The 121,896-nt window shown below is 37.2% G+C and overlaps 7 protein-coding genes across 10 annotated transcripts; 4 read left to right on the top strand and 3 right to left on the bottom strand.

Annotated features, from left to right (window-relative positions):
- The first annotated feature begins 403 nt into the window (after window positions 1-403).
- On the top strand, window positions 404-29,330 carry myom2a (myomesin 2a). Of its 2 annotated transcripts, XM_079845269.1 has the most exons (41): window positions 404-465; window positions 577-601; window positions 694-757; window positions 2,639-2,741; window positions 4,679-4,771; window positions 4,932-5,067; window positions 6,833-6,987; window positions 7,290-7,382; window positions 10,657-10,745; window positions 10,829-10,870; window positions 11,264-11,428; window positions 11,511-11,672; window positions 12,813-12,954; window positions 13,131-13,324; window positions 13,794-13,850; window positions 17,068-17,195; window positions 17,591-17,774; window positions 17,936-17,953; window positions 18,219-18,393; window positions 18,505-18,626; window positions 20,243-20,260; window positions 20,616-20,803; window positions 20,946-21,072; window positions 22,687-22,865; window positions 22,993-23,107; window positions 23,300-23,459; window positions 23,747-23,853; window positions 23,937-23,981; window positions 24,413-24,549; window positions 25,414-25,558; window positions 25,651-25,710; window positions 25,832-25,899; window positions 25,986-26,099; window positions 26,208-26,295; window positions 26,843-26,881; window positions 27,003-27,108; window positions 27,257-27,420; window positions 27,769-27,805; window positions 27,896-27,918; window positions 28,206-28,261; window positions 28,430-29,330. In XM_079845269.1, exons 4-41 carry the CDS (start codon window positions 2,662-2,664, stop codon window positions 28,925-28,927), a joined length of 4,509 nt encoding a protein of 1,502 aa, XP_079701395.1. In that variant the 5' UTR covers window positions 404-465; window positions 577-601; window positions 694-757; window positions 2,639-2,661; the 3' UTR covers window positions 28,928-29,330. The 2 variants fall into 2 exon arrangements, with proteins under 2 accessions (XP_079701395.1, XP_079701396.1); XM_079845270.1 differs by lacking the exons at window positions 404-465; window positions 577-601; window positions 2,639-2,741.
- Window positions 29,331-32,492: 3,162 nt separating this feature from the next.
- lgsn (lengsin, lens protein with glutamine synthetase domain) lies at window positions 32,493-36,947 on the bottom strand (the record flags this gene model as incomplete). The annotated part of the gene is made up of 4 exons (XM_079843905.1): window positions 32,493-33,793; window positions 35,841-36,007; window positions 36,138-36,768; window positions 36,918-36,947. 4 exons carry the CDS (start codon window positions 36,945-36,947, stop codon window positions 32,606-32,608), a joined length of 2,016 nt encoding a protein of 671 aa, XP_079700031.1. The 3' UTR covers window positions 32,493-32,605.
- A 5,094-nt stretch (window positions 36,948-42,041) lies between these two features.
- Window positions 42,042-48,652, top strand: LOC307142731 (uncharacterized protein). The gene is made up of 2 exons (XM_079843798.1): window positions 42,042-42,151; window positions 48,512-48,652. Exons 1-2 carry the CDS (start codon window positions 42,113-42,115, stop codon window positions 48,605-48,607), a joined length of 135 nt encoding a protein of 44 aa, XP_079699924.1. The 5' UTR covers window positions 42,042-42,112; the 3' UTR covers window positions 48,608-48,652.
- Window positions 48,653-48,884: 232 nt separating this feature from the next.
- On the top strand, window positions 48,885-50,626 carry ptp4a1 (protein tyrosine phosphatase 4A1). Its single transcript, XM_079843797.1, has 5 exons — window positions 48,885-49,016; window positions 49,139-49,231; window positions 49,315-49,445; window positions 49,524-49,598; window positions 49,688-50,626. The coding sequence occupies exons 1-5, from the start codon at window positions 48,912-48,914 to the stop codon at window positions 49,803-49,805; spliced, it is 522 nt and encodes a 173-aa protein (XP_079699923.1). The 5' UTR covers window positions 48,885-48,911; the 3' UTR covers window positions 49,806-50,626.
- A 38-nt stretch (window positions 50,627-50,664) lies between these two features.
- Window positions 50,665-68,926, bottom strand: col9a1a (collagen, type IX, alpha 1a). Its single transcript, XM_079843796.1, has 32 exons — window positions 68,730-68,926; window positions 68,134-68,208; window positions 67,973-68,011; window positions 67,825-67,887; window positions 66,493-66,546; window positions 66,316-66,351; window positions 64,676-64,699; window positions 64,510-64,563; window positions 64,367-64,420; window positions 64,232-64,264; window positions 62,598-62,654; window positions 62,452-62,505; window positions 62,211-62,264; window positions 62,005-62,058; window positions 61,869-61,922; window positions 61,624-61,677; window positions 61,027-61,080; window positions 60,867-60,920; window positions 60,734-60,787; window positions 60,610-60,654; window positions 59,851-59,904; window positions 59,712-59,765; window positions 59,578-59,631; window positions 56,746-56,817; window positions 56,121-56,156; window positions 55,969-56,013; window positions 55,819-55,851; window positions 53,180-53,326; window positions 52,903-52,957; window positions 52,612-52,800; window positions 51,658-51,735; window positions 50,665-51,525 (listed from the first exon to the last, which is right to left on the bottom strand). The coding sequence occupies exons 1-32, from the start codon at window positions 68,802-68,804 to the stop codon at window positions 51,320-51,322; spliced, it is 2,064 nt and encodes a 687-aa protein (XP_079699922.1). The 5' UTR covers window positions 68,805-68,926; the 3' UTR covers window positions 50,665-51,319.
- Window positions 68,927-69,988: 1,062 nt separating this feature from the next.
- Window positions 69,989-82,939, top strand: hyls1 (HYLS1 centriolar and ciliogenesis associated). 3 transcript variants are annotated; one of them, XM_079844084.1, is made up of 12 exons: window positions 69,989-70,066; window positions 70,275-70,374; window positions 70,492-70,608; window positions 72,573-72,646; window positions 74,592-74,836; window positions 74,947-75,002; window positions 79,844-80,004; window positions 81,749-81,794; window positions 81,893-81,956; window positions 82,117-82,198; window positions 82,294-82,320; window positions 82,414-82,939. In XM_079844084.1, the coding sequence occupies exons 2-12, from the start codon at window positions 70,275-70,277 to the stop codon at window positions 82,543-82,545; spliced, it is 1,104 nt and encodes a 367-aa protein (XP_079700210.1). In that variant the 5' UTR covers window positions 69,989-70,066; the 3' UTR covers window positions 82,546-82,939. The 3 variants fall into 3 exon arrangements, with proteins under 3 accessions (XP_079700210.1, XP_079700212.1, XP_079700211.1); XM_079844086.1 differs by having other exon boundaries at window positions 70,018-70,066; window positions 82,417-82,699; XM_079844085.1 differs by having other exon boundaries at window positions 70,018-70,066; window positions 70,270-70,374; window positions 82,414-82,694.
- Window positions 82,626-87,670, bottom strand: mrpl4 (mitochondrial ribosomal protein L4). Its single transcript, XM_079844087.1, has 9 exons — window positions 87,487-87,670; window positions 87,300-87,381; window positions 86,642-86,810; window positions 86,509-86,560; window positions 86,266-86,383; window positions 84,995-85,101; window positions 83,125-83,234; window positions 82,958-83,031; window positions 82,626-82,855 (listed from the first exon to the last, which is right to left on the bottom strand). Exons 1-9 carry the CDS (start codon window positions 87,532-87,534, stop codon window positions 82,710-82,712), a joined length of 906 nt encoding a protein of 301 aa, XP_079700213.1. The 5' UTR covers window positions 87,535-87,670; the 3' UTR covers window positions 82,626-82,709.
- Window positions 87,671-121,896: the final 34,226 nt, after the last annotated feature.

The following is a 121,896-nucleotide window of genomic DNA, read 5'->3' as shown; positions in this document are numbered from 1 at the left end:
GTAAATTTTATATTTTTTATGTTTTACTGTGGGTTAGACGGACACCATTAATTAGTTATGTCTTATATAGCAGTACTGTAACTGCAGGGTGTCACTTACAGTCTCTCTCTGTTTTATCTCCTGTTAAAAATAGATGTTGGCCACTGTAGCTCAGGGGAGGGAGGGTAGATTAAACCCCTAAAAAGGACTCCCAAGATGCCGACTTAAGCATCATTTTTGAAAATCATTTATTTTTAAAAAATAAAATAAGAAATGATTTGTTGTGACATCAACACAAGGCTTTTTAAACATTTACAATCTAAAGCGTCTTTCAAAATAGTGCAGAGGGCTAAAAAGACACACTGGTCTCATTTTGAACAGAACTGACGTCCAAAGTTATCATGAATGTGCTTTTATCCTTTAGAAGTTGGACTTCTACAGGGCTACAACGTCCCAGTGCCGATCCCTTTGAGGTTGTGATTCCAGGTAAAATCCTATCTTACCCTATTTGTATGTCTCAAGAGTCATCAGATAAATTAAAAAGCAACAAATTAATTTTCCCCGTTAAACTAATTCTGTCGTCTTGTCCTCTTTCAGTCGTCAAAATGGTCTGAAAATTGAGGTAAATGCTATATATAGTCTTAAGAGTATCCTTACATGGGGTGGCTGAGTGAAGGCATTCCCTAAGTGAGCGCATTATTTTTGTTCCATCAGCAGGAGCTTTCCGACTGCTCTCAGGCTGCTCTTCCAACACTCAAAGCTCTTCTTTTCTCTTGGGGTAAGTGAAGATTTATTTTATTAATCTGTTAACAGAAATGTATTGGGACACGTATGCTGCCCAGGTGATCATATTGGGTGTATTTCACATATACAATTTCAACTGAATATTGAGATATAAGATATTATTGAATACTTGGGGAAAGGCTGTCTTGTGCCTAGAGCTGACATGATTCTGGACTTTAGATTATTACCAAATGTCTGTGGTAACTTTTAATTCTTCCATATTTTAATATTTAAGTGAGGGGGGGAAATGGTATTGCTTTCTCTCAGGTTTTCATGTAATGCAGAAATATGCACAAATCCTTTAATTTGTTTGTTTCCACATGAGACCTTATCGTCATAGTCATATTATATGCAGGTCAAAGGTCAAATCTAACGGATTTTGCTCAAATTCATTTGCTCCCACTTGGATTCTGAGATGTGTGTGTTTGTGTCCATAAGTTATGCCAGTTATTCTTGGGTCAGCTTTTCACTTTCTGCCTGTAATGTGATGCACTTGAGCTCACGGGTGTTGCTGATGGGCTGGAATGTGAGTAGAGGCAGTTTTGGTGCTAGTTTACAATAACCAGTAGCTAAAGTTAAAAAAATAAAAACCTAGTAATATACAGTATTTGATATACAGTTTCTATACTGATTTATATTTGGTTTTAGTCTTTATCTAGAGTTATAAGGTGATTTCCTTTATTACTTATGTGGTTTCTACTATGTAGGTCAGAATAATTTGAATTATCAAATCATTTTATATTCATCTTTTAATTACATACTCTTAAAAATTCAAATTCAAATTGCAGTGATGCCAATTTCGTTGAATCGTTCTTTAAATAATAATTTTTTGTCAATTATCTAAAGAACCTTTTTCCAACATAGAGAACCCTTGTGTGCAATGGAAATGTTCCATGGATGTTAAAGGGATAGTTCACCCAAAAATGAAAATGACCCCATGATTTACTCACCCTCAAGCCATCCTAGGTGTATATGACATTCTTCTTTCAGACGAACACAATCAGAGTTATATTAAAAAATGTGCTGTCTAATCCAAGCTTTATAATGGCAGTGAATGGAAGCCCCAAAATTTGAAGCCCCAAAAAGTGCACCCATTCATTATAAAAGTACTCAACACGGCTCGATGGGGTTATTAAAGGCCTTCTGAAGTGAAGCGATGGGTTTGTGTAAGAAAAATATCCATATTTAAAACTATAAAGTAAAATATCTAGCTTCCAGCGGACCACCTTCCGTATTCAACTTGCAAAAGAAGTGTAGCGCCTCTCGCAGTTCAAAACGCTTACGCTACATCCGACGTCAATGTCGCACCAGTTATGCTTTTTCCGTGAGTTGAATACGAAAGCCGGTCCGTAGAAACCTGGATATTTGAGTTTATAATGTGTTAAATATGGATATTTTTCTTACACAAACCCATAGCTTCCCTTCAGAAGGACTTTATTAACCCCCCGGAACCGTGTGGAGTACTTTTATAATGGATGGATGCACTTTTTTGGGCTTCAAATTTTGGCATGCCGTTCACTGCCATTATAATGCTTGGAAGAGCCAGGACATTTTTTAATATAACTGCCATTGTGTTCGTCTGAAAGAAGAATGTCACATACACCTAGGATGGCTTGAGGGTGAGTAAATCAAGGGGTAATAAAATTTTTTGGGTGAACTATCCCTTTAAAGGTTTTTCATGGAACCATCAATGCCAATGAAGAACATTTATTTTTAAGAGTGTGTATGCTACGATAACCTGAGCCTCAATATGTAATCGAAAAAGAATAGTAACACTAGATCTGTGCCATATTCATATTCAACATTCTTAACTGTACATGTTGTCCAGTATAAAAGGTGATTTAGATTGCACAATGAGTATTGGTGTGGTTATAAGGTCTTTTTCAGAGTGTTCCCGACATGCCTGCGAGGGCCATAACACTTTATCGGCAGGAGCAAACGCAACATCAAAGCTCAAAACATGTTGTCCATCACTCAAGGTATGGGGTGGATGTGGTTAAACTCAGTTTGATTGGCCAAGCATACGGATAGCCTTGGCGTGAGCTTGGCTCAGAGGCTTCAGAAGGCCAGAAGAACGCACAGCAGCCTTCGCTTATGCTAATACCGCTCTCTTTGTTGCACACACAAAGGTCAAGTGACTTGATTGGATACTCAGATGGCTAATTTGAACCGACGGTAAGGTGTAAAGATTAGCAACGCTAGTGTGCGCTGTAAACAGATTAAAGGTTAGCTACATCATGCAGGAGAAAATGTTGCTTCACAGTACAGTAGGAAAATATGATATGAAGCATGGCGCTCAAGCTTCTCAGCTGTCAAGATGGAAAATGTTTTTTATTCAGTTCACTGAATAATTCAGATTTGCTTCAGTGTGGGAGCTGTTGCTTTTATAGGTTAACAAGCATGAATAAATCAGCTTTTATCAATCCTTACTCTATATACATTACAGGACTGATTTTGTTTCTCTAATCATTTTGGCCCTTAGAAATTAGTGTAAGAGATTTTGCTAGAATTTGGTGTATGGATCCAGATATCATATTTGCAGGATTGATTACCATTTAATCACTATTTTAATCATATTTTTTGTCACAATTTTGTTGAAGACACAATCAAAGCTGTTGTTGAAGCTTTGCTGGCGCTGTTGAATGAAACATGCTGCATTTGTTTAGCATTTCCTGTTAGCATCTGTTCACGTGAGCTTATTTGCTCTCGAAAGTTGTTTGTTTTCTTTTAAAAAGAGTACTTAATAGGGTAAAGAATATGCTTCCCATAAGTGCACACTGAATGTAGAGTTTTTTTGACACTTAATTGCATGTTAATTGAAATTAAATGATAATGTATTATAGTTTAAATGTATATTAAATGCAATTATCTGAACTTTAGAGTGTTTTTTAGAGTGTTCGCTTAAGTGCATTTGTAATTTGTAATTATGTAATTTCATAGCTTCTGTTGTATTTGAAATAAGATTAAAGTGTACTGCCAAATATACTCACAGGCATTTAGGGTGAATTGAAATATTCTTGTGTATTACACATTTGTATTGATGAAGTTGCAATTCAGTACACTTTAACTTTAAATGTAATATCTATACAGTTAAAATCATAATCAGTACTTCGTATGTTAGTCAACACATCAAAATAAGTGCACTTAAGTGTACAAAACAACTGTACTTAAAGATTATTTTAAAAGTCATGAAACATAACTTACACTTAAGTATACTTTAAATTTCAAATGAATGGATTCCTTAAAGCTCTGTTAAAATCTTGGAGGAAAAAAAGAGGAAAAAAAAGAGGAAAAGCTTCCAAAATGTACAACTTTAAAATCTTCCCAGCTCTTATGAATTTTATTCAATTTATATTATATTATATTATCTGCAAATACAGTAAAAAAAAATTATATATATATATATATATATATATATATATATATATATATATATATATATATATATATATATATATATATATATATATATATATATATATATATATATATATATATATATATATATATATATATTGGACTTTTAAAGATTTTAAGTACACTACAAGTTCCTATTCAATACAATTAAGTGCCCTTCCATTTTTTTTAAACTTCATTTCATTTGTAGAATTAAGCAATTTAAACAGATTAACATTGTGATAAACATAAAAGTGATAGAAATAATGTTAAAAACAGGCTAGGTTCGTTTTTGCAAGCAAAATATGTCTTCCTGATTAGGCACTTTGGCATTCATCATTTATAATAATAACCACTATATAGTAAATCCACAATATACTGTATACTACTATAATAAATCAATAATCATTCTTCATTAGTGTAAGTACAACTACGACAGTACAAAACTGTAACAAACTGCTCACACCTGCTGACACACAGAGCAAACATGACTCAAATGCTGTTCTGATGTGTTTGGCAGGAAATCAAGCTCTCAGGTAGTGAAGAAGGAGCAGGTCCAGGCCACTGAGGCTATGGCAGAACCAGCCTACACAGTGCCAGCCTTCAGGGAGAGGTGAGATTTTACTGACTCCTGCATCTATTACAGTTCAGAAAGATATTTAAAGACAGTGTAAGAGAAAACCTCAGGCCCTGCTTCCATATTTACAGATGACAAAATGATAGTGTCACTAAACCTGCAGTTTTGGAATGTCTTTTTTTTCCTGTGTGCGCAGGGCTCCCGAGGGCATGCAGGAGTATCAGAGAATGGCGGCTCACTTTGGAAGAGATTTGGTTCAAATGCAGCAGGAGTTGCACAGAATGAAAGTGGTCACACACGAGCAAGTGAAAAATATCGAGATTACTAGAGAGGTGAATATCATATTAAACCTCTCTGAAGAACATTTCTACAAAATGCCTTTAAAGGGATAGTTCACCCAAAAATAACAATTTCCTTTTTTTATCCTGTGAACACAAAATAAAATATTTTTAATAGGGATGCACCTATACCAGTATCGGTATCGGGCCCGATACCAACCTCATACTTGTACTCGTAAAAATACCCCTGATATAGGGTGACCACCATAAAACAAACCAAATGTGGGACGATTACTAAGTTTGTGTGGGACAATGTGGGACATGTTACCAACACTAAAACATAACCTGAAACTGTTGTATAATCTTAATTTTACGTGGCATTTAAATTCAACATCACTGAGCCCAAAGGCTTGTCTGGCTATCACCAGACCAAGCTCAATTTAAGATTGAACATTGGTCTGGGGAGTCTGCTATGTATTTTCTACTGCACACGCGAGCTTAAACGCGCATAAATTAAATGACTCCGTATGCAATTGGATAGTCCTTCAACCAATCAGACCACAAGAGGCGTGATCAACAGGCAACGACCCATCGCTTCTCTATCCGTCATCGTGTTAAACCAGCCAATAGCACGCCAGGTGGATAAGCCAGTCTGTGATTGGTTCCCGCAAAAGTGTAACAGAAGCGGTAGAAATGAATGTACGGGTTTCCAAACTGAGTTGCCGGGCGAAATCAAATCGCTGGCAGATCAGGCTGGGTTTACCCAGTCTACCCAAAGGCGGCAGGCAGATAACTATTTTTGAAACAGTTCTGACCAAGTCCAACTAAAATCCAACAAAATAAATAATGAACAAATAAAACAACATGAAATTGGTTAATTGACAGTCTTCTAATTTATATACAGAATTATCCATTCGTTTTCTGACAGGGAACACATGGAACGAATCACCGCTCCACATTTTGATTGACAGCCGTCACAACCTACTAGTATCCATGTTTACTCCTTTCTTTTCAACCATTGGATAGGATTTTAAAAAATGGCTGTCGATTTGTGTAAGGCGGGATGATACTTCTGACGAAGCGCTGTTAAATAGGTGAAAAACAATGCCGCAAAAAGATTAAAAAGCCAAAAGAACGCATGCATGTTTTCTTAATATGATCATTAAAAACCAACAGACTGATGAAAATGCGGGACATTTTCTCAATATGCGACATGCGGGACAAGGGGTGAAAATGCTGTGCAGTACAACCGGGTACAACGCAAAACCGGACGGGTGGTCACCCTACCCCGATACCAAAGGCCGATACCTCACGTGACGTAACTGACACAATTTTCTGTGTACAGAGCATAGGTACAGAGACATCGGCGGCAGCCTCAGGGGTGTGGAAATACTTCAAAATTAATGACAACAACCCAAACACTGGGAACTGCATGATTTTATTATTTTTATTATGACAATGGTAATAATGCCCTTTGAAGGTTATTGAAATTTGTGCTTTAACTTTGTGATAAGCACATAAAAATAATACTTTTAATTCGAGTAATAATAAAGAAGCTGTCCTACATCCATTAGTCTCACTGTGTTTTGCTTGGAAAGCTGCCACAACACCAAAAAAAGGGGGGAAAAAAGAAATTAATAAATGTATAGGTATCGGAAGCGGTGAGTACCAGAAAAAAAATATCGGTACTCGTACTCTGTCCTTAAAAAATGGTATCGGTGCATCCCTAATTTTTAACAATGTTGTCCATACAATGAACATCAAGAAAGCAGAATTTTTGACTTTGACTCTTTACTCAGTTCTTCCTGTATTTTAACAGGTGAAGGGGATGATGCCTTCGAGGAAGGAAGTCCCTGCTGAGGTTCCCAAAGCACCGGACTTCCTGGTCAGTCTGAGATCTCACACTGTGTGGGAGAAGACTCCCGTCAAGCTGTTCTGCACTGTGTCCGGCCAACCCAACCCCATTGTCAAATGGTTCGGATTTCCGTTTTCTAGTCCAAAACCTTAATCTGTTTTTGATCATTATTCGATGACTCACACTTAAACAACATACAATGTTTGTAATATTATTTGAATATTTTGAGCAAAAAGCAATGAAACATGAGAAGAAGAAATTTGTTTGTAAATTTTTAGTAAAAACCATGCTTAAATAAATTGTCAGATGCATTTTTTCTGCTCATGCTTCATTAGTGAGGTCCATTATGTGTTTTAATGTCACTGCACATTGGCTCTCTCACTCTTAAGCATAACTGAACTTTATTTCTTTGCATTTGCAGGTATAGGAATAATGTTCCCATTGAACCCTTGAGTGCCCCTGGAAAGTACAAAATTGAGAACAAGTATGGGGTTCACAGTCTGATTATCAGCAGGTATGACCGCACACACCCTCCGTTTACAATAGTCTCCTAAATAAGCAACTCAGGTTTATCTTTTTTACAAATCCTGTACTGTAACATTTTAGTTTCAAGAGAATTTAGCTTCAATATTTACTCACCAAAAGTGAATGGTGACCTACAGGGCTTGACTTTAACACCCACCAACCCGAATTGTATCGAATCTGAATTGGTTGAATTTTATTTATAAAGTAAACAGTTTTCAATTGTAGTCTTTTGAAAAGGCATCTGAAATAATAAACCAAGTGCAATGTAGTTTTTATACATGTCCATACTGAAAACACTTCCAATACTCATTTTCCTCAGAATAGATACATGATACCAGCTGCGCTTTCTCATGCTCTCATCTTTCCGACAGCGAGTTACACACAAACCCGTCTCCACTCACTCATTCTTTTTATTTGCTCTGTGTGAATAATAATTGCTCTGTGTGAATGGCTTGAATTTCGGCGTGGGATTGTGTATTAATCCCACAGATTTTGTGCTCACACCCAAAGTGTGTGCACATAAAGCCGCCTCTCAGCACTAAATTGTTTTTTTTTTGGGCAACTTATTCGCTTAAACGTTCAAATACACACAAAATAATGTCAAAATGCCGGTCTTGGCGAGTATTCACGTAAACACAGTCAGTTATGTTTTAAGTGAACATAAAAGGTTGAGAAAGAAAATGCATGTGTAACAGTATAATGGTTTCGTGTCAGATCTTAACGTGACAGCAGTGACCTAATATACCTGCTGTCAGATTATGAGACCATATTAAAAATGTCTATATGGCAGTTTTTCCCCATGGTATCGATTTTAAAAGTGTGGATAATGAAAATGCTGAGTGGCCAGTAACTTTGGAAAGCCATAGCCACAATGGCTAGTGAGCAAAAAAGTTAATGTCAAGCCCTGGTGACCAGTAAATATTTTTTTTGTAATTTTCATATAAAAAGACTATTGCTACAGCTAAAACCCGTTAGTTGGTTAACTGTAAGTTGTCTTAACATATACAGTGAAAAGATTCATGTGTGTATATATATGTAGTTTTACTGTAAATTACTGTCAAATGCGGGTGTTTGCAAGTAAAAACATTCCCATGTAATTTAATGGTGAAAAACAGTAAAAGTACATTCACAGAAGGTGTTTACCTTGTGTTTGCCATGTTACCTTATTACCATGTGTAAATAAGTTCCCAGAAGTCCCTATGTGACACACCACATTCACCATATTTTATTTAAAATATTTTGTTTCTTGTAATTTTTGTTATCAGTAATGTAGATTAGGATGAATCTTTGATTTTGTGTTGCATTTTATGATATTTAGTTAATTTTTATATTTTTAGTGTTTTGTCTTTGTGTGTATGACCCTGTCCACCATCTATATACTAGTGTTGACCATGCTTTATAGACAGGTCACAAACAAGTAAAAAGCACATTTTAATATTACATCACTTAATAAAATATATGGCTATAAAATATACATGCAGCAATATGGCATCCTGTAATTCAGGAAACAATGTCACAATTAAAAAAAAAATGTTTGGTCATACATTTAATTGGATATTTTTTTACAGTGCAAATGATGACCATGGCTGTGAAGCAAAATTTTCAAGGCAACATTGTCAGTGAAATGACTTACATTTCATTGTTTAACTCTCACAAAGCTATCATATTCACTGTATGGAAAAGTGCAGCTGACCCCTCCCGGTTTGTAACGGCCTGGGAAAGTGAATGAAGTACTTGTAAGAGCGACACTTTCTTATTTAGTCCCAGTGAGGTTCTTCTTGAAGAAGTCTCAGCTGTTGGTTCTGCTCAACTTAGCTATGCGTCATTTGATCCTGGAACGCCTGACGCCAGTGAAGACTCACAGCCACCATTACAGTAGCACTTCTCAGACATCACAGGCCATCGCAGTGGCCGCTGTTTGATCTAATCAGGCACTCATTCATTCCTAAAAAAGCTTGTTGCATGTTTTACTACAACTCTCAGAGAGAAACAAAATGCAAATACATAAGAAAATGCCCTTGGTTAGGACAAATATGCCCTATGCATTGCAAAGGAAAAGGAGTGGCTCTAAAATAGTCCCTAGGGACTGAAGGTCACATTTCGGTGCTCTGTTCTCACTCCTTCAAGGAGAGCACAGCATGTCTGAGGCCAACACACTGCTGTCAAGTTAGATCATGTTCTGGATGCAAAAGTTTCTCCACTCGTACCAAATGGTTCATTAAAGAGGTGTGAGGAAGACAGAGAACACATTTTCCACCCTGTTAACTAGCCATACAACCCATAGCAGATCAAGCAAACATTTTGTCTCACCTTTAAGCTGACGTGTGTAATTTTCCCAATTTAAATACTTTATCTTGTCCTAATTTAATATGCATATACAATTGTAAGTAAGCCATTCGTAAAATGAATGTAGCACTTTTAAAACATCTGTTTTTGAACAGTCCGACCAGCCCAGCATAGCAAAAGTGGTTCAACCAATGGCGTGAGTTGGGGGCAGGGCTATAGTTCAGGGAAACTTTCTGAACACAGTCATTATTTTCCAGTTCTGTTTAAAATAGAGGCACTGAAATTTATGGACGCTTATTTCCGCCACTGAATAAAAAATAAAAAAGGTAATTGTGACTTTTTATCTCACAATTCTGACTTTTTTTTATCTCACAATTCTGACTTTTTTGACGAATTGTGTGATTTATAAAGTCACAGTTGCGTGTTATAAAGTCATAATTGAAAGTTATAAACTCGCAATTCTAAAAAAAAGATTTTTCCCCCTCAGAATTAGACTTTATAAGTTGTTTTTGCGAGTTTATATCTCACAATTCTGAGAAAAGTCGTCAGAATTGCTAGATATAAACTCACAGTTGCAAGGAAAATGTCATAATTGCAAGAAAAAAAGTCATAATTGCAAGTTTATATCCCCTAATTCTGCGGGGAAAAGTCTGAATTGTGACATTAAAAATTATCTTTTATATATATATTTTTTTTTATTCCGTAGCAGAACCAAGCTTCCATAGAAATTAATTACACATTTGACCTTTAAATTAAGTCTAAATACAGAAAAAAAGTCATACACAGATTTGAAACGACATTGAGTAAATTATTATTTTCATTTTGGGGTGAACTATCCCTTTAATGAATATGTCCCATATGGTCACTATAATCTATATTTTTTTTATGGGCTTGGAAAGTAATAAAGATAATTCTTTATATTTTTTGATTAGATCACTCTTTATTGACATTGTGAAATTGTGTTTTTTTTATTGCAGATGTGCAGTTACTGATTCCGGAGTGTACAGTGCCGTGGCAACCAATCCGCAGGGAAAGGCCACCTCCAAGGCTACTGTCTGTGTCAGGAGTGAGTGTCTCTTCTTTTCTCCTAATATATTTTTCTATATTGTTTCTCTTTTAGTGATTTACCTTGCTTGTTTTTCCATGTAGGGCCACAAGGGGGAGGAGAGCTCTCCCATCTGCCAGGACAAGGTAAGATGGATCTTGAGTTTGGCTGACACCCATGTCTGAAGGACCTTACTTGAGATCATGAGCCATAAATATCTGTTCTGTTCCAGGCGCAAAGTCTTGATAAGCCATGGAAACAATGTCACATTTTCTCCCCAGGGTTCATTTACGCTTGTAAACAGAAGGCAGTGTGGTAAACACCTCCTAAAGTTGTCAATATACAAAAAAGTACATTCATATTTGCTCAATCCTTAAGTTATTCTCATAGTTCAATTGACTGTTATGTGGACAAGTATGCACAGAACAATTTGCCTTTGTTATGTGAAATTTTATATGGAATGTAATATATGAAAAGTAATGAAATGTGATCTGTGATATCTGATCAAAAGGGGGCTTGGGTTTCTGTGTTTCCTGTAGTTCCTCTGCTCAGCGGCATTCATCCCAGCAAGCTCGAGGTGACCCTGCTGGACTCATTTGGAGTGACATTTGGTACCGAGGGAGAGTGTATTAGTCTGGTGTCCAACATGGTGGTGGTGCCGGATCTGCCAAACCTGCCACCTGAGGCCATGTGGTACAGAGATGGTGAGATGCTGCATATCTCATTCAGTTTGGAACCATTGAAAAAGTTTAAACTGATACTGACACTTCGCATTTGTGTGTGTAGATACTTTGCTAATGTCATCCAGGTGGGCTGAGATGTCTATTGGTGGTGGAGTCGCCAAGCTCACTCTTCCTAACCTGAACAAGGATGATGAGGGTCTTTACACCCTCCGCATCTGGACCAAGGAAGGAACCACAGAACACAGCGCTTACCTGTTTGTTAAAGGTAAAAAATAAGTGATAAATTCATTGAGTAATCTAACCATCCCTAAAATAACTAGGAAGTATACAGAGCCCCTAAAGGGAATAATATGAGATGGGAGGATCACAAACGTTCACATTCACTCAAAAAAAAAGTTTCCTTGAGAACCTTTTTGATATTTTCAAGCAAATTAAAATTTTCTTGGGGTACGGAGCCCCATAAGGGACATGATGATGGAAAAAATATGAGATGGATGGAAAAAGTATTGTTTCAGTGCTTTTGCTTTTGCGAGGGAAATCAAAGCTACGCAAAACGTTTGTGTTCCCACAAGAAACATTGCGTTTGCTCGCAAATAATTTATTAATAAATTTGTAGTGAAGGAAATAAAATGGGAGAAAAAATAATAGTTTCGATCACAAATGTTTACGTTCGCTTGCATTTTACGTTTCCCAGAGTAGCTTTGCATTATATTGCAAAACGGTTTGCCTTCGCAAAGTTTCTCGGGGAAAGTAAAACATTTGCTAGAGAATACAAAAACATTGACGTAATTTTTCCTTTCATCTCATTCATGTTCTTTTAGGGGCTCCATACTTGGGAGAATGTAAAAGTTCTGGTGATGGAAATAATATGAGATGGAAGGAAAAATGCTCGTAAACTTCGTTTCCCCAATAAACTTTACTCGCAAAACTTCTCCCGGAAAAATTGTGTATGAGAACACAAAAGAATTTTGTCATTCGCCCGCAAATGTTTATGTTCCCCCAATAAACTTTTCGCTTGCTTGCAAAACTTTTGTGTTCCTCTGTGAGCCTTTTGCGAGAGAATGCAAAAGTTTTGCCAGTGAATGCAAAGTTTCTCGGGAGGCTGCAAAAGTTCTGGTGATGGAAATAGAATGAGAAAGGAGGAGAATTATATTTTAGTGCTTTTGTATTTTGCAGAGGGAATGCAAAAGTATTGCTAGTGAATGCAAAGCTTTACGGGACAATGCAAAAGTTTTGTGAGCAAACGCAAAGGCATCGAAATATAATTTTTCCTATCATCTCATATTTTGTCCACTATTATCCACTATTTTGTCCCCTTTTGTGTTCCATACAATTATTACATTTAGTGTAACACATAAATGAGAAAGAGATTTTATAAATATGTGTGTATGTATTTGTTTCACAGATGCCACTCCCGCAGTGGCCGGGGCCCCGGGAGCCCCCATGGATGTTACAGCCTCTGATGCCAATGCAGATTACGTCCTGGTCTCCTGGAAACCTCCAAACACCACCCATGAGGCTCCCATCAGTGGATACTTTGTGGACAGGTAAAGCCTAACAAAATTATACAATAAAAAGAATAAAAAAGAAAAGAAAATATTTAGATATGTAATTAATTTAAATTGAATTTAAAAAAAAGTTTTATGATTTTGAACATTTAAAAATATGTAATTATTTAGATTAATAATGAAATTAATAATTGTTTTGCATGATGCCTTTGTAGACGTAAGTCAGGAACTAAGGACTGGGTCCAGTGCAATGACTCCCCTGTGAAAGTGTGTAAGCTGCCCGTCCACGGCCTGACAGAGGGAGCGTCCTATCACTTCAGAGTGAGGGCTGTGAACAAAGATGGCATCAGTCTGCCTTCTAGGATGTCCTCTGGAGTGACCGCTGCACAAGTGGAGAGTGATGTGGAAGGTAGGACTAAAAACAACAGATAAACATAACTTGTGTTGAAACAGGACCATTATAGCCTACACACTTTAAAAAAGTTGTTATTGAATGGAAGCAAAAAGCAAGCTTAGATTGGTCTCAAAAGTCTGACACGGTAAGTGTGCAAGATGCAGCATTATGCTTTTATGTGCATTATGTGCATAGTTATGTTTTGCTCCAAATTCACTGTACAATGAGAATTTTCTCAGATGTGCGATTCAAGTGCCTTTGATACTTGTGTATTTGTATATTTTGCACAATTGTAAGTCATTGTATTTATTTGGTGTCACATTTGAAATGCATTTAGTAAGTTGCTATAATGCGCACTCCTATATAGCGCACAGAAGCTTAAATGCATCTGCAGTGATGATCTTAAAAATTGTCTGGTGTTTAATGTTCAAAAGGAATCACCCAAGCTGATAGGAAAATGAAGTATTTTTATGTATTGAAACAGTGATTAAAATCGAAGGAAAATATGACATTGCGATTCGACAGGAGGATCTACAAGGAGGTACATTCGATTTTAGATTTCACTGAGCTATTAATATCATCTCTCTCTCTCCATCCACCTACTGCTTGCTGTCTTTGTCAAAGTATCTTAACTTAATACTCATTCCATTCATTCATACCATGTAGTAATTATTGAAACATAAAGGGGTAAACATGAACCTTTAATCTCATTTTTAAGACAATTCTTACTTGTACATTATATTAAATTATGCATGCATGCGTGTGATGTCAAAAGGACATTGTAACCAAGGATAAAGAAAAAGGTATGACATATTCATGGACCTTTTTCACCAAAATCAAGATTTTAGGCTAACATTTATATGAATGAATAAGGGAAAAGGTCCTGTATCTTGTCACCATTTCTTTTAAGTTGTTCATCGTTTTAATCACTTATTTGGCTTTATTAATTCATTTTAAATAGTCTTAGTATTTTTTTTTTTTTTTTTTTAAATGAAGATATTACATGTAATCAATATGAGGTTATAAACTGCATACATAGTAAAAATCTACAATTAGAAAATAAATAGAAAAATGCTGTTTTTAGATAAAGTACAGCATGACTTCCTAAAAATATTTCTTGTCAACTACCCAGACCTGTCTGGCAAAGTAAATAAATGAATAAATAATAGCAATGATAATAATATATTGTGATAAATAATGTTACATATAAAGTGTGAACTTGCTAACCAGCTAACCAGTAATCTTCCCATGCTAATTATACCATCACCACCTCATTTAACCCGAAACATGTCCCTCGGATTGTATTTAACCAGAAAATAAATTGTGAAATAATCCGTTAAATGAATTTCATCCATCTAAATTAAATTAATCCAAGTTCAACGTATTAAAATGTTTGTTTTTTAAATTTTAATTTACCAGGATATGACAAACTGAATTTTTGGCAAAATTTTGGCAAAATTACAATACTCAAAATATTCACAGAATATTCTGAGGAAAGTTCAAATAATCCATGCAACAGACTGTGCCTATCAGTTCTTTCTCTACAGTACTTTGGTTTTTTTTTAGCAAACAAGTCCTAATAATTTATTTATTTATTCCAAAAATTCATGTTGTCTCAACACATTAGTAGTAAGTTCAGTGTTGGGGAAAGTTACTTTTAAAAGTAATGTGTTACAATATTGTGTTACTCCCTAAAAAAGTTAAAGGTCCCATGGCATGGATTTTTTATTTTATTTTATAATATATTCTGAGGTGTACTTATATTGTTAGTATGATTTTTACATCATAAAATGTCATAATTTAGAAATTAAAGGCATTTTTTCTATACTGATGTTTGCCCTCTGGCTGAATGCCCTGTTTCAAGGGGCGTGTCTGCTGTGAGACTTCAGTAAAAACGCCCACTGTTGTGATTGGCTGACATCTTTGCATTTGAAATGTGCGGAGGGGGTGTGGTTTAACGAGGTCTGCGAGGCACAAGCCTGCCAGAGAGACGGATGTCACTTCTCGTCATCAGTTCTGTCAGCATGTCTCAGTTCAGTGAACTGTTGTAGTTACTAGCATATACTTCAGGTTATTAGTTTATTTCTAGTCGGAGGGACTGTCACTCATGTCAGAAAGTTAGTAACTTTAGTAAATGATGGATCAGCGCTGACTCGAGACGTGAACCGTTTAGAACGATTCAGTCCGATTTGGTAAACTAGTTCGACCGGTTCACTAAAAAGAACCGGTTTAAAAGAACGATTCGTTCGCGAACCGGACATCAATGGACCAGAGACGGAGCGATTGCTAACAAAGTTATATTGTAACTACTGAGTTGTGAGAGCTCTGTCAGCGTGAGTTTATTGTGTTTGTATCTGAGAGTTCTGAATAAACACGAGTCCCAGTCACGGCAGGCCGTCTTCCTCCTTATTCTTCCAACTTTGTTACACATGTAATCTACCATTACCGCTGTCAAAATGAACGAGTTACGAGTAAGTGTTGATTATAGCATTACTTTTTGATATTTTCCTATCATATGAAAAGCGTCAGTGACGCGCATTGAGTACACCGCACAAACAAAGACAACAGCGTAGTAATTGAATGTAATACAGTTTATTGTGGGGATAGCTGGCTTGCCTAGCCCGGATACCCAGCGCTTACCCCCCTTCTGCTTAATCTCGGCGTAAGGCGCCTCCGCTGTGGGCCAGATGCAGTATTGGGGGTCGGTGATGTTGAAGGCCGACCGGTCAGTGCAGCCTGAGCCTGGGCTTGCGTGAGGTTTATCTCCAAAAATGTGGCTCTGCCGATGTTGAGCAGAAACTCACGACTGTATGCACATTTTAGAACAGATAGACGCGACGAGGACGTACAAAAACACTGACTCACGATAGAAAACACGAAAACACCGTTCTGTCGAGAGAGAGCGAAGCCGCAGCATGAATAATAAAGTTCTGTGTGAACTTGAATAATTAGCTACACATCAGAAATCACTGATCACAGATCAGAAGGAACTGAAAAAGAGACTTGTTTTCCTTTGTACATCCAAACACTGAGAAACTGCCAGCATTCACTCGTTCACAAGCCATGATCTCTCGAGGACAAACAAATATGGCGCTCGCATGGGCGTGCCAAATTCTCTGGGCGGAGGAAAGGGAGGTAACAGTTTCTGTTATGACGTCATAACAGGAGAATTCAAGATCAGCTTGTCTGGGCTGTCATTTTCTCAAAGGCAGAGAAAGACAGCCAGAACTCGTTTTACACCGATCAAAAATTCTAGCCACTTGTGGACAATATTCAGGCTAGGGGTACTCATATTAATGTTGAAAAACCTCATAAAATGAAAATTTCATGCCATGGGACTTTTAAAAGAAATTTTTACTTAGTTACTTTTTTGTAATGCGTTACATTACAGTTGCGTTACTTCTTCTCACCTGGGCTGGGCTTGCATGGTTGTATTTTAATAACAAAAAAAAAGTTATATTTTTGGCAAATGTTAAGGCCCTTTCACACCAAAAGTAAAATGAAAAGCCTCAGGCTGAAGGAAACGCTAATTCACGCCTGTACAGTAGAGGTCAATAAATGGGAAAACAAAGTAACTTGCATTACTTACTTGAAAAAGTAACTTGGATATTTTGTTGTAAAAAATAATTGATTACGAAACTCAAGTTACTTAATGCGCTACCCCCAACACTGGTTACTAACACACTTTGAAAAAGAGTGTAAATAGATGATGTCAAAAGTATTTTGTATAATTAAACATCTGATTTATTCCTGTTTAGTGTATGTTACAATACCAGGTCCACCCACCAATGTGCATGCTACAGAAATAAACAAAACATACATTGTTCTGAGCTGGACACCACCTAGCCCTCGCGGACGGGCACCTGTGTGGTACCTCATTGAGAAGGTGTGTGTTTGTGCATTTTTATATGTGTAAAAAAACAGCAACTCATAAATTCTGATATAATGTTAAAAATGTATTAAATAATAATAAATCATGTAAATTTGTAAATGGTGTAAAATCTTAAAAGTTTTAAGAATATACATAATGCTAGATTTAAATGAGTCATTCGTCAAGAAAAAAGAAACCTGTTGTAATATTGAGGAATTTATATTTAAAATTCTATAAACTACTGTATATTACTCTTGTTATTAACAAGTATTTTATAGCAATTTTAATGTAAAATTTAATTGCACCGTGCTAGTCATTATATTTTGTAAATAGATTGTTTATCCCATAATTCCTGGATTTTAAGTGGAAGCTCTCCTCATAATGGTCATCTATGACTCTCCACGGCTTAGTGTGTAGGTGACAGTCACGTCTGGCAGAGAGTCAACACTGCGGTCCAGCTACGATCCCCCCGTTACCCTGTTTATGATATGGAGGACCAGAAATCTTACCGTTTCCGCATAATCACTGTCAACAAGTATGGCTCAAGTGAGCCGTCAGAGCCCACAGCACCCATCCAAAAGGTGGACCCTTATGGTAAGAAGGCTCTAACTGTCAAACTGCAACTTAATAGACCTGCTGTTCTAGTTGTCTAACTCTAGATGGCAAACTATGTTAAATACGCTGTCCGAAAGATCGTTAAGATGATGATCCTACAAATGCTGCTTGCGTAACTACTTCCATGCTGTACTTTGCAGGTATTGTTTCGAACATTGGTATGTATGTTTATGCTTCCACAGCCTTCTGCTTTGCGAAAAGGAAATCACTTCTCACTGAAAGTCTCAAATATTACTATGATCTTAAATGCTGTCCCCTCCACTTGTTGTTGTTTGGCTCACATTTGCTGTGTTTTAGTTCCACTTATATCCGTCCACCATAACATGTTCACTTTCAGCATGGCAGACTTCCACTCCCTATTAAATCTTATCTTTATTAAAACTTTTTTTTTTATTATTATTATTGTGTGTTTGGTTTGTGCAGGTGTCCCCTCTGCCCCGGGACAGGTGATTGCTTCCAGAAACACCAAAACGTCTGCTTTTGTTCAGTGGGAGGTTCCAAAACATGCCAACAACCTGATGGGTTACTATGTAGATGCCTCTGTGATCGGCTCTAAGGCCTGGTTCCCTTGTAACCACAGACCTTACAAACACAGCAGGTAAAATATACACAAAAATGTCCAGATTCATATTTTTCTCACCAAAGTTTCATAGTGTTTTCTGGAAGTAGGTTAACATTGCGCATGTCCGTCTGGATTTACATTTGTCAGGTTTGTAGTCCATGGTTTGGTCCCAGGAGATACCTACGTGTTCCGTGTGCAAGCAGTGAATGCTTACGGACTGAGTGAAGAATCACAGGAATCTGCTCCCCTCTTCATTGATGCTGCACTTTGTACGTACACAAATGACTTCTATAGCAAAGTCTCTGTAATGGCTTTATAAAAACAGTAATAAAAGGAATTGAAAGTTAGGATAAGACAATGAATTGACTAAAATCGTGATTATTATAATTGTTTATCAGTAAGGAATTCATTCATCACACTAAATAATCTGTTATCCTGGCCAGAATACAACAGTGGCCCTTGTAGTTTATATTGAGACGTACTGGCATGGAGGTATCAACATGCAAAAAAATGTTTATATATACACTATATTACCAAAAGTTCCCATTCTTAATCCGTAAGGTTTAATATGGAGTTCCCATGGCCCACCCTTTGCAGCTATAACAGCTTCAAATCTTCTGGGAAGGCTTTCCACAAGGTTTAGGAGTGTGTTTATGGGAATTTTTGACCATTCTTCTAGAAGCTCATTTGTGAGGTCAGGCACTGATGTTGGATGAGAAGGCCTGGCTCGCAGTCTCCAAGCTAATTCATCCCAAAGGTGTTCTATCGGGTTGAGGTCAGGACTCTGGGCAGGCCAGTCAAGTTCTTCCACACCAAACTCGCTCATCCATGTCTTTATGGACCTTGCTTTGTGCACTGGTGCGCAGTCACCCCACACCATAACCGCCAAACTTTACACTTGGCACAATCCAGTCAGGCAAGAACCCTTCTCCTGGCAATCACCAAACCCAGACTCGTCCAGAGAACACGTCTCCACTGTTCTAGAGTCCAGTGGGGACGTGCTTTACACCACTGCATCCCACGCTTTGCATTGCACTTGGTGATGTAAGGCTTGGATGCAGCTGCTCGGCCATGGAAACCCACTCCATGAAGCTCTCTACGCACTGTTCTTGAGCTAATCTGAAGGCCACACAAAGTTTGGAGGTCTGTAGCTATTGACTTTGCAGAAAGTTGCAGACTTCTGCGCACTGTGCGCCTCAGCATGCGCTGACCCCTCTCTGTGATTTTACATGGCCTACCTGAGTTGCTGTTGTTCCCAATTGTTTCCACTTTGTTATGATACAAAATTAAATTTCACAATGAAATTTCACAAATGGTCTTAATGCACAGGTGGCAACCTATTTTGGAACACCTGAATTCAATGATTTGGAGGGGTGTCCCAATACTTTTGGCAATATAGTGTGTATGTATATATGAAGAGTTCAGATGCAAAAGCCTCTAAAAGCCACTTCGGTCAAAAATGAGATAACGATACTGAGTGAATGCTCTCCGCATATAGTATCCGTTCATAAAATACTGTCACTTCAAACCCACTAAATCCCAGCCTCAGCCCATTCAGAAGTACCAGTACTTAGGTTGAAACCTATACATAGAAGCTTGACAAACATGCTTATTTTAAAGAAAGGCTTTTGCATCTGAAGTTTTCATATATATATATATATATATATATATATATATATATATATATATATATATATATATATATATATATATATATATATATATATATATATATATATATATATATATATCTTTTCTTAGGGGTCAAACTGTTTTTAAATGGAAAAAGTACTTTGTGCATTTAGTAGAAACATGAAATCTTAGAAACCTGAAACCATGCAATGGGTGTAAAATTTTAAAATTTCACCTATGTTATCTTATACAGTGGGTGCAGTGGAGTATGGTATGTATTTCATTTATAAAGTAATTTAACACATCCACTCCTGATATTTACACACCAGCCTAATAAAATCAGATCTTTTTTACTCAGTATACAGTAAAATCATTGCCATGTGAGACACACACAATATAAGCACAGTAAACGTGAATTTATGTATGCCAACCGTAACCAATCACTCTAACAATATCACTGTATCTAAGTGATTCTGCTGTCACAGTAAATGATTTTAATCACTGCACCTGATCATTATTTGTTCCACAATGGCTCGTCCACAGCTCCTGTCACTTATACTATATGTGATCTTCAGGACCTTTATTCTTCTCGCTGAATGATTTTTCCCTCTGTCCCACATGATCAGCTACTCCCTCTGCCCCATACGGCATCAGTCTGCTGAACTGTAATGGATCCTCCATGACCCTGGCCTGGAAACGCCCCAAACACACAGGCGGCTCTAAGATCAAGTCTTACTACCTGGACAAGCGCGAGGCAGAATCGGTTGATTGGAAGGAGGTTAGCCCGAGTCCGGCTGTCCACAGGACCTACACGGTATGCTCTACATGAATATTTCTTATTTGTGTACTTTATACAAGAACTTTTGATATGGAAATAATCTTTACTAATGCAATAAAAGTGTACTCTAAATGTATACTTTTGGTGTGTGTTTCACGGATTGGTGTGTGTTTCACAGGTGGAGAATCTGACTGGTGGCGTTTTCTATGAGTTCAAGATTCAGGCTCTTAACTTGGCCGGAGTTGGCCTGCCATCTGAGCCCAGCAAAGCTTTTGCCTGTGAAGCCTGGACAATGGCTGAGCCTGGTCAGTACCCTGTTTACTCCACTATACTACTGTCAGTTAATATCCATCAGTATTACTGATTTAACTGCACTGACACATCGGATGAAAAACTGAATTGAGCTGAATAAGGATACTATTATGCTACAGCTGATTTACAGCAGAATTTTAACTTGTCTCATATTTAATGAAGTTTGCATCATTAATGCTGTCACTTTTCTGTATTGTGAAGCTGCTTTGAAACTATTTCTATTGTAAGCCCAAATACAGAAATGTTGGGACATTTTGTAAAATGAAGAATCTGTGATTTGTTAATTCTCTTTAACTCTTTAGCCATCAAAATTCATTTTTTTATATTTACAAAATACACTTAAGCTGGTCAGTGAAAACTAAGAAAATATTTTCTTTGTATTTTTGTCAGTTAAATAAAGGTTCAAGAGAATTAACAAATCACAGATTGTATTGCTTTTTTATTGCTAAATCCAACTTTTCTGGATTTGGGGTTGTATTTATGAGTTAGAATGTTATACACGCGCACACACACGCACACACACACACACACACACGCACACGCACGCACACGCACACACATATATATATATATATATATATATATATATATATATATATATATATATATATATATATATATATATATAACAATGCCATTGTTATACATATATGGTATATGGTAACATATATATATATATATATGGGCCACTTTTTTGTCCAAGTGCATTATTTTCTTTTTAAATAAATTGATAATTTCCTGACATATATCACCATATTCTATAAAACCTATTTAGTTTGAATTCATTTTAGTAGCCTACATTTAAATAATACATATTATTTTATATTTTGTTATCTTAAACCCCCAAAATTTCAGGTGGTGCAACTGTCCGAACAAATGAACAGACTAAGAAAACTATTTAAAATGGTGTCTTAATAATAAAGAAATTCAAACTAAATACTATTGCATCATTTTAGGTTTGAAACCTTTGATATATATATTTTTTATAAATATAAAGCTTTTGAGAACATTGAAAAACTTTTGTCCAGCCATTTATACTCTCAAATCTCAGGGTGGCACAACTGCAAACAAAGCGCTTTTATTATGAATTGACAATAACAATAATTGGTAATAACAATAAAAGATGATAATGCATCATCCAGAAGAGCCCAACTTATCCTTGTGTTATGAAAAGTTTTGTAGATCTCTCTCAAATACTGGTAAAAGCTGCTAATTTCAAGTATGTTGGTACACTTTCCATGTCAGGTGGTGCGACTACAGTGTACAACTATTTGGTTGTACCTTCTGACATAAAAACAGTAATAAAAAAAAAAGAAATAAAAAAAAAAGAATTTAAAAACTTTAAAATGTTATTTAACAACTTAAACTTTAAAAATTGTTCATGACAAACATATGCTTATCAGTTTTGAAAAAAAAAAAAATTGTAAACCTTTTTTTTTAAGCTTCATTATATATACAGTATATATATTCGATGATGTGTGTGTAGATGCACACTCAAATCAGTCACTCAATAATATAAATAATATATAAATATTGTATTTATCCATGCATGTTCTACAGCAGAAAATACCATGTCTAAATTGATAATTTTTCTCTTTTTTCATCAGGCCCAGCATATGACATCAGTTTCTGGGAGGTGCGTGATAGCTCCATGCTGGTGCAGTGGAGGGCCCCTGTGTATACCGGAGAGAGTCCCATCACTGGCTTCTTTGTGGACATGGCTAAGAAGGGCTCATCAGATTTTGTCACTGTGAATGCCGAGCCAGTTGGGCATTGTTACCTGAAGGTATGAAATTAAACTAATTTTGTTGCCAAATTCAAATGACCTCTCAATTCAAGAAGTGGCACAGAAGATAAGAACATAAATGAATAAATTTTATTCAGTATTCAAATGTTTATACACTGATATGTAGGTGACTGGACTTGAGGCTGGAGCGTCATATGTGTTCAGAGTGCGGGCTGTGAATGCCAATGGTGTTGGAAAAGCCTCAGATGTGTCCGATCCCATATGTGCAAAAGCACTGCCAGGTAACAACCATTCTTTAACATGCAGCATAGATACTATTGTTCCAAGCCCGTATTTAGGGGCTTTTGCACCCGAGGAATGTTTTCAGAATTCCTATAACTATTGATAACTATTGACGGAAGTACCCGCTTTTTATTACATATACTTACTCACTCTTTATTTTGCTATTGTTTTCTGTTATTTTGTTGATGAAGGTACAAAGGAGATTGTGTGTGGTGTGGATGAAGAGACCGGAGACATTTTCCTGAACTTTGAAGCCAGTGAAATTTCTGAAACCTCTAAGTTCAGTTGGTCAAAGTCCTACAAAGAAATCACTGAGTCAAGCAGGGTCTCCATCACGTCCTCTGGAAGACAGTATGTCTGATCTATGTGAATTTTTAATTGTATTCAACCCAATCTCATGAGTATTTGTAAGTATCGGACAAGTTGGCAATTTCATACAATCTGACTCATATGAAAACATGTGATTTGAAGGTAAAACGTTTCCATGAAGGTGAGATTGAATGAATTTGCAACATATTTTCCAAATCGTAAAATACCTAGGAATTGACATGAGACTGATGTTGCATTTATGATCCACAGCATCATAAGTTCTGTAGCAAAGTGGTGTAAATTAACAAGCTGTAATGTTTTCTGTTAAGCTCAAAGCTGACATTTGTAAACCCTGAAAACGACGATCTGGGCATCTACTCCGTCGCAGTGACCGATACAGATGGAGTTTCATCCAGTTACTCCGTCAATGAGGAAGGTCAGAGATGAGGGTGTAAATATCTCCATCATTTACTTCTAAAGATTAAGTTCTATGAATATGATGCTGGTTTTCTTTTACAGAGCTCAAAAAAATGCTTGATCTGAGTTACAACATCAGACATCCTAGTGAGTTGCCTGTGGATTATTCATGAATGTTTTTGCTTGCCATTTAATGAGAATCTTGATTAAAGGGATAGTTCACCCAAAAATGAAAATTCTGTCATCATTTACTCACCCTCAAGTTGTTCCAAACCATCTGCTGAACACAAAAGAAGATATTTGGAAGAATGTTTGTAACCAAGCAGAGAGCAACCATTGACTACCATAGTAGAGAAAAAAATACTATGGTAGTCAATGGTTGCTCAATCTGCTTGGTTACAAACATTCTTCCAAATATCTTCTTTTGTGTTCCAAATATCTTCTTTTGTGTTCAGCAGAACAACTTGAAGGTGAGTAAATGATGACAGAATTTTCATTTTTGAGTGAACCATCCCTTTAACTAAGAATGATTGTCTGAATGGTGTTTAAACGGATGACCTTTTCCCTTTTTTTATCAGCTGTTCCACTGAAGACGGAGCTGAACTATGAGATTCTGGAGAAGGGTCATGTGCGTTTCTGGGTCCAGGCTCTGAAGTTGTCCTCCTCTGTCAACTACAGGTTCATCGTCAACGATAAAGCCATCACGAGTGCTGAGGTACAGCTCAATACATCACTGCTTCAAAATCACTTAAACAACAGCATTTTCAAAAAAAAAAAAAATTACTTTAGGAACAAAGGGTATTATTATTATTATTATTATTATTATTATTATTATTATTATTATTATTATTATATTAAATGTTGTTGTTGTTGTTGTTTACAAATAATAATACATTTACAATTAATTAACAAAATTACCCAGTTATAATCTTTTTATTATTGTTGTTTGTTTATTATTAATATTTAATAATAATGATGATTATATAATATTAATAATTATTATTTATAATTTTCCCATTTACAAATAATTAACAAAATTACCTATTTATTATTGTTGTTGTAGTTTACGGAAACATAATATTATTATAACAATATTATTATTATTATTATTTATTGTTTGTTATTATTTACAGATAATAATACATTTACAAATAATCAATACAATTACCCAGTTAGTATTATTATTGTTGTTGTTATTGTTTACTAATACATTTACAAATATAAAACAAATTAGACATAGCCAGTTATTTATTATTATTATTATTATTATTTACGAATAATAATACATTTACAAATAATCAATACAATTACCCAGTTGTTGTTATTATTATCATTATTGTTGTTGTTGTTTACTAATACATTTACAAATATTAACATTAGCCACAGCCAGTTATTATTTATTGTTCATTATTTGTGTGATCGTTGTTATTGTTGTTTTTTTACAAGTATCAATACGTTTTTAAAAAATTACACAATTACCCAGTTATTTATTATTATTAATTGTATTATTATTATTGTTGTTGTTTAGTTTAAACCACTTGATAAAAACATATTTGAAATGATTTTACTGTGTGTTTAGGGTTGCAAAATCAGCCATGATGTTTCCTCTGGAATCATCCAGATGACTGTCGAGCACTTCACCAAAGCCAATGAAGGCACTTACACCATTCAGATCCACGATGGCAAGGCCAAAAGCCAAAGCTCACTGGTTCTTGTGGGAGATGGTAAGGGCTTAACAGTGTCCAGTCACAGTTATGGGATTTCTATAAGTATAAAACCTCTGTAAGCAAATGCTCTTTGTATTTTTTAATTTTAGCATTCAAAGTTGCTCTGAAAGAGGCTGAGTTCCAGAGAAAAGAGCACATCAGAAAACAAGGTTTGTGAAGCTACATAAATACCAAACACATTACAAACTTGTCCCCCATATTCTCAGTATTGTTTGCACTGTGTGGTCAGTTTTCATTTATTAATCCATCACGTTTTTCTGGTTCTCTCAGGCCCTCACTTCTCAGAATACCTGTCTTTCCATGTGACAGATGACTGCACAGTGATGCTTGTCTGCAAGGTAAATGCAACACAACAATTACAAGACTGTTTAACATTGATATCAGTGTCTCATATCACTATCTTTGCCATATTATTACACTGTAGCTGGCCAATGTGAAGAAAGAGACAACATTTACCTGGTTTAAAGAAGATGATGAAATTACTGTCGATGCTCCACCCAACCCAATGTCTGGAACTTGCTCCCTTCCAATCCCCATGGTATGATCACCAGCACTCCGATTAGATCAATCCGTTTAGAGCTTCATACATCGAACTATTCAGTTACATTGTTTTTATACTATTTTCTATACTATTTTGGTCCAACAGTTCTCCAGGAAAGACCAGGGAATTTACAAAGCTGTACTGGGTGATGACCGTGGAAAGGACACCTCCGTCTATGATATTTCTGGAAAAGGTATTTTATATACTGTTTCTATTTCTATTCATTTCTTTTCAAGAATTTCAACATTGATGATAATAAGAAATGTTTTTTGAGAATGGCTTCTGAAGGATCATGTGACACTGAATACTGGAGTAATGATGCTGACAATTCAGCTTTGCAATACTCTGACCCAGTCGCCTTGCCATAACAATTTGGTTCTTGTCAAAGTCATTCAGATGTTTATTCCTGCATCCAACACGTCAATTACGAGAACTGTTTCTTTGCTTCCCGTCTAATCTACCCAGACCTTAATATGTGGCCTTGATAGGAGATTATCAACGATATTCGCTTCATAATGTTTTGGCTTATCAATATATATTGAAATAGAAAATAATATTTCACAATATTGCTGTTTTTACTTTATTTGATTAAATATAATAATAAAATAAAGGCAGCTTTAAGAGCCAATCGTTTGAACGGTATACAGTCTGTGTATATATAGGCACATTATATTATATATAAATTATATTTAAACAGTAATTGTCATGTTAGATGATTCATTTTTAATCCTTTTTTCCAGTGTTTGAGGATATCATCAATGCCATCGCCAGTATTGCTGGTATGTTGAAAAAAGTCATGAAAATATAACCTGCATTTTTCCAATTTTACTATTAGTTTAACACATTCTAGTTAAAATCTATTTAAGTATAGTATCACTATTATATTGTGTTTCGTGACAGGTTCCTCTGCCTCTGAGTTGGTTCTTCAGTGCACACCAGAGGGTATCAGACTGCAATGCTACATGACGTACTACACAGAGGAGATGAAAACCAGCTGGTTTCATAGGTACACATGAATAGAGACCATCCATCTGTTCAGACTCAGAATATACAAATCAAATGATGCTGAAATTATATGATGTGGTATATGAGAATGTCGCGTTCGGTGGGTTATAGCCGTTTTAAGTAACTTTCTTTTGATGTTTTGGATTTAGAGAGAGTAAGATCTCCTCCTCAGAGAAGATGAGAATTGGAGGCACGTCTGAGATGGCATGGATGCAGATCTGTGAGCCCACAGATAAGGAAAAGGGTCATTATACCATTGAGATTCATGATGGGGAAAAACCACACTCTCGCACCTTTGACCTTTCTGGACAAGGTAAGTGGAGACTGAACTGCTGAATGCTATAGGCCCTAAATATGTTAAAAATGCAATTCATACTAATACTTGAATACACATTTATTTTCTATGATTAGGGCATAAAGTCAGGGTAAAATATGGCAGGGTAATAAAACTGTTCTGATATGATAACTGAAAAAAAAAAATCATAGAACAGTTATGATAAAGGAAAAAAAAAATCTTATAAATAGAACAAAAGTTTTTACAAACCATTTTAAACCAATATTGGCACATGTGATTTAAATTATATTTATAAAAGATTTTCATACAATTATTTGTCATGGATTCTGTAACGTGTTACTTATTGTGTTTCCTCCATTCTAACAGCATACACTGATGCCTATGCAGAATTCCAAAGACTCAAGTAAGAAAATTGACATTACTTAAATTCATTCTCTTAATAGACTCTTATTTTTAAAAATCAAAACACACTAATATTTTCTCTTTTCATCAGAGCTGCTGCTTTTGCTGAGAAGAGTGAGTATTTCTGAAAACCGGTCAAATGCAACATTAATAAGTGTCTAATCCGGTATTCGTGCATACTTGAACTCAGGCAGTATAATGGAGCGTAAAGCTTTCTACAATGAAAATAATCGTATTTAATCAGCTTAGGTCTGTGTTCAGATATCAGAACTATGACCTACATTTTCATACGAGTAGAAGTAACCTATTTATTATTAAATGGACATTATTTTTGTTTTACTCAAAACTGTAAGTTGGAAATAGTGTCCAAATGTGTCAAATGAACTATTTGCCCTCTGTAGATCGTGGTAGAGTGGTAGGTGGCCTGCCAGATGTTGTCACCATTATGGAGAAGAAGGTAGTATTTCCTTTACTTTTCCCATGTTCACTAGAACTACACTTGATATTTATTTTTAATACATTTCTAATAAGTGAACTGTGTTGTCATAAAGTGTTCATTTTTATATATTTTATGGACTAATTCGCAGTACATGTGCACATAATTTGTGACCTCTCACCTCTGCAGAGCTTGAGTCTAACTTGCACAGTGTGGGGTGACCCCAGCCCAGAGGTCACTTGGTTTAAGAATGAGCAGGAAGTTGTGTCTGACGACCGTTACAAGATCACCTTTGAGGGCGGCAAGTTTTCCAGCCTCACTATCAAGTGTGTTTACGTGGAAGATTCTGGAAAGTACAGCATCAACGTGCGAAACAAGTACGGAGGTGAATTTGTAGAGATCACAGTAAGCGTCTACAAACAAGGCGAAGAGATCCCTGAGCCCAAACTGGGACAGATGTCCAAGCCAGCCGCCACCCCCAAGCCAGCTACACCCGCTCCACAGTCCGTGAAGACCCCGACTCCTCAAACTCCTACACCCTCCATAAAGTCCCCAACCCCTACTCCACCTCCCTCTGTGAAGTCTCCCACTCCAACTCCAGCTCCTAAATCACCCACCCCACCAAGATCCATGAGATCCCCCACCCCGCCAAGATCCATGCGGTCTCCTACCCCTACTAAGAAGTAACTAGTAAACTATGGCTTATAGAACCTGAAGATACTATTTAAGTAAGTCTGTTTTAGTTTGCTGCAGTGGTCTACAAATAAGGATCTGTCACTGGTACAATTGCGAGATTAAATATACTTGTAATAAAATATGTGAGGGAAGAGTCCTATAAGATCAGCTTTAGACTCCAATGTACCAGTTCATCTCTGAAATAGAGACAAAATAATAGGAAAAGTGTGTTTTAAGTGTTGCTTTCACAGCCAAAAGATAATGAAGTTTAAATAAAGTGCTGTTGGGCCCGTCGAAAATCATCACAAAGGCCACCGCTGTCTTATCTGTCTTTTATTCTGTACCCTTCAAATGCTTTTTGTTGCCAATAAAAAAAATGAGCCGCCTCCTCTGGAGTGGATCTTCAGTAGTCTGAGTTGGATTTTGTCTCTTTGTTTATTTCCCAAAAGGACATTTAAGTTCATTTGATTCAGTTTTTGGGCAATCTATGAATTAGTGCTTGACTAGTTAAAGCAGCAGTCCATAAGTTTTGCCTTTGTGTCGCCATCTCTGTTTGAAACCTGCAATTGCAGTTATTTGCGGATTTATCATCTGTACGCGAGTTGTGTCGGCACGGCTCCTCAGCGCGGATGAATCTTATGTTTTGAGGAGTATATGTGCGGCTTGCTGTCAGTCACCGCTAGGGTTGCCACCCGTCCCGTAAAATACGGAATCGTCCCGTATTTGCAAAATGACCTATGTAAAATACGGAACAAATCGCGTCCCGTATTGGTTTGGAACGGGACGCGATTTGTTCCGTATTTTACATAGGTCCACACATAGTTCAATAAACACATACGGATTTTGCAGTGTAGAGAATACTGATAGCACATATAAAGAATTTTTTTTACAGTCTATGGCGGCAACCCTAGTCACCGCACTGGTGTTGATACTGTAATTCAGAATCACAGATTCTACATTTTGGAGTACAACCTAAAAAAGTAATTAACATGTCTGCCACAAGTAATTAACATGTCTGCCACTTTTGGGAACAAAACATTACAATAAATCGCGCTACCAACGGTGATTACATCTAACATCGCTTAGCTCATATCACATCAAACCGTGCAAATTTGTATTATTGTTATACTTTGTTCTCAAATTGTTAATGTTTTCAGCATTCGCATTGCGTGACCACGTGTATTTAGTGTTTATTAGTGTTACTTGTAGATTTCAATTTCTGTTTATTTTTTGCTTGTGACTACGGCTGAATCTCCAGTGTCACTGATGATGTCATTCGAGCCTTTCTGGATTACAATCCACCATCAAAATTATAAATTGAATTACTCCAGCTGCTGTGAGAAAAGGCTATTTTGTCTGGGACACCCCTGCATTATACAAAATATCTACTTTAGTACAGGTACATATTCAATATTCATGAATTCCTATTGTAGATGTTTCTCTTTAATGTAGCAACTCAAGTAACGATTGATTCTAGGTTCTCTGCACTGTCGTTTCTAGCATTTGTGAGTATGTTTACATGCACAATTATAATTGTGCTACAGCAGATTTTTGTGTAATTGATTAATATATTGAATAAATTAAATATATTGTGTTACCTCTGTCCTCTTGATTAGAAAGTAAAGTAAGGATTACTTTAGCTGTGTCTAAAATTGCCCCCTATCTTAAATAGTGCAATATTTGAAGAGACATTAATTTCCGAAACCATAGTGGACGTTTATCGAGTGTACTCATACAATCCCACAATGCACCATAGAGAATACCCAGAATGCACTGTGAGAGTCATGCGCCAAATGAATTCCCGCATCTGACCAGAAGATGGCGCCTGCCGCTGAATCATCCATCCATGTGGCTACAGCATATCATACAGTTATAAATTCCTTTTAAATTGATTATTGTTTAATTAAGGTTTATACATAGTGTGTCCATGACAGAGCTCAAGATAAATCTTTTCATCTTACTACTGGAGCTGCCAGTTTGCTAAGTTTCAAATAAGTATTAAACAGCAAGCACAAACTATGCAGCCCATGTCTGAATTCGCTCACTCGTTCTCATTCACTCCCTATAGTGGACCAATGAATGAGGGTATAGGGGGCGATTTCAGACACAGCCTGTAACTTTCAGGCAGGTGTTTTTGAGCTGGTTGGAGCTCTGTAGGACAGTGGCCCTCCAGGACCAGCGTTTGACACATGTGCTCTAAAAGCAGGACTCTAAAAGCATTATGAACACCCCTGGTGTATATAATGTCAGATTCACATAAATAATTTCAAAGGAAAGTGCTTGATTGCAACATATGAATCAGCTATGAGTATTTTTCTATCACTACCTTGGAGAATTATGTTGGCAACTTCAGTGTATCAGCCTTGTCTTGATATTCCAGGTCCAAGCTCAACAGAATTGGAAAGTTTAAACTTCAAGTAGTTTTTTCCCCACTATTGGGTCTGAAGTTTAACCCTCTGGTGCTCTTCGTTTAGGGGTTGCATTGGTTGTCTTCCCGGTCATAAGTGACCGGACACCTAAAAATTAAACTTCCTCCACCCCAGTAAAACCAATGCATTTTCTATATATATATATATATATATATATATATATATATATATATATATATATATATATATATATATATATATATATATATATATATATATATATATATATATATATATATATATATATAGATTTTTTATATTTATTTTTTAAATATATATTCAAATCCATCAACCAAAAAAATCATGAAACCATGGGTGTAATCACTAGTTCTCTTTTGAACAAATGTAACGATTTTTTTGGTTGATGGATTTGAATATATATTTAAAAAATCTCAAAAACTATTTATTAAAAAGTTTTTTAAAAAAATGTTGTTGTTGTTGTTGTTGTTGTTAGAAATATCGATTTTTTTTTTTCTGTGAATTTGTGTTTTTGCAGATTTCCCATTAATTTCCTATGGTGGTCATTTTTGATTGATTTTTTTTACGACCACTTAGCATGCTCGAATCATGCCCTCATTTTTTTTGTGTTTACCTAATGCTAGGAAAGTCACCAAGTGTCATATCATTCTGATGAAGCTGTGATTTAAAACAATTCCAAATGTGGTTCATAGGTTCAGTTTTTCATAGGTGTGCGTGTGTGTGAGTGGATGTGTCAATATCACACTCTTGATGTTTTAGAGTATCACCCCTTTATTGCTGTGTACTTTTTTTCCAGCATCGTGGCCGATTTGTAGATTGTACACACAAATATTCGGAGAATTTTTGTGTTTTTGACGATTTCCCATTCATTTCCTATGGTCGGTCATTTATGACCGAAGACAATGAACGCTACATTTTTTTACGACCAATTAGCATGCTTAAATCATGACCCCAACTTGTTTGTTTATTTACATACCCAATGCCAGAAAAGTCACCAAGTTTCATATCATTCCGATGAAGCAGTGATTTTTAAAATTTCAAAACAGAAATGACAGAAATGACAGAAGAGCACCAGAGGGTTAAGTTGACTTTAAAGTTGAGACTATTCAAACCCATTAACGTTGTCGTTGTAAATTAAATCAGTCAGACAGTGTGCAGCAGATACCAGTCAGTTGTATGATTTTATTTTTAAATCTTTTTTTCAAGAGCGGAATATACCAAATCAGATGGTCATGTATTTTGTTTGTTTCAAATGCACAAAATCATTCACCAAATTCAAAAGTTAAATAAAATACTCAAGTCCCTTGTTCTTGTCGGCATCCTGCTCTTGGGTCTCAATCTCTACATGCTTCATGGCAATAAAATACTGCACGAAAGGCTCTCCCAATGCACCACGAATCACACTGTCCTCTGACAGAGCCTCTAAAGCATCACCCAGTTTAACAGGGATGGGGAACTGTTTCTGCTGAACTGGCGCTCTGCTTAGAACCTGTTCAGCATTGAGATTACGCCTAATACCGTCCAGTCCCGCTGCAATTGTGGCCGCCAACACAATGTAAGGGTTGGCCATTGCCGAACCCAGCTTGTTATCGATGTGCATCTCCCGTCCACCATGAACCTTCACATTGAAGGCACAGCTGTTGTCGTTGCAGCCGCATGTGGCGTAAAGATGGTTCTTGGAATCTTTCTTGCCTTTGGAAAGCTGGTTTCGACAGCTGATCCCTGGAGCCAAGAGGCAGCTCAGAGCGGCCGAGTGCTGGAGAAGACCTGAGAGCCACTTCCTGCCGATCTCCGAAAGTTCCCCGTTGCCCGAGTGGAAGAGGCTTCTTTTGCCACTGGCATCCCAAAGGCTATGGGAGAGTAATCCTGAATTGTGGAGATTTTCATCTGTGAAAAAGGTGGCGATATAGTCAAACTTCCTGGCCATTTCTTTGATTCCTGTGCGGAAGCTGAAAGCGCTGTCGGCGGCATCGATTCCAAACCTGGGTTTGAAGCAAATCTCCATCTGTCCTGGTCCATTTGCAGATGAGAAGCTCTCAACATCAACTCCCATGTTGTACATCCCCCTGACTAGCTGCTGCAGGAAGGGGAGATCGTAGTTGCTCAACAGTGTGGTGGCAGGGAAGAACACAGCTTTGGGTCCCACTCGTTCAGGGGCCCCGAAGATACAGCACTCATACGTGAAAGATGAGTGGAGAGAGAATCCCATGCTCTGGAGCTGGCTGAGCATTTGCTTGGCTATGAGGCGGGGTGATGTCCGCAGTGGTACTCCTGTGATTGTGCAGGGGTCACAGATAAGACGAGCGGTCTGGTCCGCCCAGGGGAGGATTTGGAATGTGGAGAGGTCCGGGACCAGGAGGACATCACTGCAGAAGTTGGCTGTGCTCTGATGATCAACTTCATTGACTTTAGGGCTTAGGGTTAACTCCAGGTAGCTTCTCGGCATAGCGATGCCATATACAGCTTTTTCCTGTGGTGTCAATAATGATTAATATTTAGTACTTTTTCAGCATTTTCAAAAAGACTTGTAATACTTATCACAAAGGGACACTGAACAAACTTAAGTCAAACTTCTTACTAACATTGCTGCTGTAAGCTACACTATATTGCCAAAAGTAATGGGACACCACTCCAAGTCATTGAATTCAGGACCCACTTCCATGACCACACGTGTATAAAATCAAGCAGTGAATTCAAGCGTGGTACCTGTAAAATAAGTCCATTTGTGAAATTTCCTCAGTACTAAATATTACAAGGTCAACTGTTAGTGGTATTATAACAAAGTGGAAGCAATTGGGAACAACAGCAACTCAGCCACGAAGTGGTAGGCCACGTAAAATCAGTGGGGTCAGTGTATGCTGAGGTGCACAGTGTGCAGAATTTGCCAATTTTTCTCAATAGCTACAGACCTCCAAACTTCATGTGGCCTTCAGATTAGCTCAAGAACAGTGCGTAGAAAGCTTCATGGAATGGGTTTCCAAGGCCGAGTAGCTGCCTCCAAGCCTTACATCACCAAGTGCAATGCAAAGCGTTGGATGCCGTGGTGTAAAGCACACCGCCACTGGACTCTAGAGCAGTGGAGACGTGTTCTCTGGAGTGACGAATCACGCTTCTCTGTCTGGCAATCCGATGGACGAATCGGGGTTTGGCAGTTGTAACATCAGTGCCTGACCTCACAAATGCGCTTCTAGAAGAATGGTCAAATATTTCCATAAACACACTCCTAATCCTTGTGGAAAGCCTTCCCAGAAGAGTTGTAGCTGTTATAGCTGCAAAGGGTGGGCCAACTCCATATTAAACCCTACGGATTAATGTGATGTCATTAAAGTTCATGTGCATGTAAAGGCAGGTGTCCCAAAACTTTTGGCAATATAGTGTGTTATCCATCTAACCCTCAACCACGTTGTAAACCACACAAAGACATTTTAGCAAACCAAATCTCAATAAACCCAAATGTGCAAAATGATAGATGGCAGAGAGGTGCCTCCTAGTTTTCTTATTGGCTAACATGTGAGGGTCATGTTCAATTTATATTGTTTTGCTTTTTACAAAGGTTCTTATGACAGTTATTTCACTGATCTGTCAGGTAGAACACTGCCAAATTAATTTCTTAATATATTGTCAGTTAAAATGTCTGAAAAAACAAAAAAACATTTGAGTGTATTTTGTCATATTACAGTTTTTTTGTATAAATTAAAACAATCTCATCGCAATTCATAACTATTTTACATTTTGTCGAAATTCATGTCAAATGATTTCATTCATATGTTTTCATAAGATCTCACTGTTTAGTTTAAACGATTGGTTAGGGATGGACCTAAAATCATACATTTTCATAATAATCTCCTTAGCTCTGGGACCATTTTTGTGGATTTCTGCATGGATTTGGCTTACCCAAATTGAAAAGCTTCCCATACACACATACAGTGGTCTAAATACACAATTTGGGGTCATTTTACAGGAAACCCTTTGAAGTTACATAAAACTGCATAAAGTAATAAACATTTAAGTGTATGTTGTCTGAGCTGTTATAAACCCCCCAAAAAAGAGGCGCTTTTTGATTTTTTGTTATAAATTCATTTTTGAAAGCGTATGACTCAGACCCTGTGTGCTCTAGCACCCTGCAGACAGTTTTGGCTGTTTCCACTAGATAGCAGCAAATGTCACAAAATTATTTTTTCCAGAGTTTGCTGACACATGTTGGAAACAACCAAAACTGTCTGCACGGTGCAAGAGTTTAAGAGGAATCATACAAATTCATACCAAATTGCAAAACACTTACATTTTCTCATGAGATTATGTTGATTAACAGTACAAAAATATTTCAGTGCATTATAATAAAATACACATATATTCAAGATATAATGCATGAAAAGTCTTGATCCCTTATGCAGAGTTAATATGTTTAACTGCAAAAAAAAGGAAACAATAGAAAAACAACAGCAGCTTAAGATTGTACCATCACATACCAAAACACTTACAGTACAGAATCAATGAGAGGCATTTAAAAGATTTACGTGGAAGAATCGAGCCGGAACTGTCTTGGATCGGGCTACGCCATGAAGATCAGTGGCCTCAAAGCGAACAAAGCTTATGTTTTCCCGGGCAATTTTCTGTTTTATGTTCTCAACATCAGAAATGAAGCTTTGGGATGCAAAAGAGTGTGCTTGTGAGCTCTCTTTGTCTGTTGGGAATATAAGATGTTTGACAGAGAAATGAAAGATGAGAAATGATAATAATAATAATAATGAGTTAAACTGAGACAACCATAATTCTTTCTCAGAGAAGAAGATGACCCAAAGGCACATACTGACCTGAATGTGATGTGCCAGCTTCACCCCAGTGGGATGTCTCAACAGTGGGGGAATTCACACCAGAGGACCTGCCTGGAGGTCCATCAGTCCTCGAAGACCCGCCTGAATCCAAGCTAGAGCTTCCTTCCCTTAGTCTGGGTGCTCTCCTAGCTTCTGAAATGGGCTTGAAGGTGCTGAAACTCTTAGAAGGCACATGGTCTGGCTTACAGTCCACTCTTTGACCAGGAGGGTAGCTTCTTCTTTCATCTGGCCCTTTTGCACTCAGTAGGGAGCTCTCACGCAAAACGCTTTTTAGTTCATCCATTGTTTGTTTGGGGACGCCACACTCACTAGTAGGCAGGTAATATTGCACATTCTCCCTTCTCCATCCATACCTGTTGGCGTAGTCGTCCTCTCTCTCGAGACCCTGGTACTGGGACTCACTGGAAACAGAGGGGCAATGATGTGGAGGGCCAATGGTAATAAGGATTGGGTCATTTGTGGGGCCTGGAATTGGTACATTTGATGGTACTATGGGTAGAGATGTCCCTTTTCTGTCCCAGTTAGAGGAGGATAGATGCTTCTCTCTTAGATCTGCACCCTTCTTTTCTGCACTCATACTTCCTCCATCCACTTCGTCTGGAATTTTCTCCTGAAGAATATGAAATGTATGGCTTTCAGACTGAATATAACTCACCACTATACAATAACACATAATCATAGAGCACCAAATGACATACATCTTTACTCAACAAAAATGTAAGCAAAAAGAACAAATAACTGCAAAGATTTTGTTTTTACCATATCTTTGGAATCCTCGGATTCTTGCATTATGCTCAGTTTTTTATGTGAATGTCTGGAAAGTCATAACCAAATTGAAGTGGCTCACACAACTGACTAACAGAGACTGAAACAAACCAATCGGCTCCCTTTCTCCCCAACCAAATGCATGAACTGTCCAGTCTGTTCAGTCCCACTCATCTATTGTGAGCTTTTGCACATCAGCTGTTTTCAACAGCCCACAACACATTATTCATCAAATCTCTAGAAAGATGCAGTTGTTTGACTAAAAGGTTATTTAACAGAATGCCAAAGCCATTGATTATAATGTGAACCTAAATTAACACATGCATTTATTTAAGCACTGTGGTTGTCTAGCAAATTTGAACAAACAAACAAAAGGCATATTTCAAAGATGACTACAAATAAAGGTGTATTTTATTCTAGAACATTATTCGAGTAACTGATAAATGAACCAAGTCTTTGAAAGGGTCAGATCAAAATGAAGATCACCCATTGTCAGTTTACAACGAAGATCAACCTATTGTCAGAATGAACAATTTTTTCTTATTGAAACAGAAATGTTTGGGTCCTAATCTTGTATTTTATAGTAAGCACCTTAGCTGTAGTTAAATATTGTAAATATATTGCATTACTGGATCTTTATGTGTTTGTGTTAAATCAGGTGTAGTTTGGACTGCCCTTAAATTAGGAATTTGGGCACTGCTAATAGCTCCATTGCGATTAATTGCTTGTGTTTTTCCTCATTGTAAGTGCCTTTAGATAAATGTGTTGGCTACATGAATAAATTAATTAAATTGTATTATTATTAATACAGAGTTATGTCATGAAACTCTAGATGTCGCAGGCTGATAGGGCCTTTACTCAATCTGCTTGCAATCACATCATTCTCTATAGGGCACAGATGAATAGAGTGGTGCAGGTATATTACATCACTTTGTAGGCCAAAACACTGAAATTAGTTAGCATTTTAACACTTCCGGTTCCATCGTCCTGAAGTCAATGGGCCCTATTTTAACAATCTGAGCTCATGGTGCACTTAGGGCCTGTCCGAATCCACTTTTGCTAGTTTAACGACGGAAAAAACGGTCGGCGCGCCAGGCGCATGGTCCAAAAGGGTGGTCTCTATTCTCATAATGAGTCATGGGTGTGTTTTGGCCGTAACGTGCAATAAACCAACCATAGTCTCCCATTCCCTTTAAAAGCCAGTTGCGCTTGCACCATGGCGGATTCGCTATTTACATTTAGTAAATTTGCAAGCGGAAAGACTGAACACTTTGCCATAGAGGAAACCTTCTATTTTGTTGTGCACCCGCCTATAGACGCATATTACTAACACACCATTTAAATAACACAAAAAATACTTTAGACCAGGTTCTTGTTGGTCAATGGCGCAGTCGTTTTTAGTTGCCTAAAAATAGCAACGCGCCAACAATGCACCTTAACACAACTCGTTTTCAGACCAGCACGCCCATGGGCACACAAATGGGAGTGAGTGTATTTGCTATTTAAACAATGTGGCGCTGGACGTGAAGAGGATAACTGTGTCAGGCTAAAACTAGCAAAGAACAATTCATTTGTTGCATTTATATAGCGCTTTTCTAGGCACTCAAAACACTTTACATAGAAGGGGGGAATCTCCTCAACCACCACCAATGTGCAGCATCCACCTGGATGATGCAACGGCAGCCAAATTGCGCCAGAACGCCCACCACACACCAGCTGATTGGTGGAGAGGAGACAGAGTGATGAAGCCAATCGTATATATATATATATATATATATATATATATATATATATATATATATATATATATATATATATATATATATATATATATATATATATATATATATATATATATATATATATATATATACACTCACCTAAAGGATTATTAGGAACACCATACTAATACTGTGTTTGACCCCCTTTTGCCTTAATTCTACGTGGCATTGATTCAACAAGGTGCTGAAAGCATTCTTTAGAAATGTTGGCCCATATTGATAGGATAGCATCTTGCAGTTGATGGAGATTTGTGGGATGCACATCCAGGGCATGAAGCTCCCGTTCCACCACAACCCAAAGATGCTCTATTGGGTTGAGATCTGGTGACTGTGGGGGCCATTTTAGTTCAGTGAACTCATTGTCATGTTCAAGAAACCAATTTGAAATGATTCGAGCTTTGTGACATGGTGCATTATCCTGCTGGAAGTAGCCATCAGAGGATGGGTACATGGTGGTCATAAAGGGATGGACATGGTCAGAAACAATGCTCAGGTAGGCCGTGGCATTTAAACGATGCCCAATTGGCACTAAGGGGCCTAAAGTGTGCCAAGAAAACATCCCCCACACCATTACACCACCACCACCAGCCTGCACAGTGGGAACAAGGCATGATGGATCCATGTTCTCATTCTGTTTATGCCAAATTCTGACTCTACCATCTGAATGTCTCAACAGAAATCGAGACTCATCAGACCAGGCAACAGCTTGTTGCAAATTGTAGCCTCTTTTTCCTATTTGTAGTGGAGATGAGTGGTACCCAGTGGGGTCTTCTGCTGCTGTAGCCCATCCGCCTCAAGGTTGTGCGTGTTGTGGCTTCACAAATGCTTTGCTGCATACCTCGGTTGTAACGAGTGGTTATTTCAGTCAAAGTTGCTCTTCTATCAGCTTGTCGGCCCATTCTCCTCTGACCTCTAGCATCAACAAGGCATTTTCGCTCACAGGACTGCCGCATACTGGGTGTTTTTCCCTTTTCACACCATTCTTTGTAAACCCTAGAAATGGTTGTGCCTGAAAATCCCAGTAACTGAGCAGATTGTGAAATACTCAGACCGGCCCGTCTGGCACCAACAACCATGCCACGCTCAAAATTGCTTAAATCACCTTTCTTTCCCATTCTGACATTCAGTTTGGAGTTCAGGAGATTGTCTTGACCAGGACCACACCCCTAAATGCACTGAAGCAACTGCCATGTGATTGGTTGATTAGATAATTGCATTAATGAGAAATTGAACAGGTGTTCCTAATAATCCTTTAGGTGAGTGTATATATATATATATATATATATATAATAAAATTGTTATAATAATTATCAATAATACTTTTTTCAACATGTTATTAAATAAAACATAAAAATAAGGTAATTTAACATTCTTATTCTAAACTCATAATTCTGTCATGGCAACTCTCTGAGAGATGTTGATACATGGTCTTGGCGGAATAGATCTGTTATGCTGCTGCTGCTGCTGCTGCTGCTGCTGCTGCTGCTGCTGCTTCTGCTGCACCAAAACATAGTCTTCCAGATGTCAACACACACATCAAATAGACGTCTCCGAGATGTACGTGTGCTATCAGGAAGTTGAAGGGTTTCTGCCAGGCGCGATGCAAGTGTTCAGCAGCCATATCACCCTGTAGCCCAAGACTGGTTTCCCACTGAAGCTATGCAGGGCTGAGCCTGGTCAGTACCTGGATGGGAGACCAACTGGTGATGATACACAGGGCAACTTTTTGAGCAATGTTACTAGACAATGTTGCCGTTAACGGGCAACCAGGTAAGACACGGCATGACCAATCTAAAGTATTCAGATAGAAATTTGTTGCCCATTCCCAATGGGAAAATGGCCAAGCAACATTGCTTTGTAACATTGCCCAGCAACATTGCTCAAAAAAGTTGCCCCATGTATCATCACCTTTAGTGAGGCCAGCAGGGGGTGCTCACCCTGTGGTCTGTGTGGGTCCTTCTAACACCCCAGTATAGTGATGGGGACACTACTGTAACAAGCACCATCCTTCGGATGAGACGTTAAATCGAGGGCCTGACTCTGTGGTCATTAAAAATCCCAGGATGTCCTTTGATAAAGAGTAGGGCTGTAACCCCGGCATATTAATATAGGATGTTTGGAATGTTAAAATATCTACTTAAATGATAAACTATTAAACTGTTATATTTTATTAAAAAATATTATTATTACTAATTATTATTGTATTAAAATTGTAGTATGTGTTTAACCTCCTGGGTGGCACTGTCTTTGTATGAGGACATTATATTTTAGTGAATTTCTCTTACACCATACATGTCACAGTTTTATGTCTGGATGTTCACATTCAGGGATTTTCAGAGATACCATTTGCTTTGAGGTTTCAACAATAACTTCTCCTTGGTCTTTAAAAATGTAATTAAAATTTAAGCACTCTTATTGAAATATGATAATATTTTGTAATTATAATTTAAATCTGACAAATTTTCAAATTGTTTGTTATAAATCAACATCTCAGGAAAACGATAGGCTATAGGATTTCTAATCAAAATATGACTTTCTGTTACAAAACAGGGCATTGATTTCATACATGTCCTCTAGAGGACACCAGGACTTAAATCATATTTATCAGGCATTTTAGGAGACACAAGTGAATAGGGAAAGAAATTACACATTGATGTTCCTATAAAATATTAGATATTATGAAAATTTTGCCAACTATAACTCCCATTATTATTGCACTTCTTTTTCCATTGCTCCAAGAACACATTACTATGCAAATTAGATACAGTGCATAGATAGGCTACATTGCATTTAATGGGAAAACCCATGGATGGCCATTGCATAAAGTAAAATGGTATATCAATTAATTCCATTATATCTTTCATAATAGTTGAGAATCATCTTTAAACAAATGGTTAAAAAAAATCCTGAATGCTGAAAATTCATTGGTGAATGGAAAAAAATCCCATTGTTTTTGCCTAAATGTCATTTTATTTTATTAGTCCCGGTGTCCACTTACGAGGATATAACATATAAATTAAATATAATTTTAAAAAATCTATTTGTTTCTCATGCTCTAACAAGGTAATGAAGTGAAAAATACAACATTTAAAACACTTTGTTTTCCTGGGTCTTAGGAGGTCAAAGTATGAATATAATTAAATAGGGGGAATTCAGGTTGATTTGAACCCTTTTTACCATTGAGATGAAGGTGAAAATGTGTCCCAATCAACCTGAATGATAATAAAAATGATGTATGTGTAAACTGTGCGTAGATGGTGAGTGAGTGGCTGTGTGTGCAGTAGAGAGTGTAGCAGGGTGCGGTTTCTTGAGTCCAGCTGTAACCGGTTACCGGAGACTCTCTCTCATCACATACACGGCAGCGCTGTATGGTCAAACACCACAACAATTATTCTCCGGAGCGGCTTTATGATTAAGCTACAATCTTCAATGAGTAAGCATATTCCAGTAAGTGAAACCTTCTTTACATATATATATTTATGTTTTGATGAGAATTTGCGGTTCATTTTGTGTGAAATTTGGTCGTAATTTCGGTCTATTGTGAGCCAAGTAATTGGCACTAGAGCAAAACAAGATTTTGTTGTTGACAACACCATGTTTATACATTAATATATGCGTTTTATTTTGTTGTAACCATCTACAAATCTAAAACCTTGTGTTTATGATTCTAAATGTTCGCTTTTACCACTATAATGTCGTTGAAATAATCACTTGGTGACGATGTTAGCTTCAGTTAGCATCATAGCTAACGTTACACCAGTGAGAACTGATCACGACATTTCGGTCTTTTATTTCTCGTTAATCGATTACATGAAAAAGAATCAACGTAAGTAGCTGGAAAGAGAATGTGTGTTGTGTTGTTGTCGAAAATTAAGGTAATTGTGAGATTTTTGTCCCATTGCTAATATTAGCCGAGCGGAAGTCTTTGTGTCGATCAATTGGCATATGTTTAAGGTGTTTTGGATAATTCATCGGTTGTACAATTCAAATATTTCACCGCATTTCACACCCTGACCTGTTCCAATCTGCGTTTGGCCATTTTAATGGCCTCATTTGGGGCCTTTAACTTACACTTGATTTCCATAACGTCACACTTAAAAAATAACCCAACCAAACATCTGTGCCTTTCATCCGAGTTACATGTAGATTTAGGTTACTAATACACGAGGCTTGTTGCGTCTTTTTTAAAGTGGTTTGCTAAAGAGGTTTAGTATCTGGTAATCCCGTACACGTGTGTGTCCTCACGAGACTAACATGAAGATTTCAGCCTTTCCAGAAAGCTGTTTCCTCTGATGATGATGACCCACATGCTGCTCATTGACTCACCTCTGAGTCATGTGTTTATTATGGGGAGGAGGGATATGGTTGATTTTCATGCTGATACTAAGACACCAATTCAATTATTTAGGCTATGGGAATGTATCAATTTAAGATTATTAAACTGATACTTGATTCTGATTGGTCAATACAGAGTGTCAGTATTGACCCAAAATCATATCAGGTTGGCTGAAGATTTCTGGTTTTATATTTAATTAATATAGAAAAATTTACATGTATTAGACGACATGATTCAAAACATAAATTGTATGCCTTGTGAATTGTGCTTGTCAGATTCTGCCACCAATTACTTACATTTTCATGTTAAGTTTTTTTTTTTGTTTTGAGGTTTTATGTATAATTTCCAGTAGGATGCACCGATATGAAAATTTTGGCTTATACAAATAATTCTTTACATTTGATAATCGTTATATTTTTTAAAACAAAAGTCTAACCGTTAACTCCATGCCCCAATCACACAATTATAATGATGTTTTCATTACAATTTTATGTAGATTATAGAGCCTGGGAAACTACGTCATTGCGCATTGCATTATGGGTAGTCGCCGCCATGTTTTAGGACACGCTCAGGAGCGTACAATGATAACAAAGGTGAATCACATGAGGAAAAAACGACTGTATTTACTTTAATACTTTTTAAGAACTCTTGCTTGTACTCACTTATAATAAATGGACTAATATTTGAATCTCTTACGTTCATGAGCGCTCAGTCGTGCGGCCAGGATACTGCACATATTCATCACGTCTCATGTAATCAGAAATCAGACGGTCGCCTTCTATCGCAACACACATTGGTTTGTCTTTTGCAGTTTATTTTTTAATAGCCTAACTAAAAAGTCTGTATCTGATATTTAACATAATAAATATACTTATAGCTTGATCTCAGCCAGTGGATAATTTATTCAATCAACATAGCCTATATCATATCGCCCTAATTCCTTAACGTTAAAGCATTAAAGGATAACAGATTATGGCTCGTAATGCAGCTTTGAGATGGTTTGTATTTGAAAGCGCTTTAGCCTACAGTACTAAAAAGTTTTACTGGACTTAAATGGAACAAGTACAATATTTCCATCTACTGAGAGAAGCTGAACAATGAAGCATTTCCAGACGCGTTTCATGCATTATTTATGGTGTGAGCACATTCAAGCGGTTCAGAAAATATTAATCTGTAATATATCTGTTATAAATAATAAATACAAATGATAAAGACACATTTTGGCTAAGTTGTTTATTTCCGAGTGTTATGCTGCCTTCACGTGCTCTCGGAATTACTGTAAATAGGAGTTTCCTAGGTAAAAATTGCACGTGAACGCGCTCCACCTTCGAAATATGAACGAGATGAGTTCATACTTCATAATCACGACTTTAGAAGTGGGAATTGTCAAATTTACGATAGCACGTGAAGGCAGCATTACTTTCACTTACTTTTGTTATTTCCAAGCTGGTAAACTGAAATATTGCGCATGATTTGAGATATGTTTTCCACGCAGGTTGTAAGAGCGGCTATGGCAGTTCATAACACAGCAAGCGTTCACCATTCTAATGTGTTTTTAACTGTATAATACAAGTTTTAAAGTCTACCTCCACTACTACTCATTCTCTAATGTAGTGTCTGTGTCCTAAAGTCCGCGAATGCATTGCGTTGCTGACGTCACGTTCCCATTCTCTATATGACAGACTTGCGCTGCACTTAACTATATTTTCCTTTTTGAAGTGATTCCAATCACATTTCAAGCAATTCAAGACAGTGCGTACCTGAAGTGTCGATACAGATATGGTGGCCGGTATAATTTGCATCCCTAATTTCCAGAAATCGACCCTTTTCATATTTGAAAGCGAAACACAGCGAAAGTCGTCATACTTGGGTCAACTTTTATAGTGGTGAATGAGAGAATACATTAAATATATATATATATTTTTTTAGTGCTGTCAAACGATTAAAATATTTAATCGCGATTAATCGCATTAATGTCATAGTTAACTCACAATTAATCACAATTAATCGCACATTTTTATTTATTCTAAATGTCCCTTGATTTCTTTTTGTCCCATTATTTTTTCTTATTTTAATGCTCTTATCAACATAGAAAAGTGGATCGGCTTGCTTTGTTCAAATGTTTGTTTTATTGAAAACAACATTGGCATACTTTAGTGTTCGATTTCACACCAACATTCTCACTTGGAGCAAATAATCTCACACAATGTAACACTGCCCATCAATAAAAGGGTGAAACAAATACTTTGTTGCACAAACAGCCCCTTCAACAGCCCTTTCTAAGGGATCAAAACAGGGTGATACAAAATAAAATTACAAAGTGCACATGCAAGGTAAACTAGGACTCCGCCTATAGTGCAGTTAAACCAGGGGTCGCCAACTAGTGAACTCCGGTCCGAATCCGGACCGCGAGATGCGTCCATCCGGACCGCGAAGCCTTTTGACATAATGAAACAGTTAACGTTGCAATGCTCTCTGTTACTACGTTCAGACCCAGACGCGCGGTCAAGCATGCAGTGAAGAAGAGACTGGTGGTGCGCTCACACCGGACGCGAATGACGCGACATGCACGCCGCTTAATCCGCGCCGCAGAATGTCTATTTGCGTCTTTGCATTGACTTAAATCACTCGCGCAAAACGCTTCATTCGCGTCTGGTGTGTAGGCTACGCACCATCAGAGCAGAAAGCAGCGCTCAAGACAAGCACTTTTAGTTGAAGACCCCTGAGTTAAACCATGGCTTAATACGTTTCTCATTTCGGCGTCTCACGCTTGCCATCCACGTCTACTCTTTTAATGGCCCAAACGAGTGCGGGCAGCCGCAGCGTGCCTGATGTTTTGTTTCCGGTCTAGCTACATCCGGAGTGGTGTTGTAGTTTTTCTAACGTTACTAGTTGTTGCAACAGCATGTGAAAAAACTACAAAGTTTGTTAGACCAAAAAGAACGTTAATCTCGCGATAAAAAAATTGACGCCGTTAAAATAGGTTTGCGTTAACGCCGTTAATAACGCGTTTAACTGACAGCACTAATTTTTTTGTGTCCGCATATGCTCAAATAGCAAAAGAAAAACTCCACAGTAGAAATTTCACAACTTTCACAAATAGGGAAAAAATAGAGTGAGCTTGATAACTAGGGTTGGGTACCGAACTCTGTACTTTCAAGGGCACCGACCGAATTACGTCGGTACTACCGAGTACCGATTCACATTAAATCAATCGATACCGAATTTCGGTACCTGAGAATGCATCTGGTGATATAGACTAGTGTCTGTGAATATTATATACTATTTAAAGGGTTACTTCAGTGATTTAGCATTAAGCTTTGTATTTAAACTGGGTCATTTATGTAGTAGAAATGTGAAATTATTTTTGAATTTGGTGCCTTCTAGACTGAGAAAAGACAGAAAATGTATTTTTGTCTCATGTGGATGAAAGACAACAACTCCCAGAATGCACTTGCTTCGCTGCCCTACGAGGCCACTCCGTACACCGTCATATTGATCTTCATAGTAATACAATAATTTTGTTCAGTTAGAGAATAAACACTACAATTAAAAACTGAACGTGTCTTTTCACTAAAGTATGAGTGAGCCGAACGAAAGTCACGGCACGGGGAAGCTAGATCGCATATGGAAGCTAAACTATCTCAGGAATTCATTGAAAAGTTGAAACACTCACTTTGCTCTGCAGCGCATTGTTATGAATGTCCGTGCGGCCGTCTGTGTCTTACATTCTGTGAGTGAGATCTCTCCCCTCCTGTGGGCGGGTTGAAAACATGTGGAACAGCTCCATCTAGTGGCTATAGTCTTTAGCCTCTGGCCAAAAAATCCTCCGATGACGCAAAATGACGATATTTGCATCATCAGAGGATTTTTTCCAGAAATAAAATGCATAATTCTCTCGTCTCAGGGGGATATGAGGGGGGAAAGTACCTTAATTTGAACATACTACTGGGTTTCTACAGATACAAAGCCTAATGTTAAATCACTGAAGTAACCCTTTAAATACGAATTCTGCGTGTCTGCGTTTGAATGCCGTAGACGTGCGGTTTACCTCTCACACGCACACACACTCACTCAGATTCACGCGTGAATGTCGCATGTTTCCATCTCTGCCGTCTCATATGAGGACATGAACGCACAAACATCATCTCCAGTTTATGAGCATTTTACCGTGTCATTTTGGAAAACTACCGTCATGTTATAAACACACAGAAACTCAAAAGGTCTTCACGGCAACCCGTCAAAATAAAATTTTGCCTTAACTTGACAAATACATTACTGTTCAACAGTAGAATTTAGATACGTCTCAATGTAATAATAATACTAATACTAATGTAATAATAATACATTATCAAAACTTTATTTAAGTAATAAATTAAAAACTTTCTTCATGTTTTAATTTGAACCATATAAAGCTCAGTTGTGCAGCTTTGTTTGACAAAAAAGTTTAATTAAATTAAAAGATAAATAAAATGAATGTCTTATGTCTTCATTTGATTACCATTAAATACACAACACATCATTTGTGGGAAATCTTTTCATAGAAATTAAATTTAAAAGAAAAAATAGTAATATGGTTGTTTTTATGAATTAAATTAAGTACCTAGTAGCCTAATATTTACTAGTAAATATTACAGTATACAAACAGACAATGGCAGACAGTGACCAGGGCAGCTCTGGCATAATGTCAATAACACTTCTATAAATGACTTGCAGTTCTTTACAGTTATTTATGTAAACATCCCTAAAGTACCGAAAAAAGGTACCGGTACTTTACCGATACCGGTTAAAATGTGAACGGTACCCAACCCTATTGATAACGGTAGTGAAAAGAAAGAAAGAAAGATGTAAATTTTTACGATCACTCCCATAGACGCTGTATTAGAAACACCCTCACAGCAGCGGTAACTTGTTTTTTGTAATTTGATGCAAAAGTAATATAATAGTATTAGTGTTATAAAAAAAATGAAAATGCAAGATATACGATATTGATGAAACACGTCATCACATTCTGCAAAAAGGGTCTATTATGGTGCTTTTACTGTGTAAAGAAAATATCATTTGCATTTATACTTTTATTTATCACTCACCCACACAACTGGACAGGCAGAAAGCTGAAAAATGTCTTGCGCTGCATTCACACGGGGGGTTGGCGCTTGACGGAGGGCGTGTCTGAAGTTTGGCGCTGATGCGACCATCATAGTGTCAATCACATTACTTTTCTGCTGTTGCAAGAACGCAATTGGCTAGGGTATTTGCATAGGCGATCTGATTGGCTGACGCCTGCATTGGCGCAATGACGCGACACAACAGAACCCACAATTCAGCTCGGCAACGCAGACGTCAGCCATTCAAAGTAAATGAGAAGTGTTAATGCAGAGACGCCCCGTGGGAATGCAGCGTTACTGTTGATGCTTTAAATGAAGTGATGTGCCCTGACCGCTTGTGCTTCTGTTCTTTTGTCCTTGCAGCAGTTCTGTGGTGTTTTGGGTCACACATTTATGGAGTTTCTGAAGGGCAGTGGGGACTACTGCCAGGCTCAGCACGGCGTTTATGCAGAGAAGTGAACGGCTAGCCTCGCTACCTCATCAGAAAAGAGACTTGTGCTACAGTTTTAACATTGGCGGGATCGGGCTTGGAGAGCAGGTGTCCACAGCGGTCGGCGGTTCTGGATGGGGTAAAAAAAGTCTCTTGAAGTGCACTGCCCTCGCCGGCCCTACGTCTTCACTCTCACCAGAGGACCAGCCTCGTTTTCTTTTGTTTTTGGTTGTCTCCCTATTTTTCTCCTGATTGTATTTGCCAGGTTTTCTTTTGTTACTGGAGAGAGTCTCTCCCACTTTTCTTTTGAGATATTACTTTGAAAAGTCCAAAATGGCTCGTATGAATAGACCTGCCCCAGTGGAGATCACTTACAAAAACATGAGGTTCCTCATTACCCACAACCCCACTAATGCCACGCTTCACAAGTTCATCGAGGTGAGTGCTGGTTTAAATGGCTGGAACACACTAAAAGTGATGTTTTGGATAGACGATCATAATGAGGGTCTATTACAGTAACTGCAAAATATCACTTACATGACGTCCCTCCCATCCATTAGGAACTGAAGAAATATGGGGTGACGACGGTTGTTCGAGTGTGTGAGGCCACGTATGATGCAAACCTGGTTGTTAAAGAAGGCATTCAGGTTCTGGTACGTCCATAATAACCACTTCACTTACATGATTGTGAATTATCTCAGGTCATATTTTAACACCGCTTTTTGCTGGTGTGCAGGATTGGCCCTTTGACGATGGAGCTCCTCCCTCTAACCAGATCGTTGATGATTGGCTGAATCTTCTTCGGATCAAGTTTAGGGAGGAGCCAGGCTGCTGCATTGCCGTACATTGTGTAGCAGGCCTTGGAAGGTAATTTGACAGGATTCAAGATGAGATATTTCATGAGGTGAAATATGTTTTGAGCTATGCATGTTTTCTTTCTAATAGAGCCCCAGTGCTGGTTGCCCTGGCCCTGATTGAGTGTGGGATGAAATATGAGGATGCTGTTCAGTTCATACGACAGTGAGTTAACGTTCTACTTTTGAAAATAATATAACAGTAGTCAGCATGTGATCTCCATTTGTAAAGATAAATGTTTATTGTAATTCCAGGAAGCGCCGTGGAGCATTTAACAGCAAGCAGCTCTTCTATCTGGAAAAATATCATCCCAAAATGCGCCTTCGATTCAAGGACTCGAACGGCCACCGCACCAACTGCTGCATTCAGTAAAAGCTTGCGCGTCAGCCTTTCTCAAGTGTGTAATGGGAATTTGTATCTAGCAGAAGTAGTTTGTTCTCTTTGAATTGGTAACTGTGAAAATACCATTACAAAAATGTAAGCTTATTTGGTTACAAGTGTCCCCCTCCCTCTTTGTTTTCTGTATTTCCTGTGGAGAACCTGTCAGCAAGGTAAAGTGCTTGTTTGAACTTGAGCTTAGTGTTTTGCGATGAAGTTTATATTGGTTGGTGAACATGGTCAAGTCCCACCTCTGCCAAACACGTAGTATGCTTTATCATCTGAATGGTTTAAAGCATTTTTTTTGTCATTGATATGATTTTTAGTCTGAATACCTGCCTCCAAAATGATCTAAAATAAATGCCTTATTACAGCAGAAAGATGCCGTCTGGTGGAGGAGTTCTCAATGGCATTTGGAGAGGTTTCTCAATGAAAGGTTTCTTTTGCTGAAACAAAAAATCAGGAAGAGAGAAAAAAAATAGAGGAAAATAAAAACTTTATATAAATATATTGAAGGTTGGGGTACTAGGTTTTTGTTGTTTATCCAAACTTTGTTTACCTGTTACTGCCATGTCGATAGTGTGATGTTTGTGTTTTGGCTTAACTGGACCTCAATGTCTGCGGTATTTTTATGCCATTTTATTTGATGTGCGTAACTTAATATTTCGATAATTGATTTATGTATGGTATTTGAATATGTGTACTGTTAAATCACCTATTTATATCAGTGGATATGTGTTTTATTATAGCGAGAGACAAATTGCTACGAGTTCGCCAATTTGAGAGTACAATAAAGATACACTGAAGGAAACGTCTCTTTGAAGCCTAATTTTCAAATAACATGCAGCACTTTATCAAAATTCTTTTATTTTCCTCCATTTTCACAACGGCTGGTGTCACATCAATCCTTTCTACAATAAATAAAGAATATAGAAAATTCCTTGATATTTTTTTTTAACAGCCCCACTGCAAAGAACCACAAACATTTTCACAAAATCTGAGAATGTCAAGGTTAAAACAACCTGAAAACGATTTAATAAAATGCTTGCAAATAATTTTTAACTGAATGCAATATTGACAAATTTACAAAGTTTGGACCCCTCTGATTTATGTCTTCAATGTGTAAATTGACCAGGTTGTGACGGTATGATTTGCATACTGTATGCATCCGGTACCTAAAAAATAGGCTATTTTTTTGCAAGCTATAATTGCATTATTTATGGGGCAATTTAGGTTTATTTTGATTCTTAATAGAAATATTAGACCTATACAAAAGTATGTCCAAAAAAAAAAACAAACGAACATTTTTCTCTTTTTAAAATGGGACTGAATGAGACTGGGAACGGTAACATGAATTGATCCAACTTGGTGTTTGATAAGTACAATCACACCTTCATATACCATCGACACCGAAATCTCCTCGTAGAGGGAGTCACTCCATTAGTCTCTCAAGTTTCCCTGTCCAGAGACGCTGGGCTCTGATGTGCGGCTCGCTGATGGCCGTCAGCTCATAGACTATCTGGTCCCTTCATGTTGGAATCTTTGATGGACCGCGGATCTGCAACTGCTTGAAGCACGCACTGAGATGACTCGCAGTATCCGTTAAGGCCGGCGGGGCCAGGTGGCCCCGGCACACCTGGCATTCCAGGAACACCTGTTGGTCCTCTCAGGCCGTCACGACCATTACTGCCATATGCTGGTTTACCAGGCTCACCTGAGAGCAGGAGGAAGAACAGATGGAGAAACAGGCCGGCGGTCAGAGGCATGATATTTACTGATTTGCCAAGATTATTTAATGCACAGTAATGAATTAAATAATTAGATCAGATGTTGGCCTTGCTCTTACCTGGGAGACCTGGTGGTCCAGGTATACCTTTAGACCCCTCCCCTGTGGGCCCTCTATCTCCCCTGTCACCTTGGTCACCTAAATCAAGTAGAACACAAAGGTTTTATAGTGTAAAATGGGTTTAGGGCTCTCAATTGGTGTTTCAAGCCAAAATTTCATGGTTAATTCAATGTGTTACTTGACTTTTCTTTATTCTTAATTGTGAATTTCTGAGAGAGAATTGTGTAGAGAATAAAACAATGCTGAATGGACATCATAAAATGCAAGTAACCATATAATCAATTATGATTAGTGGCCGATGCTGATATCTTAGAGAGCAGGGAGACCGATGGCTGATTTAAACCGATATGTATATTTTTATTTATTTTATTATATAATTAATTATATTTGAATTAATATTTAATACATTAAAAAATAAATTAAATAAATTACAAAAAAATTGGAAAATTAAATAAATCTCTATATTAAACAGGCTCACTTTAGAAGGCAACTTATTGATTCTGTAATCGTATTACTGTATTTTTCACATATAAAATAATAGTTGGAAAAAATTATGAATATAAAAGAAGTAAATACTGTAATCAACAGGGGACTTGTAATCTGTTGTGTGTGTACTGGGAATATTTTTCTTTTTTTCAAATAAAGACAGGGTAACACTTATTGTACTTAAAGCACAGTGAAAATCGCCAATATATCAGTATGATAATAATCAGAATGATAATTTTGACTTACTTAATTATAACCACTAATTACGATAGAGTAAATAGACTTGACCTTGTTGTTGACATCAAAGGACATATGGCCAGTACATATCTACAGTATTGTGGCACAAATGTTTTAAAAATGTGTTCAAATAAAAATAAAAATGTCTTCCTCTGAAACTCTAAATGTGACCACAACTTTATACAAAAAACACAAAATCAACTTCAGAAGTCGAATACTGTCTCTTCATACCTTTGGGTCCTTTCCTCCCCAGAAGACCTGGGGGCCCTTTGAGACCTGGCAGTCCTCTGCTTCCAGGATGCCCAGGGAAGCCATTGTCTCCAGCGGGCCCTGGAGGGCCAGGGGGACCAGAAGGACCTGGCAACCCAGTGATGCCTGACTCGGGTCTCGTCAGACTGGCTGCCAGCTGGGCAAGCTGTCCTGTGAGGAAAACGAAAACGTCAAAACCATTCGAAGAACAAGGATTTAACAATGAGTTGAGCTTCCAGTTGTAAATATCTGTTTGGATTTCAAAATACTGACCATGCAAAACCCTCATGCAGACCTGCTTGACGTGTTCATCTGTTGGTGCTCGGCCCTAGAGGAAAATCACGTGGACACTATTAATATTTCAATTATTTTCCTGTTGTTGTAGCTCGTTGACTGGATGTAAAACGGACTGTATTTAAAAAACTCTTTAGAACTTATATAATGATTTTAGTACAGCGAAATCCAACTGGAATGACAGATATAATAAACTCTCTACGATAAAAGTGTCATGTGATTAAGCCGTCAATATTAAGATGATTAAAAGGCGTACTGGTCGTCCCTGTGCCCCAGGCAGTCCTGGCACCCCTCTGTCTCCTTGCATGCCTCTTGGGCCAGGCTCTCCTGATGAGCCTTCGGGTCCATGTTGGCCACGTCCACCCTCTGGGCCTTTATTTCCTGCGTCTCCTGGTTTTCCCGTCTGAGCACCAAAAAAAAAAGATAAAGTCTGACTCATTTTCAAGGCCAACGTTGAATTTTGTACACTTTTTCCACATTTTATGGATTGAAAATCTCTGGAAATATATGCACTCCCCGTGAACAACGTCTACTTTGACCTGCTCTCAAACAGGGTTTGGTTCATATTGTCGACATGTCAAGAAGATGCTGCTTTCTGCACTGCGAAAGCAAATCCACTTAGCATGCACTTCCATAGGATGAGGGCTGGGGCTTGATTTGATACGGTACAACCGACACCATCGTTACTGTTCGTGTCACTGTGTATACATGTGCTGAGAAAGCCTCCAGAACTGAAATTCAGAACTTCAGATAATGGGGGCGTTTCATTTCCGACACGCACTGTAAAGCGGTAGACCAATTGCAACAGACTGGGCCATCTGACCAATCAGAGCAGAGTAGGCTTTCAGAAGGGAGCGGTTTATAAAGACCAGATCCTTGATCGAACCGTTTCAGGCACTGTGAGAAAAGAGGTGATGCTGCAATGTAGATTATTAGAAAATTAAAGTTTTTTTAAATTTTTTTTTTTACCTTGGATGATTATAAACCTATTGTAGGAGACCTCCAAAACAAAATTAGGAACCTTTATGGATTTTTAAAACGTTAACGTTAATTTTTTCAAGTAACAGACACATTTTTGTTATAGTTTTAACTCTTTTCCCAGCATTGACGGAAGTTGCCGTGATTTATGAGACAACGCTTCCCCGCCAGTGACTGAATTTTCCGGCCTTCCGTGTTTCCACTGTTATATGGTAGGGGGCGCTATTAGGTATCTTCTAAAAGACTACAGAATCTCCTGATCAAAAGACAGGTGAAGAAAAAGCAGAAACAAGTGATAGCATGGGTGTTTCTCACACGGAAGGCTGCGTATCTCGGCTGCCACGTCATCAAAAGTCACTGAAGGCCATCTTAATTTGAAGGATCCTTCATCTTGCATCCTTTATTCAGCCTGTTTTAAAGGACGCATGAGTAATAGGTCTCTGCGGAACTAAAGTGGGCGTTTCTAAATTTGTGGGTGTTTTCAAACTGATGGGTGTTTATAAACCATGCAATGAAAATGATCCCCTTCACCCGACCCCACCCCTAAACCCAACCCACACTGTGATGTGGGCAAATCAGGTAACGCAGTGGGAAAACGCCCCTCTGTTTATGGCCTCGCCCACTGATCTACTAACCCCTATTACTATCCTGCAGAGACAGACCTATCCTTGGGACGCACTGGATGTATCCTTTGCAGCCTTAAATCACCCACAATCCTTTGCATACATTTAAATTCACAAAAAAAAACTGATGAAAAATGTCTGTATTGAGCTTGTCTGAGTTTATTATGAAATGTAAGACAAAAAAAAAAATGAAAGCATAGATGTTATCTTTTGTTTTGCTGTAAATGTGTCACTAACACTAAACTGATAACTAAACCGTGGGGGCGGGAACATGTGTGATGCACACTTACTGGACATTTGTAAAATAATGCGATCATCAACATTAAACAGCATATAAATCAAAACTGCCTAAAGTTACTGAAGGAAAGCTTTGGGGGTGTTGATGGACTCAATCTACTCAATCTGTGGTTTGATCCGATCCAGGTGTAGTTTGATAAAAACGTGATTTTCTCAGCTTTTTGCGCAAAATGTGTCTTTTTTTATGAAACTTGCCCACATTCAAATGTTGATAAAAAAAGAAAGCATGAAGCTAGAATAAAACAGTTTTTTGTTTCTTTAAAGGGTCATGAAACCCTAAACCAAATTTTCTGAGATTTTAACAGAAGTATGTGTGTTGAACATCATGGAAGACAATGTTACCATCTGTTAGTTTTGAATGTGGGAGAAAACTAGTTAATTTTAAAACTTTTTGCTCTATTTTCAACTTCCTGGTTTAAATTCGTCTTCGGGTCAAAGTAATAGGATGTGACGTTTTCTCGTACTATAGTACGGCGATGACTCATCGTTGTCTCATAATTATTCATTAGTCTTTGTTCTATGAGAAGACGCGTTGCTTAATTCATGACAGCACGCGTTGATAGGCATTTTCCTCTGGCTGGCGCTTCAAACAGTGAGATCGCACACAGTAAGTGAGAGATGCATTAATGGATCAAAAACAAGTGTTTTTTTCCGCTTTGTATGAGTTTCTGCGTTGCCTACGTTCTCTTCAGTAGATCTGAGTCTTCACACAAACCGCTCTTCACGGCCATTTAACCGACCAAACGGCTTATAAAAACTCCACAAAATAAGCCTCAAAAGTTATCAAAGCTATGCGACAGTGTGTTCATATATATTTTTGATGCAGAGAACAAATTGCGAATGGTTGTGCATTTAATTGTCCATTGAATTATAGGCGTCACAGGATATATATGTATGTGTGTAACATTGAGCTTTTTTTTTACTTAATGAGAGCGAAATAAAATGGTCTGAATCAGAAGCCGCTTCTAGAGATCTCCACTTCTAAAAGCAAACTCACCGATCCTTTCTCGCCTGGCTCCCCCTCATCACCCTGGAAAAAGAAATGGACATGGAGTTTTAGATCAGCAAGGGGGTCATGACACGTGTCTGAATGCATAACCAATACATTCTGTGACATAATTAAAATATCTGTGCTGTTTTTACTTACAACATCTCCTTTGTCTCCTGGTGTTCCCTCTTCACCAGATGGTCCCTAAACAAACATGCATTAAAAATGGGTCTAAGATCGATTTAATTATTTATATTAACTATTAAAAAACGAAACTTCTATAGAATAAAAAATAAATAAAGTTGGCTTACCTGCTCTCCTTTTGGACCAGTGAGACCAACAGCACCCTAAAGAATTAGAAAGATACGATTATTTTGATTTACTATTATTTATTTATTTTGCCAGCTTGTTTCTGAGAGAATGTCGTTACACAAGATTTTAGTTTTAAAGTTCCGCGATAAAGAGAATAATGAATTTTCTCCATATAACCAATAACAAAGCTTATTTCAACCAAGATTCAGAAGTCACATGACCTCACCGTGTCACATATTTAAATCAGCAAGTAAATTAAACAGTTAATTCACAGTATATCTAAAAAAAAAAAAAAAAAATACAGGAATTTACCATTTTAATCCAATTTTGTCTAAAAAGCCTTAATCAAATGAGTGAATAAATAGATGTCAAATTTCAATTTTTCTTCCAGTTTATTTGTCACACAGGAAACTGAAGGTCAAATACCCAGTGCATTTACTGTAGACTGAACATTTAAATGTATTTCTATGGCAATTTGATGCAAATAAAAGTATATAGAGTGATAGTATGTTATTAGTAATGTTCTGACCATACATAGACAACTTTTATTAAACGATTTAATAGATTATTTCGTATTCTAAATTTATTAGCAGACAGAAGCAGCTTCTGCTTTTGAAATCCTACCCTGTCGCCTTTCTGCCCAATGAAGCCAGCAGGCCCTGGAAGACCAGGGAGACCTGGATCCCCTTTAGTTCCCTGTAGAATACATAAACACACAGACACACATAAATAAATACAAATTCATGAACACTACATGGCCTGTGCCTGTAGCTGCCTTACAAACCACATCTGCGCTAAAAAAAACAGTCGGCAGCTCAGTGAGCAGGGTGCTGGCGGGCACGACTAAGGTGTGTGGATGGATGTGGACTATGATTAAGCCTGATGCCCTTCGCTGGCTGCTTGAAGGAATGCCTGTAAGACAGAGGGCTCATTCAGCCCCCCTTCCTGCTCTGAATATCCCCTTACCAAAGAAAATACCCCCAGCTACTAGGCCTCAATAACAACAGGCTATTCATGCCCGTACCAGCCGATTACTGTATTAAAGCACTCCAGAACTTTCTAAGGAGATTGTGTTACCGTTTGCAGCACTATTAAGCTCCTCGGCATAAGAGTAAGCACATAGGACATGAACTCAGACCAAGAGGAACATGTCTATGATTGTGTTACATTTGTTGTGGGACATCTAGACAGTGTTGTAGTACAAGTTTAGATGTACAAGTCATTGGGTCCTAATATAGTTCCCTCTTTGTTTTTAAGGCAAGACACTACAGGCAAAAACACTGCTTTTTCATGCAGTAGTCAATTGTGAGATTTATATAACATGTTTTTTAAGTCTAGTGGGAAAAAAACAACCAAAATACACTTTTGAGTGTTTATTTTATTGCATCTTATATATTTATGCCAATTACAAGACAAGTCTTTAAAGGCTTTTTCCTCAAAATTAGTTTTTTTTTTTTTCCTTCTCATTTCAACTTCAGTAGCCTGGACATACACTAAATTTGATAATTTGTTTTATAGTTTAAAGGGTTAGTTCACCCAAAAATTTAAATTCTGTCATTAATTACTCATCCTCATGTCGTTCCCAATCCGTTATACCTTCCGTGTTATATCCGTGTTATCTTCGGAACACAAATTAAGATATTTTTGATGAAATCCGAGTGCTTTCTGAACCATCATTGCAACTTTAAAGTCCCAGAAAGGTAGTAAAGACATTTTTTAAATCGTCCATGTGACTACAGTGGTTGAATCTTAATATTATGAATCGGCAAGAACACTTTTTGTGTGCAAAAAAACAAAACAAAAATAACTTCTTTATTCAACAGTCTCTTCTCTTCAACGTCATTCTCCTCAAAAAACCACTCGGATTTCATCGAAAATATCTTCATTTGTGTTCCGAAGATGAAAGGTTTTACGGGTTTGAGGGTAATTAATAAAGAATTTTCTTTTTTTTATCTACAGCTCTGGAAAAAATTTACATTGAGAAATCAATTTTAAGTGGTCTCTTAATATTTTCCAGAGCTATGTATAGTTTATCTATATTCTGAAGGTTTTTACAGAGGGGTTTGTTCATATATAATTTGCCTGATTTTATACAACATGCTATTCCTGAAAACATGTTGAAAATGTATTTATTCTGACGTTTCACAGTATTTTCTGATTTTTAAACATAATAAAAAGAGATATCCTAAATCCCCTAAGTAAAAACCCTGACTCTAATATGTCCAAAAAAAATGACAAGTATTTTAAACCTGGCTTTATCCAGATTCCTGGATTCAATATGTAAATTAGTGCATATTTAATTAGATAATGCTTATTTGCCTATGTAACCTAACATTTCGGAAAAAATGTAATAGAAAACATGTTTTGCAATTCTTAATGTAATTAGGTGTCTTGCCTTAAATGATTAAAATATATCAGAACTAATAATATATGTTCCAATATATACTGCAATATAACTTTCTAGAGTTCTTGTTAAAAAAAGATGAAACGTGTGTATTCAAGTTGAAGTGTTTTCAAATTGTGCATTATTTGAAGTAATATTTTGGCCTGTCCCAAATCGAGGTCCTCTTCAACAGTTTGTCCTATAGGCTTTTGGGTAATAAAGTCCACACTGAAGATGCAAAAACCTAAAATGACAAATGGACTCCCTGTAGTCTTGTGGACTTCAGAGATGTAAAGGCAGCAAAACTGGACGTCCACATCAAGCATGCCATTTGAGACAGGACCTTTGAGAATTTAAGATGGTGGGTGGATGTTATCCTTGGAATTTATGTTGTAATCCACTTAAATGTGTCTTATTTGTCATCTTTTAATGTTTTCACTTCATCTTTCATCTGCACTTCACCTCTTTCTGTACATTTTCACCTTTCCTTTGTAACTCCACCCCAGCTTACAGGGAATGTTCTCAGAACTTTGGCTAAAATCCTGGCATGGTTCTCTCAAAGTTATGAACAAACCTTCTTTCAGCAATGTTAATAGAGCGTTTGTTCAAAATGATCTGGTCTTTAATACTCTTCTTAAAACATTAGCACAAAAATGTTATTTATACATAATTTCTGAAACGTTTCAGTTGGACTTTCATATATTGTTTTTTAAATGTTACTTGTTGAATAATGTTAAGAGAACATTAAAAAATAACCCCCATAATGTTTGGAAAATTATCATGGAATGTTCCCTCAACATTCTCATAACTTTTTTAAAACATAAAAAAAAACTGGAGGTTTTGAACGTTCAGAGAATATTCAGAAATTTAAGTTCAAATAATTTCATTATTTCTGTTTTTTAATATTTTATAACTCAAAATGTTCTTAGAACATATTTTTGTTAGCAGGGGAGGCTATTCTCAATGCCCTTAAAGCTTCAGCTAAGAGTGTTATTGTCTAAATGTGTCCTATAGCATCTCATTATAGATTTATAATAGAAAGTTAAACAGAATTGTGGTTCCTGATAACTCACCCTTGCACCTGGCAAGCCTGCAGGCCCATCAGTACCTCTTCCTCCTCTCTCACCCTGGAGAAAAAGAGAGAACATTATAGACGTGACACATTTCTTTATATGACACTATATGATGTAAGAGGAAATATACTCACTGGCCCACCTCTTGGCCCGACTGGTCCCACCTCTCCCTGCTCACCACGTTCACCCTGAAATCAAAACACCAGAAGATGTTCATCCATCCACATGGGCCTGTAGGCTGTGGTGGTGAACAAATGGATAAACGGGACTCACCGTTTTTCCATTATTTCCAATCAGACCTGCCACACCTGGATCACCAGTATTTCCCTGGAGCAAAGACAACAGGTTATCCTTCCTGCTAATGGACACAAACTCATGATTTACAGCACTTCTATGAGAATTATATCATAAAGGGGTTAACACAATTATTTATAATAAATGAGCTACACTACCATTCAAAGGTTTGTGATTGGTAAAATGTTTGTCAATTATTGTCACTTAAAGTCACATATGCTCAGCTAGGCTACCTTTATTTGATCAAAAATATAGTAAAACGTTAATTTTGAAAACATTATTGCAATTTAAAATAACTGTCTTCTATTTTAATATAGTGTAAAAAAAAAAATCTTCCTTCAGCATTATTCCAGTCTTCAGAGTCACATGATCCTTCAGAAATCATTCTAATATGCAGATTTTGAAGATTTGGTTAAAACAGTTGTGCTGCTTTATATTTAGTTTTTTTGTTGTTGTTGTGCAAACCATGATATACATTTTCTTCAGGATTCTTTGCTGAGTTGAAATTATATTTTAGTGAAACAGAATGTTTTGGTAACCGTGTAAATATCTTTGCTGCCACTTTTGATCAATTTAATGCATCCTTGCTGAATAAAAGCATTAATTTCTCTATATAAAAAACCCTGCTGACCCCAAACTTTGAACAATAGTGTATCTCAGCACACATTTAAAACAGGGATCTATCTTGGATAAACCAAACGAAGATACACTCTAACAATTCACAGTTGAATTACCTACATTTACACCCATGTGGCCTTTTGCTCCTGAAATGCCTGGCAAACCCTGGAGGAAAATGAATAAATAATCAATAATGCAAGCATACTAAGAAGCATTTTGAAAAGAGGTCAAAGGTCATACGCACTGGAAATCCCTGAAGTCCAGCCTCACCAGGTGAGCCAACTTTCCCAGGAAGACCCTAAAACAGCCATATGCATAAGTACACAAACAGTGATATAACATGATATTGATCTGCATGCACAAATTTAAGTCATTACCTTCACTCCAGGCAGTCCTGGAATACCGTCACGAGCATCAACTGCAGGCAAACCCTACACCACAAAAACGTTCAATTTAAAAAAGATACAACTTGATAGTATAACCGGTCACTTTAGGGTAACACAAAATCATCAATAAACTGCAGCACAGGTAACTTACAGTCTCTCCTTTCGGTCCAGGTAAACCCACAAGTCCCTGCATTCCCAGAGGTCCCTAGCAAGAAGAAGCCACATTAGATGTTATTATTATAGTAAATCAAAAAGTTATTAGAACTTCTTAGTGTAAAAGCCCACTCACACCAAACACGATAACAATAAGGATAAAGATATACCGGTAGTTCTAAATTAAAAAGATAGCAGTCCACACCACAACTATAATGACACAGAGAAACGAAATCGTTGGAATCACTTTCAGAAGGTTTTTTTTTCATCTGATGAACGATAAAAACATTGACAGCAAATAAGAATCCATTCAGCTTTCAGAGCTCGAGACCAAATAATGGCAGCACATGCTTTAAATAAACAGAACCATATAATCTGCTGGTGTGGATGGTGATATAGTTATAGTTATCATTCCAACCAAACAGTTGATGGGCCCCATTGACTTCCACAGTATGGGGGGTATATATATATATATATATATATATATATATATATATATATATATACTATATATAATGGAAGTCTTCTTGAGCTGTTGATATGACATTATAAATGTAATGTATATGTGTTGTTTTGTTGCTGTATGAAGACTTACCTGAGCTCCTTTTGGTCCAGTCTCACCTACTTTTCCTCTTTGGCCCCGATCACCCTTTAAAAATGAAATACAATATAATTCTCTAGGTTTTAATTCATGTGTTTATTTACAAAACCAAATCAAGCAGCCTGTAAATAAATATAATATCACAATGAATGTGGATGAATGTCAAGAATACAAGTACTGATGCATATTTTGAAATGAGTCAAACTTTTGTATGGGATTTTTATAATTTTGCCACTTACGGGAGCACCCTGAATACCCTGAGGGCCCAGGTCGCCAACATTCCCACGAGCTCCCTAATAGAGAAGAATATACATTTGGTAATTTCAAAACATATCCTTGTTATTGTATTAGATATGAAGACCTTTTGCCACTGACCCTGTCCCCTTTAGAGCCCATCATCCCTGCGATTCCTCTCAAACCCTGTGGACCCTACAGTAACAAAACAAGCACACAAAGAGATATTGGGCGACACACTGAACAGGAACACATGGGTGGAAAAGATGCAAAATAACTATAAGTATATAGTATATTAAATAATATCAGTGAAGAATATTAGTTAAGTGATGTCTTTTTTTTTTTACATGTAATCCTTGTGCACCTGGCTCTCCAGATGCTCCCTGGTCTCCTTCTTCTCCCTGTAAGAAATCAATAAAATTACACACCCAGACATGATTTGCCCCTCTTTGAGCCACCATTTAATAAATGACAAGGTAATTTGCTCACATATTACATGTAGATCTACACAAATAATCCCTAATAATAATTTGAATAAATAATAATTGTCCTAATTGTTCAAAAGAACTTAATTTATGCAACTGTCACCTTATGTCCTTGCCTTCCTGGTTCACCTGATTCACCTTTGACGCCTTTGTGACCCTAAAAATGAAAAACAACAGCATGTTGGGCATCCTTATGTGTTAGGCTAGAAGAAGTGTGTATTAATTGAAATGATGCCATTTATAAGTCACCTTCATGCCTGGGAGACCTGTGTAACCATTCAGGCCAGAAGTACAGGCAGTTGGACACTAAAAAACATAACAAAGACAAATCTAGTAGAAACATTGATGCATACAAATGATTCTTCAATTAAAATGAGTATTTATCTATTTTAAAACATTTATCACATGTCCAGCTTTTTTATATAGTGTCATCAGAGTGGTCAGAAAGTGTTTTTCCTAATTGAAGAATCACTCATAAATACAAGAGTCCTAACATGTTATAGCAGTTTTGTTGGAGGAATTCAGAAAGTGGCTGAAACTTCAACATCAAAATCAACAAAACAGATATAGAACAACAAATACACTATATTGCCAACGGATTTGGGACACCTGCCTTTACATGCACATGAACTTTTAATGTCGTCCCATTCTTAATATGGAGTTGGCCCATCCTTTGCAGCTATAACAGCTTCAACTCTTCTGGAAAGGCTTTCCACAAGGTTTAGGAGTGTGTTTATGGGACTTTTTCGACTGTTCTTCTAGATGCGCATTTGTGAGGTCAGGCACTGATGTTGGACGAGAAGGCCTGGCTCTCAGTCTCCGCTCTAATTCATCCCTAAGGTGTTGAGGTCAGGACTCTGTGCAGGCCAGTCAAGTTCCTCCATACCAAATTCACTCATCCATGTCTTTATGGACCTTGCTTTGTGCACTGGTGCGCAGTCATGTTGGAACAGGAAGGGGCAATCCACAAACTGTTCCCACAAATTTGGGAGCATGAAATTGTCCAAAATGTCTTGGTATGCTGAAGCATTAAAGAGTTCCTTTCACTGGAACAAAGGGGCCAAGCCCAACCCCTGAAAAACAACCCCACACCATAATCCCCCCTCACCAAACTTTACACTTGCAGTCAGGCAAGTACCGTTCTCCTGGTCACTGCCAAATCCAGACTCGTCCATCGGATTGCCAGACAGAGAAGCGGATTCGTCACTCCAGAGAACACGTCTCCACTGCTCTAGAGTCCAGTGGTGGCGTGCTTTACACTGCATCCAACGCTTTACATTGCACTTGGTGATGTAAGGCTTGGATGCAGCTGCTCGGCCATGGAAACCCATTCCATGAAGCTCTCTACACACTGTTCTTGAGCTAATCTGAAGGCCACATGAAGTTTGGAGGTCTGTAGCTATTGAATCTGCAGAAAGTTGGTGACTTCTGCGCACTGTGCGCCTCAGAATGCGCTGACCCCACTGTGATTTTACGTGGCCTACCACTTTGTGGCTGAATTGCTGTTGTTCTCAATTGCTTCCACTTTGTTATACCATTAACAATTGACCGTGGAATATTTAGTAGTGAGAAAATTTCACGAATGGACTAATTGCACAGGTGGCAACCTATCACGTTACCACGCTTGAATTCACTGAGCTCCTGAGTGCGACCAATTCTTTCACAAATATTTGTAGAAGCAGTCTAAATTCCTAGGTGCTTTATTTTATACACCTATAGCCGTTGACGTGATTGGAACACTTGAATTCAATGATTTGGAGGAGTGGACAATACTTTTAGCAATATAGTGTATGTGATGGCTGAGTTTCTGTTTCCTGAAATCTGAGGAGCAAACACTAGATTTAGTGCAAAGGTAACCAGATATGAGACATGAGGATACATACCAACTCCTTCCCATCCCAGACTCCAGGAGGGCCCTATGGATAAAAGGAATAGAGTTGAACAAATCTGTTTTTATAGCCATATATGCATCTAGGACATGAGTGAATGATCATAAAGATCTAAAAATGAATACTTACTCTGGGCCCTGTCAGTCCTTGCGCACCAACAGGACCTCTTGGTCCCCGACTACCCTTTAAATCAGAACCAGAGACAGACACTTCAGATTATTATTCAACTACTTTATTTTAATTTATTGGAATAATGGAGTAACATTACATACAGGAGGTCCAACTTTGCCCAACTCTCCAGGTAATCCATCTTCCCCATCAGCACCCTTCAGAAAAAAAAGAAAACAATCAAAGAGCCGATAACAGTGGAAAGAAATATCAGCAAATCCCACCATTAAAACAAAATAATAATAATAAAATAAAAGAGTATGCACTTACAGCTTCACCATCCTCTCCAACACCCTGTTAACAATGTATGATATCAATTTAGCAAATAATAAAAAAAAACAAAGTGTGCCTCTGCCCAGCATACAGCCTTGTATCATTGCATCACTGTATGGGCTAGAAGGTAAACTTGATCAATGATCGACTGCCTGCAAAGTGTGTACACCCTTACAAAAATAAGTATACGTCAAGTTCATTTTTTAAGTAAAGTAAAATAAAGTTCAAGTATATTTTAAGTATGGTTTATGTAGTAAGTTTACTAATATCAATTTACTAGAAGTATACTTGTAAGTGTACTGTTTCAATACTACTTGGGACTTAATTGGCCCATTTATTAGTGTATAAAAGTATACTTTTAAGTATATTTTAAGTGCAACAGTAGTATCTTTGAGTACACAACTAGTTTACAACTAAGTTTTTTGTTTGTACTGCAACTATACTTCAAGTAAAATTATAGGTTTACTAGTCAAATACTTGTAGCACATATTTTAATTTATAAAAACAACCCTTTGAAGTATACTCTCTGTAAAGTACTAGTTTAGTAGTTTTATACTGCAAGTATACTTGTAAGTTTTCTTTAAGTGAACGTAACTTTATACTTATAGTTTACTATTTATATTAGTATATTTATATTACATTATTTTTGCACTTTAAGTATACTACTATGTTCCTATATGGCTATGAATTTTTATACTTGAAATATACCTTTAACTGTACTTTAGCTCATTTTACATAACATTTTATTCTTGCTTCATGCATCCTTTTTTAAGCAAAAAGCTGAAAATTTGTCAAATTAGTCAAAACTAAATGATCAAAACATTAATGGAGTAGATCCATCAACACCCCCAAAGCTTCGCAGTTTCCTCTTCATGGGTTCGACATTTCATTCGGTGGTGTTAGGCAGTTTATATTATTGTACATGTATGTAAGCAATCTTCTATCACTTGTTTCTGCTTCTTCTGAACTTGTGTTTTAATTTCAGAAGATGCAAAATAGTGCCCCCTACCATATAACAGTGAATAGTGGATAGCCGGAAATTTCAATCAGTGGCAGGGAAAGAGTAAAGTAGATTGGAAGTAAATTCATATGTACACTACCATTGGACTAGCCTACTCAAAAATTCAGATATTCATAATTAGGAACATCTAATCTGGATCTGTTTTCTTTATTAATCAATATTTTCAAACAATGTTTACTAAAACTATGTGAAAAAATTGAATAGTCTACTCAATCAAAAGAGTAAACAACTACAAGCCAAGAATACTTAATAATACTTTTAAGTATATCTCGATCAAAAGATTGAGTACAAGAATAGGCCAAATATACTTCAGTATAAGTACATTTTAAGAAAATTTCTCAGAATTACATAAAGTATATTTCTCAGAATTACATAAAAAGTAGACTGAAAGTATACTTTCTTAGTTTTAGTTTAACAGAAGTATAATAATTGCACACTAAGGGCAGCCATTTTACAATGGGAGGTCACTGTTTAAAAAGATAAATCTATCCATAATAACAAACTAATGGAAGAGAAAACATCCCTATTAAAATCTGATTATTCTAGCAGCACACTAAAATTACAAGAGACAAATTTGTTTAAATCAGTGTGAAGAGATTTTGAATCATTTACTTACAGGGGCTCCCCTTAGTCCCGGCTCACCAGGTTCACCCTAATAAAGAATAAACATCAAACCATAGGATCTTTTAAAATTAACTTTAATGGTTAACAACAGTTAGAACTTTAGTAAATTAAGCATCAGTAATAATACAGCCATTCACAAGAAAGTAAACCCTATTAAGTGGAAACTTACTTTCGGACCAGGAGGGCCAACAGGGCCAGATTCACCACGGGGCCCAGTCAAACCCTTAGAAAGACAAAACCATTTATGAGCATAGATTTCACTATAACTCACTGCAGATTAAATGTTACCTGATCTGACAACAGCTGAGCTAATGTGATACAGCTGCATGATTTCAGAGCTAATTATTTATGCTTATTTAATTTTTGTATGAAATATATATATTTTTTTTTTCAAAAACTCACACTGGACACTTTTTAACGCAATCAGAAATGACTTTTACCTTTCTCCTGACTATGACAAATAGCAAACCCCGCCCACATTTTCTCTAAAATATGCACAGTAGACCACTGCAGACGCCTGCGTTCAACACTTCATTACAGGGAATAGGAAACATCTCTCCAACAGGATAGCCACCAAAAAACATTATCAGTTTTATATAGAAGTATGCATATAGAATGATTTAGAATGTATTTTTCCCCCTTTGCATTAGTAATAATACAAACATTTAGAACATTTTACACTAGCTACAAATATGTTGTTACCTACTTTGTTGATTTGATGTAATTAAAATTTATTTTTCCTGCAATGTAAAGCTAATATGATAGCCTATCAAGCAACCTACACTATAACGTCTGTATAATGCCAACATAATAGGTTATTCTGGACAAGAAAACCCTTTCTTAATCAGTATTTTTGTTTTTCAGGAAAAAAATATATATATTTTAAACATATAGATAAAATTCCTTGATAATTAAAACTGAAGATATTAAAATATATTACAAATGTGTCTTTATTCATGCTCTAATTAAACCAAGGATATATTTTTAAGAAAAGTGGTGTAAAAAAAACTTAACTAAAGATATAGTCTCTGAAAACATGCATCTTAAATAAGCCTGCTTCTCAAGTAAGCATATCTTATTTTAAGGATATTTGGATATTTTTACCGAAAAACAAGACTAAGAAAATGATTTGTGCTGTGTTAAGTCTTTTAAATTACTTACAGTGCTAAACTATAAAGCTCAGAGGAGACATAAAGGAATAGGTGTCCTTCGGTTTAATGCTCAGTCCCATCAGTAATAGTACACATTTCTGCTCCTGTGGCTTCATACTTATACAAAAAGGTCTCTGTCTCCACCAGGAAGCTAATATGGGTCTCTCTCTGCTCTCTCTTTCCTCTCCTCTCCAATCCCTTTTTCCATTTAGGATTTTTTTTTTTTTTACTCAAACCCCTCCCATGCAAACTACACTTGCAGTCTCTGGTGGAACCAGTGTAACTTAGAAAAGAAAAACTCTTTTTATCTTGGTTTCCAGACCTGTACAAAAATCAATAACAATACTCACATCCGCTCCAGGTTTTCCTGGAAGGCCGTTTAATCCATCTTTTCCATTTTCCCCATCAAGGCCCTGTTGGATTCATCAGATTAATGGATTGTAACATATAATTTCAGCTATGCATACTCATTTTTGTTTTAAAAAATAAAACACTTACTGGGGGGCCAACTGAGCCGGGGCCAGGTCCCCTCTCACCCTGAAATCATACAAAATGCACAAAAAGAGACATTATTCAAGGATACAAAACAAAAACATTGTATGAGGACAGATATATCTGAGAAATCAAAGTGTAAGTAAAATTATCAATATGTGACTCACATCAATGCCGTCAACTCCAGAAAACCCAGGAAGCCCTGGAGGTCCAGGCGGCCCTCTTGGACCAACTGGCCCCCTCTAAAACAAACAAAAAAACATACAAACTAACCAACGCTTGCTCAAAATTTATCCTGAAATCAAAAAACAAAACAAAAAAGTCCTAAAAACAATGAAGTCATTGTATGTGTGCCTGATGCTGTGGCTAGAGGTATCACACTGGCTCTCTTCTTATCCTGGGAAAGTGAAAACAGCTGGGCACACCTGGACCAATTTACATAAAATACCTTCCATATGTCAAGCAATGTTCTGGTTTTCAGATACTCGCAATTTCAGAACATCTTAATGAAGAAGCTTGGCATCATTTAACATAAGAAATATAAGACATACAGCTCAGTTAATTTATGAAAAACATGTTTGCTGCTTTAGTAGTATATTATTTAATGTCACATCAAAACACATTTCTTTTCTTTCTATATGTAATGTTTTTGTCTCTACATTTAAATTTTCAGACATTTTAATAACCATACAGTGACTCAATCCGTTATCCAAAACACCCACACAGTCCATCTCTACTGCAAAAGAAATGCCTTGTTTCCTACCTGTGCAGAGATGATGAGGACTAACTGCAGTAAAATCAGCAGCACGGACGCGCGGAGAGTCCCGGCGTGCGCCATAGTCACCCCCGATGACTTGAAGGAGGCAAAATAGTCCTTTTTAGGAGTTTAGTTGGGGTTCACAGGTTTTCTGTCAATATACCCCAACTAAACCTCCACACCATCTACTAGTCTCTCGATGTAGTATTAAAAAGTCATGCTTATTCATGAGCCCTGTTGGGAACTTGAAGGTGATTGGATATGAGTTCAAAAGTTTGCGTAAAATGGGCGTGGCTCGAGCTCCGGGTACCTGCTGTGGGTACCGCTCGTAAACAATATATCATATCACTGTAGGTCCAGATTTACATCTGATTCGGTGTTAATAACTTTTAAATATATATATATATATATATATATATATATATATATATATATATATATATATATATATATATATATATATATATATATATATATATATATATATATATATATATATATATATAGGCTATATATATATATATATATATATATATATATATATATATATATATATATATATATATATATATATATATATATATATATATATATATATATATATATATAGGGCTATATATTTGGCAGGCTGTCAGTATTTCAAAGGTACGAAAATCAAACATGGTAACAACTCTCTCCGCCAAAAGATTTTATTGTAAAACTTTATGTTGCAGCATTGGAAACTTGGTGTTAGTGACCACTTTATAAGAGATATAAAATAAATGTACCTAACTTTTATCTAAAAAAATCCATTCCAAGATCCCATACATTATGGCAAAGAATATATTTATTTTGTGGGGCGATACAAGATAAATAATATTTGCATCAGTTTTTTTGCTGATTTTAAAATATAAATATTCGTCTATGGTAAATAAATAAATAAACGACTGTAATGATATGTATCCGTTTTATTGTAGTTAAAGGGATGGTTCACCCAAAATTTAAAATTCATAGTCATCATTTAGTCACTCTCAAGTTGTTCCAAAGGATATTTGGAAGAATGTAGCCAAGCAGATCTCGGCAGCCATTGACTACCATAGAGGGGGGATACTATGTAGTCAAAATGGGTCCAAATATCTTCCTTTTTGTTCAGCAGAACAAATAAATTCATAAAGGTTTGGAACAACTTGAGCGTGACAGAATTTTCATTTTTGGATGAACTATCAGAGGGTCTCCCAGACACCAGAGGGCGCAGTAACTTTTCATTGAAGCGCTTTCTTACTCTATCTTTTTATTTTGAAAACGGAACCGCCGCCGTTGTCCTGGTACTGAAGACAACAACTATAAAATCTGCCCCTTTAAAGGTGAGGAAAAACAGACAAATATGGAATGTTTTCCTTTAATATTTTGCACAACAGCCTTATTATTTCAACACTATGAACGCTGCCGTTTGTGAGGCAGTTTAAAGAAAGATTTTGTTGAGTTTTGTTTAAACTTAGCATAAAGATGTTTTCTCTTGAGTAAAAACGACGCATTTGATAATGTCTGATATGCATATTTTGTTAAGAAAAGATGGAGAGTCTAGACTTTTCTGAGGAGGAGATTCAGCAGCAGCTGGCTGCACTTGGATACAGTAATATTCCCAAACAAAGACTGCGAGAATTCAAGCGAGGTGGGGTAATATTTTGAACCGTTCCAGCCTACATCAGTGCATTTATTTGTATTAAATTGTCATTTTATAGCATGTCTTGCCTTGAAGTATTGCTGTCATATTATGAATCTCCACCAGATCTAGATCAGCTGATTTATCATGAAAAGTCAAAGAGTCACAGCTCCAGTGAATGGACCTCTCCAAAATCTCACAGCACTTCCAGCAAAAGTCCACCTGCGCTTATTAAAGAAAAGGGTGAGTAGTCACTCCTGCTTTATGCTGTGCATTTTCATGTGACTTTAACCTTCTAAGACCCAGGAAAACAGTTATATTTTGAATTTAGTGTTTTTCATGTCATTACATTATTTTTAGAGCATTAAAAACAAATGGGAATTTTGCAATACATATGCAATATGTCGGTAAAATGGCCATACATGGGTTTTCCCATTAAATGCAATGTGTAAATACACTGTATCTAATTTGCATATTACTGTGTTCTTTGAGCAACATGTGATGAAAAAAGAAGTGTAATAATGGGAGTAATAGTTGGCAACATTTTCATAATGATATCTAATATTTTAAGGAACATTGATATGTCATTTATTTCCCTATTCACTTACCCTATTCCCCACTGTCTCCCAAAAATGCCAGATAAACATGCTTTAAATCCTGGTGTCCTCTACAGACGAAATCAATGCCCTGTTTTGTAACAAAGTCATATTTTGATTAGAAACCCCATAACATTTTCCTGAGATGTTGGTTTATAACAAACAATTTGAAAATTAGTCAGATTTAAATGATTAATTACAAAATATTATCATTTTTTCATTAGAGTGTTAAATTTGATCATTCAGTAATTGTTAAAGACCAAGGAGAAGTTGTTGTCCTGAAACAAATGAAAAGCTGTGAATGTGCTCTTTACAGGACATCCAGACTTAAAGAGCACCCATCATGGCATTTAAAATGTTCCAAATATTGTTTTAGAAGTCCCCAACAACAGTTTTGCATGCATGCAATGACAAAAAAGACTTTAGTTTTCTTATAATATGCATTTATTTTTACCTGTTTTGACAGCGATTCTCAAATGATTCCTTTAGTGATTCACTTTTCAAAACCCCGCCTTTACGTGACGCTAATCTGCGGTGATTGGTCCGATGACCCAGTCAGTTGTGATTGGTATAGTCTGTGCAGATATTTTCGGAAACGGAACGCCCACCAAGTCTTATAGTGACAGTAATTTGTTAATATGTGTCAGGAGTTATGAATATGAAAACCGCGTCTGTACCGTTTGAGTGTAATATGAGCCTCAGCTGATCTCATTTATAAAAAAACTCCTCTATTCTCCTCACGAAGACTCGCGACAAATCAACATCCCTCAGGGCTTTTAGTTCAAAAGTGTGCAGATGAGGAGAATTATTGATAGATTCTCATATGTCTGTGTCAAATTTCTAAACAGAGGAGTATTTTTTATTCAATACTTCCTCAAAATGCGCAGATATAGCCTAGTCATGAGCGATTGAGTCTCTTATGTGTTGTTTTCAATTCATACTGGCAGCCGGAGGGCGCTCTGTGCACATGTAGTCCATGTACAGACAGACGTAGAAGATACCATGTGCCATAATAGAAGTCCATAATAAAAGCTTCCTGAGATCGCGAAACATGCAAATAGAGACATTTGACGACTAATAAACACTCAATCGCGACGATGTATGGTTTGTCTTCAAGCCACTTAGTCTTCAAATGCTCATCCTTGGGCAGATGAAAAAAGTTTGCTTTTGAGTCACACTTCAGAACACAGCGTCTCGTCGCCATGATGTTTTCTAGTTTTCACTGGCGTCTTGGAGCGCAATAAGTGGGCGTATTGTATTCAAATAACTTGACGTCATCTAGTCAGAGAAAAAGCTTCGGTCTTCTAACGATTCTTAAAAATGACTCAGAGTCGACTCTTACTTTTGAAAGAAAATAACTATATATACGGTGCACTGTCATATTTCAAACTATGCAGGATGTTTTTGTTCACTTAGATCTATGTTACACACTACATGAAAGGTAAATTTCAAAATTCCATGATAGGTGCTCTTTAAAACTGTGACATTTATGGTGTCAGAGAAATTCACTAAAATATAATGTCCTCGTACGAGGACAGTGGCATCCAGGAGGTTAAAGCATTTTTTAAGTCACTTAACCAATCTACTGTTTAATTTGTGTTTTTGCCTCAGTTCAACTGAACAACATTGGTCCCAGTTGTAACTACGTTCTCTTCAACACCAGCTCAGTGGGGCAACAGAGAGAGGTATGACATTTTAAAGTCGCCATGAAACAGAAGTTGCAACCGTGTTTTCTTCATTATTGTGACATATATGCGAGTAAAACTACTTTTCAGGTGAGATAAAAAAAATTTAGGGCAGGGCTTGATTTTGTCCATCTGGGATTGTTGGATTATTGTGGTTTGCTTTTGATTAAAGATGTGCACAGATAACTCATTTATACAGTCAAACCAAACATTATTCAGACACCAGATATATTTTTGTACTAGTGGGTGCAGGACACTATATTTAATTTATGTAAGTGAGTATAGCAAAATAAAGTAAACTGTGACATATTATATTTAAAAAAAAATTCATGTAGTGGACTACCAATAAAATTGATACAAATTTGGGACCAAAATTATTCAGACACTTTGACCTGACCATGTAGCCTAGAAATCGAGACGCACCCTAGCGGCAGAAAATGTATTTTGCCGCGAGTGTAGTCTAGCAACTCTCGGTAGAGCTGAGAGCTGGAAAAAACAAACTCTGGTCAGGCCAATCACAGCGTGTGTAGAGTCGGTGGGCGGGCTTAACATAATGACGGCACGTCACGGCAGAGTTGCTGAGATTCTGCGTGCTACTCGTAAACAAAGCTGACGAACAGCGGTCTTTTGAATCGGCTTTGGCCGCGACTCTGGAAGACTTGGAGTTAAGAAAAGAACAAAGAACGGCACTGAAGTCATTCTTAAAGGGTTAGTTCACCCAAAAATGAAAATTCTGTCATTAATTACTTACCCTCATGTCGTTCGACACCCGTAAGACCTCCGTTCATCTTCGGAACAGAAATGAAGATATTTTAGTTGAAATCTGATGGCTCTGAAAGGCCTCCATTGGCACAATGTTACGGTTCACTCTCAAGACCCTTAAAAGGTACTAAAGACGTCGTTACAAAGTCCATCTCACTACAGTGGTTCTAAAATAACTTAATGAATCGGCGATAATAGTTTTTGTGCACCAAAAAACCCTAAATAACGACTTACATAGTGATGACGATTTCAAAACAAGGCATCATGAAGCTTCGAAGCGTTATGAATCAGCGAGTCGAATCAGTGGTTTGAATCGCCAAATTTCAGCAGTTTGACACGCGATCCGAATCATCATTCGGCTCACTGATTCATAACGCTTCGAAGCTTCATGATGCCTTGTTTGAAATCATCATCACTATGTAAGTCGTTATTTAGGGTTTTTTTGCGCACAAAAACTATTGTCGCCGATTCATAAAGTTATTTTAGAACCACTGTAGTGAGATGGACTTTGTAACGACGTCTTTAGTACCTTTTAAGGGTCTTGAGAGTGAACCGTGCCATTGTGCCAATGGAGGCCTTTCAGAGCCATCAGATTTCAACTAAAATATCTTCATTTCTGTTCCGAAGATGAACGGAGGTCTTACGGGTGTCGAACGACATGAGGGTAAGTAATTAATGACAGAATTTTCATTTTTGGGTGAACTAACCCTTTAAGAAAGGAAGATATGTTCGAAGTTTTGCCTACCAGATACGGCGAAAGTCTATCAACTAACGCTAGCTAGGCTTGACGGCTTCACCTTTTTCTTCGCCCTGATTGGTTGTGGCGGTCATGGCGCTATCCAAATGGTGATTTTCCAGACCCAACATCTTGATGTGGGTCTGGCTTGTCAGGCTACTGACCATGTTTTTAAGTGTTTTTTTCTTTAATTGCTAATGTGACCTTTTACACCACTGACTGTTCTGACATCTTGTCATATTTTATTACCATTTTCCAAACTATAGCGAATAAAATGTTGACGCTGTCTGAACAAATTTTGGTTTGACTGTACAAACACTGCAATGTTCCATAAAACACAAGAATTGTCCATTTCGATTTCATAATGACTTTAAGCACCTTTAAAATGTATACTTGTTCTAGGACTGTGTACGCAACATGTATGCTTTTCCTATTTTCCATTCCTAGATTTTCACCTCCACATTTAATGAGGACAATCATGGAGAAACTGGTATGAATCACTACTATGATTCATATTCACGGCACTCAGTTGCTCACAGACCAGCTCGGCCCTCCACAGCACCCAACAGGCTGGAGACTGAGGAAGGGCCTTCTGAAATATTTCACTCAGTTTTGGATGGGAGTAACACGACAAGTCCTGATAGAGAACATCGGGCTCCTTTCAAGCCTGTGATTAAAAGGAAAGTGTTAAGGTGGGGACACATAATCATTTCTTGATTTGATAGTTATTGTGAAAAGAAAACATCATCATCCATGCGCATGTGCAATAAATATTATTATCTTATCTTATCTTGTTTTGTAGAAAGCATCAAGGTCGGTCTCATGTCTGTGATGAGTCCACGCATAGTGAAGATTCTGGTAAGTCCTGTGGTTATGTTTCATGATAATTCAGAATGGAATACTAATAAACTACTTATACCGCTTACTAGTGTTGTAGTACTCGAGACCGGTCGTGGTCTCAAGACCGGTATTAAGACCATTTTTTGACGGTCTTGGTCTTGTCTTGGTCTCGACCACATTTGTACTTGGACTCAGGACTGTTTCAAGACCACAACTGCTGGGATATTACTAAATCGCCAGTGCATTGCCTGATTTATTTATTAACATCATTAATGTGATTGGATGTAAAAAATACTGCTTCAAATGCAATCAATAACTTATTTCTAATTTGATTTATTTATTGTGCCGATTCAGAAATTAATTAGGGATTGTGTCAAAAACGTCACTAAAAATGTATACAAATGCTCTCCAAATTCAAGACATTGTGGCAAAAAGTTCTTGTATGAGATCTGGATTTGTAACGTGATATAATTAACCAATATCACAAGAGCAAGAGAGCTGTTTTCACAAAATTGAGCATGACTGCAAACAAGTTGCTTTAACAAACATAAACATCATCCTCAACATTATTTATGCATTGGTAATTTACCAATTCAGATGCATCTTCTGTATCATCTCTGTAGCGCAAAGATGAATTTTGTTGTTAATTATTTAATTTGATTGGTAACAGCTCTATATAGTGTCTTATTCAAATTATATTTATTATAAGCCCTTTATTATAAGTTATAAGTAATTTCTCATTTGGTAATGTGGATCTCTATGAATTTAAGGAGTGTTGGTCTGGTCTTGATCTTGACACTGTCTCGTCCTGCCTTGGTCTTGTCTTGGTCTCAACCCCTCAAAGTCTTGGTCTTGTCTTGGTCTCAACACACATTGGTCTTGGTCTTGACTTGGTTTTGGATTAGGTGGTCTTGACTATAACACTACTGCCTACTATTTTTCAAGTAGTATGTGAAACATAATGCATTATGCAACTAAAAATGTCAAGCAGAATATTTAATGGTTTTGAAAAAAAGGCTTGTATGCCCACCAAGGCTGCATTTAATACATTGGAAATATAGTAAAACAATACTGACCGCAAACATTTGAATGGTTGTGTACATATTATATCCTGAAGAGTAGTATGGTAGTAATAATACCTCCCATACACCAGGTGGTGCAATTAGCCTTATAAACCCAGTAAAGTGCTTATCAGTAATCTTCTTAGTTACATTCCCCCTCCCTCTCATCCATCTGCTTTGGCTCAGAAGTGGAGTTCATTCTCTTACTGAGGGCTAACAGAGAGATCTGTCCATCTACCTCAGGATGTATAAAGCTTTTAACAGCCATTTGGAAAATGAAAGCAAGGACAATGAAGAATCCCTATCCTCTTCTTTCTGGACGGATCAGGAAAGTGAGGGGGAAGACGGGGACTATCTTAAGAAAGAAAAAAGGATTGAGAGAAAGTCTGAAAGAGACAGTAATGATGAGAGGGAAAGATTTGTAACGGGTGATGATAAAAAGGAGAGGATGAAGGAAACACTTCAAAGGAATGAGTTGGAGAAGGAGAAATATGTGCAGGCTGAAACAAATCCTAAGGCAGATGAAGACGGGAGCGAGGTAGAAAGAGAATGTGTCATGGAAGATGAAATGGAAAAAAGCATAGAGATAACAAGAACAGATCAAGAAAAAGAGGAGGAGGAGGAAGAAAGTGAAGAGGAGGAGGAAGAAAGTGAAGGGGAGGAAGATGAAAGTGAAGAGGAGGAAACAGGACAAGAGAATGAAGAGGAGGAAGAAGAAAGTGAAGCGGAGGGAAAAGAGTTTGAAGAGGAGGAGCAAAAGGGAAAAGAAACTGAAGAGGAAGAAAAGGGACATGCGAGTGTAGAGGAAGTTAAAGAGAGTGAAGATGATGAAAAAGAGCTTGAAGAGGAAGGTCAAGTGGAGGGTGAGAAGGAAGAAGAACTTGCAGAGGAGGAAGAAGAAAGTGAAGTAGAGGAAAAGAGAAAGGAGAGTGAAGAGGAAAAAGGAGAAGCAAGTGAGGAAAAGGATGAAGAAAGTCGAGACAAGGAAGAGTTTGAGCTGGATGAACAGGGGAAATGGAATAAAAAGGATGAGGAGGATCTAGAAGAAAGTGAGAAGGAAGAGGATAGTGTGGAGGAGAAAGCAAGCTCTGTCAGTGGAGAAAACACTGAGAACAAAGCCCAAAGCAATGATTCAGATGGCGAGAAAGATCAGGTGAGTGTGGAGGAGAGTGAAGAAGAAGAAGACTCTTTTCTAAAAGAAAACCCAAATAGTGAAGAAAAGTATACAGGTAAAGATTCAGACAGTTATGAAAAGGAGGGTCTCACCAAGGAAGAGAGCACAGGTGGAAGTGGGGAAGAAGAACAAGATGAGGAGGAAGGAGAAGAAAATAAAGAAGGATATAATGTATGCTGTGTATCAGAAGATAATGGAGGCATTGAGGAAAAAATAGATGGTGGTAAATATTTTGTGAAGAAAGAGAGCACAGGAAACTTTGAAAGCGAGGGATCACAGAACAGCAAACCAAATGAGAAAGAACCTAACAATGAGGAAGACATGAATGACGAAGAGGAACAAACAGAGGAAAGAGATTGTTTTGCAAAAGACAGTACAGAAGAAAACCCTGACAACGACGAGAAACAGGAGAGGAAGGGTAAAGCAGATGGAAACAGTGAGGAGGAAGAGAGGGAATGTTTTATCAATGAATATGACAAAAATATCTTTGGAAAGAGTGATAAAAAAGAGGAAGACACAAGCAGCGATGTCGAAGAGGAGAAACAACAATGCAAATCTGGTGAAGAGGATGTATCTAAAGGAAGCAGTTATGAAGAAGTAGAGGAGAGAGATTGGTTTTTTGATGCACCATTTGAGGAAAAGGAGAGTTGTGACCAGGACAGGAAGTCATGGGCAAGTGATGATGATTATGTTACTGTAACCAGTGGCCATTCGCAAAAAGAAGAGGAAGACAATTATAACATGTTACCTGCTTGGGAAGAAGAGCATGCTGATGTACGGCTGAAGAAGGAAACTAGAGACCTCTACGTTGAGGACTTTCACGAAAGTCTGGGCAGCCCTGCCGCAAGCATTTTAACGTCCGGTTACGGCACGTACAGACCAGACTCGTCTAAAGATGGAGACCCAGAGGAAGTGGACTATAGAGACGACTGTACTCTGGCTGGATTAGAAGAAGAGAGCGAGTCGATCTTAGATGCTCGTGATTATGAGGATAACAGCAGTCTGGTGTGGTTCGGAGACGATCAAGCATTAGAAACATCTGACGGAGGAGCTCCTGCAAAATCACCGGATGATAGGCGAGATGTAGCCGCACAACACTCTACTGATCAAAGCCATGATGGATCTGAGGAGAACGGTCATCGATTTCCTGACACGCCAAACAAAGATCCTCAAGCCGACCAGCAGGAGACTCCCACAGGGAATGACATTGGAACTCAAGATGCAGGCTCTCAAAATGTGGCCTGTTTCAATGATGGTTGGGAGGTGGAGGCTTTGCGGGACAGTCTTGACCACCCATTTAATTTGAGACACAGGAGGGGAAGAGTTCAAAGGAGAACTGAGGAGAAACAATATGATGACAGCACAAAGGGGAAGAGAGTCAGAGCTTATACCGGCTGCCTTGGTGTGTTACACTTTTTAAAGGGATTTGCTTATTTTATAGTTTTTAGAGGTATAGCTGCAGAAGTGGTGGAGCAGACAGATGTATTATTATGAATATTTGTATACTGCATGGAAGCTTGTAACATATTTATAATATAAAATATTTATATGGTATTATATTTTTTTTAAATCGATCATTTTAAATAAATAATGTGTATGAAAGATGTATTTTATGCTTACCAAGGCTACATTTATTTAATCAGAAATACAGTAAAAACTGTAATATTGCGAAATGTTATTACATTTTGAAGTAATTGTTTTCTGTTTGAATATATTTTAATATGTAATTTATTCCCGCTATAGAAAAGCTGATTCTTTTTATCATCATTACTCCAGTCTTTAATGTCACATGATTCTTCAAAAATCATTCTAATATGCTGATTTGATGCTCAAGAAATATTTTATCAATGTTGAAAACAGTTGTGCAACTATTTTTGTGTAAACCACAATACATTTTTGTCAGGATTCTTTGATGAAAAGAAAGTTGAAAAGGACCGCCTTTATTTGAAATAGATTTTTTTGTAACATTATACACGTCTTTGCTGCAATTTTGATCAATTTAACGTGTCCTTGCTAAATACAAGTATTAATTTCTTTAAAAAGGAATGTTACTGACACCAAACTTTTGTATGGTTGTGTGAATATGTAAATGTGTATATATACATATAATATAATATATATATACATATCATATAATATAATTAATATATATATATATATATATATATATATATATATATATATATATATCTATATCTATATCCGGTATATATATATATATACACACACACACACACACACACATATACACATACACATACAACAGCCGGTATGCACCACACGGAGATCTAATCTCACCATCAGTGAGTCAGTCTGTGATTATATAAAGAAAAAAAAACTGAGACGGACTAAATGCAGAAGAACTGCGGCATCGTCGCCAAGACGCTTGGAAGAAATTTACCTGATCAGATCTCCGTGTGGTTCATACCAGCTGTTGTCAGACTTCTTCAGCATACGAAAATCTCACTGGATTATTACAATGAATGGCAAAAGGAATGTTTGGAAATGTAAACTTATATTTCCTACTGACACACTACAGCTAAATATATAAATAACTGGGTGAAAATATTAACATGCCTGAGACTTTAGGATGTGTGTAATAATCATATTCTTCTGTTTTGTAGGTACAGTTAGTGAGCTGGAGGAGCGCTTGGACCATATGCGAATCGGTGCATCTCGTGTGCAGTATGACTCAGAGAGTGAAGAAACAGGAAGCTACAGTGACAGATCCAGCTCTGTGACTGAGGAAGCCGCGAGTGCTTTCCGGGAATACATCAAAGGCATGGTCAGTACAAACACCTTCCTACTTATCAGGATTCAACAGTTCTGAATTTTAAACTTGAATTGTTTTTCCAAGGGCGTAGGTTTGATTTTGACATTGGTGGGAATATAAACCCCAGCCCCATTTTTTTAATTTATTTTTTGTTATGATAGACTTTTAATTGCAATTTCATGTAATCTAAAGCATTTATCTATAGATATACGTAGGAACTCACAATATTTACATTTAATCATTTAGCAGACGCTTTACTCCAAAGCTGCTTACAACTGAGGAGAGCAATAGACGCAATCAGACAAACAAAGGGTGCAAGTGATGTAACAAGTCGCAGTTAGTCTAGCACAGTACACACAGGTTTTTTTTTTTATAAAAAGAAAAACAAATAGAATAGTTAAGTTAGTTAAATGCTAGCCTTAATTAGGCAATAGACAACAGCATCTGACCATTGTCATAACACAATCTTGATTATGCAACCAACAGCATTACAATTTAGCTTTCTGTACTTTATAAAATATCTAAACAAGCATACATTCATAACTGAAAAAAGCGTTATTCAGGGATTGACATTAAAGGAACACGCCGACTTTTTGGGACTTCAGCTTATTCACGTATACCCCAGAGTTAGATAAGTCCATACATTCCATTCTCATCTCCGTGCGTGCCATAACTCTGTCTGACGCACCCACCACTAGCCTAGCTTAGCACAAAGACTGGAGGTAAACGGCTCCAGCTAGCCTACTGCTCAATAAGTGACAAAATAACGCCAACATTTTCCTATTTACATGTTGGGATGTGTATAGTTACATTGTGTACTAAGACGAAAAAAATGAAAAGTTGCGATTTTCTAGACCGTTATTACCATTAATTTCCGTCAACATAACCAATGTGGCAACCTGCTTGCACAAAGAGTGTGCTGGGGCCTATTTTCAGGTGCTACGTAATATCATTGCGCCGCTGCACCCATGGTACGGCAGCAAAGTTCCTTGATTATTACGCTGAAATGAGAGAATAGTTATCGGTCTAGAAAATTGCAACTTTTCATTTTCTGTCAGTCTTAGTACATGATGTAACTAAAATGGAAAATGTTGGCGTTATTTTGTCACTTATTGAGCAGTAGGCTAGCTGGAGCCGTTTACCTCCAGTCTTTGTGCTAAGCTAGGCTAGCAATTTGGCATTTTTGCCATTATAGGTGATCGAAAGGGAGCAAAGTAGGAGAGGATGGGGAAAGGTCCTCGAGCCGGGACTCAAACTTGGATTATATGTTGGAGCCCTGCACTTCAGCTCATCACTTTATTTTAAAAATGAATTGAACGAATGATGATTCTGAATGAAAACGAGATCAGGAGTCAGTCTATTGTTGCTAAAGTAACGCACATCTGTTTGACATATAAACTGTGCCCTCTTATTTGAGTGTTTTTAAGTTAGTGGATATTTCAGCAAACAGTTTGCTTCGTACATTAACAACATTAAGTAAAAGAGGTTAAACTTAAACATTTACCTTATATTCTCTGTTCATGCATTAAAATTATGTCCTTGAAAGAGTGCATGCAGTTTTCTAACTTATTTACTTTGACTCAGGTAATGTTATTGCTATGACCCATTTCAGATGCGGCCAAAATTACAACAACAATGTTTGCTTATAAATATATTTTAATTGTCCGATCAAAATTATTGCTAGGGACAATTCAGTAGCTGCTGGATATTTCTAGGAACATGCCCTACTAAATTCTACACCCTTGTCCTCCAACAGACACGATCACACAGCGAGAGTGATATTCGACCTCGTCCAAAGTCATGTAAGTTCCATTTTCACGTCTAGTTTCAGTTCATACCCGTTTCTTTGACCCATGATTGTCAGTTTGCATGTATTTACAGAATCCGATTCTCTTCACAGTTATACGGCCAGCTTTTGATCATCCTCACACGAGGAACTTGAAGAAAACTGATCCAGTGGCAAAGTATGGCATACTGTATTGATTTTCATAAAGGATTCAAGACTTGAATCTCGTGATTGCGTCAGGCTTTTACAGCTGCAGTTAAATATATCATAATACTTGAAGGATTTACACTAGAAATGTGATAACCCTGAACTGATCATACCGTTAAATCCTTTATCAGGTATTTCCAATACAAGCAGGACTGGGAGATGTTTAAACCTCCAGGAGAGAAGAGCAGGAAGGAGCTGCACTGGGCCATCAGGGTAATCCTGTACTTGTTTTTAGTAGTGGCTACAAGAGTATTAATGTGTATAAGTTTGATTTTTATTTAAAAAAATATATATATATTTTTCCTCAGGAACAGCTCATGTATCAGCCTCCACCAGTAAGACGCACACATATATATTGTATTCATCTGTTTTTGGAAAGGACTGCCTAGATTCTCTCAATCTGAGTTTTTTTTTTCTTGTCTCTACAGCAGAAACCTCAGAAGACGTACATCCCCAACAATTATGTGGTTCCAACAGAAAAGAAGCGATCTGCACTAAGATGGGAGATCCGACATGATTTAGCACATGGCATTATCCCAACAAAAATATCCTATCCCTGACATGAAGAATGATCCACCGATGCCTTATCTTTTATATATGCTTAATGTTATTTATTCATATGATATTGACTTTTTTTTTTACCTCATGGAATATGTGAAGTGAGACAACTCGATCACTGTTTTTATGAAATAAACATTTTAATACTCTGAAGTCGGTGCTGTGTTCATGGCAGGTCTCTGTATGGGAGTTTGAAGGGATACAGGGGAGTGTAACGCACATCATGCCAAAGAAGCTTCTTTTCAAGAAATTTTACAGCTTCCAGAGTGAGAACCAGACTCTCGTGTTTCAACATGCTGTGGACGTTTAGACCTGTAAAAACAAAGGAAATTGCATATAATGTTTTTCACAAGTTACATTCCCTTATGTTTGGTCTACAATAAATGGGTGCTTATGATGTGTCAGTTTATTTACCTATAGCTGGAATAATATTCACTGTTTTCAGATTTTCGGTTGCCTTGAGAATGTTCTGAGGGAATTCATCACCTCTGGAATGCATAAATGCAAAAAAAAGAGAAGAAATGACTTAAGGAAACAATTATGTATATCAGGTTGGCAACGGCATATGCATCTACTCTTACACTTCAACGATTAGGACTGAATCCCCCCACTGTCTCTGTTTGAGCAGGTCCTGGAGATAGTTGGGGTCTGGAGTGGGAATCTCCAGTGAGTCCACAATATGAAGGTAATCCTGGAGAAATAATGAGATTTAGATTAGATTATGATATTTCATCTAACAGAATATTTATGAACCAAACCACTTTTCACTTGTCAAGCTCATCAGCTTTGCTACTGTTAACTAAAACTATTACAATATTTTTTTTGATAATTGAAATAAAGCTGAAAAAAAGATATAAATATTGGATGAAAATAAAATACATTTTAAGGAACTTTGATATTTAAGTCCTAAAATTGCTAAAGCTAAAACTGAAGAAAAAAACCCAAACAAAATTGTAATGACAACTGAACTTTTCACGCGTTCACACTTATCATAATTAGATAGAGTAAAGGAGTATGCGTATTTGGCATGCTGTCCAGAGGAGGGCTCCGGGCTCAGAATGTGGCCCAAACCTAGAGTACTCCCACGTATCCCTGGCTGGGATAGGAACTAGCCAAGAGTGAGGGGTTGGGGTGGTGGAGTGATGCAGAGAAGATTGTCAAGGAATAAAAGGTAAGTTGGCTATATTTAGAGGGTATGCACATGACGTCACTGTCAGCCGGGGTGACTACAGTTACACCCACTGAATGGCAAAAAGACTGAGTGGCAGCATTGGTTTTCAGAACAACTAAAATGAGAGAACTTTGAGATTGACTGTATCTGAGGTATTTTTACAGACTGCCAAAAGCTACAGAAAAGAGAAGCAAATGGATTGCTGCAATTCACAGAAAATTAGCAGTTATCATTTTGTGTCAATATTAGGGCTGTGACGAGACACTTTGCTCCCGAGACAAGACATGAGATTGAGTTCATGCGAACAAGACAAGATTTTTGCACAGTATTTTTAAGAAATCCTCAATGACAAAATTTGGTAAAATAGTCTGCAGCTGCATTTTGAAATGTTTTAACCATCTTGTAAATAATGTCATTTCAGTTCTACTTTGAGTTCTACTCATATGCATTGAAAGACAATAATATACAAGGACTGTAAAAGGTTTTGCCACAAACTCAACTGACTGGCTTCTCTCCTGTAGGATTTCACGAGTCTCTTCAGACCTTACTGTACACAAATTATGAGCTTCCTTATTGAGGCCGTGCGTGATGTAGCCTAATTTGCGTGCATCAGAGAGCTGCCGTTTTACTTTTCCTTTCAAATTTGCGACCGCACATACTCTGTGTATAGGGAGCGGCGGTGTTAAGCGTGCATTCTACAAGATTCTACAATTTATCCGACGTTTTCCAACGAATCCTCCGCCATGGTCTTGTCCATAGCTTTTCAGTGATCTCGCCTTACTCTCGGCACGTGATCAGTGAACTGTGACTCCTGCTGCACTGTGTGAGGCTTTGCAGATCGTGCTGGATGAGCAGAGCAGACGTTTACAATTGAAGCGACCGTTAATATTGCGAGATCTCGTGCTATGACATTGTCACACGCGTAGTCAATATGTTGAATTTTGGGGTAAAATTGCACCACTCTTTTGCCACTCAGTCCGGCTGAGGAGTCGTGTTCCAGCTGGAAAGTGACATCAATGCTCATATTATATATATATATATAGATATATATATATATAGATATATATAGATATAGATATAGATATATATATGCCTCCAATCGTGCTGATTGGGTAGATCATTTGAACGTGCTCCTCCTGACCTTTGTTAATAAAACATAATTTAAAAAATAAAAGACAATTCATAATAGTAATAAATACTAAACCAGTATATAAATAACAAAAATAATACTCAAGCATATTCCAAAGCAAGCAAGACTTTTACAGCGCAGCCCCCCTCACCTGAGCCAGTTTGGAAGTTAGGGCGATTTTCAGTCCTTGCACCCGCACCTTCATGGGCAACATGTAATAATAGCTGGTTGGTCCTCGTGGACCATGAGCTACTCCTCCTGAATTGGCAAGAAGAGCATTTTTTTAGTGATTCAATGGCTTCACTGCTATATATTGTCATATGTCTAAGGGTGCTTCTCAATATCCCTCCTCATTTCCTCGCTCCTCCGGAAGCCGATCGAGCTCAGCCATCTTGTAGGACATCTCAACTCTCTAATTGCACCGCGAGGAGGCAAGGATCGAGGAGTGAGGAAACTTCCTGAGAAGTCATAAGCGAGGATACACAGGTGTATCCTTTGTGGAAATGTTTTAGCGACTAAATGTGACGGACGTATAAATTCTCCTCCCCCTTCACATCTTGCCACAGTTTATTCATTATTACTATTATAATTATCATTCTTGTTTACATGTACAAGACACAAATGTATGTCAAATTACAGCAACTGTTGTAGGACAGTTACAGAGTTATATCAAAGCATAAGACAATGAAAACTAATACTATACAACAAATAAAAAACAGTTAATAATTAGGAAATAATTCATTGTTAATAATAACAGACAAATGTGTTTTTTTTTGTGGAGGCTGAAACTATTACAATATAAATTAGGGCTGCACGATTATGACAAAAATCATAATTGTTGATTATTCCCTTGAAATTGTAATTGCAATTTTTCTGGAATTACGATTACGATTATTCTATAGCATTAAGCCTCAAAAGTCAAATATACATTGGTTTGGTTTCTTTAAATAAAAAAGTAAAAATATGCATGGTATTATAATGTTATACTAAAAATAAAAACAATGGGGAAAACTTAAGATAACCTGTGGATAGAAAAAAAAACTAATTAAGTACACAGAATAATACAAGTGGACTTTTTTGTAATTGCGATTACATTTTATTGAACAATTACATAATTGTGGCATCCGCAATTGTAATCACGACTACAAATTCGATTAATTATGCAGCCCTAATATAAATAATTCTCTCTAATGTTAAAGAATCCTGACGTGCAAGCTAAATCCAGCGGTGTAGAGTCATCATTAATTGACAACGCTTTAAAGTGGGGCTAAAGGGAGTGTGATGTATCATTTCACTTCCTCCGTCCTCACGTCCTTCCCTCGCATCCTGAAGGAGTGGAGCGAAGACACGAGGAAAGGAAGAAAGGAATAAGAATTGCGAAGCACCCCATGCGTTTAAAACTAAACTAAAATTCTCTCTCACCTCCCCTCCAGAGTGGAGAACGAATGCTTCCATGTCGTGCCCGCCCACTTCCTTTTTGTTTCCATGGTTTCCTGCCTCCGCCGCTGACTTCAGCTCTTGACTTGACTTTAGCATGGCTCTACAGTAATCACATTACATGTGTTAATGTCATATACAATGATTTAATATGACTGAAGTTTCTAGAACATTATTTGAACGGCATTTCATACCAGAAAGCATAAAATGCTCCTCATGGTTACTTACTATTCGCTTGAAATTCCGTTGCCAAACCTCTACAGCATGGAGAATATCCAGCCTATATATCGGAACACAAAAATGATCATTTGTTAGCAGCGTAACTCCACCCTGAAATAATTTAGAAGATTAAATGGTTTACCTGACAGGCACAGAAAAGACATCAGGGTGCAGGTCAACCACACCAAGCAATTCACTGTCACAACTTCCCAAAGACTCGAGCCACGTTTGAGTCGGTGCCAGGTGAGCTGGGATATCAGCCTCACATCTGCGCAGCACTGGGAGATCAGAGCCGGATGGAGGAGCCCTCTCTGAAACAAGAGTTCAGACACGTTCAGTTCGCCAAAGTTCCTGCCAAAATCCTATATTTATTTCATTTGTTTAGTGAGACCATATTTTGATTACCGAAAACCAGGACTCGGCCTGGCAATGAGATACTCAAGTGATACTCGAAGTTTACTCAAAGACTCCTTATTAATTTTAATACATTTAAAGTATGCCCCCTCTGTATGGATAGAAAATTGTTATATTAGGGCCAGGACAGGACATGTCCTGGGAAAACAGGACGTTTGGTCACCCTACAGTTGTTGTTACTGTGAAACAATATTAAATTAATATAGGTTGTCCTAGCTTGCACTCCGTCTGTCATTTGGTTGAAAAGCTTTAGAGATGACTAAACTCAGGGATGTAAGAAGCAATGTAAAGTTGAAATCATTTTAAAGCCAGAGACTTATCTCAGAAGGGTTAATAGTAAGTCATTAATTATAATTCTCTATTAAAAAAAGCAAAGCTTTGCCTACTTTTTCCCGCGACTCCGATGAGATTTGATGGGAGTCGCAGATTTGATGGAAGTGCGCTTTCTCCAGAGACCGATGAGATGAACTGGTTGGAGCAAAATCATGGTTTAACTAGTCTATGTGTTCCAGCATAAATATACATATCGTATTCACAAGCGTAGTACATGATGAATTGCATGTTCACACTTACCCTTTTAACAACTGTTCTTCCACATATTGTCAACGTGGCACGGAACATGATGCGGGCTAAATAAAATAAATACTAAAAGCTCTACTGTTATAACATCAGCTTCTTACATTATTTGGTTTCCCTGTCAGGAAGGTCGTGATGGTGTGCGCACAATTCCGTCGCCCTCATATGACGTAAGCGGCGTGGGTTCTTTTTTTTTTTTTTTTTTCTTCTTCTTCTTCTTTTGATTTTATTGGCGGTTGACAAACAACGAAACAGTGTATTACCGCCACTGGGTGGTATGAAGTGTGGTTCGAAATTACAGATTTCTTCCCTTTTTTATATCCTCTCCCACAAATTAGTTACTTTAAGATACTGAAAAATAAAAATTATAACATATTTTGTAAAACATATTTATTATTATTATACCTATTTATTTTTGTCATTCTTGTATTTCTGACAGTATTGTATAACATGTTCCACTGTTTCTTCTTGCCCACAAAATTCACACTTTCCCGTATCATGTTAACCCATTTTATAAAGTGTATAAACTGTTTAGACTTTTGTGTCCAAATCTCATGCTTGATATGATCTCATCTCTCCTGTTTTTCCTGCACTTCTCATTACACTTTACTTTGAATAAAACCATTAGCCTTTCTCCTTATATCCCATTGTTTTTGCCAACTTTCCTTCAATCTTTTCTTAATAATACTCTTGATTTCATTCTTACTCAGACTAACTGATAAATTAATGTCTTTGTTTTAATTGCTTCCTTTGCTATTTCATTTCCTCGGATACCAATATGTGGGAACCCATAAAAATACTACTGTAAAGCCCATCATTTGAATCCTGTAGTTCTATTAAAATGTCTGGTCTGCTTTCCGAGTGACTATTGTAATCTAGCCAATGATGAACTTGAGTCTGAACAAACAATTTATTTCAAAGGTCTCATCTCCTCTATCCACTGCGTTGCTAATAATAGAGCAATTATTTCCACTGTATAACAGAAAAATCATCACTGATCCTTTTCCCTACGGATAAATTAAATTCTAGAAAAATAAACGCTACTCCTATTTTATTGTCTAAACTCTTTGATGCATCTGTGTAGATCTGAACATAGCTGTGGTACTCATTAATATATGTCTGCACATTATATGAAGCAATTTTTTCTTTTTTCTAACAATGTAAAATCTACTGTAGCATCTTACCAATGTTGTATTACCAGTAGCGGTACAGTTGGACAAACTTTAAGTTGTATTGCTTTCTGTATTATTGTCCATTCAAAGCTTTTCGTTTTCCTCCTCTCTTACAATTTATGATAACATTTGTAACTTACAATTAATTAATATTATTCATTAATTACATTTATCATACTTTACAATAGGCTCTCTCTACACAGTAAAAAACGCAGTGTAAAATTAACACTTAAAGTGTTAATTTTAACACTACTCCGGATCATATATGGTCCCAATCTAATTAGTGTAAAAAGTACACCGTTTGTAGTGCTGAATTTACAGTGTTAATATAGCACCCTACAGTGTAGAAAAATTACACCGTGAGTGTAAAGTTTTACACTTACAATTGTTGTTCAAGTTTTACACTATGGGGTGTTTAACACCCCTGCTGTTGATTTAATTCCACTATAAGTGTTATTAATAAAATATTCTGTTCGGTGCAAAAAAAATGTTACACTATTTTTTACACTATTATATGGTGTTAATGTACAAGATCAGACATAAATTCAAGAGTCTTCAGACGTATAAATCCAAAGTTTATTTAAAAAATGGACAAAGCGACTACTTTAAAACATATCAGATGTGTAAATGTCAATTAGTCAATCACATTCTTGAGGTGTTGCACAGAAATACAATTTTAAAAAAAGATAATAAAATGCATAAAATCATCAAATTTGCCTGGACACAAACAAATATGACAGGTAGATTTGAACAAGATTGCAGAAAGCTACTTGTCGACAGTTGTGTAGCATCCATGAATGCTGTTCCTCCCGGTCCCATCAGTGAACAGGTATTGCTGTGTGGTCTCTTCAATTCAATCAAGGCGTTCTGGTATGTCATTCCTTGGCTACAGATCATAGACAAAAATAATAATAACTCAAAGTCAGCTCTCCAATTGGCCATCTTTGTATCAGTTTTCCACAATACAATCAACACAACTGGCAATATTTTGAGGCAGACTAATTTTGAGGTAGTGTGACAGAAATGTCCAAATGTACCTTTTTGAGGATGACAATATTTTTCAGCTTGATATGAGGACATCTTTCCAGGTCTCTTGCAGCCTTGTGGTGATGGTGGAATCAAATGAAGTAGGAGATGAATTGATGCAGGATCGTTGCGGATTCTAAATAACAAATGTGACAACTTCAGCAAAAAATGCATGAACGTGTATAGATAATCTTATTCTGAATTATAGTCGAACCTGAATCATTGGTTTCATCCTCTTTCACAGCAGATTCCGCAGTCAATCAAGTCCTTGAAGGTCTTGGAAGAAGCCTTTCCGCGAACTTAGCTGAGGTCTTCTCACTAAAAATCAAAACGAAAAAAAATAATAATAATATTCACCAAACAGTTACATAGCATAATGACATGCAATACTCTCAGGAACCATTCTGTTCAGATGATTGTGTAGTCACAGGGTAGCACCGTTCACTCACACCTCAACATGACATCATGACTTTGCGTAAACATTACACGCCACTTTCTAAAGCCAAAATTGCGTGTTATCTGTACGCTTTGAGCTATTCGCTGTTAGAATAATGATGAAATTAATTATTTTATTCCCAATATATATACAGGGATAAGGCCTGATGTAAGGAGGTCTTACTCCCAATGTGTAACCAAGGATGATGCCAAATGTAGAGAGGCCTATGTTAACCACACAATATGTTATGCATGGTTTTATGATGAAAGAAATATATAGAAAAAGAAAGATATAGTGGAGGTTTTATAGGGAACCTTTATGATAGACTTTATAAGAGTCTCATAGAAAAATATAGTGGAGGTTTTATAGAGAACCTTTATGTTCGACTTTATAAGAGTCACAAGAAGAATAGAAATAGCAAAGTGAAGTGAAGAGTTGTTTATATGGCCGAGAAACTTTTATAAGAAGTTTTTATTTTTACAACTTTTATGTATAAGCTGTTTATAAGGCCGAAAAACCTAAAGGAGGTTTTTCTTATACAACTTTCATAGATGACTTTGTAAGCATGGAAAAACATGACAACATGATATTGTAAAAATGTTTTACTTTGGTTCATAGCAAGAATACAGACACATGGTTTTGTAGAAATGTTTTATTTGGTTTTATAGTAATGACACGGAAGCAAAGACTTTTGTAAAAATGTTTTATTTGGTTTTATAGTAAAGACACGGAAGCAAAGACTTTTGTAAAAGTGTTTTATTTGGTTTTATAGTAAAGACACAGAGACAAATACTTTGTAAAAATGTTTTATTGAATAATTGAAATGAACACGCTGAGACATGTTTTAGGCAATCTGCTTAGAAGATGAAGAAAGACACTGAGTCATATGTACGGAAAATCATTTATTCATGTAAAAGACAAACATATGAAATGTACTTTGTATTAGCATGCATGCATGAAGAGAAGTATTGAACGAAGCAAGTTTTACCTCGAGCTGATGTCTTGCAGACGAGACGAAGAAGGAGGTCAAGGATCCAAGCAAGAAGAAAAAGAAGGAGGAGAAAATATAGGGCATTATATACTAAAATGTTGAAGGAATTTAGGGAGTTGACAGTGGTCCAAAATCTTGGATTGGATAACCCATGCCTATGTAATTGAATATGTAATGAAGAGGTGTGATAATGAAATGATATATAAGGTATTGGTCTCTGTATGGAATTCAGAAGCTGAGGCGACATGCTGCTTCTCCATTGCTTGATGATCCGAGCCTGACATCTGCTGGTGACTTTTGTGAACTGCCGCTTTTTGTTACTTAAGACTTTTTCTTTTTGTAAACTTTTATTTGATTGTATGTAAAACTTTTTGTTAAAAGAAAAATAAATCTACTTATAATTGATTTATAAAAGAAACCGTTTGCCACGTCTCTGCTTTCTAAACGAGTTGATCTGAACCAGACACGGAGGGGGTCTGTTCTCCTAGAGTGTGAGTATAAACTTATATTTATGATCTAGTTGAGGATTTGACCTGCTTTACCTAGCCTGAGGTTGTAAACTAAAAATAGGTAGAAGGTGTGTGGGATCTAGATAGATTGTACACCGAATAACATCGCGCCCAACTAGCGGGGCACGATTGCTTATTGATTTCTGGCCAAAATCAATAAACAAAGTGCTGACGAAAAACGTGACTATTGTATAGAAAGTACAATAGAAAGAAAGCTTAAAAATAGGATTAAGGAAAAATCCTAAAAAGACTTGTAAAGTCAAACGAAAATATAATTTAGAAACGAATTATATTAAACCTAAAGAAAGGTTAAACTAACAGTAGTTTTGAAATCTCGAAGAATGAGATAAAAGTCTAAAAAGGAAGGTATCCTGTAGACGAAGAATAATTCAGGGAAGAATTATTATTATAACCTGGGAATGGGTTATTAAAAAGCCTAAAAATAGGATTAAGGAAAAATCCTAGAAGGACTTATAAAGTCAAACGAAAATTTAGAAACGAATTATATTAAACCTAAAGAAAGGTTAAACCAGTAGTGTTGAAGTCTCAAAGAGTGAGATGAAAGTCTAAAAAAGGAAGGAATCCTGTAGACGAAAAATAATTCAGGAAAGAATTATTATTATAACCTGGGTAGGGTTATTAAGTGCATGCACGACACTAATAGAATCTCTATAGTATTAGGTCGGAATATAGAAAAGCGTTGAGAACTCATATAAGAGAAGCGCGCTCCGATAAATACAGTAATAGGCTGAAAAAATAGAGATTAACTAAAATCTTGAGTGAAAGAGATTTAGTGTAGACTATGTGAACTGTTCAACGAAGTGCACATCGTTGAATAGGAATCATAGTGAAAAGCAGATCCATATTAGAGTGTAGTATTGAAGATATAGCCTACTAAGTAATGATATGGATAGAGAAAGCTTGATAAAATAAAATCGACAATAAGAGCAAATTGCGATTTTAGCTGTGACTTCCATCCAGAAAATTATTAAAACAAAATTATATGAAATCAATCAAGAAGTTTCGGAAGAAAATGTCCGAAGAACAAACAATTGGTGAGAGAAGTGATACTCCTGAGAGGCAAGGAGCAATAAATAAAGATATGGAAGAAGCTAGGGAAGACACTGAGCGAAGATGATCAAAGAAACCTAGTTTCTGAAAATAGTACTCCGATTGGAGTAACAGGAAGAAGGGCTTGTAGAGAAAACAATTCAAGCTCTGAGGAGAGTCAAGAGGGTGAGAGTGTAGATGAGGAATTAAATTCCACAAGAATTAGCACAGAATATGATGTCAGTAGTGAAGACGAGATAGTGCTCAGAAAAGAGACTAGATTAAAGCACAAAAAAGGTGTAAAAATAGCCTTACAGAGAGTGACTAAACAAATAAAGAATGATTGGCCAGAAGTAGAGTTAAGAGGAACCAAGTATAGGAATCCCAGTGGGAAGAAAAGAGATCAGGAATTATTAAGTAAATGGAATAAGAGAATAATACCTGAAAAGGAATTAACTTATGGTCAAGTGAAGACTGCCAGTATGTCCCCGTCTGCGACAGAAATAGCCGAACAAGAAGGTTGGTCAAAGGCAGGTAAACAAACTTTATTCCAAGAGGGATATGAGTAGGCCTATAATAGAAAAATGGTGAAAGAATTAGACAATATGATAAAAGTATTGAAGAATCAAAATAAACAATTACAAAGAGATCTAGAAACAACTAGAGCTTCTAGACGAATTGAGAATCTGAATATGGCCCCAGAAGAAATCTGGGAGGAAGAAAGCGAAGAGGCTGTAAATCAAGAAAACCCCAGTGAGGCAGCTGCAATTCAGCACCCCACAGACAACCATGCAGGACAAAAATGAGAAGCAGAACGTCCAAGAAAAACAGCTGGAGCTGAAATTAACTGATGTTGTGAGAAACCAGATAGGCTCTAGGAGATCAAATGAAGATTACTGCAGTTATATGGATAGAATCATTAAAGCGGCAACGCAGGCTGGCTTAGGTTCTGAAGCAGTAACAAGATTAGTGCACACTTGCACAGGACATGCTATAACAGCGAAGGCCTTAGAAAAGGTTAGAGACCTTACAGGAGTTGAAGACAAATACAAACAATGGAAAGATATGCTAGTGAATGCAAACAAAGAGCAAATGCCCTTGCTTGGTGTGTGGTTATCAATTGAGGACGAGATCCCAATGTCAGATAAAGTAAGGTTGCTACGAGACGTAGGGCGTAAAATACCAGGGGGAAGTAAATTAGGAACAATACTGAATAGCACGACTAAAAAACAAATAGAGGAGAGACTAGCTGAATATGATTTAAATAGTCAGTTTGTGAAAAGGAAGGAACCACAAGGAGCGAGGGTTCAAAAACAACGAAAAGATAAAGTAATGAATAAACAGAGAGCCTCAGTGGAGAACAGTAAACCGTATAACACAAGGTTCCAAGCTAGACAGGGTGACAAAGGTCAGTCCAACAGGCCTAAAACCTGGAATACTAAAAAGACGACATGGCAAAGGGATAGTAGTGTAAAGAAAACCTTTAAAGATAACGGAAAGGGTACTGCACAAAAGACTACGTACGTTCCAGCAGAGGAATGGGGAAAATTAACCCCAGCACAGAAAGATCAAGTAATACAGCAACGCAAAAACACTGAATCCAGTGTAAAGAGATTTGGAAGAAGCAAATTAACTCTAAATGAGGAAACACAAGAAGATACTGAAAGAGAAGAAAATGTCAGAGACAGAAACAGTGCAGGGAAAAATGAACAATGAAATAAAATTGGCCTGTTGAAGGAGCACATCTGTGATGAGAGGGTTTTGGAGAGAGACAAAGATTTGTTTGTAAAGGTGAAAGGTGTAGAATTCCTGTTGGATACAGGAGCTCAGATATCCTCCACAACAGAGCCAATAAATTACACAGGAAAAGTACTAGTTCAAACGTATAATGGGAAAATAGAAGAAGAACCAATGGGAGAAAAATTTGGTGTAAAAATGATACGAGGTAATGAGAATTTACTTGCAGGAAGAGATCTAAAAAAGGTGCTGAGATTGAAGGAAGTAGATACAGAACAGGAGTTAGCTCGCATCAGAAATAAAATGATCGGTAGTGAGGAATCAAAAGAAGAATTGATACAAGCATTGAGACAGACTCCATGCGGAAAATATAAAAATGACACTGGACTAGTTGATCAAAAATATGCACATGAGATTCTAGGCGGAATACACAAGCCACAGAGACAATATCCAATAAACAAATTGGGAAAAAATGAGCTGGATCAAACGATAACGGAATTATTAGAACAGGGAGTTATTAAAGAAGTGCCTTCAGCAATCACTAATAGTCCTCTGCAATTAGTGCCAAAACCTGGAAATCAAGGATTTAGATTAGTGACAAACTACAGGGCCCTTAATAAATTGACCCGTCCAGACCGTCGATACCTGATTAATGCAAGGGACACAATTGAGAAACTAAAGGATGGCAAATTTCTAACAAAATTGGATCTAATAAATGGATTTTGGGCAATCCCATTATCGGAGAATAGTCAAGAGAAAACCGCCTTTACGGTGGGAAATAAACATTATCTATACCAACGTTTGCCACAAGGGTATGTGAATTCTTCAGTTGTGTTCCAGGCAGTAATGATGGAAATATTAAAAGATCTGCCAGTGGAAATAGGCCTACTCTGTCCTTCTTAGTAATCAGGTCCTTGAACGGTTTTGTTGGATGTTTGTTCGTTAATTTTATCCACACAAAATCTCCCACCTGACACTGATCTTCAGGCTATTCGATCTCTGTTTTGGCTTTTCTACTCCCTGTATTCATATTAACGAAGTACAAAGCCTCTTCCATATGTTCATCCCATTCAGTGTTGTTATAATTAGCACGAAAAAAGCTTTTTAAGCTGCCAATTGATCTTTCAGACAAGCCGTTTGATTCTGGCCTATAACGGAGAGATTTGATCAATTTTATATGTTTTCTGCCAGCCAGTTCTCCAGTTCATTTCCGACAAAGTACGATCCATTATCCACTCTGATACATTCAGGCCTATTCCATGCAGACATTAATTCATCAAGTGCCTTGATTATGTTTTTAGCGCTGGGGTCTTTTAATGGCTTGGCCCATATCTTGTTTAGATAAGCTTCAACCGCAACTAAAAAGTATTTATTGCCCTTTTTTGTGCGCGGATTGAGTGGACCGGCTATATCTAAGTCCCATTCCACATTTGCTTTATCTGGGAGTATCCTCCCATAATCTCTCCTGATCGTTCTGTGATAACCTTTTCTCATGCAGTCCTCACACTTTAACTTGATATCTCTGTACTTCTTTCTCCAATTAGGAATATTCATGTTGTTGTCTGATAAAACTCTTCCCATTAAATTTACACCAGGGTGTTTTAAACAGTCATGCAGTTTCTGTATGGCATCTGCCCCCTTCTCTTCAACTATGATAACTCTCCTGAGTCTAGCCAATTTGTCAACTGCTTCATTCCCTTGAGACAATTCTGTACCTTCCCTGGAATGCCCCTTCTGGTGAATTACGACCAGGTCTAAATCTTTTGCTAGAATGTCTATCACTTTCCACATCTGTTCATGCTCAATCGGTTTTTTATTGAATTTACAGAAGCCGTTTTGTTTCCATACTTCCAAGTTCTCATTTAGACTTGTTTCTACATATTTACTGTCCGTAACTATGATAGCTTGTTTGGCATGCATTTCTTTCAATTTCTCTAGCGCTTTGAGCACTGCCATTACTTCTGCCGTTTGAGCTGTGCCAGGACAAGATCCCTTGTCTGTCACCTCATCACCTTTTTTCTTTTTGATTATATACGCCTAATGGGCTTCGCTGTCTGCCAAAGTTTTAGATCCATCAGTGTATATCATTATTCCTTTAAACGATGGTAATTTTGTCTTCTGACATTTTTTGCGCTCTTTGTTGATTATAGTTATGCTAGGGTCTAGTATAACGTTCTGCCATCTCTGCCATCTGGTATTTTGGGCCTTAGCATCTTTGATCTTATTTTTATTCAGATGGGCCATTACCATTTCATCTGTGTTAATCATTATCTGCCTTTCCCTGGCCAGACCTTTTAGTTCTGCATATCTTTTACTGATTGCAGCTAATTTCTTCTCAACTGGTAGAAATTTTTTCTCTGGGCTCTCCCAGTTTCCTGTCATAATGCGTATTGGTAGCTAATGAAGATCATAGACAAGCACACTGTTCAACTCGAGCAGAATGGAATATGGAGTAAAAACAATCTGATTCTCGTTTAGTGATCGTAAATTGAGAGGCACATCCTTAGAATGTAAGGATGTGTAAGTCAAAGCCGGATAGCGGCAAAATCACACGGGACAGAACATAAATCTGTAGGTGGTTTTTAGGCAATAAATCACAATGAGGTGACTCAAAGGCAGCAACACAGGATTGCAACTAGTAAGCCATAAATTTTCTGGATGGGATGAAAAGTTCAGTAACGTCGTACACACGAGCATATAGCAGAGCAAAAGCTATATAACTAAAATAAAAAGAAAGCTATATGAGAGACTGTGAGTGGCATTAACGATGCATAAAAGATAGTGAAACAGCAGCATGGGAACAGTAATATGGCTCGGATCATCAGGCAATGTAAGTATGAAACTATTTTTTTCTAACCTTGCAATTGCAATGAAGGGGAATAAACATTGAAGGATTTTTAAAGCTACACTGTGTAACTTTTTTAGTCTATTCTTAGCTAAAAACACTTAGTTCTTTCAAAAATATATGTGCTCATTAATGTATATTTACTTCTTTCAAGTAATAAAGTATTCTCGTAAGTTTATAATATGCCATTGAAAATACATAAGGTAATGGGATCTAACGGTGGTCGCCATGTTGCTCCTCCATCTTGAAAGTACATTAGCCAACGAGGGACATACCCGTAAATTCAAGCTTCGCCATTCGCGTTTTAACCGGTTTTAACACTGTGCGCGTCAACTTGTTCAGACTTGTCTGGTGCATGCACAGAGAGTTTTCATCTCAGCAGCTCCAGTAACAGAGTTATACGGAGTTTTCCTGGCTTGTTTATTCCTCAAAAGTCTGTTTTTCCTTGTGTGGTATTTCTGTGCGTTAATAACTCCGTAAGTAATAATAGTTATTGTCATTGTGGATGTGTTTCAGAGTGTGTCATCGCGTAATTCAGTTGATGTCACCTCAGAAGTATTTTTGTGTCAACATACAATAGCCTAATGCTCACCTATTTGAATAATCATTCAGTTATTAACAATGTTTATTCGTTTATAGAAAATATTTGCTTGTAATGTATGTTGATGGAAATATGTATCAGGTCTGATCAGCATATTAACACTTGTTATACAGAGCTAAACCTGCGCACACACTTTTGTAACCGGACACCGCTTGTTAGCAGCGGCAGCTCCGCTCCTTTTAATGCAGCTGCATTTAGCGCCTATATATGGTACAATAAGCTCTGGTTTACGGTTACATTATACAAATGTAACTTATAAGTGTAGTTATACAGTTCTTAACTGTGTATATTCTGTCATGTCATTATCATGTATATTTACCATCCTAATTTGTTCTCTCACAGAAACCACATTTATGTACATATCCATGCAAACCTGTTTATGCCTTGCAATTGGATGACTGAATAAACATTACTATCATAAAAGTTCACTCTGGATTAGCTGCAGTTCTTTCTAGCCGAATAATTAGGCCAGTTGAGTTCCAACCATCCCACAGGCACCGTGTTGAATGTGGACGAGGTCGAACAGGAAGCCATATTAATCTTGGACTAAATCGGCCACCGTAGGAGTTAAAACGAAATCGGAATTGAACAGAACAGAAACTAAAATTCACTGGATGGTCATATACCAGTTCACCACTAGATGGGGGAAAATATCACACAGTGTAGCTTTAAGAAGGGGAAATAAGCCCAATTGAAGTATTAAAAATCTCTTCAATACTTAATACACAAGACTAGTACTTATTACACAAGACACGTAAGGAAGACTGGAGTGGGTGAATTTGTGAAACACTTGGGAATTAAAATACCAAGGGAAGCTTGATGTATTACAGGAATGGAGGCAGAAAACCGGCGTGGGCCTTCAAGGTCAAGAGATCCCAGGAGGAAACGAAGGTGGAATCAGATGTGTGCGCAGAGACCCGCTGTTGCGGGAGCGGTAATTTCCATTGCGATAGTCTTAATCATATTATGGACTAGAACTAAACTAAATGATACAGAAATAGAGGAAGAAATAGACACAGCACACATTGATCCATATTATGAGATGGACACGACCTTTCTGATAAGCGAAGGGCAGAGTAAGGAAGGGAGAGAGCTAGAACAGGTGAAGTCGCCTGAGACAAATGGAAAGAAGATGAGAAGAGTAGAGGACAGGAACATCATAAACGAATGTAAAGAAGAATTCACAGACGAAAAATACACGATGTATGAAACAAGAGAGAAATTAAGCAATCCAATTCCGGGGTTGCAGTGGTATAGTGAAAGTACAAGAATAGCTGAAATAGCTTTGGAACGGAATAAATTCGCAGAGAACAAGGAGAAGCTTTATCAGATAAGTATTAAAACAAATAAATCCTGGGAAGAGTGTAGTGATAGTGATTTAAAGAAATGCGCTGAAACAAGCTATAATTGGAAGTTGCACAATATATGGAGAGAAAAAGTAATAGAAAAATTGATTGAACAATTTAATGGTAAAGATTGTAAGGAACATGAGATGAGTTGGATCGGATGTGAGTGCATGCAGGAATGGAAATGTGAGGCAGACGAAGATGGAGCAAGAAACAAATACGATGACAGGGAACATTGGTTGTTGTTTAGTAATGCAAATGGAATAATAAGTCAAGGTGTGAAATTAATAACTATGTTGGAGCACTCTCAAAAATGGATCGATATAATCACGGAAGATAGTACAATGACAGATCAGATGATACTTCAGTTTAGATTATTTGATATATTGGAAGATGTAGCCACAAGAGAGAATGAAAAAGTAATTCCGATCAAAATAACAGATATGGAAAAAGGAGAAGGGGTAGTTGTCAGTTATGACAATAACCTATTAGGAAAATATTATCCAATTCCAATTGTAAGGGTGAGAGCGAAAAGAGATAAAGAAGTGATGTTGTGGAGGATTCCCAAAGAGATAAAGGAGTATCATGGAAATGAAGACATCCCTGAGCCCGCATTTATGATGACATGGGGTGATAGGGGAAAACTGTCAAAAGAGGAAAAAATGGTTGACTTTAAAAGATTTTGGACAGTAGTGTGGAGTGCAGGTATCTACCGATGGATGTACACGGGATGGACGTGTAACAATGAGAAGGTAGATGGGAATTGGAGGAGAAATGAGATAAATCAAGGAATATGCAGAATGATTTCAGAACCAGTAGCAACTGAAAAAACAATTTATGCTGACACCCTATAACTTTCAGTTCACAAGAAAATGGTAGATGTATGCCACCATTTCCTTTCTATTTTATGTTGGCTAAAAAACAATTCTTCAACAAACAACTACATGACATAGAGCCCAGAAAAGCAACATTCAAAGAGGGAATTCATAATGTAAGTGATAAGTTGAAAAATAAATTTTTAAAAATGGCCGGAATCGGAGAGAATACCTATGAATCAATAAAGTGGCTAATGAATAACTTTAAACTGATATTGACCATGATGACAGTAGTATTTGTATTGATTCTAATCGAGTGCACAGGATTAGGAAAAGTATTACGATTATGTATGGTAGCTGCGTGGAGATTGGGCAAATATATTAAGTGCTGTGAGCAGGACAGACCGAGATCAAACAGTTTGGCTCAAGGGCCCCGAGACTCCCCACGGGGAATAGGTGTAGTCGAACCTATAAGAAGAGTGAGCAGAGTATAAGACGAATGCATGAGATGCCATGAACTATTGTGGCCGGAGACAGAAGTTATTCTGTGCATGGGTAGCCTGTGCAACAAATGCTTTGCTAAAAACCAATAATGTAAATATGGTACAATGAATGAGATGTGATGGAATACTGTGTTGATGTGTTTAAGATGTTAGAGGTGATTAATGTAGAAGTGATGGAGAAACTAAAAAATAGATTCATGAAGCTACACCCAGTGGAAAGAGAAATATATAGCGATCGACAAGCTCACAAACTTTGGCAGAGGGAAGACCAATTGTTTGTACATATATTACATGCCAGCGGCAGGGGCTGCGATTTGAGAGTGATTAAATACAATGAGATATTTTATCTTATAGCTCAAAGGGATGAAGGACCTCAAATTGAGAGAGAGGCCGAGGGCCAAACCCCGTTTAACAGCCCAGGATTCCAGGATGGGGAAGACGGCTTGGAGCAAGGTAGAGATGCCAGAGACTCTGATTCCGATATTGAACTGGTGCAAAACCTGTACGATTAACGGAAGAAGCCGCACCTTTATCTGTGAAACTCCTGATGGGCAGTTAATTGGGGCATGTCAACATGAAGTAGCTAATGGAAAATGGATGCGAAAGATGTTTGGCGCACACCTAACAATTATTAAGCAGAGCACAAAAAATTGGCCTTCCACAACCCAAATTAACGGAAAGATAATAAAAGATAATGATTTGATCAAACCAAAAAACAAAAAGCCCTGGGTGGAGAGATTCATGAACATATCTCAAAGAAATGTTTATACTGAAACTGGACAAACTTATGCTCAGCTCACCAAGTATGACAAGAAAAGGAAGTGTTATGTAAATTACCTTAATTTGGAAATAAAAGACTAAAATTTGCATAAGGGGCATGTTAGAATAATGATGAAATTAATTATTTTATTCCCAATATATATACAGGGATAAGGCCTGATGTAAGGAGGTCTTACTCCCAATGTGTAACCAAGGATGATGCCAAATGTAGAGAGGCCTATGTTAACCACACAATATGTTATGCATGGTTTTATGATGAAAGAAATATATAGAAAAAGAAAGATATAGTGGAGGTTTTATAGGGAACCTTTATGATAGACTTTATAAGAGTCTCATAGAAAAATATAGTGGAGGTTTTATAGAGAACCTTTATGTTCGACTTGTAAGGTGGAAAATAATCAAAGATATTTGAAATATGACAAAATCATCTGCTTTGCTGTTAACTGCCATCGTCGTGATCAAGATATTGAAATTGACTCAACCCCCTCCACCTTAACGCCATCAGAGGGGCCAGTTGGGGTTTGAAGAACAAAAGGCTGGCTGGTCAAAAGGTTTTCGCACCTGTGATACAATGGGGGAAGGTTTGGTCTGATTGGTTATTTTCAAATGTCTCACGGTTTGGTCTGATTGGTCAGTTTTACAAGAGTCAGGTTTGAATTTGGTGACATCAGGAAAGAGGATAAAAGAGAATTTGATCTGTAGCTCGCGCTCTTTGGTTTCTCTGGCTTTCTCTGGAGAGAGCTGTTCTTTAGCTCTCTCCCTCTCTCTCTCTCTCTCTCTCTCTCTCTCTCTCTTTCTCTCTCTCTCTCTCTCACAGGTAACATTCTAGGCAGAGGCCTACAGAGCATAATTAAGGGTTTATGTTTTACATTTATTTGAAACTATTTTAAGTGTAACCATAACCAGTATTTGTGTTTCCTTTTAGAAGAGATTTATGTCTATGATGTAATTGACATTTTACATTTACTTGATTGTTAATAAATTGTTACATTTTGATCCTTTCTGAATTAATCTGTAATTATTAACTATCTCCAATGTGGAACGGTATAATTGCAACAAAGGGTTAAAACGGAACGATCAAATGTATGATTAACTACCAAATATAGATGACCAAACAATCGGTTGGGATTCTCTTCTAAATGCGACCACTTTGATAAATGGAGTCAGATAAAGAATATTATAATCAAATCCATTCTTCCAGCTGAGACACTGAACGCGTGCGGCCTTCACCGCGGTTCGCTGCCGATCCTTGGAGCGAATTCATGCGGTCTTACAGTTGGTGACCCCGAATACGTGATGTTGCGAGCAGACGAGCAACGTGTTTTCAGCGAAGTATTGGATTTCAAATCAACAAGAGATTTGAGCTTCTCTTTTTCAGCTGTTCTGTTGATCTTGTGAATGGATTAAAGCTGACCCTCCGACCAGAATGAGTAAGTAAACCTTCTTTGCCTTTTAGAATTGTTGAGGGAAAGTTTTATTTGCAACTCACACATATAGACACATTTCTAGAACGGGTCGATATGCCCACTATAGATCGGAACCGTAGAAATCCGATATTGTGTAAAAATTAGACGTGAAACATGACTTTTCAGGGAAATAACAGCAGCAGTGTAGATGAGGAAATTATGGCAATTTTAGGCGTACAATTACAAGATCTCCTCGTTCGATTAAGCGATAAAGGATTGAACCTGAAATGGAGTAACACCGAAATTATATCCTGGTATTCTGCTAAGGGCGCACAGCTCAAATCTGAATCAAAATACAAGAAAATCCCCGCTGCAATTGTTTATTTGCTTCGTCGTAACGATCTCAAGACAATGGTCGAGAACGAACGAACGATAGCAAATATCAAAGAAATTGAAAGATTGCGATCCAACGAATTACAAAAGTTAAGATCAAAAGTCGAATCAGTCTCATACGAGCAACTTGAGTGGGCTAGGCAGCGTGAAAATATGGCAACAAAAATTGATCAGTTACAAGGAAAACTTCAAACCGGCAATAATTACATATCTGCTCTCGAAGATTGTTGTGATAATGCAGGATTTCCAGTGGCCGCAGTAAAACAAGCAGCACTGGATGAAATTTCTGAACCAGCAAAGCCAAATGATAATGATGACAATGATGCTGCGTTAGGATACAGGCCACAGAGAGAAACTCGTAACCGAGCTCCTGTGTTAATGCCTGAACATCCAAAACAACGAAGCCTGATAAAGACTCGCACAAAAGCTAACGACGCAGCGAAGAAATCTGTTAAGGTCGCCGTGCTTAAAACTATGACTAATGCGAACGACGAAACCACAACGATAAGCCGTCCGTTAACCTGCGAAGAATGTTCTAGACACAAACAAGTCGTTGGAGTAATGCCAAGAAAAGGGCCGTTTCAACCCTACTGGGAAACATTGATGCTACAGGCTACGGTGTATAAGCTAGAAGTTAGAGACGTGTGGCAAATAGCACTTCTCACTCTCCCTGAAGAGCTCAGACCGAAACTAACCGAAGGCATGAAATCTGGCAACATAATCAAACGAGTCCGCAACGAAACAGACGAAGCCATATATGAACGACTAAAACAGGCATTATTAGAAATGAGGGGACCGACACACGCAGATTGGAGCAAAATACTAGAAATCCAACAGGCGAGTGATGAAACATTTGAGACATACGCCGAGCGGTTATGGGTAACGTACAGAGAACACTCAGGATTAGAAAATGCAGATCGAGACCATGACGCATTATTACAACTTGTGAAAAATAATGCTGGCATCCCAATCCAACGGGCTTTGTCAAATGGCGTCGATCCAGTTAAAAACACATTCCAATCAATAGTAGACTGGGGCTCAAGAATAGAAAATAGATGGAAATCTAAGCTAAATGCTGAAAAGTGCATGACTCCCATAATGCTTAACAGCAATGGGATTAAAAAGCATGTTCACTTCGTAGATGAGATGACTTGCTCTAATGAATCTGAAGCATTTAGTTCAGAAAATGCACAAGAAAGTGTGTCTATTTTAGCCCTTAAGGGGATGCAGGATGATTTGCAAGCATCCGAGAGTCCCAATGGCAAAGAGAACAGGTTTTGCAGATCCTGTCAGAAAATCGGGCATGTCGAGGGAAAATGCTGGTCACTGGGTAACGGGCGACCTCCGCCGTATTTTCAGAAAAATAGGAAATTACTTTCTAAAGGCAAAGAACAGCGCTCATTTGCAGGTAAAACTCTCAGTGAGCTAACTGCAGTGTTCATGCAAGGCCTTCAGCTATTAACTTCACTTGCCAGCGGGCTAGCAGCCTCTTAGCAAGGAGTTTAATAGTAAAACATCCAGATTGCAATGATCCTGTTTGTATTTTCAAATTTGTAATTGTATAACACATTGTGCGCATTGATTACACATAATAGTTGTTTGTGTTACAAGATACACATAGACTAGTCAAGTTTATTCTTTAAAACACATGATTGCTTTACTGTAAGTGGTGAAACACTTAGGATAAAGGCCGTAGATGCTGCGCATTCTAGGCCATGTATCTTGTGTAAATTGGAATAACTTTAATACTGGAATTGTACAGCAATTTCAAGTTGCATGTGTCAATGTTGAAGTTGTTTGTCTCCTATAATGCAAGCTCTGCTATTTCCCATATAGCTGTAGTAAACCATAAACAGGAACATAGAATAGCCATCTGGCTACAGTGTGAATTACGATTGCATTAACCATGAAAATGTCTTCATCACAACAGGACTCAATAACTCTGACCTTTGCTATTTCTAATTTGAGCAAGTTCTAATACTTTTCATTGGTTCAATTCCCAGTGCCAAAAAGGAGGGGAATTGTGCTGTTAAATGTGGCACAGATAATAGAAAACCAATTCATAACCAATTCATCCTTCACTCAAAATGACTGTAATGAAGTCTCAGATTGTGAAGGCTCGACTGCCAGCAATTAACTGTGTTTCTCTCTAAATTTGTTTCTCTTTAAATTTGTAATTTGTTTCTATCTCAGGATGACAATTGCAATTCCTTGGAGGACGGACGGCCAAAAGGCCCCCCTCCCCCTGCATCTCAAAACTTGAGATGTGAGAGATGGGTGCGAATATCTTTATATATATTTGATGGGGTCAATCACACCTCACAATATGTCTACATGACCTCCCAGTGAAAAATCTGGAATTAAATTATGCAACACAGATTGATATTGATTAGATTCCACCCATCTCCAAAACATTAACACAGAACACACCCTACACTCACGACAACATCACCTGGAATAGACCAAATCTATTCAGGCTGAACACTACACATCATAAACGACAAAGATGACATAGAGTCTAAAAGTGTTACTTCACTAAAGATCTATTGTTCATCTTTTCACACTAACAGATCCAGATAGCTACACACACACACACTCTCTCTCTCTCACACACACACACACACACACACACACACACACACACACACACACACACACACACACACACACACACACACACACACACACACACACACACACACACACACACACACACACACACACACACACACACACACACACACACACACACACACACACACACACACACACACACACACACACACACACACTGTTACCAGGAATACCCATTATTGTATGACTACACATTTAGATCTACATTAATTACATTGGAAGATTCCTGAACAAATACAGTGGTTATTATATATATGCCTTCATAAATGTGATTGATTTGTTGTTTTTCATTTATGGTTTATTGATGTGTACCATCTTTTTTAATGTATCAATTGCACTGACTTTTGCTACATTTCCTTCGAGAAATTCAGACCAAAATGCTCAAATTCCACTACCACCAAAATAGTGGAAAGTTAGATGAACTTTGAGTTTGATTTCCGAGTCTTGGTTACACTGAATATTTTGCTAATACTCCTCATGAAAAGGGGGACTTAAAATCAACAATGATTTGTTTTGTTATAATGCATTTTATTTCAATGTTCCCAGAAACAATGTACGAGCTTGTGGAATCTTCTTTTTATTCTCAAACCCTGACCACTTTATTAAGTATTTCGATTTAAGGGCTTATTGCCGGAGACCATTTTGATATGACCACATCAGACTTCTGACCACTGAAAAATACCATGTATGCTTTTGTTCTTTGTTGTGCTAAATGATCTTTTAACCACAGAATACCTGCAGCAAAAGTTCGCTCCTGTGTCCTGCCTCAAAAGAGCGACTGTTCTTGAGGTGTGAGGTTTTCAATGGACGTTTTTGCATATCAATGATGAAGTTCTCATGCAGGGCTACAAGGACAACTGAAAACTGATCAGCTGCTTTTGCAACAAGTCTGGACGAAAAGTCTGAAGAATAACACCTACACACAGCAGAAAGCATATCTTTGTGGACAATGCCACCTTTGGACTCAATGGTTGTGGCCAATGGTGCCAAACGGGGAACTGTAAGGTGGAAAATAATCAAAGATATTTGAAATATGACAAAATCATCTGCTTTGCTGTTAACTGCCATCGTCGTGATCAAGATATTGAAATTGACTCAACCCCCTCCACCTTAACGCCATCAGAGGGGCCAGTTGGGGTTTGAAGAACAAAAGGCTGGCTGGTCAAAAGGTTTTCGCACCTGTGATACAATGGGGGAAGGTTTGGTCTGATTGGTTATTTTCAAATGTCTCACGGTTTGGTCTGATTGGTCAGTTTTACAAGAGTCAGGTTTGAATTTGGTGACATCAGGAAAGAGGATAAAAGAGAATTTGATCTGTAGCTCGCGCTCTTTGGTTTCTCTGGCTTTCTCTGGAGAGAGCTGTTCTTTAGCTCTCTCCCTCTCTCTCTCTCTCTCTCTCTTTCTCTCTCTCTCTCTCTCACAGGTAACATTCTAGGCAGAGGCCTACAGAGCATAATTAAGGGTTTATGTTTTACATTTATTTGAAACTATTTTAAGTGTAACCATAACCAGTATTTGTGTTTCCTTTTAGAAGAGATTTATGTCTATGATGTAATTGACATTTTACATTTACTTGATTGTTAATAAATTGTTACATTTTGATCCTTTCTGAATTAATCTGTAATTATTAACTATCTCCAATGTGGAACGGTATAATTGCAACAAAGGGTTAAAACGGAACGATCAAATGTATGATTAACTACCAAATATAGATGACCAAACAATCGGTTGGGATTCTCTTCTAAATGCGACCACTTTGATAAATGGAGTCAGATAAAGAATATTATAATCAAATCCATTCTTCCAGCTGAGACACTGAACGCGTGCGGCCTTCACCGCGGTTCGCTGCCGATCCTTGGAGCGAATTCATGCGGTCTTACAGTTGGTGACCCCGAATACGTGATGTTGCGAGCAGACGAGCAACGTGTTTTCAGCGAAGTATTGGATTTCAAATCAACAAGAGATTTGAGCTTCTCTTTTTCAGCTGTTCTGTTGATCTTGTGAATGGATTAAAGCTGACCCTCCGACCAGAATGAGTAAGTAAACCTTCTTTGCCTTTTAGAATTGTTGAGGGAAAGTTTTATTTGCAACTCACACATATAGACACATTTCTAGAACGGGTCGATATGCCCACTATAGATCGGAACCGTAGAAATCCGATATTGTGTAAAAATTAGACGTGAAACATGACTTTTCAGGGAAATAACAGCAGCAGTGTAGATGAGGAAATTATGGCAATTTTAGGCGTACAATTACAAGATCTCCTCGTTCGATTAAGCGATAAAGGATTGAACCTGAAATGGAGTAACACCGAAATTATATCCTGGTATTCTGCTAAGGGCGCACAGCTCAAATCTGAATCAAAATACAAGAAAATCCCCGCTGCAATTGTTTATTTGCTTCGTCGTAACGATCTCAAGACAATGGTCGAGAACGAACGAACGATAGCAAATATCAAAGAAATTGAAAGATTGCGATCCAACGAATTACAAAAGTTAAGATCAAAAGTCGAATCAGTCTCATACGAGCAACTTGAGTGGGCTAGGCAGCGTGAAAATATGGCAACAAAAATTGATCAGTTACAAGGAAAACTTCAAACCGGCAATAATTACATATCTGCTCTCGAAGATTGTTGTGATAATGCAGGATTTCCAGTGGCCGCAGTAAAACAAGCAGCACTGGATGAAATTTCTGAACCAGCAAAGCCAAATGATAATGATGACAATGATGCTGCGTTAGGATACAGGCCACAGAGAGAAACTCGTAACCGAGCTCCTGTGTTAATGCCTGAACATCCAAAACAACGAAGCCTGATAAAGACTCGCACAAAAGCTAACGACGCAGCGAAGAAATCTGTTAAGGTCGCCGTGCTTAAAACTATGACTAATGCGAACGACGAAACCACAACGATAAGCCGTCCGTTAACCTGCGAAGAATGTTCTAGACACAAACAAGTCGTTGGAGTAATGCCAAGAAAAGGGCCGTTTCAACCCTACTGGGAAACATTGATGCTACAGGCTACGGTGTATAAGCTAGAAGTTAGAGACGTGTGGCAAATAGCACTTCTCACTCTCCCTGAAGAGCTCAGACCGAAACTAACCGAAGGCATGAAATCTGGCAACATAATCAAACGAGTCCGCAACGAAACAGACGAAGCCATATATGAACGACTAAAACAGGCATTATTAGAAATGAGGGGACCGACACACGCAGATTGGAGCAAAATACTAGAAATCCAACAGGCGAGTGATGAAACATTTGAGACATACGCCGAGCGGTTATGGGTAACGTACAGAGAACACTCAGGATTAGAAAATGCAGATCGAGACCATGACGCATTATTACAACTTGTGAAAAATAATGCTGGCATCCCAATCCAACGGGCTTTGTCAAATGGCGTCGATCCAGTTAAAAACACATTCCAATCAATAGTAGACTGGGGCTCAAGAATAGAAAATAGATGGAAATCTAAGCTAAATGCTGAAAAGTGCATGACTCCCATAATGCTTAACAGCAATGGGATTAAAAAGCATGTTCACTTCGTAGATGAGATGACTTGCTCTAATGAATCTGAAGCATTTAGTTCAGAAAATGCACAAGAAAGTGTGTCTATTTTAGCTCTTAAGGGGATGCAGGATGATTTGCAAGCATCCGAGAGTCCCAATGGCAAAGAGAACAGGTTTTGCAGATCCTGTCAGAAAATCGGGCATGTCGAGGGAAAATGCTGGTCACTGGGTAACGGGCGACCTCCGCCGTATTTTCAGAAAAATAGGAAATTACTTTCTAAAGGCAAAGAACAGCGCTCATTTGCAGGTAAAACTCTCAGTGAGCTAACTGCAGTGTTCATGCAAGGCCTTCAGCTATTAACTTCACTTGCCAGCGGGCTAGCAGCCTCTTAGCAAGGAGTTTAATAGTAAAACATCCAGATTGCAATGATCCTGTTTGTATTTTCAAATTTGTAATTGTATAACACATTGTGCGCATTGATTACACATAATAGTTGTTTGTGTTACAAGATACACATAGACTAGTCAAGTTTATTCTTTAAAACACATGATTGCTTTACTGTAAGTGGTGAAACACTTAGGATAAAGGCCGTAGATGCTGCGCATTCTAGGCCATGTATCTTGTGTAAATTGGAATAACTTTAATACTGGAATTGTACAGCAATTTCAAGTTGCATGTGTCAATGTTGAATTTGTTTGTCTCCTATAATGCAAGCTCTGCTATTTCCCATATAGCTGTAGTAAACCATAAACAGGAACATAGAATAGCCATCTGGCTACAGTGTGAATTACGATTGCATTAACTATGAAAATGTCTTCATCACAACAGGACTCAATAACTCTGACCTTTGCTATTTCTAATTTGAGCAAGTTCTAATACTTTTCATTGGTTCAATTCCCAGTGCCAAAAAGGAGGGGAATTGTGCTGTTAAATGTGGCACAGATAATAGAAAACCAATTCATAACCAATTCATCCTTCACTCAAAATGACTGTAATGAAGTCTCAGATTGTGAAGGCTCGACTGCCAGCAATTAACTGTGTTTCTCTCTAAATGTGTTTCTCTTTAAATTTGTAATTTGTTTCTATCTCAGGATGACAATTGCAATTCCTTGGAGGACGGACGGCCAAAAGGCCCCCCTCCCCCTGCATCTCAAAACTTGAGATGTGAGAGATGGGTGCGAATATCTTTATATATATTTGATGGGGTCAATCACACCTCACAATATGTCTACATGACCTCCCAGTGAAAAATCTGGAATTAAATTATGCAACACAGATTGATATTGATTAGATTCCACCCATCTCCAAAACATTAACACAGAACACACCCTACACTCACGACAACATCACCTGGAATAGACCAAATCTATTCAGGCTGAACACTACACATCATAAACGACAAAGATGACATAGAGTCTAAAAGTGTTACTTCACTAAAGATCTATTGTTCATCTTTTCACACTAACAGATCCAGATAGCTACACACACACACACACTCTCTCTCTCTCACACACACACACACACACACACACACACACACACACACACACACACACACACACACACACACACACACACACACACACACACACACACACACACACACACACACACACACACACACACACACACACACACACACACACACACACACACACACACACACACACACACACACACACTGTTACCAGGAATACCCATTATTGTATGACTACACATTTAGATCTACATTAATTACATTGGAAGATTCCTGAACAAATACAGTGGTTATTATATATATGCCTTCATAAATGTGATTGATTTGTTGTTTTTCATTTATGGTTTATTGATGTGTACCATCTTTTTTAATGTATCAATTGCACTGACTTTTGCTACATTTCCTTCGAGAAATTCAGACCGAAATGCTCAAATTCCACTACCACCAAAATAGTGGAAAGTTAGATGAACTTTGAGTTTGATTTCCGAGTCTTGGTTACACTGAATATTTTGCTAATACTCCTCATGAAAAGGGGGACTTAAAATCAACAATGATTTGTTTTGTTATAATGCATTTTATTTCAATGTTCCCAGAAACAATGTACGAGCTTGTGGAATCTTCTTTTTATTCTCAAACCCTGACCACTTTATTAAGTATTTCGATTTAAGGGCTTATTGCCGGAGACCATTTTGATATGACCACATCAGACTTCTGACCACTGAAAAATACCATGTATGCTTTTGTTCTTTGTTGTGCTAAATGATCTTTTAACCACAGAATACCTGCAGCAAAAGTTCGCTCCTGTGTCCTGCCTCAAAAGAGCGACTGTTCTTGAGGTGTGAGGTTTTCAATGGACGTTTTTGCATATCAATGATGAAGTTCTCATGCAGGGCTACAAGGACAACTGAAAACTGATCAGCTGCTTTTGCAACAAGTCTGGACGAAAAGTCTGAAGAATAACACCTACACACAGCAGAAAGCATATCTTTGTGGACAATGCCACCTTTGGACTCAATGGTTGTGGCCAATGGTGCCAAACGGGGAACTGTAAGGTGGAAAATAATCAAAGATATTTGAAATATGACAAAATCATCTGCTTTGCTGTTAACTGCCATCGTCGTGATCAAGATATTGAAATTGACTCAACCCCCTCCACCTTAACGCCATCAGAGGGGCCAGTTGGGGTTTGAAGAACAAAAGGCTGGCTGGTCAAAAGGTTTTCGCACCTGTGATACAATGGGGGAAGGTTTGGTCTGATTGGTTATTTTCAAATGTCTCACGGTTTGGTCTGATTGGTCAGTTTTACAAGAGTCAGGTTTGAATGTGGTGACATCAGGAAAGAGGATAAAAGAGAATTTGATCTGTAGCTCGCGCTCTTTGGTTTCTCTGGCTTTCTCTGGAGAGAGCTGTTCTTTAGCTCTCTCCCTCTCTCTCTCTCTCTCTCTCTCTTTCTCTCTCTCTCTCTCTCACAGGTAACATTCTAGGCAGAGGCCTACAGAGCATAATTAAGGGTTTATGTTTTACATTTATTTGAAACTATTTTAAGTGTAACCATAACCAGTATTTGTGTTTCCTTTTAGAAGAGATTTATGTCTATGATGTAATTGACATTTTACATTTACTTGATTGTTAATAAATTGTTACATTTTGATCCTTTCTGAATTAATCTGTAATTATTAACTATCTCCAATGTGGAACGGTATAATTGCAACAAAGGGTTAAAACGGAACGATTAAATGTATGATTGGCTATCAAATATAGATGACCAAACAACCGGTTGGGATTCTCTTCTAAATGCGACAACTATGATAAATGGAGTCAGATAAAGAATATTATAATCAAATCCATTCTTCCAGCTGAGACACTGAACGCGTAAGGCCTTCACCGCGGTTCGCTACCGATCATTGGAGCGAATTCATGCGGTCTTACAGACTTTATAAGAGTCACAAGAAGAATAGAAATAGCAAAGTGAAGTGAAGAGTTGTTTATATGGCCGAGAAACTTTTATAAGAAGTTTTTATTTTTACAACTTTTATGTATAAGCTGTTTATAAGGCCGAAAAACCTAAAGGAGGTTTTTCTTATACAACTTTCATAGATGACTTTGTAAGCATGGAAAAACATGACAACATGATATTGTAAAAATGTTTTACTTTGGTTCATAGCAAGAATACAGACACATGGTTTTGTAGAAATGTTTTATTTGGTTTTATAGTAATGACACGGAAGCAAAGACTTTTGTAAAAATGTTTTATTTGGTTTTATAGTAAAGACACAGAGACAAATACTTTGTAAAAATGTTTTATTGAATAATTGAAATGAACACGCTGAGACATGTTTTAGGCAATCTGCTTAGAAGATGAAGAAAGACACTGAGTCATATGTACGAAAAATCATTTATTCATGTAAAAGACAAACATATGAAATGTACTTTGTATTAGCATGCATGCATGAAGAGAAGTATTGAACGAAGCAAGTTTTACCTCGAGCTGATGTCTTGCAGACGAGACGAAGAAGGAGGTCAAGGATCCAAGCAAGAAGAAAAAGAAGGAGGAGAAAATATAGGGCATTATATACTAAAATGTTGAAGGAATTTAGGGAGTTGACAGTGGTCCAAAATCTTGGATTGGATAACCTATGCCTATGTAATTGAATATGTAATGAAGAGGTGTGATAATGAAATGATATATAAGGTATTGGTCTCTGTATGGAATTCAGAAGCTGAGGCGACATGCTGCTTCTCCATTGCTTGATGATCCGAGCCTGACATCTGCTGGTGACTTTTGTGAACTGCCGCTTTTTGTTACTTAAGACTTTTTCTTTTTGTAAACTTTTATTTGATTGTATGTAAAACTTTTTGTTAAAAGAAAAATAAATCTACTTATAATTGATTTATAAAAGAAACCGTTTGCCACGTCTCTGCTTTCTAAACGAGTTGATCTGAACCAGACACGGAGGGGGTCTGTTCTCCTAGAGTGTGAGTATAAACTTATATTTATGATCTAGTTGAGGATTTGACCTGCTTTACCTAGCCTGAGGTTGTAAACTAAAAATAGGTAGAAGGTGTGTGGGATCTAGATAGATTGTACACCGAATAACATCGCGTGTATGTCTACGTCGTGTGATTCCGCGTGTATGTGTACGCCGAAACGAACATCATCTCCGCGTGTATGTGTACGCCGTGTGATTCCGCGTAAATGTAAATGGATTTATAAACATACTAAATGATGTTTTTTTTTTCAATATAAAAATGCAGAATGTTTCTTGTGATGGGTAGGTTTAGGGGCAGGGGCAGTGTGTGTGTGTGTGTGTGTGTGTGTGTGTGTGTGTGTGTGTGTGTGTGTGTGATGGGTAGGTTTAGGGGTAGGGGCAGTGTATGGGGATAGAATGAAACGGCGTTGATAAACACGCTAAAAAGCGATTATGCGTCTTGATAGCACAGCGAATTGGCGTGTCATACATACGCTATTTCATGAGATCAGTCTGCACACCTGGCATTAAAGGGTTAGTTCACCCAAAAATAAAAATTCTGTCACCCAAAAATTTAAATTACTTACCTTCATGTCGTTCGACACCAGTAAGACCTTTGTTCATCTTCGGAACACAAATGAAGATATTTTAGTTGAAATCCGATGGCTCAGAAAGGCCTCCATTGGCAGCAATGACATTTCCTCTCTCAAGACCCATAAAAGCTACTAAAGACGTTGTTACAAAGTCCATCTCACTACAGTGGTTCTACAATAATTTTATGAAGCGACGAGAATAGTTTTTGTGCACAAACAAAAAATCAAAATAGCGACTTTATTCCACTTTATTCTGGGCCTCTGATGAGAACTCGTGAAGCACCATGACGCATTGGCGAGAATATGACGTCGAGCACAGTTCAGGCATCCAGGAAATGCACACTTTAGTACCATTTGGAGCACTACGCCAAGACCTAAAGCGCGATCAATGTAGAATTCAACAGCTGAGATACGGCACGTCTTCCTCTGCTTGTAAACAAAGCTCCTCGCTTCCGGGTCATGTGTCAGAACGCCAGCTCTACTCTCACCAATGCGTCATGGTGCTTTGTGAGTTCACGTCTGAGGCACAGAATAAAGTTGAATAAAGTCGCTATTTAGATTTTTTGTTTGCGCACAAAAACTATTCTCGTCGCTTCATAAAATTATTGTAGAACCACTGTAGTGAGATGGACTTTGTAACGACGTCTTTAGTACCTTTTATGGGTCTTGTGAGTGCAAAATATCATTGCTGCCAATGGAGGCCTCACTGAGCCATCGGATTTCAACTAAAATATCTTAATTTGTGTTCTGAAGATGAACAAAGGTCTTACAGGTGTCGAACGACATGAGGGTAAGTTATTAATGACAGAATTTTCATTTTTGGGTGAACTAACCCTTTAACATTCATCTTGGGTAACGCACAAGTGAACTCGATGTACAGGTGTAAATGCACCCAAGAAGGTCTAGGCCACATTCTTTTATTAAAAGGATAGTTCACCCAAAAAATAAAATTCTGTTATTTACTCACCCTTATGTCGTTCCAAACCCGCAGGACTTTCTTTTGTCTTTGAAACACAAATGAAGATCTTTTTGATGAAATCCGAGAGCTCTGTCCCTCCATTGGCAGCTACACAACTACCACTTTGACGCTTCAAAAACATCATAAAAAGAATTTAAAACTAATCCAAATAAATCAATCAGTTTAGTCCAAATTTACTTTTTCTTATTATGTTTGTTGATTAATGTTTATATGTGAATAAAAGTCTACATTAAATCTATTTCAAAATCAATCGAGTAGATTGAGTAAACCACTTCATTCATTTAGATTGGTTTTATGATCTCTTTATAGCTTTTTAAGCGTCTAAGTGGTAATTGCATGGACTGTCATAATCATTTGAGTTTTGAAGATGAATAAGAAGTCTTCTCGGGTTTGGAATGACATGAGGGTGAGAAATGACAAAAATTTTTAACTTTTTGCAGTTTAATATGTTGAATTAACATGATGACAGTGATTGATGTGTCATTATGAATCAAGACACACAATCACCCAAGACACGAAAATTCCAGGTCTGAACAAAGATACCGTGTGGTTGCCCAGTTATGTTTTAATTTTACATGTTCATTTGTCATGTTTTAAAATTTGTACTGCACATAGAAAAATATATCATGACACTCACAATTCTGGATTCATCTTCAGTAGTCTGTTGCTTTCTTGAAGGGCTTCCATCACTCAGAAGAACAGTGTCATCAGACTCAGTTTGCCATCTCATGAGAGGAGCTTCCTTCACTTGACGCTGCAGGGGTCGGGCCAATTCTATTGGAAAAGGATTTAAAAATAATATTTCCAAAATTCAGTTATGCAATACAATTTAAATTAGTAAAAAATAATTGTGATTACGCTTAATTTTGATTATGCTGAGAGCTGTCTATAAAACATGGGTGTCAAATTGTAAAATTATTTATATTCACACCCTTCGTTTTTAGGATCAATTAAATGACTGTTAAAGTTTAATAGCCACAAAACTTTGTTCACATGGAGGCCTGAAACTATTTACATATTTATTTAATCTGATTATTAAATACATTTATATAATTTAAATGTGTAATGTTAGTAAGGTATCTTAAAATGAACTTGGTGTTCTACATTATATTTTAAAACATGTTTAGAATTTATTTTACCATTAACTTATTAATGGCATTTATAATTAGAACAGAAAATACAGATTCATATTAATTTAAAACACAAAGAGATAAATATTTAGGACATTTTTTATCCCAAAATAACATGCAGTATGAATTGATAAACACTGATTTCAAGCTAAAGTAACTGTATGCTCTGCCAGTACGTAGACAAATAACGTTACTTGTTAACTGAATTGGAAGACAAACTGATTTACAGATTAGCTTTAACTCACTTTCACAATGAACTGAACTGTCATAAAAACTGGTACCTTAACATTAGCGTGTTTGTGTATTGACGCAGATATGACGACATGACATACATGATATTCAGTGCTAAGAACAAGCAACGTACATTTGATGTAATTCACACTTAAACATAGGGCGAATAAAAAGTTTAAGAATTCCATTTGTGTGACGCATGCGCATTATCAACAGTGTGTTTAAGCGTCTTGTAGCGCGCAGTGCTTTTTGCAGACTGAGGTGGGGAAGCGTTTAAAGGGTAACTAAACCCCTGCTCAGAGCTTAAAGCTACACTGTGTGATATTTTCCCCCATCTAGTGGTGAAAAGGTATATGACCATCCAGTGAATTTTAGTTTCTGTTCCTCTCAATTCCGATTTCGTTTTAACTCCTACGGTGGCCGATTTAGACCAAGATTAACATGAATTCCAGCTCGACCTCGTCCACATTCGACACGGTGCCTGTGGGATATTCTGTGCGCAGTGGGATGGTTGGAACTCAACTGGCCTAATTATTCGGCTAGAAAGAACTGCAGCTAATCCAGAGTGAACTTTGATGATAGTAATGTTTATTCAGTCATCCAATTGCAAGGCATAAACAGGTTTGCGTGGATATGTACATAAATGTGGTTTCTGTGAGAGAACAAATAAGGATGGTAAATATACATACACAGTTAAGAACTGTATAACTATACTTATAAGTTACATTTGTATAATGTAACCGTAAACCAGAGCTTATTGTACCATATATAGGCGCTAAATGCAGCTGCATTAAAAGGAGCGGAGCTGCCGCTGCTGCTGCTAACAAGCGGTGTCGGGTTGCAAAAGTGTGTGCGCCGCTTTAACGTTAGCACTGCAGTGCGCTCTGTATAACAATTGTTAATATGCCGATCAGACCTGATACATATTTCCATCAACATACATTACAAGCAAATATTTTCTATAAACTAATAAACATTGTTGATAACAAAATAACTGAATAATTATTCAAATAGGTGAGCATTATATTGTATGTTGACACAAAAATACTTCTGAGGTGACATCAACTGAATTACGCGATGACACACTCTGAAACACATCTACAATGACAATAACTATTATTACTTACGGAGTTATTAACGCACAGAAATACCACACAAGGAAAAACAGACTTTTGAGGAATAAACAAGCCAGGAAAACTCCATATAACTCTGTTACTGGAGCTGCTGAGATGAAAACTCTCTGCGCATGCACCAGACAAGTCTGAACAAGTTGACGCGCACATGCGCGAGGCAGAGAATTTTGTACAGTGCCATCAAGTGTTAAAACTGGTTAAAACGCCAAAGGCGAAGCTTGAATTTTTGGAACATACAGCAGCTGCTGGAGCAATCGTGTAGTGATTATTTCTCCAGCAGATGGCGCTGTGAGCTACGCTGACTCTACTTGGTCGCGCGCGCCGCTTCATGATGAACGTAACCGAGAGCAGAGCGCCATTATCGTCAAATATCACAAGAAACATCGTTATCACTTTCATGGTAGTAACACACTAACCATTCATGTTAAATTACTGTTTGCATGTGCTTTATAACAGATCCTCAACGGGGTGCGGGATTGTTTTGTCCCCAAAAGTTCCACAGTCACAAAGCAGCTCACAACAAATACATAAATGCAGAATACACATACTTAAACACATGCTTAAAATAAGCCTAAAATGCAAAATAACAAGACCAATTAAAGATAGAGTTATTTTCAAGCACAAACGTAACAAAACATTTAAAGTGAAAAAAAAGAAGTAATTTATACAGTATAAACTTGTGAAAATGAAAGTATTAAATACAATTACATTTGTTAAATAGTTTATTTGTATAATGTGTTTTTGTTAAGTCATGTTCTAATATTGTTTTGAACGGCTTGTGATTTACAGTGGTGGTTTTACTATTAACTGTTTTCATTGTTTGATTGTTTTTTTGTTTTGTTTTTGCAGTGTGACTAACACTTATTTCTATCCAGCGATTCATGGCATTCATGTCAATAATGTCAACAACAACAAAAAATTATTGAGTCATGTACACTAGTATACAATGCCTGTGTACCCTCTATAAGAAAATCTATTTATGCTGTTTTATTTGTTCTCTTTCTCATTGTTCCTAAAAATATAATAAATAATATAGGCCTATATGGCCGAATGATGTTGGGAGTCCAAGTTTTGATATCATTAAGACTAATGAAATGCAAGTTAACACAATTATTAGTTCATTAAAAAATTCAAAATGTAAAGATGTTCATCAATTGGATACTATGTTTGTAAAAACTCATAAAGATATTTTAACTTCTATTATTACTCATTTAATTAATTTGTCATTTGAACATAGTGTTTTTCCCAATACATGGAAACAAGCTGTTGTTACTCCTATTTTTAAATCTGGAGATCATCATGAAGTTAGTAATTATAGACCGATAAGTATATTACCAGTACTCTCAAAGGTAGCAGAAAAAATTGTTTTTGAACAACTGACATCCTATTTGAAAACAGTGAAATCTGGGTTACACTGTATGCAGTTTGGTTTTAGAGCTAATTACTCTGCTGAAACAGCTACATTACATTTAATAGAGCAAATAAAATCTAAAGTTGACAAAGGGGGATTAGTTGGTGCCATATTTTTAGATCTGCGTAAAGCCTTTGATACCGTTAATCATGAAATTCTACTTTCGAAATTATCTAATTTCCACTTTTCATCTGATGCCCTAGCATGGATATCCTCGTATCTATCAAACAGAGAACAATGTGTAAAAATTAAAGGGGTTAAGTCTAGTAATTTGCATTATACAATGGGAGTACCCCAAGGATCAGTGTTAGGCCCCTTATTATTCAGTCTTTATGTAAATGATCTCCCGCTTCAGTGTGATGGGATACAAGTGCAAATGTATGCTGATGACACTGTTATTTTTACGCATGCAAAAACCGCAGAGCTAGCAGCTGAAAAGCTACATGTTGCCATGGAACGAATTACACACTGGTTGGAGAATTCATGTTTGACCTTGAATATTGGTAAAACTAAAGGAATGTTTTTTTCAAAAACAAAGGTTCAAACACCAGTGGATATTTGTATAAATGGTGAAAAGATAGAATTAGTCAATGAGTTCAATTATCTTGGTGTAATATTGGATTCAAATCTTAGCTTTAAAAAACATGTAAAGAAAATGGTGAGGAATATTAAATATAATTTAGCAAATTTCAGACAAATTAGAAATTGTCTTTCTGTTGATGTAGCCAACACTTTTATGCATGCCACAATTCTGTCTCATATTTCGTATTGTCTCACATGTTGGGGTCAAGCTGGTGGAAATGTGGTTAAGCCTTTAAAATCCCTATATAAACAAACTTTAAAAACTCTCGATAAAAAACCTAAACATTTTCATTATTGTAGCATTTTGAAGAAATACAAATTATTGAGTTTTGAAAATTATGTGCTTTTTAAAAATTTGTGTATGGTTTATAAAATTGTAAATGGTTTGGCTCCTTCGGTACTCAATGATTTTGTTGGTTTCCGTCCTAATATTTCTGAAAGATCTACTAGATCATCTATGAGAAATTGTGCTGTTCCTTTTCGTCGTTCTGCTTTTGGACAATCGTCTTTTGCTGTGAAAGCGACGAATAACTGGAATGCTTTGCCAGAAGATATAAAAGGGTGTAAATCTATTGGAATTTTTAAAATGCAGTTGAAAACTTTTTTAGAATGTAATCAGCTTTGTAAACATTGACATGGTTGCTGTTTAATTTTTTGTTTTGTGTATTTGTGTATATATGTATTGGGTATGTTATTTTATTGTTTATGTTGAACTGCCAAAGGACTGCGGGTGAAAATTAGCTTTGAGCTAAATCCGGTACAATACATGAAATGGAAACATTTATGTTAAAAATTGTACATGGTCCTTTTATAAAATAAAGTAAAGTAAAGAATATATAAAAATGTAGTAGGCATATGCATCCCTAACCAGTCTTAAGGGAAAGTTCACCCAAAAAATAAAATTCTGTCACCACAAAGATATTTAGAATGTTTGTAACCAAGCAGATCTCGCCCCCCATTTGACTACCATAGTATTTTTTATCCCTTTAAAAAGCCCAATTATTCCTTAGAATAGCAGTGATTTGGAAAATGCTGTTGTTATGGTCTGAAGTGTTAAAATGGTCAACTGAGACCTTGTTTGTAACCTCTAAAATAGGCCTACAGTTTTGATTTAGATTTTTTGAATTTTATTAGGTTTGATTCAAATGGTAAATACAGACATTTGTGATCTTTGTAAATATCCAGTGCAGTTTTAGTCTCATGAAATTACAAACATTAGTCTTGCTTCATGTCAGAGAAGCTGATTTAAGGGCACAACACAGATGACCTCAGTGTATGTTGTCTTCCAGTGTACACCACTAAGCTGCTGATTAAAACCCCAAACTGTTGCTTTAGACATAAATGAAGATGCAAAGGCCATAAAAGGATGACATTTCTCTTAACCTGCCATTTGAAACCTTTAAAATACAACATGTATGGCAAAAGGTACAAAACATTTAAAATTAACATGATTACATAATGAAGAGTTAGACGTACATTTATTTTAAACAACTAAAGTCAGAAAAAGTGACCTTTAAGTTAAAACATACAGTATGCTTTTATATTTGCATTACCACCTATCTTAAGTGTGAGCATTTGACAGAGGTTTTGTTTTTGTTGATAGATAGATAGATAGATAGATACCCTAACCCTAACAGACAGACAGACAGACAGACAGACAGACAGACAGACAGACAGACAGATAGATAGATAGATAGATAGATAGATAGATAGATAGATAGATAGATAGATAGATAGATAGATAGATAGATAGATAGATAGATAGATAGATAGATAGATAGATAGATAGATAGATAGATAGATAGATAGATAGATAGATAGATAGATAGATAGATAGATAGATAGATAGATAGATAGATAGATAGATAGATAGATAGATAGATAGATAGATAGATAGATAGTGTGGGAGGGGACTGTCCAGCAATGAGTTTCAGGTGCGGGTGTCTAATCATATGACTAAGGAAGCATAAATAGTAGTTGCAGCAGCAGATGGTTAGATTGGTATGGTGTTGAAGTTGTGCTCGACGTGCAGCCTCTTTACCCTTTCATAGAGGTATGTTGAATTAAACATGTGGTTTGCTTGCGTTGAATGCTCGCGCTTTGATTGCACCATTTCATTCTTAAATGATCCCTTTCTTCTTTTAGGCTGAC

The sequence above is a fragment of the Gobio gobio genome, assembly GCF_949357685.1.
Source record: "Gobio gobio genome assembly, chromosome: 19".
Classification (NCBI taxonomy): Eukaryota; Metazoa; Chordata; class Actinopteri; order Cypriniformes; family Gobionidae; genus Gobio; species Gobio gobio.
The sequence above is the reverse complement of the archived record's forward strand: the minus strand, read 5'-3'. Positions and strand labels throughout refer to the sequence as shown.

What these genes read in the sequence shown, in the direction of transcription:
- hyls1 (XM_079844084.1), top strand. Translation starts at nt 70,275, where the DNA reads ATGGAGAGTCTAGACTTTTCTGAGGAGGAGATTCAGCAGCAGCTGGCT. An exon ending in CAGTGGGGCAACAGAGAGAG is followed by an intron (nt 72,647 to 74,591) that starts GTATGACATTTT and finishes TTCCATTCCTAG; the next exon opens with ATTTTCACCTCCACATTTAA. An exon ending in GGGAATACATCAAAGGCATG is followed by an intron (nt 80,005 to 81,748) that starts GTCAGTACAAAC and finishes GTCCTCCAACAG; the next exon opens with ACACGATCACACAGCGAGAG.
- LOC307142731 (XM_079843798.1), top strand. Translation starts at nt 42,113, where the DNA reads ATGATTAAGCTACAATCTTCAATGAGTAAGCATATTCCA. An exon ending in CAATGAGTAAGCATATTCCA is followed by an intron (nt 42,152 to 48,511) that starts GTAAGTGAAACC and finishes TTGTCCTTGCAG; the next exon opens with CAGTTCTGTGGTGTTTTGGG.
- myom2a (XM_079845269.1), top strand. Translation starts at nt 2,662, where the DNA reads ATGCCTGCGAGGGCCATAACACTTTATCGGCAGGAGCAAACGCAACAT. An exon ending in GTGCCAGCCTTCAGGGAGAG is followed by an intron (nt 4,772 to 4,931) that starts GTGAGATTTTAC and finishes CTGTGTGCGCAG; the next exon opens with GGCTCCCGAGGGCATGCAGG. An exon ending in CTGTCCACAGGACCTACACG is followed by an intron (nt 20,804 to 20,945) that starts GTATGCTCTACA and finishes TGTGTTTCACAG; the next exon opens with GTGGAGAATCTGACTGGTGG.
- mrpl4 (XM_079844087.1), bottom strand. Translation starts at nt 87,534, where the DNA reads ATGTTCCGTGCCACGTTGACAATATGTGGAAGAACAGTTGTTAAAAGG. An exon ending in TTCTCCACTCTGGAGGGGAG is followed by an intron (nt 85,102 to 86,265) that starts GTGAGAGAGAAT and finishes TTGCCAATTCAG; the next exon opens with GAGGAGTAGCTCATGGTCCA. An exon ending in GAATATTATTCCAGCTATAG is followed by an intron (nt 82,856 to 82,957) that starts GTAAATAAACTG and finishes TTGTTTTTACAG; the next exon opens with GTCTAAACGTCCACAGCATG.
- col9a1a (XM_079843796.1), bottom strand. Translation starts at nt 68,804, where the DNA reads ATGGCGCACGCCGGGACTCTCCGCGCGTCCGTGCTGCTGATTTTACTG. An exon ending in CTGGAGTTGACGGCATTGAT is followed by an intron (nt 68,012 to 68,133) that starts GTGAGTCACATA and finishes GTATGATTTCAG; the next exon opens with GGTGAGAGGGGACCTGGCCC. An exon ending in TTGGCCCTCCTGGTCCGAAA is followed by an intron (nt 66,352 to 66,492) that starts GTAAGTTTCCAC and finishes ATTCTTTATTAG; the next exon opens with GGTGAACCTGGTGAGCCGGG.
- ptp4a1 (XM_079843797.1), top strand. Translation starts at nt 48,912, where the DNA reads ATGGCTCGTATGAATAGACCTGCCCCAGTGGAGATCACTTACAAAAAC. An exon ending in CGCTTCACAAGTTCATCGAG is followed by an intron (nt 49,017 to 49,138) that starts GTGAGTGCTGGT and finishes CCCATCCATTAG; the next exon opens with GAACTGAAGAAATATGGGGT. An exon ending in GCTGTTCAGTTCATACGACA is followed by an intron (nt 49,599 to 49,687) that starts GTGAGTTAACGT and finishes TTGTAATTCCAG; the next exon opens with GAAGCGCCGTGGAGCATTTA.